The sequence below is a fragment of the Tauraco erythrolophus genome, chromosome 5, assembly GCF_009769465.1.
Source record: "Tauraco erythrolophus isolate bTauEry1 chromosome 5, bTauEry1.pri, whole genome shotgun sequence".
NCBI lineage: Eukaryota > Metazoa > Chordata > Aves > Musophagiformes > Musophagidae > Tauraco > Tauraco erythrolophus.
In genome coordinates, this window is record NC_141469.1 from 6,253,706 (window position 1) to 6,397,884 (window position 144,179).

General features: G+C 38.0%; 2 protein-coding genes across 7 annotated transcripts; both read right to left on the reverse strand.

Annotated features, from left to right (window-relative positions):
• Positions 1-30,010: 30,010 nt before the first annotated feature.
• PRDM5 (PR/SET domain 5) lies at positions 30,011-114,792 on the reverse strand. 6 transcript variants are annotated; one of them, XM_086611889.1, is made up of 17 exons: positions 114,700-114,792; positions 109,607-109,690; positions 98,259-98,381; positions 87,099-87,275; positions 86,208-86,383; positions 84,913-85,005; positions 84,510-84,631; positions 82,023-82,102; positions 77,211-77,295; positions 76,832-76,835; positions 75,769-75,958; positions 70,481-70,574; positions 66,319-66,479; positions 62,914-63,007; positions 50,139-50,224; positions 35,560-35,664; positions 30,011-30,175 (listed from the first exon to the last, which is right to left on the reverse strand). In XM_086611889.1, the coding sequence occupies exons 1-17, from the start codon at positions 114,790-114,792 to the stop codon at positions 30,011-30,013; spliced, it is 1,932 nt and encodes a 643-aa protein (XP_086468015.1). The 6 variants fall into 6 exon arrangements, with proteins under 6 accessions (XP_086468015.1, XP_086468014.1, XP_086468017.1 ...); XM_086611888.1 differs by lacking the exon at positions 76,832-76,835 and adding an exon at positions 72,030-72,116 and having other exon boundaries at positions 75,769-75,926; positions 86,208-86,382; positions 87,092-87,275; XM_086611891.1 differs by lacking the exon at positions 76,832-76,835 and having other exon boundaries at positions 75,769-75,926.
• Positions 114,793-140,468: 25,676 nt separating this feature from the next.
• Positions 140,469-144,157, reverse strand: NDNF (neuron derived neurotrophic factor). The gene is made up of 3 exons (XM_009988940.2): positions 143,925-144,157; positions 142,770-142,894; positions 140,469-141,862 (listed from the first exon to the last, which is right to left on the reverse strand). Exons 1-3 carry the CDS (start codon positions 144,110-144,112, stop codon positions 140,469-140,471), a joined length of 1,707 nt encoding a protein of 568 aa, XP_009987242.2. The 5' UTR covers positions 144,113-144,157.
• Positions 144,158-144,179: the final 22 nt, after the last annotated feature.

Below are 144,179 nucleotides of genomic sequence, written 5' to 3' on the forward strand. Positions count from 1 at the left end.
TTATAGGCCGTAATCAGGTCTCCCCTCAGCCTCCTCTTCTCCAGGCTAAACAGCCCCAACTCCCTCAGCCGCTCCTCATAAGTTTTATTTTCCAGCCCCTTGACCAGTTTAGTCGCCCTTCTCTGGACTCGCTCCAGGAGCTCAATATCTCTCTTAAAGCGAGGGGCCCAAAACTGGACACAATATTCCAGGTGCGGCCTCACCAGTGCCGAGTACAGGGGCAGGATCACCTCCCTGCTCCTGCTGGTCACACTATTCTTGTAGAGACGCTAAGAAAAAACCTAGATAAGCTAGAAATGTAATATTGTGTTAGAGAAGAACGATCACTGACAAATACTGATGACACTAGAATAGCAATAAGAGAAATACTTCAATATTGGCACTGTCCAAGCCAATTTGAAAACCCATTTGATTACACTAATCCCAAAATAGATAAACCAGGAAACCATATTAGGGATTTCCAGCTAATAGCTTTCCTAACTAAATTTCAAAAGGCAGCAAAAACTCACAGCTATCAGACTGCACTACCAGATTTCCACAGATGTGCTGAAAGGTCAAACAGGTTTCATAAATCAGGTGTTAAAAGTTACGTTCAAGGAAGAATTAAGTTAATGCCTGAGGCCTGATCATTTGAATGTTCTTCAATTGTCCTATCACAGGTTGCCAGAAAAGCATTTGATAATATTGGCCCTTATAACATCTTGTAGCAGCTCTCAGAAAGATTCTGCTTGGGACTAGCAACATCCAAAAGGCTTGAAATACTATACAAAGTGCACTGATATAACAGATGGATATAAATCCTGTCCCTTTCAGCAAAAAATCATGCATGCTTCAAGGATGTCTACTTCCTCTACTTTTAACTTCTCCTTGGAGACAGGCACTACTTACGCATATTATGTCTACATTACGTTTTATGCTACAGGTTAGACACTGCTAGTGTGATCTTGAGGCAACCACAATGGCTACAATCAATGTCATAGCTAATATGACATGACAGAGGAAACAAAATACACTTTCAGATCTTTCCTTTACTTTATCTGTTCTGGTTCACTTAGGTGGAATTCCCTCACCAACATCCTTTATTCATATTTCCCCTCCATTCTTGCCCAGCAACGCAAATTGTCAAGCAATACTTTTGGTCAGCACACATCAGTAATTACATTTTCTCAGTGCAGAACTCAGGCATATGTGTTTTCTTTGCACTTACTGACAGGCTGTCTGCCTGTATGCCAAGTATTTTATTTCAACTATTCTACCTGCTATCTAAAAATTTCCTCAACAGAGCAGTTTCGACAATCCCCTCCTCAGCGACAGGAGGGAGGCACAAGCCACCATAACCACATTAAGAAATATCAGAAACATGTAAGCTGTCTGTTACTCAGATCTTTTCAAAATTAATACCCTGACCCAGTAAAAATGATAGACAGACAGATCTCTGCCCCCATGTGGAGATGATCACAGGAGTGAGGGTTGCGTTTCTAAATAAATCCTCATGTGCTCTCCACAAAGATGGCAGAAGACAAGGCAAAGAAGGGGCCAGAACAGAAATTTGTTCCATATTCTTCCCGGAATATATTCTCCTTTGTTTTAAAACATTCAAGTCTTCTTTACGTTCTCATCACTTGCTCTAAGATCACTAAGAAAACAAGACACAATTACCCAATTTCCAGATGAACTTGTATTATAACAATTTACGGGTTCGATAGGAAGACACACATGCCTGCTATTGCTTGTTATTCTAATTGCTCCTATTTTATTTTTTTCTGGCAAAAAGAAAGATTCACAAACAGTGGAAACCATCCTCCAAACAAGTCATTATTCTGTTACAAATGCAAGGCTTCATAAGTGGCGATAATGTGACAGGAGTCACCTGTGCAAGCCGCTGCTGCTGTAGAACTGGTTGGAAAATGTTTCTTTTCCCTCTGGCAGGGTACTTGTGCCCTGTGAGCTGAACAACCAACCTTTCATTGGGAATTCTGCCCACAGGAAAGGCACACACCACACAAAAGAACAAATAAAACCTCGATTTTCTGTCAAAAAAACTCATCAGGAAACTTTCTCCCAACCTTTGCACAGAGTGCAATGCCTCACTGCGGGTGAGATTGAGTTGTGCAAACATAGGTGTCCAGCGGCATTTCAGCTGCCTCGAGGCATGTGAAAACGTCTCTATGAGGCTGACAAAGGAGACAGGACCTCCTGCCCTTCTGGGCAAATGCAGGCCCAAGTGAGTTGCCCTAGGGCATCTTCCAGAGCAGGACGGGTTTAATGCTCAGGCAACTGAATCCCACCCACAGTGTATGCCTCACCATTATCAGAGTCAGCACCTTCAGATCCCTTACAATAAATTCAACTTTTTGTTTGGTTGTTGATTGGCTTTTGGCTTTTTGTTATCAAAACAATTTGAAAACAAGAGAGCAAAAAGCATTAGGGAGGCATGCAGACAGCAGAAAAGGTATTCAAAGATGAAGGCAGAAAATAAACAGAGTAAGAACACGGAATAAGCGTAGAGTCCTGAGATGTCCAGACAGGAATACTGAGGCAGGAAATCCTACCTGCAAGGCTCTCTTTTGCAGCCATCCACTCCTGCAATTGTAATTCACATTTGCATTTACTTTCCATCTCACCTTGAAGAGCTGAACAGCACCTGAGTGCTGCACAGTGGTAACAGCTGGTCATAATCCTATAGATTTCCTTGAGATATTATGGGAAATGAAGTTTTCACTGCCTGGCCCACACTACTAATGTAAGAATGTGAGCAAGAGTACAGGGAAGATCTGCTTCTGATTAGAGGGGAGGAGTATTGTACACTTTGCATAAAGGCTCCAGGACCAGAAATCATCCTGTGCCAATGTCAGTGTCTTCCTCTGAATTCTAATGTTACTGACTCTGTAGCCACCTAATCCCAGCTGACATATTTAGGGACAGATGATGGGTGAAAAGCTCTGCTCTCCAAACACATATTCTGCACACAGTAATGCTTAGCACAGAGATGCTGTGCTCTTCCTCTACTTGAAAAAAAAAAGTGACTCAAATGAACATAAAGAATGTATTTCTTTGTTCATCTTGAGCATGGAGAATACCACTGATGCCTTGGAGATATCAAAAGACTTATTTCCTGAGAAATATTTTCTGAGTTACTTCAGAGTGATTTTCTAAGAGATCACTTCAGCTGATAGTCAAAATAAGTCAAATTACAACCTACATTGTACAAAGGTCCTCAGTTAATCTGCCAATTACACCTGAGAAGACAGGTATTACATGTATATACGCCAAAAGTTCCCAAAAGTATTCAATTTTAAGCAGGAGCAGAATATTACAGTCTTCATTCACCATTTCTGACCATACATGTATAGTGTGCATCATGACTAGATACTGGGCTAGAGTGCAAGGCAGTAAGAATCCCAGTCTACCCATTATCCAGACTGGGCAGCCTCTCTGGGCTGCCTGCCAGAGCTGCTTTGCATTGGAAGCTCCACTAAACTCAGAAACACAGACAGAGCCACAAATACAAAAGTGAAGTGCACTTAAAAACCTCCTAGTGTAAGCCATAGGTTTTACAGTCATTTTGCAGTGGCGTAATACGGTTACATCCAGCACAGTCAAGCAACGAATCAGTCATTCCGTGCTGTATATGCACTCACACAACAGGACCTACCTTGCAGTCAATGCAATCTCATTTTATTTCTAGGAGCAGACAATGTTTTGTCCCACCTCCAAGGAAATCACAGAGGAACTCACATTGCAAAACGGACTGCAAAGCAAACACCTAAAGCACAAGGCATTGAGCTACCTTTAAACCTGGAAACAATATAGTTGAGACTGCACAGCCCTTTCCCAAATTAAGAAGACCTGAAAAGTGGGTTTGCTAACTCAGGCCAAGAGCTAGACTCTGCTGCTTCAAGTATCAATGCCAGTTTATCTACACGGTATCAAGTTGCACCTTACAGCCTCTTCAAATCAGAGCCAACTTAGAGCTCTTTGCACTCCTTTTCCATTTACTTTCGTCCCGATTTTGAGTGCTGGTTTCTAAAGAAACCTAAGCAGCAAACGCAAAGAGTTGAATGTCATGAAGCGCCAGACTCACTGGGTATGCATTCTGCTTAGTTCAAGAAGAGAGATGATAAATTCACAGCATGCTAATTTGTGCTAGTGTTAACTAACATAGAAAGAATTTATGCATTTCAATACAACTGCAACAAGCATCGGAATTCTTGCATGCAACCTCTTCGTCCGTCCAGGAGGAAAAAAAAAAAGAAAAATGTGGAATAGTATTTAATACAGGGGATTTCATTAAATGCATATCACGAGATGTACAAATGTAGTAAATTTGATGATAAACAAGCAAGCAAGAAAAACACCCCCTATTATTTGCAACTGTGCCATTAATGCTCAATCTCAAGTCTGAACCTGTTTTAAGAGGTTCAAGTTCAAACTGTTGGAATACAATGAATTCATGTTTGATGCTACAGCCAGAAAAATACAGACATTACCAGCTCCACGTCCTTGTCTCAGCTGCCTTCCATCCAGACATTTGATGTGGATACAGAATATATGCTGCTCAATCTCATGTCGGTGTTTCAGTTTACTTTGCTGCTTGCTTTACATACAACATATGTGCAGTTATTAGAGGTTTTCTGCATATTACATCACTTTTACAAGCGACCTCATGAACTTGCACCGCTAATTCAAAAGGATTAGAGACATTTGCTTGACATTTCTTTGAACTTACTTCTACTAACGATAGGGCTGTTGAACAGAAGTTCATCCTCCCGCAAAAATAATAGAAAATAGGCTTTGGTATCTGTTAAAAACATGTGTATCAGCAGGCAATCTCCTGTTACAACAGGGAATTACTTTTGATAACGCACAGAACTTTGATCAAACACTTATACTCTGTGGAAATACATTCACCCCCTATTGTCTTCTGCATTTCCAGTGGCTAAGCTACTTCAGCTTCAATTACTGCAGCCTGGCTCTGACAGATCACAGAATAAAGTAGCCACAGCAAATTATTCAGAGTTCTAGATTATAGCTGTTTCCAAAGTATTCCCACTGAACTTGAGGACATAAGGCATTCAGCAGTTTACAGTTCTCCAACAACATTTTGCACTGAAAATACTTTTTCTTTTCTTTAAAAAAAAACCTACAAAAAAAGCATTTTTTTTACTTCAGAAAAAAATCCACCTTTAATTAAGAGAATAAACAAACCATGCAACCGTTTTTCATTTTAGATTTCTAAGGTGTTACTTCCCAGTGTGGCGAACATTTAGGGTATTGTTTTCTTGTTCACATTTGTAGACAAAAAATAAATAAAACAGAGTGCTGTGCAAAAACAGTGTACGTTTTTAAACCAAAAATTGTCTCTGTCCCATTTGGCTGTTAAGACACCATTTTCGCTGTAGTGGCAGAAGCAAAGGTTCATAAAGCAACTCGGGGATCATTCCTTTGCCTCTTTAGGATTCAGAGCCTTGGTTTATAAAATCAGCTTTTCCAGGGATAAAGACAACCACAAAAACTATCTTTTAAGGACAGTGATGCAGCTGCCTCCCTCTCTCTCCTCAGTGGCATATCCCAAACTATAAAAAACTCTTCTATTCCAGACCATTGTTTTGCAAAATAAGAAAACCAGAGGGCATAACTCAACCCTAGTTTCCCAAGGTCAGTGTGTGCACTCCAGTCACTGAAATACTGGATGTCAAGTCCTTGTGCCTGTTCTAAGTGAAAGTGCTGAACGCCGAGCGTTTTTCTATCAGTTATATTGCCAGGACTCCCCCTGATAAAAGCCTTCAAGACATACAGGAAGTTACGCACTTCATACCCGCACCCTACAGGCTGCAGGCACGAGAGAAAAGATGCAACTTGCTCAAGAGTAAGGCACCTTCAGCAACGAAAGAGTTGCAAGACTTTACTCATCTCTGGAACGTTAGTAATAACTAACAACTAACATCCTTCCAGGTTTAGGAAGCAATTAAATAGGGCTTCAGTAAACAACAAGTTTTGGGCCTACGTTTAAGCGCTACAAAGACCTTGTCATTTGTATGTATTTTCCAGAAAACCACAGTAAATCTAATATAGTTCTTTTTTAAAAAATACATGGAATTAAAACATATCCACATTTCTGCCTTTATTCACTTTTTTTTACTTTCCTTTCTATTTATAACTTTTATTTCATGGAGCTGGGCCTATATTTTTAATAATTTTTGGATCCACCCATAAGAACACAGGATATACACTCTGAACACATATACAATCGAACAATCTTTAAGATACTTAGTATCCAAATAATTTTGCCACACACACATTCAGTTACGACTTCCTCAGACTCATATAAGTACTTTATATCAGGACATGAGTGCAAAAGGAATAAAATTTAAAACCACATTTTTATTTCCTGGCTTTCCATACTTGAAGAATATTTGACTTAGAGATCTTCCCAGCTGCATCATTGCAAAAGCAATGGCAGACAAAAAAAACAAAAACCTTTGGTGTGAAGGAGATCAGATTTTCACAAAGGTGAAACCACATTTCTCAGTTGTCAGGTCTGGTTTCTCACCTGAGTTTATGAATTCTTTAATTCATTATATCATGTTTACTTGATATAGACAGAAGCATTAATGCCAGGAAGAGAGAAATTAGGAGAGAAATAAGAAATGAAGCAACAAGAACAGGAAAGTTTGTTTTAACATGTATGTTATAAAGGTAAAAAACCAGAAAACATCCATTCACAAAGCACACGCTATGCTTTCTACAACTGTTCTTCACACTGAGCTCCTGTTTACCCCTTGTTTAACTGCAGGGAAGGCCACTTTTCTTATATACGTGCAGCACTTAGCACAATTGTCAAGGACCTCTAGACTTTACCAAAATACAGAGGACAAATAAGATAATGGAACTCACAGTTTAATCTCCACAAATGTCTAGATATAATTTTTTCCCTGAAACAATCAGTCCTTTAAAGAAGCATGCATTTTTCACCTATTTGCTTTGTTTCATAAAATTTGTTTTATATACAGAAAGATTGGGAGGGGGGGAAGGGTGGTGTTAAAATCAACTGAGTGTCACATCAGTCCAAGAATTTGACACAAAACAATACAATAGACTGTTATCCTACACATATAACCCAGGCTGGAAATTGGCCAGTGCTGTGCCATTTGAAATACAGTTTGCATAGTCACATATTTTAAATATGTGTAATAACAGATATCAAAAGCAGACTTTTGTTTCACATGGGGAAAATTAAATAAAGGAAAAAATAATTGTAAAAATACAGCCAAATTTCAAGCTAACCCAAATCCAAAGAATAATCCCCAGGCAATCATAAATTATGTGGTGTCCTCACTCAAATGAAAAGCCAATGCTGCATCTGTGGCTTGGGGGCAGGGACAGGAGAGATGGAAGAGTTCTGTTGATCAAATAAACCACAATACTTAATGCATACTTAATATTACATAGTTTATTTGAGTAGATAATATAGGCTGAGAACATTACTTTAGTCTCATGGTATATGGCACTTATACCCATTATCAAGTGCTTTCTCATCATCTACCCTCGGATCCTGCTGGCAGAAAATACCCAGTGCCAAGCAATATCTGAGAAGATGCAGATCCTCTGTGACTCTCACTCATCCGCTGAGGGCTGACCAAACTAAAGAACCTCCGCACTGAAGCTGATGCTCATCAGATGGCTACTACTGTTAATAACAACAAAAGAAACTACGACTGTGTGCCTTGCCATTCTGTTCAGTTCAGTACATAAGAAGTTTAAAGTTTACAGCTCCACACTGTTTACTAAAACAAGCCAGCACAGCACCCTACCCTCCTCTCCTACTAATAAAGGACAAAATACAATTCACAATGTGGCTGTCCTACGCATTAATAATTCACATCTGGGCCAGTATCAATCTGCTGGTCAATGCTGAGCACTCTTTCTTTGGTCAGCAATGTCTGTGTCCCTTCAGCTGGGTCACAGAAACAGGTCTTCAGCTAATGAAAAGTCAACACAAGTCTACGGAATTCTGAGCCCATGTTAGTTTACACACCACTCATAACAAGAGCTGACAGTTTCATTTTGCAGTCCAGTTTTCTGATTTTTCAGTCTTTAAATTAAATTTTTACCCTTTTCTGCCTGGATGCAATTTCCTTCAAAAACTTTATAAGAAGATAAACTTCCACAGGCTGTAACTCATCTTAAAGAAATCTCCGATCTGAGAAGTTTAAAAATATCAGGGGAGGACTTTTAAAGCTGTTAACAAATGTTTCAGACTTGAATGCCAAAACCTAGGTTCAGATCACTGTTTACACACTTGATCCTCATGGGAATTTAACGCTTTTGAAAATGGCAGACCTTACAGGAAATAGCTGCAGAGTTTCTTGATAGGCTGCCTCCTCCTGAAACCTTGCTGAGCTTGCAACTTCGCCTTTCTATAGTGAGATCTAACTGAAGAATTCTACTTTGAGGGAAATGAGTTTGTCTCGAATGTACTTGCATTGAAACACATTGTACTATAGTTAGATAAAAAATATCAAACAAGTTCTGCAAATTACTGTGTTTCCATGAGTTTATCTATCACAACACGTGACTTACTGCTTTTATCTTTCGAGACACTAACTGGCAAGCAAATTTCAAAGTTACACGCCTGACTGCATAAGGAAGATGACTTTTGAAATACCTACATATCCTGACCACAGAGCACTCATAACCTTCTCCAATAGGAAACACAAACAGTGCCATATGACTTATCTGAAATTAGCATTAGATTAACATGCTGAAAAACACAACCACAAATACCAGCATTGAACAGGAGAAACAAAATATATTCAGCCTCATAGATATTCCTTTAGAGGATATATAAGTTAAACTACTCAAAAAGCTCTTCACTGTAGACTTTTCATTTGGATCTAGGTAAAACGTAAACAACCCTTGAAAATTTAGTTTGTTTTTCCACTTCCTGTGTTATGCAACGCACTCAAGTTACACAAGGCTGTTTTTTCAGCTGGATCACAACATGGTAGCATTTGCGGACCAGTGCTGATGTTTCATTAATGATCTCCATAACAAGAAGATCATTGTTTTCTTTTATGTAAATGCTGGCTAAGTTACAATCACATTAAAATTTACTACATTCTTTTTGGTGGCGCAGTATCAGAGAGAAGGTCAGGCTTCCTACCAGTAAGGACACTCCAACAATGTGTAGGCTATTTTGGGTGAGTGCCTGGTGATTAAAAAAAGCCTCATAATTATTGAAGTCTGCCAGAAAAAGAGGAAATCTCGGTTGTTCATGTCAAAACGAGAAGAGAACTGGGTTTGTTAGGTGACATTCAAACTACCCCGTATAAAAAACCCCGTTTTTTACAGCTGAAACTTTTCCCAGTAAAGGAATACAATCTAATAGCTGACTCAGAACACGGTTTCAAATTCTGGCTTTGCCACAGACTTCAGAGCATGACCAGGCCCATTCATTATTTCATTCCTCATTTATCAACCACAAACTAGAAACAGTATTTTTCTTTCTTTTTCTTATCTATTGATATAAAGCGTAAGCTCACTAGTTAGGAATAACTAACTAACTAGGTACAAAACAGTACAAAGTAAAATAGCATCCCAAGATGTAAATGAGAACAAGCAGAAGACCATAGTGCACACATCAAATAAAACTGTAATTCTTAGAGTAACATTTTCAACTGACAGTGAGGTTTCAGGTCACGAATCACTTGGCAAATGTCTTTTCCCAAATCAAAATCTTTTAGCATAGTAACGAGCTACTATCACATTAAGAAAAAAAAATAATTAAAAAAACCCCACACTCTGTAGAGTCACATCTAGTTTCAGGTACAAACTGGCAAGAAAATACTGATCCTTCATGTAACAGCCAAATGTTATTCCAAGCTGAAAACAAGGTTTTCAGAACACATGTTTCTTTTACAGTGTTAGTACAAACTTTACTGAACAGAAAAACATGCATGAAAATCCACCCAATGCCCTCCTCACATGCACACTGACCAACACTTAGAAAAACAGTATCTAGGCAAACTGGAGATGCTTTAGGGAAAAAACCACAAGATATAATGAATCAAATATCTGCAATAAACAAATAAGATATTTAAAAAAACCCCACACAACTAAAAACAAACCACAACATTACTAACAAATGCTTTCAATAAATATGCCACATTTAATCTTGTAATCGCCTTTGCTATTTTCCAGAGGCAACAAGTCACGTTAAGAAAATGCTGCCACTAGCTACAGCCTACACAGGGACTGCCATGCAATGGGCTCCTCATCATTGTGTAAGGTAGGTGGCAGAGAAGTACTCCCAGAGGGACAGGACACCTAATCATCCGTCACAAACCCTCCTCCTCTCAGGAATACTTGTGGGTCTCATGCGGCTTCTCATTTTGGAAATACTGAAATGTTAGATAACTACAAAGGAACTAAGTATCGCAGTATTTATACTCCCAGTCGCTGCTTGTAGACATAATCACAAGCAGCCAGTCTCAAGCGCTCTTCTCAATGAACCTAAAAATGCTGACTGCCTCTATTCAGGCAGCTCTGAAAATGCTAGAAAAACATGGTTTAAAAGACCAGTACTTTGGTGGTTCAGTAAAATAGCCAGGCAATAGTGACAGTTATGTTGTATTAAAGTCAAAAATACATTATAAGGTGTCTCAAAGATACTAGAACACTGTTTTCTAGGGACCTTGAACTCCGAATAATTACTTATAACAAACTCAGATGCAAAGGAAGTGTTAAGTTTTCTCTACAGAAAAACAGTCCTGCTTTTACCACCTGCAGTCACATTTTCCTAGGTCACATCTTATCCTAGTAATCCACAGCAGTGCACAGCCACAGCAGTGAGAGTTTGAGCAGGGATCAAGATCTGGCAGGTGCCTCTGGAGGAAGGCTGCAAAAACACTGTGAAAAATATTGGTTCAAGTTGTGAAATCAGCAGGGAATACACCACTCATTTTGCGCTTTTGTTCTTCTGCTTGGAAGGAAAATAGATGAGTGCATCTTTCCAGATTTCTTGGAGAAAGATCTAAACACAGAGAAAGACAGCCAGGAAAGGAAGAGTTGAGAAGTCGACATGTGTAATAGCAACAATAACCTGAAGGGAAAAGGCAAAGTGGGGAAAAAAAAAAAAAACCCCACACTTAGAGGGAAACAGATTTTGTATCATACCTCATCTACTCCAAGAATTCTACTAAAATAAGAGAAAAGGTTCAGTGGAATTGAGAACACAATGGTAAAATCTTCCAGGGAAACAGCCCTGGCATTCGCCAGGACTTTTGCAACAGCTAAAATTCTAGTTCACTCTATTTCACCTGCAAAACCAACTCAACTTAAATGAAATGATGAGTTCCTTTTGCATCTCAATGACCTTATTCCTAGTCTCCGAGACATCCTCTCAGAATTTTTACATACAAAGCTATGGAAATCTACCTAAAGTTCCACAAACATCTCTTCTGTAGCCTTTCTGCCTGTAGCCTACGCTTACCTCAGAGTCCTTCACCACATACATGCAAAGATGCACTTTTACTAAGATAAGCACAGCAAGTCCAAAGCATCCCATAGAAATTGTGAATTGCTGCTGTTCTCCCTCCAGGCACAACTGCATAAACACTTGAGGTCTCTTCAGTACCAGACAGCAATAGCTGTTTCAATAAAATCAGCAGGTTTTGGCAGGTGTGGGGTCAAAAGGATCTTGTCATTAGGTGGCAGACTGGATTAAACGTCACTAAGATGGGTTGGAATAACACTGGCCTTTCACTTAAGACAGCTTTAAAAAGCTATTAAAGATGCTTTAGAGAGTCAAATCAATGAAACATTACATACACTTTCACACGAAACAAAACTGCACACATCGCCACCTCAAAACCTGAGCTACATAGGTGGAGGTGTTTCGCTGGCTATTTTTTTGGCAGAAGTGTGTATCTGTACACCTGAAATGAGAAGGCAAAACAGTACAGAAAAGAGAAAAGAAAACTAAAGCCAGTCAGAAAGTCAGAGGAAGAAACGCATGCATATATCTAAAAAGAAAAAAAACCCACCTTTGATGAAAGGAGAGGGTTTTACACTGACCACTTCCAAGAAATCTTTGGAATTGCACTCAAAGACTTTTTAGACTTTTTTAAAATTTATTTTTATTTTATTTTTTTGTATTCAGAAAAACAGAGTTTTGTACCTTCCTTGTAAACAAGTAAGATGTCATTGAAGATTTTCTTTACATTGCCACCAGTTTCTAGCTGGAAATTCCCTGCAAAGTCCCATATTCTGACTATTTCTGCTAAAGAAGAATAACATTCTTGCAATCTGTTGCTAGCACATTCTCTCTAGTTATTCTAGTAACAGCACTGCAATATCAGAGCAACAAGAATGATGTGAGGAAAAATTCAGGCTCTAAAGAGGTAAATTCATGTTCAAAAAGCAAAAATGGTCAAATGGAAGTAAGAAAAAAAATCTGCTGCTCAGTCACCAATGCCTACAGCACTTTGAAACTCAGGAGAGAAGCTTAAAAAAAATAAAGAAAAAGGAAAAAACTTCACAAGCTGGGGGAAAAAAAAAAGTTTCCTATAGACCACAGTGGTCTGTCATTATGCCAGTTCCTCTATCTAGTGTTACCATCTGACCAGCTGCCTTTCTGTTTAATGATACAACCTGAGCAACGAGTTGGAAGTCCTTGACACTCTTTCTTCCTACTCTCCCATCTTTCCACACAGCTATTTTTGCCATCCCTGTCTAGGGGATCCCTGTCCTTTTCTCAGAGCTGGGGACACCTGTTCTGCTGCAGCAGAAAAGAGGTAAGAAAGCGGAAAAGGAAACCATCAGAAAGCTTATTCAGGAGCAACAGTGATTTGAATACTATCTTCCCCAGCCTGATAACTACAAGGAAATGGCAGCAGGTCTAAATCATGATTGGGTAGGAGGTGGCCTTGCCAGCAAACATGATAGTCCTAGCAAGCTCCATTCAGCAGCTCTTTTGCTGTAAAAATATTATTGCACTGAAGTGAAATATTTTGGCCTCGCTCCAATAATAACTGAGGTAGGCTATTGTTGCTCTGGAAGGAAATTTTGCTCAATGTGATGGAAGCAGCCACTGCCTACTGTAGAGAAAATTCAGTAGAAATATCTCTTTGTTCTAGTATTCTGGACTAAGCCTTGATTTCTCTCCCTGCTGTCAAAAAAAAGGAATGCTCCACAAAGGGGACCTTAGCAGCAGACAGTGGTTTGAATATACGTTGCCTTTGTCTGGCATACTGCCTGTTAAAACAGTTAGACATTTTCTTACAGCCCTAAGACCTTCTGGCTTTACTCTGAGTCAGACAAGTTCACCTAAAACAGGGCACAGAGTGCAAGTTAGACTTAGTCAGGGTGCACACATTTTATTGCTGGAATCTACTGAGCATCTTAGAAATCCTGACACTACAGCCTAAGAGTATAAGATGAGTATAAATAATGAAAACATTTTGATAACTAGACTTTCAAGCAGAAGAACTAACAGAACACATTTAGATATTAAAATGCACTTCAGATGCCTGAGCATCAGCTCTTTGGCAGACAATATATAAGAAAATATCAATAGTTTGCAGAAACAGAACAGAGACAAGACTTAGCCAGACAGTGCTCCAACTGCCCGACTCCTGCTTCCTGGCTTGTCACTGACACTGTTACCTTATAAAGCAACACTGGGCAGCAATTAAGTAGGGCTGTTATTCACCACTAACTTAGCATAGGAAAAGAAATGAATGAGCTTTCCCAGGTTGCAGGAGTTCCAGATTGTCTCTCAAAGGGCTGCATCAATTACTGTCACTTATTTGTCAGTAGTATGCCATGATTAATTGGCGAGATCCACATTTTTGCATGTCTTACATCATACACGGCTCTGCTCCTCCATCTGTTTTTATTGGTGTTATAGACCAAAACGTTCCACACCATGTACCTTGTCAAAGCTATATTAATGTCTCACAATGGACCTAAGCTAAAACAACTTAAAACCCTCCAGATTACCTAAATGTGCTGAAAATAAAGATGTAAGGAGAAGTGACTGAAAGATTTAGTAGAATTGAAAGTTGAGATGCAAAAAAGAGCAAGAGGCTTTAAGCTTTCTTCAGTAAAATAAGAATGTTATGTTGGCAAAATATGGGAATTTGTTGTCAGTACTAAAATATGTGGAAAAGTTTTTATCACTAATTCAGAATAAGAAGCACTTTACAAAAATCCCCAAGATATTTACAAAGTAATTTGTTACTTAGCAAGAACAAGTATTTCAAAAACAGCCTTGAGTTTCAGTTCCTCACATCCTTACTTTCCTATTTAGGATGGTGTTTGAATGACTCTTCCTTATTTTCTAAAAAAACATCTGCATCCCATGGACTTTCACACAAGTCCAACAGATATTTAAATGTTTCCTTGGAGTCTTAGTGAACACATACACACATGTATGTGCTAGGTAGTGAGTAAAAAACCCCAAACACACACTAAAGAGTAGCACAGCAGGACAGTATATGATAACACACAAACTTAGGATTATAACTATAACACAGGCTCAATCACCAAAACACGGTTCAACATTTATGTGGTCCTTTTCGTGTGTAGAGACAAATGTGCTTTAAAAAAGCAGTAAGTAAACAAATGTTATTTCCATTCTAGCCTTGACAGTCACCAGGACTTTTTATACGTCTTGTGACATCTGTAATCTTTCTGAGAGTTTCTACTCTGAAACTGTACTATTTTGAGACTTCAATTTTTTTTCTTTTAAAATACACTTCTCTGTCTCCTAGCTGGAGAAAAGGTAAAATACCTGAAACCTTCATTTTTGGCCTCCAGAATCCATCCACTTTCAGAATCCATCTCCTTAGAGCCACAAGATCCATTTCAGAAGATGCTGTGAGGGACACTATTGCACTTACACGGGAAATATCCTTGCCCTTCCACACTTCCTGCCTTTCTGATCAACTGAAGCACTCAGCAAATATCTACACTATGATAATTTTCTGGCTTTTTGGTTGTGTTGGCTTCCAAGTTGACAATTATGACAATAATACTGTGGGTAATTAGAAGTCTCATAATTATCGGACCATTCATTAGTAATTCTGCAAGGATGGCTCTTGCCCATAGTACAACGGGAAGAAGCAGCTGGTAAGTGCCCCTAAAGTTGCCTATTTTTAATCTAAATGTATACAACCTTAATTCAAAAGCATTATTTTTCTTTCAAAGGAACTACATTTGAATACACTTTCATTATTTACCCTTTAGTCAGCAGAAGTGATTCACAGTCCAGGCCAAACATTAAAACACCTGCATATCCTCCTTTGATTTCTCCACAGCTCTGGAACATTCTCTCTGAGCTTGAACCAGAGTCCTTTTCAGTGAGCTAGATGATCGATAACTTCTTCCCCTGAAGTCTTATCTTCTATTCTTGTGTCAATGAAATAATGCAAGGGAGAAGAGAAAATGAGATGACCTTTTAGGAAACTGAATATTTCACATCACGTGATCCTCCTAACAACGTTGTCAGGTATGTAAAGTTTCCCAATGGGATGGCCACTGCTTCATTATTTAACAACTCCCCCCTCAACCTGCAAGTGCTTTTATAAAAACAGAGCCTTCTGATAAGCCTTGTGCTCCTTCACCTCAGAATGCTGGTGTTAAACAAAGAACAAACAAAAGCACAGGAAAGAGGATCATCAGCCTTACCAGTCAAAACTGAGTTTACAATTTCAAGAGATGTAAATGGTCTGTAATGCCAAATACAAACTAATGAAATTTTATTTCCATTTCTATACATGTCGCAGCATGATAACAGCATCCTCCTGAGTCCAGGAGTTGTGGTCTATGTGACCTCTGTCAAATAAATAGCATAAGCTTACTTCAATGTCTTTGTGTCTCAGTTTCCATCTGTCATTTCACTACTCACAACAGCAAGCTACTACCTTCACCTTCATCAGTGACCTCTAAAGCATCTGCTGTAATACTGCAGGCATGCAAATTACCACAGACATCATTGAAAAAAAAAAAAAAAAACAAGAAAAAAACAAAAGTAGGTTTTGACCAGAGAAATTACAAAGATTAGGAACCAGTCCTACATAAGGCAGCAACAGTGCATGAGAAAAGCTTCCAACAAGAAATGAATTCTCATAGGCTTTGAATATTTTTGTTACTTTCTCAAAAATAAACAGAAATTATTCTGCAACATCATGCAAATTATGCAAATGTAAGCACAGAGGAATAAGATAACGGGACATTCAAGCCAAAATGCAGATAGTCATGCTTTTCTGACGGCTATATACCATGCCTGCATAGCGGTTATCACAATATCGACACTGTCGGTAAGGCTCTGACAGTTACTCATCCCACGCTGCTGTGCAGAACAGAACAAAGCCTGGTTCACTGATCTGTCCTTTACCTGGGGTTTTGCTGCTTCCAGAAGGCAGGTTGCCACTTTCGTGGAGCAGAGGTTGTCCGTGTCTCTCAGGTGCCATCAGCACCTTGGACAGTGGGAGCCTGGGCCTCACAGGGGGCATGTGCCAATACCCCCACACAAAATGCAAACAGAACAGCCTCCCTGGTCACCCACTCACACCCCACGGCAGCTTAGGGGCATCTCTACAATGGCTTTCTGCCTGAATTTTCATGGCTTCTACCAAAAACACATTGAATTTTTCCAGTAGGCCAGTTTGTGTGTGTCCAGAAGAGAACAGGATTCCAATAAAATAGAGTAATTGACGTAAACTCTTGTCAGAGAGAGTTTTCTAGTATCATTGGCTGCTGTGCTTGTTGAGCTGCTGACAGCAGCAGTGGTAGAAGCTGAAGAAGAAACAAGTACGATTAGACTGGGCTCTTGTCTTTACCTCCTTTTGTTATAAAGCCCTTCAGTCTGCTCCTCCAGGATGCTCCCTAGTGCTAGAACACCTCCTCTTTCTAGGAAATCAGCAACCTACTTCAAATTTCTCTTCAAGAATTCACTTTTCACACTTATTTTTTAATTCCCAACTTTGACCTCATGCTATTTATTTCTCCTTTCTTGTCCTTTGACTGATATATTTTACAAGATATAAGCCAAAAGGCTATCTAAATTATTTTGCGTGGACCATTTTATTGCCAGAACGATACTGTCTGACACATCATTTTACATCAGTTGAATTTTTCTGTTCCCAGCTGCACACTATGAACATAACAAACATCTTTCTCTTAGTTCTGTAGCAAAATTCAAAACTGCATTGGCTTTAAAAAAAAAAAAGCAGCACAATGAAAGTGACAGATAATTCAAATGACTCAGAAAACGACAGAATGTATATGTAATGTTTTGAATATCCAGGCCCAGATTTCCATTTTTATGGATTATTTACTATATTCTACCTTGCAGGTTTACATACACTAATCCTCCCGGATGTATTCAGCACATGGAGGGATCCCTGGCCTTCAGCTTTGAAGCAATTTACTACTTCTGCAGATACAGCAATATTTTAGATAGAAATTGTAGGTAGTATTGGCTAAGTGTTATGTTGTAGAAGGCTCCGATGTGTTCACCTTATGACCTTAGAAAAAGTTTGCAAAGCTTTGAATAAATCAGTGGTATTTCATATGCCTTGTCATTATCTTTCAATTCATGGTCTCCTGAGACAGTCAAAATTTGAAGAACAATTGTGTGACAGCAAGGGGATGGGAAACGAGAACAACATGTAAAAGATCTGGTAGTTATGGCAGTTTGACAAATACGGTTTAAAAACAGAACAAAAGAATCTCCCAAACCAGAGGGTAGGTAGATGAATTCTTTTTTATCTAACAACGCACTCAGAAGAAATGCAGCAGATCCTAGAATGTGCACTCCTGTTTTTTTCCTAGATAATGAAAATTAGTCCTAAGATCATTACAAAGACCAGTAGTCTTAAAACCTGGATAATATAAATCTATAGCATTTAATACATTTAAAAACCACAAGAGGGCAGAAGCACAGGTAAACTGATGAATGTAAGACAGATACACACACAGACACCAGATGAAAAGAAGTTTAAGACCCTGGTATTCTGAAATATATGTGCGTTTGTTGTTTGTTTGGTTTTGTTGGGTTTTTTTAATAGGAGAATCTGCCTGTTTACTAGGGGAAATTAGATTCATAATTGCATTTAGATTCCTGATTGCATTTACTTAAACATATAACCTTGTCATATGGTGAAAACATGAATCCTATTAACCAGGTTCAAACAATTCTTCATTTGTCTGAAAACTGGCCTGCTTCAGTTCCACCGATAATCAAAATGACCATAACTTAGTCATTCATATTTGTTCGCTGATTTCAGCTGGAAAGTCATTAATCGCTGCCAATGACAGAATGACTTTTCAAAACACACAGAGGAAGCCTGCATCCTCAGCTTGGCGGTGATACAGCAGTTTGTACAACAGCTAGCCCAACTCAAACTGCAACTGGAGAGTTTGGTTTCTCATATACAGTATCTCATGCTGTTTGCTGACAGGACAGGACAAAATTGTCCTAATTGACTTTGAAGCCTAAAACCAAACTTCAAAAGACATTCAAGTATTCAAGGCTACAGCCATAAATAGACTTACTCCCAGACATTCTTTCACCCAGTAGAACCTATAGTCCCAAATCAGATATCAAGATCCATCTTGCGAAACACATGGAAAGTATATGAAAACAAAGTGCAAGAGGGAAGTTGGCTCATGTAATCAGTATAGAGTCAGATTCGGCACTTCATTTCAAAGCAAGTAAGCACCTACCCAATTAGGGATTCTCTACTCTAAATCCTGTTCTCTGTGGTGCCCAAGTAAGGACAAAATTAGACATGAGAGAAACCTGCCCACTGAAGCCTCTCTACTAATGCTACCATTAGCTAGAAGATGAAAAGTCTGTTTTCAGTTTTCTCTCCTCTCCATTAGGGTAAGGACTCCAATGTAGCTATTTTGGGAATCCAAGCCACAGGGTCAATATAAAATAGATGTGTAACTCACACTTTGGAGAAGTCTATTCATATACAGGGATGCTTCTGTTAGTCTGTGGACATGGAAGCCATATCCTGTGTTTCATTAACAGGTTGTTCAACGAACCTCATCAACAAAAGGCTTTCTTACTACTGTCAGCTTTTCGTCACAGATGAAAGGCAGAGGCAGACAGTTCTCAGCCTAATACGCAGAGCAGGTTTCCAACATCTCCACTATAAAGGCGGACCTGATTTGTCTTGTACAGTCATTATGTAAAACTGAAGTCATACTCAACATCTCTTACTCATTCTGTACACATTTTGATCTACAAATGTGCATGCATGCACACATATGTAAACTTTTAACCTTAAAATATAGTGCTTGTGCCTATTGTAAACAGTGAACTCCATAACCATATACTTGCATATGTATTGACTACAGCAATTTTCTTTTTCTTACACCACTATAAATCAATGTCCCAAAGCAAAATTAAGGAAGTATGAGACAAGAACAGAAAACATTTTTAGTTTTATCAGACTATATATATCGCCAAAATCTACAGCAGCTGTGGATTCACCTAAGGTAAGTCTGAAGTGGAACACAGACCCAAGGGTTCATCTGTGATCTATTTTGCTTGATTTCTAGAATATGTTGTTCTTTATATGCCTGGGTCTTCTCAAAATATGGCATGAGGGATACTGAGTGGAAAACGAGATGGTAAAAACAGTGACTTTATCCAGCCAGGATCTGCTTTTAGTACAAGCAAAGGTAAATACCACAGCCATTTTGAGTGCACAGCAAATACGTAGCTTTTTAATTCTCTACAGTAAGTGCCTTCATGAGTTGTTTTTATCTTTCTGAAAATACCTTCTGAAGCAAACCATTTAAGTATTTATCATCTATTGATAGAGAGATGAACTATGGCTAAAATGAACAATATCCTTGTGGACATGACAGTAGCCCATATCCAGGGCAGACCTTGCTGGAGTCTAATTTAGAAAACAGCACAATTAATCATAGTAAACTTGCAATTACAGAATTGTCTACTGACTGGGCTTTCATATTGACAAGGGAAGTTACCAGCAATTTTTAAAAGTCTGCTAGGAAGCACACACATGTTAAGCTTTCTTAGGTTTACTAAATTTATTCACCTTACTAATAACTTGATACAATGATTAGTACTATGCTCAGGAGTAACAATTTAAAATCATAACTAAGGACTCCACTCCAATGTGACTATTGATTTCCTATTTCTGAAAAAATCTTGCCTTGTAGCATTTAACTGGAAACTGGTTGTTTTACTGGCTAAGATCTGTATTTCTGTTTACTGACGTAATTTCAATATTGACGAATGGGACATGATTGAATTGGGAAATACTGTCTTCTATTGTTAGTCTTTTAAAAAGAAATCAAATCATGAGCTAATCCTAAAAGATAAAGATATAAGTATAATGAAGTCCTTACACTAATACTACTCAGAAAATAAAACCCTGTTCACCATCCATAGTGAGCAATCACAAGGCTGATAGCTAGTAGACTAAAATCTAAGTAGAATGATTCTCTGTAAGACTTGTTGATTTTAAAAAAAAAAAAACAAAATCAGACAACCTGAGCTGAAAGGGTCATTAATTCATATTGTCATGGAAATATACAGCAGAAAGGTACCATTCCGGTACAAGGCAAATGCACTAATTTATACCAGGTAAAACCAACATTTTTTTTTTCCTTCTGATGAGCCATTAATTCTATAAGTTTAAAAAGACAACATCGAACTTGCATAACAATCATAGCATTTTTTCCACTTGACTGAGAACAGCTAACTTTTAATCAACAGGCAGCCCTTTTGTCATCTCTCCAGTGATTACCTGAGACACATTCAGTTTTGTGGTGGCATGGAAGGCCTGCTTGCCACAGATTGATTTTTAGAATCAGCAAAACAAAAACAAAGTCAAAACCAAAGACCAAATCATTAATTTAATAGCTTTTTTCCACTACAACCCTCATCTGAATTCTGAGGCCACATTCAAACCTCATTATCTTACTATAATTACTAAGCTGATGAAAAGTAGCAAAGCAAGGAGAAGAAATCACTGTTTCCAGCCATCCTTGCTGCACTGTAAAGGAGTGGGCAGAAGAATTTCCAGAAGCTTTGGTTTGCAGGTCAGTACAGCTGGCCTCATTCGCAGCTCTAACAGAGGGCTTGCAGATCTTATGGTCTTTTTTATATTGAAGAGCTAAACCTAGCCCTGTCATTCCACACAAATATTTTGGACCTGGGTGAGGAGATGGTTTAGAAATGGATAACCTGCTTGGCTTACCGACAACTACTCTCAAAGGCAGAAGAAACTTTCCATTGTGTTCATTTGAGAAAGACTCTTCAGACAGGTCACTAAAAACAACTGCAGGATTTTCTCTCAGACACAGAGTTTAGAAAACAAAAGTACTAGAAAAGATCTAACAGAAGGTGTTCTTATGTGACTCAAGGCTGCTCAAATTGCAAGAAAAGATATGAAAGCTCAGGTCTTGGCACACTTTGCCCAAAATAACTGAGTAATTCAACAACCTTTTTTTTTTTTGTAAAAGCAAAACAGTAGAAAATGTCCTCTGCATAAGCTGTCAGTGTCATTTGACAAGATTTAGTTGTCATAAACTAAACTGTACTTAAAATCAGAAGGAAAGGCAGCAAGTAGCCCTGGTTAGAAACAGCAAGCTCCAATAAACAAACACAAAAAATGTGCACCTTGTCTTTTTATAAAGATTAGTGCAGTTTTAATTCAATAATTCATCCTCCTCTTGCATTTTTAGACTGAAATCAATTAAATCAATATTTTCAACCTCAGTTTTATTATTCAAAGTTTTTAATAATTTAGTTCTAAGTGATAAAGAAGAAAATAAAATAAACGGGAGATCTGTAATCACAAATTTTTCATTCTGTGTCCAAAGGGCTTTCGTTATTTTGTCTCAGTAGATTCAATCCCCAGTCTACCTACCATGAAACTGAACAAATTGCATACAGATGTAGAGATAATGTAGAGACAAATCCTTCTGAGTTTTATCACAGTATAAATGACCTATGTTAAAAAAGTCAGCATACACCAGACAAATGGACTTCCATGTTTTAAAACATCCAGAAAAAAACATGACATTTTGTGAAACAACTTTGGGACTTCTGACTTGCAAAACGGATTTATGATCTACCTTGAATATGGCAGATAAAGTGTGTTAAAGAATGTTTTAAAGTCTGAGGCGTGACACAGAAAATGACCACAATATTAGTACCAAAGAGTTAACCTGGATAATGCTGCAGTGAAGGTCTCTAATCCAGCAGCAACACTACCTGTCCTCCTAGTTATGTTTGAACAGCTGTTAAACTGGGTATGAACTTGTGGATTTAAGGGCCTACAGTCTTTTTCCTTGTAGAAGGATAACCAAAAAAACCCAAAACCCGCAAACCTAAAACAAATTTTATTAATGGTTCCTTTTTGCTGAATGCCCTTCTCCAAGAAAAACAAATGAAAACAACCTCTCTTCATTTATTGTTCAGCAAACAACATGTTGCTTCGCTGTGCAACAAATAAAATGAGAAAATTGTGAACCAGTTATTCACAGCTTACTACTTGCTAGATCTACCTGGCTCTGGCTGTTGTACAAACACACTGAGAGACACTTTCATTTCTTCGGGGATTTTATAGCTAAAGGGTATGAACACGTGATCAATGATTTTTGAAGTATAGCTGTTTAAGTTAACTGTATTGCTCAACAGCTGAAACACCACAGCAAACCACATGTTTGCTTGTGATGCAAGACATGTATGTCTCATGGAAAATTAATCTTACACAGAACTGACATGATATATTAATAAAAGGCTCAGTTTTGTCTGACTGTTGGTTGTTTGGGTTTTTTTTAACAAAAGAAATACGAATTACAACTGGGACATTTATTTTCTGGTTATTTGTAGCCACATTAAATTCATAGTCCTCAGACAACTGTTCTCCCCATCAGGTCCTATTACCATGTCAGCAATTATCAAGCAATGCTCCTATCATTACTACTACACTCAGAACAGTAACTAAGCAAAGGCAAGCACAAGTAGCTAGATAAGCAAAAGAGAGTTACTTTGTCTTGAAGAGCTCAGAGACTAATCAGGAAGAAAACAGTGATGAAAGTAAAAGAGGAAAACAAAGACATAGCAGTTTGCCCAAGCAGCAGTCAACAAGCAGATCCTGGAATAGAATACCCACATGCTTCAGAGTTCCTCAGGCACCTTCTGTCCTGGGCTTCATGCTTGGTTCCAGAGAGCAAAAAGGTCTCAGAAGCCATGGCTCTATTAAAAAATCTCTCAGTTCAACATGATTTGTTTTATTTTTAAAGATAAAGGTTTCATATATCTTTTCACTTGCATTCAAATGTCTCTACTGACTCAAAGAGCAACTGTTTTCCATCTACGTATATTTGTACAGAACTGAGTTCCTGCTTACCAGGATATCCTGTTAAGAAAAACCTTAACAACGCAACCGAATTTCAAAATTTACTTAAATTCCACCAATTTCCAGGAGCATACACTGAATCAGGCTGCAGAGCTCCACAAAACTGTGATCTCACCTTTTCAGGCTAGACTGTCTTTTACATATCTGACCTCTATCACAGTTTATGCATATGCATGCATACCTGCCTGTGAAACGCTTGTGAGATCTCACCGTTTCAGAAACCTAGGTGGCAACTCCTACTACATTTCTCTTTCTTAAATTGAAGAATAATGCCTAACTCCAGGTTTTCTTCAGGTTAGTTGTTGGAAGAACCTCATGGTCTTACAGACGAACACCAGGAGGTTTCATTTTCTCTCTTCTAAAATATCCCATCTGAGATTTCAGTGGTATACAGTAGAAAGGTGATAGGCATCTAAATTCTTTACTTGACTTAAACAATTTCAGTTTGTATGCACAATGCACCTCATGTACATGTCTAAGTTATGCTGCTTAAATCATTTATCAAAATCCTATTCCACTCAGGACACAAAGACTGAGAGCAGTGAGAACCCTCTCATGACTTAGTTGACTCCAGTTACAAGCATCATTGCGTAGTCAGTGTGGAATGACTGCACTAACCAAAACTCCAGCAGAAGTGGTGAAAGTTCCACTTTAAAACGAACACACTTTTCAACAACACACTTCTTGCCCTCTCCTGCCGCACACTCAAATCATAGGGGTTTTGGTTTTGTTTAAGCTACAAAGCACTTGCCACCATTTTCAAGACGGGCATCAAAACACATTACTGCATACATTTCTATCAGCAAGTGAAACACTAAGTAGCTTTGGTTTTGTTCCTCCACCTTACTCTCTAGATTTTGATGAAGTGATCAGGCCCGGGACATGTGCAGTGATGGAGATCCAAGAATATTTTCTTGCCTACCTCCTAGCTGGAGTCCGCGGAGACAAAAAGACATAAAACTCTCCTCCACTTGTGACATGGGCGGGTGTTTCCCTCTGGTTTCTCTCCTCACTGGAGGGTGATGACAGTTTATATATCATGCACAGTCTTTGATCACACTCCTGCTGTAACATGAGAGGTAGCTGAGGTTAGCAAACTCAGAGAGGCATGCTACCTGAACACAACAAACAGGGCTCAGTGAAAGTGACACGGCACAGCAGCAAAGGCTTTGCACACCCTGAGTCTGACAGTATACTGTCTGCCCTTGCTCACAGGATATTACAGATTCAGTACCAGCTTACAAAGGAACGGGGATAGGAAATAAAATAGACTAAAAAAATAGACAATAACTATTAAATAAAATTAAGACTGGCAGTCTCAGGTTAAAATGTTCAATGAATAATTTTCCAGGTCGAGGAAACCGTTTATCAGTGACAACTTTGCAACTGTTACTGCGCATCCTTAAATTACTCCATCTTCTTGATGTGCCACATTATGTACAAATGACAAAAATAAGCTGTCAGAAATCAAATGTGTTCAAGAATATAGCTTTACAGCTGTAACTGCTATCACATTGTGAGCTAACACCATCCTAAAAACCAAATAAGCAGATTTGAAATCTCACTGTGAAGGGAATCCCTATGCTTTTTTGTGAGTATTTATGTAACTGAACCTAAAACATTTTATTATAACCTGATCATGCACTGACAGCAGCACATGAAGCTCCTTCACCTCTAGAAGTGACGCTTTAGAGAGATTATTATGCTATGTCTTTTAAACTGAAAAATTAAAATAAGCTGTTGTCAGATGTTTTTGAAGATTCATGGTATTGGTACCTACTGACACAAATGCAGAGCATGAAAGGTTGCAATTTAAAACAGAACCCAGAAACATATTCTTACAACAACATCACAAATTAACTCGCAGAACATACAAATGGCTTTGACTGCACTATGTCTGTACATTCAAATATAATGACATAAAATGCCTGGCACATGTTAACTTACACTATTTCCTCCTTTGTCCGATTTCTAATTAGAACTTGCTAGTGTAAACTGAAGGATGCAACAAATCCTTCACAATCATATAAGACGAAACAGAATTATAATTATCCTTTGCACTTGCTAATGTTACATGAATTATTTCTATCAGCTTTTGGCCATACATCTGATCAGAATGGAAAGCAAAAGGAGCAAGTGAGTTTGCTGCAGAGTTCCTAACAACAGAGATGGAGTTCTCTCCAAGAGGGGTTAACTGTAATGGAACAATAAAGAGAACAAATTGCATGTTATGATCTGCAGAAAATTATACAATGAAGGGGGAAAAAAAGTCACAGCCTTCTAAAATTTCAGGGACATATTATTTCAGGAATATCTCTAGCTTTTCATGATATTCTGCATGGCACAACTTACCATGGAAGAGTCAGTATTTTAACTAATGATCAATTTTATCAGCTTCTCATAGTAGAGAGTAGAGCAAAACAAACATACAAACACACACACACAAATTAACAATTATCTTTAAACCAACAGGTTTCAATTCCTCATTTCTCAAAATCAGCTGAAGGGAATGTTTTCTGTCTTTTCCAAAGGTAATACCAAGTGGAAGACTGTCAATGGAAATTTTTACTCAAAAGAGAAGGGTTTGTTGGTTTAGTTTTGTGGGTTTTTTTGGTTTTGCGTTTGTTTTTTGGTTTTGTTGGGTTTCTTTTTTTTAAAGAAAGCTATGACCAAATAGAAATATATTGCAGAATGCTATGTCCGCATTGCTTATAAACTCAACTATACAGTTCACCACCATGAATTCAGTAATCTGAATCATATTACCTCTGACTGGGAGAAATTCAAGCACCTCATGGAAAGAACAGGGCAGTTCTTGCTGTGGAAACATCTGCAGCTGCTGGCTCTGTAGGAACTCAGGCAGATCTGCAGCTACTTTAGCCCACAAGCAAAATTCCTGAAGGACACGATCGAAGAGTCATCACCTGAAGCTGGGCTTCAACCTCCTGCACCTACTTCTTGTGTTTCCCATGAAGGTCTTTCTCTCACATAGATCCCGTCTATCCCTTGTTCTATTGAAGCCATCAACAAGACCAAAGCTTCAGTTAGTTAATTGTTGCTATTGATTACATTCAGCATGATTAATTTTAATACGTATGTTGTAACTTATTCAGCAATAATTTAAAGCAAAAAACCCACATTCTCCTCTTCCTGTATGGACTTTCTGTAACTACCTATTTTTCTCAAATAAAGTTATTATCCTAAACATGTAACACAACTTTGCAGCAAAGACCTGTGGCAAAAAAAACCTATACAAAATACGTAAAATATATTAAATTATCCTTTTTTTTCCCCCTAAAAAGGATTTTCTTCTTTGTGTTTTAATAGCATTGTCCCTCAAAAACTGCTTAGAAAAGCTTCACTTTTGAAGTTTTTTCTTACTTTCTTATTTTTTTTCCTGCTGTATTTGATCAAATGAAAGAAGGAAAAATAGAAAGCAAGACAAATCTGAAAAAAATTGTAATCTCAATTTTTCTATGACTAAATTCTTGATTTTAGTGCTGTCAAAAAGGCAAATAAACAACAAAAAAAATACTAGTCACTTTTGCAATGTTGTCCCACCCCAGACATGTCAAAAAAAGTCACTAATTCTCCTTGCAGATAATTAAGAACATATAGTTAAAACATCAGACATTTCAGTATACAGTAACAATTGATTTTGCTACCTGAACACTTAAATTATATTAAATATTAAATAATATTAATTATTATAACTGTAGCAAAGGTCTCTGGACCTAGAAATATACTAGTCTGACAAACTCCCTAATAAAAGCTCTGCAAATACAGAGAGAAAGTTTTCTTCACTCAACTTTATAATGCCTATTTCTACTATATTTGTCTTACACACAGAGACAATAAATTTGATTTATATGAACAAATGATTGGTATGGAACTGCCAAAGACTCCAAGTTTCACGTACCTCTCAGGAAATAAAAACGGCATGAAGTAGACTTAGCATGCTTTTACACATAGGTGGTTGTCACAGACAAGTGAAATATTAATAATTATGCTTCTCCTTCATAATCTGCAGGAATCCTAAACAATTTAGAAACAATTACGTATAAAAATTTCAACAGGCAACTGAATGCAACAAAATAGTCAAGCATTACTGAATAATTATAATTCATTAAATATCAACTATGCAATTTACCTTCAAAACTAATACTGTGAAAAACTACTAAAAATATAGGAAAGTAAGTTCTATATTTATTTCAGAAGAGCATAGAGGTTTTCACATAATACCACAGAGGTTATAGCATAATGCAAAATTACGTCACACATACAGGTAGCGATACGCTTTTCTGTCACACACCAGTGTAACACCGAAGTCACTTGGTCCATACTGAACCGATACATTACAGAATAACATTCTAGAAAATTGGGTTCTCCATACACAGGTCTTCTCCACGATCTTCTTCATATGAATTTATATCTGTAGTCTTTTTTATTCAATTACATTACAGTTCAGACACATCTGTCACTTTACTACGCTTTATTCTTTTTTCAATCCAGATCAGCCTACGGGACACTGGATTCCAATTTCAAATTTGCAGATACAGCTGAAGGTTACTCCTTTGCCTGCAGAAACCTTGCAGGAGGCTCATTCAAGCCTAACTAGTCATTTGCAACTTGAGACAAGGACCTTTGAAATAAATTTGAAGTTTTCTGTAACACTGAAAACAGCGACAGTTCCTGCTTGTTCGTTATCAACTTTGTGAAAGCTGGTAGCAGCAAGTGACCTGGTTTCGTTAAGAAAGGGAACCTGTAAACTTGAATGTACAACTTCCTTGTGAACAGGAAGGACACCTGTAGACTTGTTAGTTTGTTGTCATGGAGCATTACAGGCTTTCAAAAGAAAAGAAAGGAGGTTGAAGACTAACAGTCTCATAACAAAACCGGAGGCTTCATAGAAAAAAACTAAGACTTTCTGATATAGACCCTGTAATTATTATTAGCCCTAGTAGTGGCACAGGTTCTTCAGCTTCTGAGAAAAATTCAAAGTATCTTCTGCTTATTTTCTGGAGAAAAGTAATGGCTTTGATAAAGATTACTATTGGGATCCAGTGCTGGGTCTCAAAATTAAACATGTAAAATACTGATGTCCATGCAGAAGAATGAGATCCAAACTATTAGTAGAGAAAGAAGAAAGTGTTAAGCACTAAATATAGCAACATCTTTTATTGCTACTTCCATTGCTAGCAATACTACTATTGCTACTTCTTTAATCTACCATGTGATAAACAGATTTGAGTAGAGTCTACCATAAGATAAAGAATTGTGCTGTTTATTTCAGCATAATTGTCCTGCTGCAGTTCAGGAAGAAGCTGCATTCTTTTCCCATGAAAACTAGAAGCAACGTGTCCCAGTGCAAGTTCATTTTATAAAACATTGATAGGTTCAAAATGAATATCAACAGTTTACTAATGACAGAGCCTTAATATTAACTGCTGATAACTCAGGAATTTCACATGCAATCACTCTCTGAAGTTACAGTTTTACTGTCCCTGGAGATAATAATTTCTTGGTTATCTAGCTGTGGTACAAGACAGTCTGTGGTAATTTTCAAGAGTTTTACTGCAGCAAACAACTCAATCTGATAACGCAAAGAATTTGATTGTTACTTAGTTGTAAAGCAGTATTTTTCCCAGTGCTCATTAACAGACTTAAGAAACCAAGGTAGTTAAGTGAGATGAAGAAATCCAAGGCATCTGATTTAGTAAGAACAACAACTCTGGGAACCAGCTGTTCACCAGGAAATCAAATAGATGTTAACTAGGCAACTGTAGCTACTCAAGCCATTCTGTTAAGATGTCTTTCCACTCGCCTTGCCAGTCACAAGGATGAGTATGAATACAGCACTTAAACTAAATTGCTCAAAGTTTTCACTTCAGCCTTGTTTCACATAACCAGAAGAAATAGATCCTCTTCAATGCTCATACAGAAATACTTAACGTGACAGATGTACCCATACGTTTTGGCATCTCAAGAACCAATTCAAGTTAATGAGTTTCATCTAGTAATGAGAAAGCTATAAATAAACTGAGACAAAAATCATGTTACAACAAAATGCAGAATTAAGATCTGAATATAATATGCCTGGATGCAATCACCAGTCAATTAGAATGACAAATTCTGTGTGGTTTCAAATTAAAGAATTTTAATGGAGTCTTGAAGCTTAGATACAGAAATACAGTTGCAGATAGCCAAGAGTTCAGTTCCAAATGTCCAGGATTTCCACGTAATGCTACCAATATCTACGTTTTTAAGGCTGTAATTGAGAAGGTGAAATTTGCTTAAAGCTTTTTTTTGCTTTTCTTTTTTTTTTTTAAATGAGGATAAAAGTTTTCCCAAAGTTCTTTTCTCTTCAACTTTTATTTTCAAGCTATGTTTTACTTCAGGTGAATGTCTTCTTTGGTTTTTATCATACTAGTATATTAAAAAAAAAAAGTTGGAAAAAATAACATGTGAACACATTACAGTTGTTTCTTCTGACTATGCTTACTAGTCAGGTGAGAAGTCTGGACTTTGTACACGTACAAATGGAGCACTTTGGAATGTAAGATCCGTTCTTCTCACACATGCCGTAATTAGCTGTCAGTTTCACCATGGACATTTTCCATGTGCACTTTGAGGTAGTCGTTTCTTGTAAACTTCTTGTGGCAAAGTTGGCATTCGGCCATTGGTCGGTTGGGGTTGTGAGTCAGCTTGTGTCGGATCAGCATTTTCTTCAGGCTGAAGGACAGATCACAAACCTAAGGCAGTGAAGACAAGACAAAGACAAAAGAAGTCTTAAAGCTTCAAGCACGTTTAAAGCTCCTTATATTACATGACTGAGGCCACAGCCAGACATACCTGCAACACTTTGGAAGAATAACTCCTTCAGAGAGCACCTTAAATATTATTACTCTGTCTGGTATCTTTTCAATGTTGCACATTAACAGTGGTACCACAGGCACAGGGTGAGGTGGGGGGGGGAAGAGAAAAAAGACCCAATATTCAACACACTGAGGTGTCCCCATTACATTATGGAGTAGTTTTTTAAAACGTATTATTCTGAGATGCAGCAAAAATTATGACAAAACATCACAAGCCTCTGTCAATTTGACCTCAAATCAAATATTTCCTTCCTGACCTCCAGAGTGACATTTGCTGGTTCCGAAAATATCAGTTCAAATTGCTCAGTTACAAGGAGGAAGCAGTGAGAAAAAAAAAGGCTCTGAAGACTGTAAGAAAGGTTCATAATTATTATAGAGGAAACCTCATTGTTCCAATCTTCCTCTGCCTGTCCAAGAAAACAGAAGACATCTTAGAAATGAAGGTGCAATTCCTTTGTAATATGATCTGGTGTGCCACTTCCCTTCCTCCACTGTACTCCAAGCGGTTCAGTTCATTCTGCCATTTGAATAGATAGATAAAGGAATGAGGGACTCTTGCCATGCTAAAATCATCTCTTCCTATAAAAATTCCTGTACTGAAGTCAAAATGAAAGGTTAAGAACAAGTTCAGCCAAGAGAAGTTAGAATGAAGAGTTAGGAATGCATGGGCAAGACATCAAAACAATTGAAATTGTGCAGTTATATGGTCACTTTCACCTTCCATCCAGGTATATATTGTATGCACGAATTTTCCAGGAAAAAAAAATAATTTAGAAAGCACGCTCCTAATTTGACAAACGAAATATGGAAGAGTCATATAGTTAAATCAGAATGAACATCCATAAGCTTGCAATTTTAGAATTCCAGGTTCATTCCAGACAAAAATGTCTTCCATGTAGAGGAAACTTGGGGAATGCTGCACAATCCCTCTTTAGGAAAATGAAGTTTTAAACTCAGATTGGTATCAAACTGGTAATAAAAATGCTGAATGATCACTGACTCCTTTTGAAACCAAGACTGACAAATACAGCTGACTATCCAAGCAAATAATTTTGACCTGCAGTATATGTATTTTATGCCAACTAAGGCAAAACCACACAATGACCATAAAAAGGGTAACTGCCAGAGAGTTTTGTACCTTGTACCCAAAATAATTTTTCCCCAGATAAAAACACTGTATGTGCTGTTGCAATGGAACATCTTTTAATTTATGACATGATGTAATACTTATACAGCAACTGCAACTCTCCGACTTTTTCCCTAAATGTATAATTACCTCTTTCAGACCCAAGCAACTGTCATCCTTTGTCACACAACAGTGAATGTCACTACAGCATCCACTGCTCAGGTCTTGATATCGCTTTTGCAAAGCGCCATTTTCTATTCCTCTTCCACAGAACACACGAAGTGAACTCATAACATTTATCTAATCATAACCATCACGCCTGCTCACAAGTCTCAACATGTTAGAAGTATCATATACCAGTAAACACAACATGTTTCTTGGAAGCCACGAAGACAATCAAGGATATACACACATACAAGATACGTATGGTTCTGTGTATTTTACGCTCACTTCTTCATTTTTATAGCTTATAACACAGTCTTAAAGTACATTTTTTTCATTCATAATGCTCATGTTACACCTAGTATAATGTGTCCTGCTGTTCCTCAAGGCTCTAGCATGTTCCACTATCTAACTTCTTCAAAAAGAACATGCAATGCATGGGATCATTACTTAAAGACATGATTCATCCTGTGCTGTGCTTACGCATAAAAGCTTTTGGCGTTTTTTAAGAGTTTGCTTCGTACTTCAGTTTTATAAGCAAGACTGACGTTTTATAGATTTACAACCATGCTAATGCGCACTTGAACTCTAATCAATCTCTTCAAAATGATCAAAGTTTTGATCAAGCAGGGAGGACAGGAAAGACTGACATTTGAAAGTAAGTGTAGGGTCAACTAAAGGCAGAGTGGAGGGAAATACTGTACTGGAAAGAAACCAGAACAAGGCAGTTCCTGACCTTTCCACCCCCAAAGAACAATCTGTTGTCTCTGAGACAACTGAAGTTCAGTTGGCCTTCCAGAAAAAACAGGCTGGTCTTCAGAGGACAGAAATACACTAAAGAGAAACCATGTTTTGTTTTTCCATATTTCAGTTATTTTCACTTTCCTATGTGATATATACTAGAATTTTCACCTTAAAATGGGAATATTCAATTTGCACTACTATCAGTGGTATGTGAGATCTCTGAGTCATTAATAGTAAGTTCTGAAAATGCTTTTGTTGACTAATAAGACACAGAAATAGCCACATAAATAAACTGCAGCACCTTCATCAAACAGAATACAAGGATTACTTTTACACGTGGCACAATTCCAAAGTGTAACGTCTGTTCCATATGCCTGAGAGAGAGTGAAAGAGGAACAGAAGACGTGGCTTTTATTTCTGATTCTGGAAGGAAATTCTATTTAAAGCAAAAACGCAGTCTAAAAAAATTGGTATGTAATTGTTTATACTGGGTGGGGAAAGGTGCATTGTCAAGTGAAGCCGATTCCTGAGCTCATGAAATACACTTTCTTTTTTCAATAGTCAAAAGTTTTCTTTCTTCAGTGCTTTGGCACTGAAGGCAACTCCTGTTTGTAAATGCTAAAGGTACTAAGAAACAAAAAAAATTCTGACAGCATACGCTAGTACATTACTTAGAAGAAAAAGTTGAATAGTTTCTACGACTGCTTCTAACGCCAGGTAGGAAACAAGACCAAAATTCTTAATCCTCCTAAGACATTTTTCTTCCATTGTGGCTTCATGTATGATTACATTTATGAATCTGCTAATCATTGTAAAAATGGCCTGGTTTTCACCTTTAAAGGATTCTTAGCAGGTCTGGGCATTGGACTTAGAGACTTTTCCAATTACTTTAATGAGTAAGAGCATGCCAATAGTATGCCTTCACTCCTTAAAACATGCAATGGAAATGGGAAAAAAAATCCAGAATATAGTAACAAAAACAATTATAAATGTGGGAAGTTGTCATGCAAAATATTGGAAAGAGAAACAACTTCAGACAAGTTGACTAAGGAGAAAAATGAGACATGTACAGAAAGCAATGAATGTGATAGCTATTAACCGTTTCTGCTAATCAAAGTTATGGAAATTCCATTGCAGCAACCTGACACTCTCCTCTCCCCAAAATCTCTTTCCACAGCTAAGAATTTGTAGAAGTTGCTGCTGTAAATTACCACTCAAGTCATTATAAGAAAAATAATGAGAACATCTACAGCTATCTTTAGCAGGATCAAAAACGGTAGGTGAGAATATCTGAGTGTAAAAAGCAATCTGGTATTGGGGAGCTAACAATAAACGTCTCCCATAGGAACATATTTCCATAACTGTCCACTACTGGTTTTCCTTTAACTTCTGCTGAAACATCTGGAAACATACAATGTGAGAGACAGCTCTGGAGGAATGTTCTGCTCTCAATGACATTTACTACGTTCCCAGCATCTGCAGAACTGGAGTCTAGATGAAGTAAGGAGTAACTATCGAAAACAAAACTTTCAATACTCTCCAAGTGTGCATTAAGCGGCAGACCATGGTAGGCACCTGGGCAATTGATGAGCGTATGAATGAACAGTAGAGCCAACTGCTGGTTATGTCCAAACCCCAAAAAGTCAGCAATCTCTGCAATGTGCTGCTACCAAAAGACCTGTGCTGAAGGATAATTTTGGTGAAACATGGAAGTAATTTAAAGAATAAAAAAAAATCTCCAGTAACCAAAGGTACATAAAAATTCTCAGAGAAGGACTAGGACTAGACACAGATTACAACTGTTTCTAGAAATACTACGATTTGGAAAACATAGTTCTACCTAAGTAATCAGGAAAACTGAAGGAATAGTTGAAGCAGAAAGTGTGCTTTTGTACAGCTCTACTTTCAACTGAAGAAAGAAAAAAGAATAACATATAGCCACTACCCCAAATTGGTCTGAAAAAGCACACTGTGAATCCAAGAACAGTGAATCTTGGATCCACAGTGTGGGAAAAATTGTATTTACACAAGCTAGCCAACAGCTGATAAACAGTATAGCGATCTCAAAGCTGAAAAAGTTATTAACAATGATTTGGAACTACAGAAATCCTCAAGGTACTACCTAAAGCCAGGCTGAGATTATCCCAAAAGAACACAGCAAATTTCCTGATTTGTAGATAACAGCAAAACATTGTAGCTGAAATTTTTATTAAATTAACATATTTTATTCTCAGTGAAATGCCATCAGATTATTTATTAAAAAACAGATCAATTAACAGACCCTTGCGACTTTCGTGCCAACTGGTTATTCTAATTTTGCATCTAATTTTAGAAATTTGTGAGCAAATTTACAACTGTTCAGGCTGAGTCACCTAGGATATGACCGAAAGCTGGTGGTTCTCTTATGACTAGTCCATTAAGAGCTAGCATCACAAAACAAAGCACCTATACTAATTCTAATTCTACACCCGATTCTGATGTCCTTCTCTAAATGCCTGAGCAACACCTTAAAATTCTGGTATTAAGTAATTCTGAAATACATTCTTTGCCAACAGTTCCTGCACATTCAGCCTCCCCACCTACGTTCCAAAAGCTGCGAGATACATTTTATACAGGATAGGGTATGCTGAATGAAAGGTACTTGACAGTGATCTATGAACTGTAACATGATATGCTGCATTTCAGCACTGCAAGCATACACAGCATCCACGATTTCTTCATTCAAAACAAAAAAAAAAAAACAAACCCAAACAAAAAAACCCAACTATGAGCAGATGCTGAAGATATCAGAGCAGATTCCTCTAAACAGAAATTAGAAATTCTGAACTCGTATTTGTGTCATTCAATATCATCAGAAGCATTCAGATTCCATGTAATGAATTAAATGCCTTTTCCTGTACAAGGTAATCTCCAACCATTAAACCATCATATAATATACACAGGAACTCAACCAGTATGAATTTGTAACTTGCAACATCCAAATTGCATTAATAACGGTGAAAATAACTCTTAGGGATCCAAACCCACAAAATAAAAGGGTGTGCAATGCTCTTGGCAATTGAAGAGGGTACATAAAGTTCCCTGCATGGTCTGTCATGAATCAGGCACTCAGAGACCGTATGAACTGTAACTTTATGTCACAGCCAATAGGTGCAAGGCTGCAGTCTCACTGCAATTCCGTCCTGTTGCCGCACTGAAGTCAAGAAGACAAAGGAATAGATCAACTCACGTCACACTGAAACGGCTTCTCTCCGGTGTGCGTTCTCATGTGTTCATCTAGGCCTCGCTTTTGACTGAAAGCCTTGTTACACTCGGAACATTGGTACGGCTTTTCCTGTACAAAATGACAACAATGAGCAAAAGTGAGTGAAAGTGAGTCAACACAGAGCCCAAGTCGTTAAAGGAGCGGAATTCCATGCTGGATGGTGCAAGTTTTATATTCTCTCTAAGGGATTACAGTCAGTGAAAACAACAGAAAACGACTTTCAAATGATTAAGTGAAAGCTGGGAAAGCTGTGGCCTGACAGTTTCCACTTCAACACCCACTTATGAATTAATTATCTGTTCCAGTCTTTCAAACCCAGCCATTTTGGGAGTCTGTTTTTCGTAACGTGAAAGGTACAGAAACATAAAATTCCAGTGTACTTTCCTTTATCCTCCACAAATGCCTAAAGCATACAGACAAGTAAGACGTCTACAAAAACCTCAGGCTTGTTAGCACACTTCCAAGCAGGGGAAGAGGGAAGAGGAGGAAGTGGAGGTACAAGGAAAGCTTGTGTTAGAGAAAAAACTTATTTTAAATAGTAGTGACAGCAGGTTAATCACATATTCATTGCAGAATCTCAAAAGACGTGCAGATGGCAACCAAGCCATCTGTATTTTTATTAGAATTATTTGTTAGCAGCTACTGTAACACATAATGTTATAGAAGTTGCAAGCTCACTGACATCAAATAAATAATTGGAGATATGTATGGAAAAACACTTATATAAAGATTTTCTTCTTTGAAGTTCTTCATATAGAAACTTTCATATAAGATGCAATTCCTCCTTTCTTCCACTAAAGTTACAGAACTGTATCAAAAACAACAATCAAATAAATTAATTAAATGTAAAAGTATCATGGCACTGCATATTGCTTCACTAAAATTTTGATACTCTAGAGACACCTTTTGTTTTGAATTAAACAATTATACTTATTTTACCCTCACTCTACTTTTTTCTGTGGTTCCCAATTCTGTGTTGTTTAACTTCTAAAGATGGGTATTTTAGGCAACAAAGTAAACATTATTTACTAAATTAATTTGGAAACAAAGACTGAAAAATCAATAGGCAATAAAAATGCTAAGTCCATGAATTAACAAATAATAGGCAGCAGCCTTAATGGTCTTTTGGGAAACAACGTGAGATCCAAGGATAAGAGAGAAGGAACAACTCGGGTTAGGTGTTCAAGCTGCAAAGCGAAAAACTTCTCTGGTTATTGAATTCCTATTCTGAGCTTGTAAGAGACAATGAGATCTCCATATATTGCTAAATCCTGCCAGGTACTCGGCATAAACCGTACAAGTAATAGAATGGACTATCAATCGGTGTTGCTCTCCCAAGTCCCAAGCTCTCCCTTTAGGGCAGCTCTTTGCAGGTACAGAGATCACAGCGCGGGTGAAGACTGGGTCCTTCGCTCTAGTTGCAATGGACTACTCTCCCATAAGGCTTCCTAGAAAAGGCAGTGTCAGACAGAACCATCTCAACTTAGAGTGGCAGGTATCCTCTAGCTCACCAAAATCAGGTCATAAGCTGTGTACATAGGGAAAAGCATTTCTCCAGCAATTTCAATTTCAGATATGAGTAAACAATGAGATAAAGTACATTTCAGTATGATGCAAGATAAATCTTTTTAGTGATGCAGGCTGAGTACATGGTGTCCAGCTACATACAATCAAACTGGCCTAAAGGGAAGCCACTAATGAGCTTTTCTGTGCAAGATTCTCCTTACACGTTTATTATCTTTGTGATTTTTCATCATTATTTTAATTTTTTAATTTCCGTGATTCTCCAGTATAGAGTAAAACATGACAAATTACCTAAAAAAGATACGAGTTGATCTTAAAAAAAAAAAAAAAAAAAAAAAAATCATCAGCTAGACCAGAAACTTAATGTCACAGGGAATTTTACTAGACTGACTAAAGACTTCATGGAACTGGTCTGTAATTTTTAAGGAACTATACGAATAAGTCATATGAAAAGCAGGTATCTGCAACACCCCTTTAATCAGTTTTGCATTGTGGTCACATTTTCTGTGACTTCTCTGAAAATAGCTTTTGTCTGTGTAGTTTGCTCCATCGAAAGTACAAAGTATATGATGTGTACATCTTAAACATCTAAGAAAACATTCATTATTGCAAACTGTACCAGGTGTAATTCTTCCCTTTTTATCATCTTGCTCTTCAGATATCTGAAGTGTTAACTTGATTTTAATTATCTTATTCATTTCAGAGTTAAACGGATTTCAGGATTCCATTTTGGAGAAAGAGTCATTATAAACTCTGAGAAGCTGAAGTCACAAACATGAGCTGTAGTATCTTCCCCAAGGTTATGTTTGCCTATTTGTAGTATTCTCTATGAAAAAAAGAAGGGTGTATCTAACCATTCCCTTGGCATTTGTATTCAAACTCACATATGTAGTGCATGAAACACATCCAAAGCTGCCTTTGATCTAATTTTAGATTCCTTACATGTGTATATTCCAGTGACTTCATCAGACACAATTCTGATTCACACCAGCCCCCTCACCCCTCTCTCCACTAAGCTAAGCTGCCCTTCATTCACATTTGTGTCCTTTTCAATAAAATCAGTAGTGCTGTCCAGAGCAAAACTTAGCCCTAAGTTTCTCTCCAGACAAAAAGACTTCGTTGTTGGTTTCGAAGAAGACATCATTCTCAGATACCAATTTCTTCTAAACAAAACATTCTATGCTTTTCCTTTTCTCTCTCCCCCTTCTTCCTTTCATATCAAATTTCCATTGCACAATACTTGGAGAAGGCAACATTTGTAATCATGGAAAAGATGATGTTGGCTTGGCATAACCATCACTGCTCTAAACGGGAACAGAAAAAAAATAGATAAAAACCACAGCACTAAGTCTGAAAGAAAATTAATGTCACCACAAAAGGACAACAGGGACGAACAATGAGACTAGAAGAAAGCTGAACAAATTTAAAACATCAAGCAAAGGAAGAAACCTGCTAACCGTCAACAAAACAGGAGGTCATTGGGAATATCACGTAAGTCTGACTTCAGAGGAGTTAGCAACTGCTAGTACTATAAATCTACCTTCTGTTCAAAACGCATCTGCCAGGCCATGGCTACGGTGGCAGCAAAGCCAAAGGATTACATGTGTTTTCTTTTATTGATGATACAAATGAGAAAGGGGGCAGGGAGAGCAAGAGAGACAGGATGTAGCTGATACTGCAGTGATTTAATATTACATTTTAAAGTATACCAGGTACAAATAGAAATACGTAGATCAGGATTTATAATCTTCCTACCTCTAAACAAAGAAAGCCCAAGGAGAGCCCAAATGGGACCTGGTATTCTGGAAGGTGCCTGCTGTAAGACTGCTGTGCTAACTTAGAAGCTCCTGTCTCTGATGGTTTTCACTTTGCTACATTAAAACTGAGAGGAATTAAACATTTTAACGACTATGACAAATAAAACAGTGCCTGCAATACGCGCTTCATCTGTCCATGGAGAGCTGAATCGTAACTGACTACCTTGGATTCTATGCAAACTGTGCTTTGCATTAGAAAGACATCAGAACACGACATTTCTCAAGGCCATTTGATGCCCCCTTTAACAGACTGACAGAACATGTATACAGCATATCCTGCAACCACAGCAGATGGAAATACTTAAATGCAGAACATCTGAACTGCTAACCGCTGCTGTAGTTGACTGTCTCTCCCTTAAGAAATATAAATACATTATCTGTATTAGCTTAGCATTAGTGCATATGGTTGTTTCTGTAAACCTGCTAAAATTGATTACACAGGTAAAACATGAATGACTTTGGTAGGAGTAACTCCAAGTAACTTTTTAAATCTGAATTCAGAACTATTACATGAGCTCAACAGCAAGTAAAATATAATCTAGACACTAATATATACAAATAAATCATAGCTCAAGATTCAAATAAATGAGAGTTAAGAACAGTTCTAGTAACTCTTTCGAAGGTGGCAGGAGCAAGTCAAAACTTGGCTGAATCCACTCAGGAGACCTTATTCTTTACTTTTTTGCTTAAATTAATTTACTACAGTGACTGCAGATTTATACTACTCAGAAAGTGAACTTGTTGACTATAGAAATGTTACTCAACAATCCTTTTTAATACTTAGGTTTTAATTGGCGTACTGAGTACACTTAAAATGAGCTATCTAGGCTCTAATCTCTCTGATACTCTCTTTTTTTTTTTAGAACCTACTGAATTCAGTGGATTTACTTCTGATTTACTTCTGAATTTCACATATTGCACATTTCTTCTTGTAGACCGTGTTCATACATCTAAGCACACATTAGAATTACTAGTGTCTCGGGGTAAGACATACTGACCGTGTTAAGTTTCACATGACTTGCTAGATCTGCATTTTCTACTGAAAATGTGCTGGAAACTGAACATTCAGAGAAATTCAGAGAAACCAGGCATACCAGATCTTATATTATTTGTATACATTTAAATGTAATCTTACATTACATGTAAACATTTACATGTAAACATTTAGACTTGTGACATGAGCATGAAAATTGTCAGACACGAATAATGACGATGATACAGGACAAAAAAAATACAAAAATACCTTCTTTTCTTCTCTGAAGACATACAAAATTGAGATCTGTATAACAGACAAATCTGGAGACAAACAAAATGTATTTTGGAAAAATGAACAGTAAGGCCCAGTACATACATGAAGATTCTTGGTAAAACCTGAATAAGCCTGAAAACATCTCAAACCAAACTCCTTGGGAAACAGCGAGTATGGAACTTTTTTGGGTGAGATTTATTCTAACAACAGGAAACACAACTAAAAAAAAATATCAGCTTGTATTTTTGATAGTAAAATATTTTAAAATACACAGATCATCCTTTAGTTCACGTATTCTTTTTTCTTGTTTTTAATTGCTTTCACTATTCTAAACTAAAGAAACTAAAGAGCTATCCTTTGCTCCCAAAGAGAAAGTCTTATAATGCCTAAAATGAGATGTAGATAAATTAACACTATCTGCTTTCAAACCTTATGTGGAGAATTTGAAAATATTTGTTTTACTCTTAACAAATATCATTTGCTGCTACATGTATTTGCATTATCCCTTGAACACAGTAAGTAAAAAAAAACCTCTTTTGAAACAATCAACAAGAATGGAAAAATATGAACAAATACAACCAGCCAGACAACATTAAAACATACTAGTCAGGCTTGCAGCTACCAAGAGCTGACCTCTCAAACCAAATCCTGGAAATCCTAAAGCTTTGCCGACCTGAAAATGTAGAAAAGGCAGTTGTATTATCTGCTTCCAAATCAGGAGGACAGTGACAAATACAGACTTCAGGAAGCATTACCTAAAGGGTACCTTCAGTATTGAGGGAATGAGGTTAGGTTTAAGAAACTTGCATATTTCACATAAACCCTTTGCTTTGTGTGCTTCAAACCTTTTCCTAATAGCAGTAACATTTTTTTTCAATTATTACTAATAATTAATGTTTATGTGACCCTCAAACCACATTCAGGAGCTCTTCAGCCAGATGTACATGGCATGTATCAAAGGCGGTGACCAGAACAGCTATCATCCTGTCCAAAATCCCACCCGAATGTGAACTGAAGGTTCAGGGCTACAGCAGCCTGAAATGCATGACCTCAGGGGCCTCGAAAAGAGTCCAACCTCGAAAAGAGGCAGCGTAACACAGCGCTCATGAAGCATACCCATAAGCAACCCGCAACCTGCCCTGTAGCCTCAGTAACAGCAAACTTACTACCAAAAGCTAAGCAGACCAGCGAATGAGTAACAAAAGTCCTAGAGAATCGAATCTTTCTGCTTGGTCTGGAAACTCCCCACATATAGCATCAGGCCATGCTGAGGGCCAGGCCAAGCAACAAGAAAACCTGTTAGACAGCAGCTGTGGTAACAGACCTTTAAGCCTCAGCAAATTCCGGTGTCAATGTTCAGGTTTTTTTCTACATTTAAGATGAGTAATGGGTAGTTTCACTATCAGTGAAGTGGTGACACGCAATCTTGCTCAATTCTTCTTAAAAGACCAGCTTTCATCTCAATCAAAGGGCTGAGAATTGAGGTATGGTGCAGTAAGAAAGACAGTAAAGGGCGTACTGAAACAAGGGTGGCTTAAGCAGCTGATGTTTAGCTACATTTCAGCCCTAAAAAAGAGGAATAAGCTGATTAATGTCAGGAAAAAAACTATCAGTGATACTTTCTGCCAGGTCATCACCACTAGCAACACATCCCCCTTGTTGAGAAGGGAGGATAAGTCACTTAAGATCACAAATGGTGTGAGTTAATGGAATCCAGTTTTCTATTTAAGTGTGAAAAACGTGCAAGAACTAACAAGATGGTCTCTTAGTACATAGAACGTTTTTGGAAGTTATAGCAACTGGCTCACCCACAGACAGAGGCCTACTTAAACTATGAGACTTGCAGTAAATTACTAAAGTAATGTTGACACAGGAAGGCAAAGGCTGATGAAAATTTACAACTCTACAGAAGTAGTAGGGATTTGAACCTTATAATGATTAAAACTCAATAAAGAACCACTTTACAAGCACACATTTCTTCAGTTGAGAAGTAAAATCCTTTAAAAAAATATTTCCAATAAGTAGAGCAGGTACAGAAACTTTCCTGTTGAAACAATTGTGAAAGGATTTTGGCAAATTTAAACAAAAAAGTCACTTTTATTAGAAGTGACTGATGTTTTTGTTAGAAAAGTTCTCAATTAATCTAGTTTTGAAGGTTTTGGAACCAAAAAATCTGAAATTCTTGTAATAAAATTTGTAAGGAAAATAAAAACATGCATCTCCCCTAAAATGCCTTCCAGAAGAAAAAAGATATATTTCTTCAAAAGCTCTAGTATATGCAATTAGTCGGACTTTACCATTAACTTCACATTTTCCACAGTAGTTCTGCCTATTTGCTACCAAGTATCTGTAAAGTTTTTGTTTCACTGTTTTTTTTAAACCGCTGAAGTTATTTCTGTCCCTAATATTTAGTGAAGGAGGGTTTATTTAATCAGTCATGATGAAAATTCAATAGACGTTGATCTGCTCTTGGAAGAAGAACAATATCAATATTAAAAACCCCATATTTTCACTCTACAAGGAGAAGATGATCATCCATCAGTCAACGTTACGTAAAAAAAGAGTGTGAAAATATAGGTGCAGTGGGATTCAAACCTTCTATATTCTGTATACAAACAGATTCCACCGGCAAGGAAACCACAGTACTGGCAAAGTCATCATCCTCAGACAGATGTTTGGGAACTCACTCATGTCTCACCAATAGGGAAATATAGAGAAAATCTAGTATTGAAAAAAATTCAAAATTCAATCAACACCTCATATTATTTCATTACACATTGTCATGTGCATAGAAAACTATATTTAGTACCTTTTTTTTTTTTTGGTAATAGCATGGTATGTTTCTAGAACACATGAGTATCTTTTAAAACTTTCTTAAGCCCAAACATTTCCTGGGAAATACAGAACAAGTGAAATTATGTCACAATTGTCAATTATTGTTCTTGCATATTTTTTCATTATTTTATTTTAATATTCTTCTAGGTTAAAAAAAGAATACAAGGGGTTGTGTAAAGTTCCAGATGAGTGCCTTGGAAAGACTGTTTAACTCAGGACCTGGATGAGGGCGGTTTTCTTCTCGTACTGTCCCAGCAGCAAGATGAAAGAGTGACTTGAAAAAACCTCAACAGGAGACTGCTTAGCTTCCATACTTATCACAACTTATACCTATTCTCACGAAATTCATAAATAAAACTTAAAATTAACTCAAGGTTGGCTAACTCTCGCACATACTGCATCAGGCCTTGAGTTCTTGGTGTCTAAGGATATCTTTACACTGAAGTCACTTACTTGACTGCAGCCCATGCAGACATAATCATAAAAGCTTCAGACTAACACTCTCAGCCACCACTAACAAATTAACTGTGAGATTAAGGAGTTTGAGAGTTGACTTAAAACACATCTGACACTCGAGTCACTAGATCACACCAATCCTTGCAACGTTGAGGCCACGCTACTAATTCCAGCTGCCCAGCCTCAAATGAACAAAGAAGAACAGGAGACAATGCTTCCTAAACAGTACAGTGAGTCCTGATAGCTTAAGTGTCCAGAAGCTATATAACATCAACTGCAATCTACTGATCAGTTCCATGTAACATACGTATATGTATATATGTGTGTGTGTGTGTGTGTGTACATATATATATACTTCTAAAAATATACACACTAGCCAAACATTTCAAGTGTGGACAACTAAAGTTAGTTGTAGAGTTACAAAAATATGATTATTACCTAATTTGCTTTATTTCTTACAGTATAATCTCTGAACACTACGTGCTTTTTAAAACATACTTAGAGATTAATGCATTTTTAAATAGTAGGTACTCATGCATGAAACAAAGAAATGTACCTACTAATACATTGGAATAGCTCTAATTTTTAAATATTATCTCAGAAACATATGATTTGATCATTAGAGCAAGTAGCCTTCCAACCACTGGAAATCAAATTTTTAAATAAGCTATAAAAATTACATCTATCTTTTATACCTTCAAGGTATAAATATGAAATAGTCAAACCAAGCGATGAAAAAGTATCTTGCAAACGGTTTCTACTCTTTCTGTTCTCCGTCACTGCCATGTATTTAACTGAAACAAACTGTAATAAAACAGTTTCAGAAGTAATGAAAACATCAATTTGACATGACAATAACTCTGGGCACCTATCAAAGATCATATTTCCAAACATTAACAATTATATTGCAGCAATATACAATAATTTCTCTACATGTTTAAGCTCAAACTATGTAATATTATATCAGGCACTGAATAAAGCCTTAGGAAAGAGTTGAAGTTTACTGCCCTGTGAAGGCTGGAACTATGCATGTATTTCCTCAAAGCTGATACGGTCTGTAAATTCATTTCATCAAGAACTTCAATGAGTTCCTCATTTATGTTTTCTCAGGCTGTTATATTTCTTCTTGTTAAGGAGAAAAAAAACAAAAATGAAACCATAAACCAAACACATCTACTTTCATAGAAACAAATCAGTACTCAGGTGACATTTTAATATTAGGTGGTTGGTATTTTCTCCTTATATTGTCAGTAGGGGTTTTGGCTTCCCTTCTCTGTTTACTCCAGAGTTCGAGCTGACACCTGTGGCCACCCAGGTTGTACTCAGTTTAGCAGCTGCCAGACCTTAATCAACTTTCTACAACGATTTTTCCAGCAGTTTTCCCTGACCTACAGGATCAGGTTTGGCATTTAATCCCACTGGTAAAATATATCTAGATTTAATCTCTGCAATTACATTTTCCCTGTTGAATGTCATATTATTACTTATAAGCTACTTCACAATTTTTCTGGCCAAAAGACCAGGCTCTTTTTTTTCAAGATATTTACAAGAATAGACCTTGAGGAAAGGTGCCATGATTATGTTTATTTCCAAATTGCTAGGCTTAGCTGATACAGAAATACCTTCTGGATTTATACAGCTTGTTCTTTATTCTTTGAAAAATTAGTTTGCATGAAAGAATAAATCTCAAAATAAAACGTTTGTGTAGGAAAGGCTAAGAAAAGGAATAGCCAACGTCTTTGTAATCTTTTGAATAGTCATCACATCAGATGCCTGAAAAGAGAAATTCCAAGTGTGATTTCATGGCTTTTCTTGTTCTTAGAACTGAACATCAACAAACACATTACATTTTTTAACTTCCTAATCTTTAGTTTTCTCATTGTTTAAATAGCCTAGGATCACAGAACAAGTTATAGTGAATTAGTATCATGCTGAGGAGTTTCAAGATATTTCTGCACAGGTATAATCTTTCTTCACTAGAAAAGTTCTTACATAGTACAGTTAGAATACATCTCCTTTCGTGTTTATACTCTGATCAGGTGTGTGCATTTGAAGCACACTTCCTAAACGTCTCCTGTTACTGTGCTTTGGTGCACACTTTCAAAATGTGTTGGACTACATGACCTGGATTCCTTTTGGAAAAAAATTAAACCAGAAGGTTTAATGCATTCCAGGGAAGGCTGTTGTGTATTCAGTCCGTAGGACCAGACTACACATAATCTGCAGTAAAATCCCTGAAACACATACAAGATAAACATCAGGTCCTCGGCATCAACTGTCTCACTTTACCTACCTGCTACTGCCCTACTTGTTCAAACACACATAGTCTCTGATTTCCAGAAAGAAGAATTAGAAGAGGACTACCCCGAGCACCAGAGAGGTGCTACAATGTGACCGCCTGTCTTCACTTAAAGACACGCATGAATAGCTCAGAATTTTCAGTTCAGCTTGTATCAGTCTTGGTTAAAGATTTGAAATGTTCAAAGCTGAAAATTCAACTATCAGTACTACACACAAACATGTTAGGTTGTCAACCTCGTAAAGTAAAACATCTTAATACCCATAATTCTTAAGCACCTCTTACAAAACAGAGTAAAGAGAGAATCTGACTAAATGAACAAGACTACTGGAGAATTCTCAATTTTTTCTCCAGCAAGTAGCATGTACCTGCTTGAGAATGAAATGGTAAGAAAGAGGAAAAAAGAGAACGCCTCAGGAAGTAACGCCTGGTCTTAAAAGTACATGGCAAAAACTGTCGATAGTTCTGCATCTCAGTGCACAGACTGCAGCTTTGCTAGCACCCCCGTGTTCAGAGAAACCTCAAGGCAGGTGATCTGGTATTACAAAACTGTCATATGACCTACATACTAAACAACTGTTTTCTCTACTAAATGGGCATTTTTTGTTTGTTTCCTGGATAATGTTTTCAAGCTTTTTTCCTCTCAATACACGACCAAGTTAAAAATCATAGAATCGTAGAATGGTTAGGGTTGGAAGGGACCTTAAAGATCATCTAGTTCCAACCCCCCTGCCATGGGCAGGGAAACCCTCCACTACACCAGGTTGCCCAAAGCCTCGTCCAACCTGGCCTTGCACACTGCCAGGGATGGGGCATCCATCATGCACAAACAACACCAAACACACAAGGACCAATTACTTAAGTTTTTCAATGTGTCTTAATTAGATCCTGAATGTCAACCACTACATTCCTGACAAGCACCAACCTACTACAAACATTTAATAAATCTTCATATTCTTGCCAAGCACACAAGTGCTCTTGTAAATAATGGCCTCTTTTCAATTTACCTCTCCATATTTTCTCTCTCCCTCTTCCTTCTCATTCCTTCCAAAAACCCATACTTCCTTCACCACTCTGTTCTCTTCCACTTATGTCTGAATCACACTACTTAAAATGCATATTTATGCTCCTGTACCTGTACTAATATTTACTTATCTGAATGATTAAACTACAGCTTATTATCCTACAGTACTGCTTGGATAACATTCTGCAGAAGAACAGACTCAGCATAACCATTCCTTCTGAATTCAAAATCTGTGAAAGTTTGTGACAAGCTTTGCTTTCTGTTCTATTTTTTCTTATTAATACTACTAGTCAAATTTTTTTTCCTCCTAAGACTTCAATATTTTTAGCTGTTCAGTTCTATTTAGATATTGAGCAAGGTGTTGAAGTGTGAGGAAAAGGGAAACTTGGAAGAAGAAAGGTTATAGTAACAGGCTTTAGTTTTCAAAATAAGCTAGTAATGTTAATGTTATCAATATTTATTCTTATTACCTCAAAGTAAAAAATATTTATTTGGGGATAAATTAATATACAACGCCATTCATATAAGAATGATCTTCACTATGAAGCTTTCGAACAGGAGTGGCATATAAATAGCATGACCACAAAAAGAATCAAAACCCCAAACCGAGGTCTAAAAAAAATCATGTAATGCCTACATATTTTAATCCTCTAGTACAACTATAAAGATTTTTGCCCATAGAGGTGGTGGATGCTCCATCCCTGGAGACGTTCAAGGCCAGGTTGGACGAGGCCCTGAGCAACCTGATCTAGTTGGAGATATCCCTGTTCCTTGCAGGGGGGTTGGACTAGATGACCTTTGAAGGTCCCTTCCAGCCCTAACGATTCTATGATTCTCTGATTTCCAGTAGTCTGCTTAGCACACTCACACACAGAAAAAAAATGAAATATGACCTGTTCAGATCTAGATGATCATGACATGTCAAGTATATGGAAACACTTGTATCACATTTGGTGTGAACTGAGTTCATTCTTTCTATAAGGATGATATTTTGGACTACCTGATACAGAAGAACATTTTTTGAGACATTTTAAAATCAAATTTTATTATGTTCTTAGTGCAATTATGATCTTAGATCAATATGTCTAATTATGATGTCTACATATATTAAAAAGAAATCTCCACCCCATAATATCTGTTTTCCTAACTCTTCCTTTTCCTATTAGCTAAATAACAAAGATTAGTAGGATTGTTCTTCTGTCATTCATAAGCAGTGTTTAAAAGTATTTTCTTTTTCCTCCTGTTTCAACATTAACGTAAAGTCTTCAGTTTGTCTTTCAGTCCAATTTTACAGAAGCATTTTGGAGCCAGCCTGCAGATTTCAATATTTTTTTCATTTTTTTTTATTTGCTTACATATAACAGAGGCAAAAAATGATAACATATGGAATACATGTAAGCAACAAGTTACATCAAAGAGGCAGAAGCAAGCAGCCAAGCAACAATAAAATTGCAAATTCTCTACTAAGGTGCATAATTATGTTTCAGAGTACAGCTAAGAGCAAGAAACATCCCAATAAAGTACACTCAGCTAAACAGCAACTGTAAGCTTCCCATTCAGTACAATTACAAAATCTCTACTTCGAAATGCCTTTTTTTTTTTAATCGTTAACATAATATATCTGAGTCCTTTACTATCTGCACTGTGTGGGTAATCAGGACTGATGTACACAAAAAAGCAAACAACTATCCAGAAAAAATGAAACGCAGAGTTATCCCCCACTGAAGTACTGCATTTCCTAAGGCTGTAGGATATGCAATCCTGCTGTAAATAACTGCTATCGGTTAATTTACAGCTTTTAAGCAATGAAGATAATGTTTATAAAGTTCTCTACCTTCACTCATGAGCATGCATTTTGGAAGATTTCATCACTTGGTGTAAGTCACTAATCAACAGAGATACAACATTACAGCCTCTTAAGGGCTATTCTGACTCTTTTTTTTCCTCTATTTTTTTGTCTTCTACAGAGGCTGGGGGGTTTGGTTTTTTACTCAAACTGTATGACAAATCAGGATAAAATTAAAATTGGTACAATTTCAGAGCTGGTCTTGTTTACTACCCCTCCCACTCATAGTCATGTAGAATATAAATGGTAATGAAATTTCTCCTGGTGCAAAACCAGTAATATGGGACAGTAAGAACAGAAAAGATTTTATAGCACTTCTTAAAGTGATTAAACAGCTGGAAAGAAGGAGAAACAGCTAGCAACACGGGAACAGCCTACTCCCAGTGAACCACCAGGAAGCACTGCACAAACTACTGATAACTTCTAAAGTCAAGTTTGTGGTACATCAGCTAGAACTTTATCTAGGACCGAAGTTAATATCTCAAGACCTAGGCAGAATGGTAGAAAATTAAGCAAACATTTATGATCTTATCTTTACTTATTTAGAAATCTATTATATGCACAGATCTGCATATGGAGACTACTAACTTAACTATCAGCCTCCCTATTTCCTAATAGACAAAAAACTCGGTTTGGCCTCAAGGCTGCCTTGACTTCCGTATGCAGTAACAGCTCCCAAGGGATTACTAGTAAAAGCTGCACTTTACTTCTAACTTTTTGTTTGTTTTCTTATGGTGGATGGGGAGGCCAGAGGCAGGCAGCATATGGAATGCTAGTCCAGCTTAACTTCACCTGGAGATCTCCCTTTACCAAGAGAATTCACATCTGGCTGTTTGAAGACAGCTCTCCATCTCTTTGCTGGCTGAGTGGGGCCAAGATCTCGCCTTTGTCCTTTACTTAAATATACATACATGACAAGACTTTTCTCTAAAACAAGGAATCTTTGTGGTAACAGATTCAAGGTTCAAAAATACTCTTGCAGACATCTGCCATTTGCCTCTTGTTTTGCCTTCAGTTAAATAAAGTAATTTTTCAGCTTAATATTTGTCATCAGTGAGTAAAGTACAGTCTCTACAAAAGCTCACAGTGACTGAATTTTAAGGAGTCAGTAAGAATCAAAGCACTGGATATTGAAGTTTCAAGAATAATGAAGTCTTTACAGAACTGTTTACTCAGTAAACAATCACAAACATTAATCTATACCTATGAATAACCACAGGTTAAAGGAAGAAGTTAGTACTGCTATTATCTCAACCTACAAGAAATCGAACACAGAAAAAATAGCAGGTCAGTAAGGGAGTCATAATTAGAATTTCACAGTTAATGACTTAAATCTTCACCTCTTGTTTTGATAAGTATAAAATATTTTAGTTGGTATAGTCTAATCTCTACACAAACAAACAGTAAGTATTTACTTTTCTCCACACATGATTCATAGAGGATTCTCAAGTAACCATAAAAATTGAGCTACACTTACCCTGTGTGGGACTTACCCTTGTGTGGGTGCGAATATGCATCTTCAATCCATCGTTCTTGCTGAAAGCTTTGTCACAGTAGGGACACTGGTAAGGACGCTCACCTGAAAACAAGAAAAGCATTAGAATCCATAAATATGGCCTCAGTACATGCAGGCCTTGCAGCACAATTATTTGTCAAACAGAAGTACTTTTTTTTCCTGGCCTTTTCTTCACACTCAGTTCAAACAAGAAGATACCTACACATTAGGAAAATTACAAATAAAGGTCCACCTGAGAAGGGTGCAGGGCTAGATGGAAATATTACTCTTCAGTGCTTGGTTTTGTTCTAGTAATATATCATACAGAGAGCCTTGGGGAAAAAAAAATAAGAAAGGAAAAAAAAATCCAACCAAAAACCCACTACCTACTGCCCTTGTCCAAACTACATTCTACAGTGACTTACACATGGTCGTTTTTATGGTTAGGCCTTAACTGTTCCCAAATTTTTCTTCTATTTCACATCTAGTTGTTTTTAGAGCCCTCTGGGTGTCAGAATCGCAATGAAATATAAAATCTACTCTTTTTTAATGCTGTATCTGAACTAACTCTTAGAAGCTAGTTAATCAAAAGTTTCTGCAATTTTTGTGTTGTAATTTATGACTGAAAGGGAAGCAGAAGGATCTTAGCATCTCCCTTGCAGCATCCCATATCTTAAAGGTATTTAGTTTAATGCTCCATTAAACTGGTGTCATTTAGCATCAATTTTCCCAAACTCGCATTAGTGTAATGTGGATACTGAGCTATTCAGAATCAAGGAGTGAAGACTTTCTATGCTAGCTCCATAACTCGGAAGAAGTGATAAAGCTTTATCATTTCCCAAGGGCATTTTAATTTTTAACTCTTTAGGCAATGCACTGGAATCTGAGTCGATTGCCTCCCCTTTCTGTACACAACACTTTAAAAGGAAATATCAGGTTGTTTCTAGTAGAAAAACATTGTTCTACAAATTAAGATACTATTTTTCGATTAACAAAATGGAATTGTTTCTACACAATCATAATGCTGAAGGTGTAACAAACCTTTCTTTGAAAATACAAGCAACGGCTATTTTAAGTCAATACAGTCTTCCACTCATGAGAATCTGCATGTGTAGGGAGATTTAACATAGTCTAAATGTCAAACATTTATTAACACACATACTCAATCCTGGAAAATAGGTAAGTAAGACTAACCACATTTTACAGTTAAAAAAATAATAAAAAAAAAAATCAGACATATTTCACTGATATGCCAAAGATCAGAGTGTAAAGAGAGTGGCAGTAACAGAGATAAACATTTAAAGCCCCACAGTCCCTAATAAAAGGGATATTCATCTTGACTTGGAGAAAGGAAGCCTCATCCCTCTTCTCATCTTTTCTCTGCATGAGGTGTTCCTCCATGATCACTCAGGGGGAAGATACTGGATGTTTTCTTTCTTGGGAAGATGTCAAAGGATCACAAAAAGTATGTAATGGAGACAGCTTACAGAAACAGCTCTTCAGAAGGACTGATTGTGAATACAGTACAGATGATCAACTGATAGTCACTGTTGTACTAAAATCTCCATATAGTCACAGATTGTGTAGAGATTAGAGGGCAGCTGAGATCAGACGATTATTTAAGTAAACGGATTTAAAAAAACAACCTATTTAGTAGATAGACTATTCTGTTCTCTTTTATTACTGTTTAGATAACTGTTAATGACAGCAGCAAAAAAACTGTGTAACACAGTATTCGTGAAATACAAATATTTTTCTCTCTTGTGTTCTGCCATCTCTCAGAAAGCACAATTGTGCGAATTTGGCTTTTTTTTTTTCTTTTTAGGATAATGACAACAATCACTGTGTTATAGCTGTGTTTTCACTGAGCAGTTTGAAATATGATACTCTCTCTCATGACCCTCCATGTCTTTAATCCATGCCTCCAAAATACAAACATTCCAACAGTTGTCAGTACTCAAATATTTAATTAATCCAGTCAGTGTTTTTATGTTGTAGTGCTTTTGAATGTAGAATTTAAAGCTTTCAGCAGTTTGTAAGCAGATAAGTGTTGACAGGTAGGAGTTGTATCCCTCTCTTCCCCAAGCTCAAAGTGTCTTTAAAGTGAAAGATTTTGCTTTCAAAAGGATGGGTTTGAGTTTGTCTGAAATGGATTAAGTGTCCTTCAGAAATTAATCATGGAGACCACAGTACGTGATAAGTAAGAGCTTTCAGCAGATGCCAGTAGAGGGCAACAGTATGACTTCATATCAACATGTTACACCTGAAAAAGACTGGCTTTGAGCAGCTGTTATGTACCACAAATTTTCAAAAATCTCCACTGTTCTAAGAAATGAGTTTACTATGTAACCCATACTGCAAGCTCTGACCTGACACTGATGCTTGGTGACATCTTATTTTTCTAAATTACATAAACAATTTCCCATGCACTTGCATTATTAATAATTGTCAGTAAAACAACTTAAAAGATGACCCCAAATAATTTTCCTGTTGCTCTTCTTTTTTATGTTATTTTCTTCTGCCTAATCTTTGTAGCCTGTATGCCCAAAACATACACAAGTGCCCTTGCATTTACATAAGCAACTGCTTCCCCTGTGCATATATGTCTTCTAAATATGTAACTTATCTTCTACCTCAAAAGAGTTCTAGGATTTTACAAAATTAACTGTGAGCCACTTAAAACAAATTCGTGCTTGCAACAGCCAAGTTTCTTAGAATAAATTTTCTAGTCTCTCTGTAATTAGTCCAAAGACAAGTTTGTGCCACTGTTTAAGAAATACATGGATATTCATAATTGTTTTCAATAAAAAGTAACTTGTATTTTAGAATTATTTGGTCTGTGAACAAGAGTAAGATTCCCCTCAAGTGACATCAGCCATGTGAAAATACAATGTCTAATTTTAACTAGTTCTGAATCCGACTGAAAATAAGGATAAAAGAAAGTTAGGATGAATTGCTCTCTGGAAAAGGCCTGTGTTGCTGAATGAACTGCCCTCGGTCAATACATCTTTTTCTCTATTTACTGTATCAGGAGCCTAGACAACCAATTCAAATTAGATGTCTGAACTTATGGACAGCAGATTTTAGCAAGATTATTACAATCTTACTTATTAACTTCTCCATCTCTGGTAAAAATTAACTTCCCTCCTTGCTTTAGAACTGGACTAGGCAAACATTACTCCAGCTACCAGTCAGTTGCTCGTAAGAATGATCCCAATAACAGACCACTGGGGAAGCAAGTGTTTCCCAAAAGTCGTCTTACGCAGTTTATCCCGCTTTAAGTCCTGTAAGATAAAGAGGAGCAGTGGATCCTTTCTCTAATACTGTGAGATGCAAGTGGCATAAGTTGAAAATTAAGAAAAAACAGATTTGAAATAATGAATGCTAAAAACATTCCTCCCACACATGAAGGTTTGTTGAAGTGCAATGTGTCATACAGAACCATCGGAAGTGTCCACAACTGAGAGGTTTTGTGGTTGACAAAAGTTTAGAAGTGTCACTAAGAAAAACTGGAGAGCAAGTGTGATGCAATAAAAGCTCCTGGGAAGGTGACATTAACCATCAGTGCTTTCACATTGGTCTGCAATCAAGCAAAAAGCACCAAAATCAATTACAAGCATTGGAATATTAAACTTCAGATCAACTCACACACAATAAATACTTAGAGATTTCCAGATGTAAAACTTCTCTGATCAGAAAATGAATCTCTCTATTATGAGATTAAAAGTAAGAATCACTAAGATGAGCAAATGAAATGGCGTTGCAAGTCATGTATCTCGATTTCTCTTGTCCTCACAAAAAAGATTTACTAAGCATCAGAATGAAAGAAAGCTATTTCCCCTACGACAAACTACAATTTCTTCTTGGATTTACTGCTAGAAGCATGCTTACGAGCTATGGTGTCAATGTGCGATAACATCATACTAAGAGGAGGTGCACCTTAGGTAAAGTTGTTGATTTCGATTAACAATTATGCCGTTTGCACTCTGCATTTTTATATAAATATATTTTCTATCTAAACATATAGAAAACACAGAAATATCTTTACATTTGGAGGCAATAATAAATCCTTACCAGGGTTATCATACTGAAGTAAATAAGTGCAACTTTTTTTTACTACAATGCCTTTTCATCGCAGTCAATAGTAAAGTAAGTTTTCAAAGGTATTATTTCACAATGCGAGTGTGGTTGGTGTGTTTTTGTTTTTTTTTAATTTGGTTTATATAAAAAAAACATAGATAATTTGGGAGAAAAATCATATGACTTCCAAATACACTATCAAGCCTTAATCCTAATCCTTCATTATTTGGAAAATATCTGGAGAAAGGCCTGACCTTCTATGGTATTGTTTCCAACTGCCATTAAACCACAGCTGAGACTACGATCTGCACTTTTCACTAAAACATTTCACCAGGCTTTCTACTTTAGGACAGTACCTAAATCCAGCAGGCATATCAAATACATCTTAATTTGACTGTTTGTCCAATCAACATGCCCAGAAGTAATGTTTTGAATGCAACGATAACTAAGAACAATTGCAATCATTAAAATAGCATAACATTTGAGTAAGACACGTAATAAATGCTATGTTTCCCCTCAAGTTACAGCTGACTGTCATGTCCCTGCTGTCCAGGAACAAACTGCTCAACACATTAATGGCACTTCTGTACAAATAACCCCAAACAAATAATCCTTGGATAAATTGCAGTGGATTTAATATAATTCAAAGTCTAGACATTCTACTTCCAGATTTTGTATGAACAAAACCAAAGCTTTTAACATAATAAAAATAAATTTAACCCTAATACAAGGATTATGAAAAACAATTCCATGATTGAAAACCATATGGGATTTTGATCTGAAAACACGTCATGATAGAATTGATATCTTTTTTTTCCTCAACTGTGTACACCTCTAGCTTGAGATCACAATATCTACTGGACCTTTATGTAGCATAAGAAGTTAAACACCAGATTCTTCCATTCCAGTTCAACTCAGGATGGACGGTTTCCTATGAAACATTTGCAACCAAAGGTGCTGTAAGGTAGTATTTAAAGTGAGTTTAGCACCCAGATTTCCCAAACTATGTACTTTACAGATGACAAATATATTCCCATCAAATGAGACAAAAGAAACATGCAACAGAGAAATAGTCCAAATCTGAAGAGATTGTAACAATTGTCTAAAGAGACCAGTAAACCAAAAAAGAAACAGAGGCACAGAGAAGATGGCCAACAGCATGCTAAAGTATGCATTTGATGAACTACTATATTCGGTTTCGGAAGCACTCTCACAGAGCTCTTTCAGACCACGGATAGGCATTACTTCTATTCCATTCTGTTAAATCTGGAGTCATATTTACTGTCCCCATTCCCATGTGGCTTCCTTGGTTACTTGTATACAATTCTCAGGGATATTACCCTTCATATATGGATTCCCTGGCTTTCTGTCTTTATTGGAACTAAACTGCTGTATTAAGGAATGAAGAATTTAAAGTATGCAGTGAAATTATCAAGGTTTTTTTTTTAATACTTTTTAATATGTCTGTGCTTGGCCAGTTGGGGTGTTCAGCACCATTGGTCTGAGTCAACACTTACGAACATCAGAAAAATACTTAGGACAGATTGTACTGAACATCGAATCACATGCAGTGTATGTAGTTTAAAAGGAATTGTTTTCTTCAGTTTTCTTTAAAAAACTAACACATAATTATGGCAATGCAGTCCCTCAGAATCTTTCACAGACCATTTATCATCTTCCAAACATAGCTCCTTGTCAGATGTTGAACTACTTATAATAAGGATTAGAAGATTATTTCTTAAAAAAAGAAATAATATATATGCACACACACACACACACGAGTGTATTCATTCCCAATGTCTATTTTCAGAACAGTTACAGTAAAGTATAATCCTTTTTAAATGCCTAACTTAAGACTGGGATAGGGGAAGAAGAGACTCCCCAATCACCAAACTGTGGTGGAAAGAAGGCAGTTCATCTGGGGAAGAATTTGGAGGCCAAGGGCCATCTGGATCACACATGCAACACTCCATACCAGATGATCAACAGGGCAGCCCAGAATGGGAATTGCAAGAGGGGTTTTTTAGTCAGAGATAATCTGGGGTGATGACAGCATTCAACAGCAAGTAAGGATGGGCAAAAGGTTAACGGATATAACAAAATTATAATCTGTGACATATGCTTTAGAACATTATCTGTTCATATAGAGCACTTGTCAGCTTTACACATTTATCCTCAAGCTGCTGCTGCTCTGTATATGGTGTTCTCATCAAATTAAAAAGGAAGTTTGTGTCTTTAACTGTACAGAATTCAGTTAATGCACTATACAAATATGTACACACACAGAAAAAGAAGCCTAAGATACACAGAACTTGATTTCTCCCACATGAACCACGTGATTTCAACAGAACTTAAATTACAAAATGCCAGAAATCCCATAGTTAAGACCAATAATCAAAATGTTTGTCGTATCTGGTCCATCAAAATTATCATGATATAACTGAGGTTTTAGCTATTTGTAACTAAACAAATCACAAAGACTAGGAAAGGGCCCTACAAAATAAGATGGCTATCTGAATCTGCACAGTAAAGCATGGACTACCATTATTAGTTACTTATAGACCCTTGTCAGTTCTACGGTGCTAAATAAAACCCAAACCCAACACACTAAAGAATAAACCAGTTTAATTCTTTGCATCTATCAGTGGAATTAAGCAATTTGGTTTCCCTATGAATGGAGCATTAACATCTACGACTTCAGTGAATCCAATCATCAACCAAATCTTTTAAAGTATATGCATCAATCAATCAGTAATTAATTTGATCTAAAGATGTCATTATTATTCAAATACTCTATCCCTTATAAGAACATTTCTTCATTCACGGAAGCAGACAACAAGAAGCTGACAGCTGCATGAAACTTCACAGGTATTTTTAAAGATTTAACTGTTGTCTGGAGATAAACAGGACAATGATGTATAAACTGAAAGGTTCGGAAATGCAGAATCCTTACCTTTGAGGCCTTCCGCAAGCTCCTTTTTAAATTCAGTAGATAAAAGAGAGGTCATTTATAAGTTATTGAATAGAAACAACCTATCTGTAGATATTTGCAAGCTGCTCACTGAGTAGATACAGATACATTTTTTCACATGCTTCATTGTGATAAGAGAGGAAGTTCCTTCAAGCATCCCTTTTATCTTTTTTTTTTAAAGTTAGAAAATATAAATTACTTATAAAGTAATTTGCCAGAAGATTTGCTAGAATGAGGATCCTGGTTGTACATTATTTCTTATGCACATGAACAAACAGTTGCCTGTTTAGCCATTAAAATTCAGACATATTTTACATAGTAATAAACAAAAGTTATACCGTAGTTCAACTCATTACTTCCTTCAACTACTTTGAAGTCTTTTATGTTCATAGATTATTGAACTACTGTTAATCACCAAAGATTCTTATTATAATTCCACAACTAATATTTTGTTTGGTTAATCAGGAATTTTTACATAGAAGTGCAAAATTCGTATCTAGATTTTTATACAGTTGGACCTTAAATATGATTTTAAATATGCTCAAATGCCTAGTTAATCAAATCATAGAAATGTGACTGCAATGGCAAAGTTAGGACCATAACATCAGGCTGTCAATGCAGAGGATGAGAGACATCTCAAGTAGGTAATTAGCATCTAAAGTTAAAGGAGACCAGTATGACGAAATGTTTTCACAAGCTTATAAAATAGCCTTTAATTATGGAAATGGAAATTGAAAAGGTAAGCTTAATTGTGTTTACACAAAGGATATGGAAGTCTGTGGTCTGAATGCTTTTTACTATTTTCATGTAATCTCTTGGTATTATCTTTTATGCACGTATATGGAAGCAAATTTACAAAGAACCTTCTCAACTCATGCTTACAAAATAAAGCTGCTTTTTCCGCGTACCAGAGAATATAACACGTAAGAATGTCACTTAAGTCATGGCTTTTAAATAGCATAGAATAGAAACATTAATCTTTTCAGAAAACATTCAGAACATAAGTAAAGTCATAATCTTACCGACTTTTTATGAGGACTTGGACTAACTGTGATGGAAAAAGCCAAATAAGGTTACGTTTTAAACTATATTTGCATGTATAAGCATTTTCTGGAAGACATATGATCATTAGTTGTCCTTCACCAATCCCTATGTAACACAGTAGGTAAAAGACAGTATAGAAAGGATAGAACTACAGTTAAAACACTTAATTCTCTAAACTCAAAAATAAATCTACCTGCAAATATAAACTACTTCACAACAACTTTCATCGCTGCACAACTTCATGTGCTATATCTCAACAATGGAAGGGATTAGGATACAAGTAATTAGGAAAGCAACAGTATAAACATCAGACAGATAAAATGCTAAATTACATAGGCACACACAAATACATACGGACACACACAAGACAGCAATTAACAGTTTTAAATAGCTCTGTATAAGGCAACTGCGAAGCTGAACAAACCTCAGCCAGTAACTGTTAACACTGAAATTTGCTTGAAACTTTAGGGAGGCAATTAACCTCCTGGCCCCCAGTTCTCAAGCCCAAGGAGCAGCCCATAGAACTTCTTTTACAATTTATGAACAAGCCAAGGAATTTATATCACAGTCAGAGGATTCTTTTGCTGAATTAACCCCAGCTCCCTCTGACCTTAAGAAGTCATAAACCAACAGGATACAGCAGAGGGAGAATGTGCTCTAGTGTTTCAGCTGACCTACAGAGTGCTGTCTCTGTCATGCCAGGGCTGGAAACCCAGATGATGAATTACAGAGCAATATGCTAGGTTCAGATACAAACATCAACCCCTTCCCTCCATACACACACATGCAGACATGGTCAGTCACCCCAAACCAGCTCAGTTTCTGCAAAAGGCCAAGTATTGTTAGGGCTCATTTACAGAGTCTTACTCTCAGATAAAAGAGAGAAGAAAATTGCTTATTGAGGAAGCATGCATACATCTGTGAGTAACAATATTTAAGAACACATGCTGCGTACTAAATAAAAGCACAAAACTCATTGAGCTGCTCTTTTTGTATACAGATTATTAAGCATAGCAAAAATACAATTCCAAAGCAGGACCAGGAGGGTACCCAAGAGCCTCGGCTTTTATAAAGAACAGTTTTATAAATAAAAAAAGAATAAAAATGATACACAGCTCTCTTTAAAAGAACTCTGCCTGGCTTTATTTTGTAAATGCAGAACAAAGCCTCTTATACAAAGTAGCTAATAAAACAAAGTCTAGCTGACCACATGCACAGAAAATGGGATAACACAAACGTCTGCACCAGGACCTCAAACCTAATCAGCTGTAATCACTAAGACATGAAGGTCTTTGCAGTATTTACATTTACGGTGTATTGCTTAGCTGCACCAAAAGCTTAGCCTCAGCTGAAGGCTTATTCACAAAGATTAAGCATCTCTTGAAAACGAACAGTGGCTCGTTGTCTCACTTCTAGCTTGGAATGAAAAGTGATATTTTGGGAAAAAAAAATAAATAAAAGGAGGACAGTTTTGAACTGACTAATTGAAAACCACAGAATTTAACAGATATCAAGAGTATGATGTGTTCAACACTGCAACATTTAGAAACCAAACATCCATCACTGAATAAGATATGTTTGTGGCTCCACTGTTTGATGAACTGAAAATTTCTCACTGCTCAGAAAATCCCTGAAAAATTGTCAAGGATTTTCACGACACAGTGAACTTTATTACTAAACGCCATCAAATGTGTACTCAACTTTTTTTGTACTGTTTGCAGATTACATGGATTCCCTTCATCAACTACCCTTACTCTCTCTGGAAATTACGCAAGCAATTTCTCAGAAAACTATGCCTCCTCAGGCCCACTGAACATTGGACAATTTCGTCTTGTGATTAGTCCGCATGTATTATGATCCTGAACAACTTGGCTGAAGTCTTCAGGTACAGCACACTAGTCAAAACCACCTCTCCAGAAGTACAATGTGAATCTAATTATGGTGTTTTCTCACTAAACCTCACATAAGGCGTTTTGCCATATAACTTACAGATTATTTTTTTAAATCACAAGTCACAATTTAGCAGCAACTACCCCCTCCCCTCCCCGTATCATAAGGATAATCAAGAAATGGTCAGGCATCACAATAGAATGACATCTAAAACAACTGCGAAAATGTATTTCAGTTGATTCTCACCATGAAGCTCAAAATCCTCCACCAAAAAGGTAACTAACATCACAACAGAAGCTAGACTGGAAGAGGAAAGGACCACATTCATTTATCACAGGTGACCATTTCTTGAGCTTTGCAACATGTTTTTCCTGAATCAGTAAATCTCTTTAAAATGAGTGCTTCTATAGGTAAAGAAAGAAGCCTACAAAGTTTCTCCCCTTCTACAGTGTTATTCTTTCATAAATTGTTTTCACAGTGCATAGTCTCATAATTGCAACCTGTATCATCTCCTGGCAAGGTAGTTTCTCCCATCTTATTTAATTTACAAACGTACTGGAAATCCTCAGTGCCTTTCTACTTCAAGTAAGTTCAAAATGTCACAGTTTACTGTTTCTCATATAATAGCGGCTACAAATTTTGCAAGGCTCTATAGTCAAGGTTAGAGGTCTCTGGTGTGTGGTTTCATGAAACTCACCTTAGTCTAACTCCTAAATTTAGGAAAGCCTGCTTGAGAGAGCTGAAACAGCAAATGTAACTGGTAGCAGCACATGTGTGAAAAGTATTTTCACTCAAACAGCTATATTTTATTAAGAACTACCTGCACTATCAACTTGAAAAGCTAGGGCCTTTCTTCTCTGTGCAAACTGATGTATAACATTAATAGCACACAGAAAACATGTCTAAAGTTAAAGGGTCTGTCAAATCAGAAAAACCAAAAGCATCACACTAGTAAAGGCAATAAAGTAGACTCACCTGCAAAACACTCTGGAAATCCAGAGATTTTAATGAAGAATTAGAGTAACATTTTGATACTCCTTTAAGCATTGTAAAAAAAAAAAAAAACAAAAAACAAACAAAACCCACACAAACAAAATCAAACAAAAACACAAACAAAAAACACCAACTATAGAAGCCCTAATTTTCCTGAAAGTCTAGTACACCGAAATACTAGAAAATTACAGGGTCCTGTAGCTCCTCGGTGGATGGCAAGGTGAAGGTAAAGAAACATCCATAATTAAAACAGCAAAATAACTTCATGAAAAAAGTTGACACAGATTAGAAATTGAGGCAGTCATATTCCTCGAAGCCTGGACTGATGTGCCGATTGACTAACTAATAATACTATTGAATTGCTTCCTTTTATTCCTATCTGACTCATTAAAGTACAGCCCAGGTGGGTCAGTGGTTGGTCCTTCTAAAAGGCACAGTCCCCAAGGGTTGACAATAAATCCTTACACCCCATGCTCTATAAGCATTGGGGTTTTTTTAACTTTCTTTTCTCTGCATCTTTGGGAAGTCAAAAAAAAGAAGAGAAACCCACTGCTTATAGGACAGAAGGCTGAAGGGAAAGACAGAACACGTGAGACTGCAGGCAGGACTTTGAAAGGAGTTGATAACATGGAGTCGTGGAAGAAAGAAGAGGAATAAAGAGGAGGAATGGACAGAACCACTGCATTGCGATTCTGGGTCTTGCCAGCTTGGACTTTCAGCGTCTTTTGTGTCTATGATTATACAGCATATGCAAACCACCTGAGCAGAATGCACGTGCACATGTATGTATATGTTTTTCTACAGCTGCTATGAGGGAGAAATGTCCCAAACTTGGAATTTAATAAAGAAAAAGAGCTAAAGATAAAAGTTAATTTTAGCCTTTTATCCTGACTACAGGACCAGGATAAAAATTCGTTAGTCAAATCCAAAAATCGCAATATACCAAAAACTAGAAAACCTGTAATCTTAACGGGTGGTCTTGATAGACCAAAGTGATTAAGACTTTTCCAAACATAGCAGAAAGCCAAACAATTAAAAACACCAATTCTGTCATCTCCCCACAAACTAAATTTGCTTACGCAAAGTGAATGGAATGTCATAGGAAGGCTATTTGTTAACTGGCGCTTTGACTGCCAAAGGCAAATCTATACTATTATATATTGGAAATAAATTATCACAAAGAAACTCCTTTGAGTTGTCTGGTACTTACTTGTATGAAAGCATAAGCTCACAAAATGAACCCTATCAACACAACAATACGACTAATTTATTTTCAGTGTGTTTACAGAAGCACTATATAACATGATAGGGAAATGGCAATACAATCTGAGTAGCAGTATAAAATAAGTTACATAACTCAGACCCAGGAACATTAGGAGATCAGCAGAACAAGTCAGATGTTGCAAGAGAAAATAAATTTTGAGTTAAAGCACACTCAAGGTAGAAAATTCTTATTTGGGTAACATGCAGGTCATGATAAGGTCAGAATCACATTAATAAGAATCAGAGTTTCAAAACACCTTATCAGCCAGAGCTGAATGAACTCGTATATACATATAACTATCCATATCCATATATATATTATACACACACACATATTCATATATAATTACAGCTGAGAATAGAAACTGGTTTTACACATTAAGCGGGTAAAATGTCTGAAAAAGGTGCCATTTAGGTGTACCTGTAAATGTGCATTTTGGTTTGTAGATCGGCAACCTGTGGACATACTTAGCGATACCTTGTTATACACTTAGAAAGTCGTCTCTGTTCATGACAATAAGCAACACTGTACCTGTGTGGCTTCGAATATGAACTCTCAGTGTTCCATTGCTTGCAAACTTCTGTCCACAATACGGGCAAATCTTCTCTTTTTCTCCAGTGTGAGTCTACATGAGGTGGGAAAAGATAAGAATGAAGGCTTCAGCATAGCTTTAAAAGAAGTGAAATATGGAATATTTTAACTATATTGACATTGACCACTATTGTCTCCATTATATATTGTATACCACCACATCAGGAAGAGATTCTAAGGAATTAGCTATATGTGTTCTTTCAATTTTCTTCAATAATTATAAACAAATTTCATTACTAATGGCAAAATAAACTGGCTTTTCAGTTCCTAAGTTTACTGTTTCCTAAATAGTTTCTATTGAAAATGTTAATTCATCTTCATGTATTTTCATGATTGCAAGAATAAGATACTTATCTTTTCAGATCGATATCTATGACATAGTGGTTTTTAAACCAGCAAACAATAATTTGGTTACTTAGTAAAATTAGGCTTCATAAATGGGTCTATTTTTAAAAGTTTTAATTTCACAGCATTTTATTACTTTATGAAACGTAGTGAAAACAGTTTACCTAACCTAGCATAACTTTTCCTGTTGCAAACTTGAACTGGAGCTTTAAAAGGTCTCTATGGAGATTTGTGCACGTGATTTCTGACTGGCTCACATGAATGGAACACAGCCCTCACTTCATCTGAAGTCTATGACAGGCAAGTGCAAGTTCCCAGTGACTTCAGTCAACCTAAATTGCATACTGGATCCTGTCTAGTCTGTAATAAATGCTAGGATCAGATTACATGTAGAGAACTGATAATGAGAAGTACATTGTAATTGTCACTAACACTAAATCATACACTGAGCTTATCTTCTGAAATCAAGCTTTTAAGGCTAGAGCACCTTGTTTATGTAAGTATTATTTCAAAATGGCAAAAAAAAAAAAAAAAATCAGAAACTCTACTCTCTACCATCCAACCTGTGTGGTCAACAGCAAGATCACCTTGAAGTAAGCTACACACATGGGTTCTCATATTTTTTCACACTGTACTTTCAATGCCCAGTTCTGAACTGAAGGTTTATAGGTTTATCAGTCTAGTGAATAACATTTCCTTGTAACTATGAATGTTCTTTTAGTAGAGAATTTTGGATTACTTCATTTATAGGTGTTAATTTAAATGGGATAACACATTAAATTATATGTTCAGCTGACAATTTGAGTTTCAAGCTTTACACATGACTCTCTTCAGATAGGGAAATTAATTCTTACTTTTATGAAAGACATTGAAGTATATAAAATTCTTCATTACATCATAAAAACTTTATCTCACATTGTACATATTGTGCTGCAGCTGAAGCAAGAGCAAATGAGACATGAACGAGATATCATTTCAATACTGGACGAACTTGCAGAGTTTTCATTCCCTGACATTAGAGATATGAACGTTAAATCCCTCTTGATTACAACAGAGTTCTTTAGAAATCACTTACATCTCTAAGAGCAACATTGGGGAATACCAGACAAAGAGCTATTAATTCATTCCGAACAATCAAAAAAAAAGGATTTCCAAGAGCAACATATTACAATTACAAGGCTCACATGTAGCTAGTCCTAGTCTGAGAGCAGCATAAAGCAACAGATATTACAGTTAAGAAGGAATGTCAAAGAAATTATAAGGATAAATGATAAACAGTAGCGGCTCTCCATTAAAATACAAATACATATATGTATTGTATTTTAATGTGAAATAGCAAGTCATACTGATTTTTTTAGAAAGGAATCTGAGGAATAGAAGTTTAAAATTTTCTGCAGAACTCATCAACAATTCCAGGTAATATTTTTCATTTTTGATCTTATGATCCATCTTGGCAAGATCCTTTATAAAAGGTTAATCTCAAATCAATGTATCAGTTCTAAAGGCTAGGTCTGTTAATCAAGTGATAAAAACAAGTAGATAAGGATAAAGGGGATTGCGTGTCTGAAAAGTGGCCTGTTTTTTCCAAACCAATCAGTTTGTCTAATGAAAGATCTTAAGCCTTCCTAAAGTCTTGCTCCCCAAGAACATAATCAGAAACAAGTTACAAGTTTATTTTTTATATCCTTCATCTTTGAGTTCCTCAGACCAATATGTTTGGGCTTGAAAAACAAATATGTTTTAATACTCCTTATTTTAAAAGTAATTTAAGAGGAGAGACGAAGAGCATCCTATAATATAAAGTTCTTTATCTCTTACAGCAAAACTCAATTGACTTCACAGGTTGAACAACAATTAATGAACCAGGTTATTTGAATCTCAATCATCTTCTAGTACATCTACTGAAATCTACAAACAAGGCAACCCCATGGCATTCTAGCTCTTCTAAAGTACAGATGAAAATCTTCCACTAAGTGTATCTGGGAGAGAAGCATCTTGGTTATACAGTTATGCCACTCAATCACAAGAAACTTTATCTTCCAACAACTATAATTACTAAGTAACTTAAGGCATATTAAATATGAGACAAGCAGCATTTAAAACAGACTGAAGACAGAGAGCAAACGCATTAAAATACATTTAATGGAAGATCAAGACCTTTGAAAGACCACAAAAGAAACCAAAGAGATTTTGTTCCTAGTTGGTTCTGTTACATTTTGCAATCTGCAAACATGTTAAAAATCAAACACACATTAAGGAGGCCGTGCTGGCCATTATTTCAGAGAATTCTCTAGTCTACTATCTGCCAATAACTTGATTTAGGCTCCAAAGACATATGTTAGTTCCCACACCTCTACGATACAGTAGGGTTGGAGAGATGTTGAAAGACGCCCTTACATTTTTTTCCTCAATTTAGATATAGAATCGTGTAGTAATGTGTAGTACTCACCAGATTCATGTGCTAAAAATATCGTACTAAGTAACTCAGGTACACTCAATTTTACATGCATATATGAAGAGCATGCTATATGGCAAATAATATATGCATGACATTTTTCAACAAACTCTAACAATCTGTATTTGGTGGCAACACCTGAGCTGATTTTCTTCAGCTGATTTGTTCTTAATCCAATTATTTCCTTCACATTTCTTCCCTGTCATGTAAATCTTACCTCAGACCAAACTAGTGAGCAAGCTTTCTTCTAAAGTTTACCTCAAATCCATTGCAGAGATAGGTGGAAAGGAATATGGTAAAAGCAGTGCAGCGAGTTCCATCCTGCTACACACCAGATGCTGGAGTACCTACACTGGATTTACACATACGCACTCGCTGCAGATCCTGCGTACCACCAATAACCCCACTACTGCAATAAGCATTTTAGAACAATAAGCACTGTCACAGCTTTCTACTGAAAGCCAGAAACGCAGAAGCATACGGAGATTTTAAGTTTACATTAAGGGCACCAAAGGAATGAATATGATAGAACTGATTCTACTCACTTTTTTATGACTTTTCAGGACTGAGGGTGTCACAAAAGCTTTGTCACAGAGATCGCACTTGTATTTCTTATGGCCATCGTGTACAACTTGAATATGAACATTTAATGTGTCCTTTCTTTTGAAAGTAGCATCACAGTGATCACACTTGAAGGTCCTCTCACCTTATTAAGAGAAAAACAATGTTTCAAGATACCAGATTTTTCTGGAAATACACTAATGCTTATTGTTTCAGAAAAACGAATGAAAGTCACAATGACAAACAAAAAGTTGGGTCCTGAAAACAGAAAGAAAAGAAATATCACATCAGATAAAAATGTCATTGGGAAATTAAGAAAGTAGTCACCACAACAACATAGCCAGAAATGTGAGAGTAAACTCTATAGGCAAAGGTTGCCAAACCAATGGAAATGGCTTTCGATGAAATGGAGCACAGGTTTTATCAGCACCTCCAGTAACAGACTCTCTTTATGGTAACAAGCAAAAAGATGAAATAAACTTCATCTTTTGAAATTTATATGGTAAGAGACATCTTTCTGAATTTAAAAGAATTCTCAAAACAAAAAATACTTGCTTTGAGTAACCTATCTCATTCACAACAATAGAGGCAAACTCATATGAGAAAGATGAAGTAACTCTTAACTGTTACAGCAATATTACTATTCAATCTGTGGAGGAGTGGTTGAAGGTTATGGCAGAGGCCAGGTTAATATTGTTATTAGTTTTTAAATTCAATAAATTACTTAAGAGAGGGGAAGAGACATTGTATTCTGAAAATCTGCATACATCTTTTGAGAGGAAAAAAAAAAAAGATGTGATTCTTCAGAGAAATCATTACAATGAACTTTGACGCTACTGTGAATGCAGAAGAGAATATTCTCTTCTATTTGTTAATTTCTTGCTTAAAATTACCACTTAAACATGAGTGGTAATCTGCAACATGACATTCATTCAGAAATCCACAGTCTAAACTGGAAATCAGGTGCCCATATCCCAGAAAACTTTCCAAGCAGTTATATCACAAAGGAAGATGGCTATAATCTAAGGACTATTCTCCAGTTCGGAGACAGTGGTCTGATCTGCAGATCCCTGATCTATATGAATAAGACACAGACTTGTATAAGCACAAGCTACTTCCAGCAGCAATGATGCACATGTAGAGGTACACTTGTTTCCTTGCTATAGCTCATTGAAGAATAAAATCATCCCAGCCTTGGTCGCAGTGCAAAAGTCAATATGAATAGGAATGGATTTCAGTATGCTGCATATTAAATCCCATTTGATGCTACATACTGAGGCACAAATTTTATCTTTATTATATATTATAACACCTATAAATGAAGTTTATTAATACAGTGGTGCCTCAAGTACTCCCAGACATTTCAAAACCTAAATAACCTGTGATATCCATGATGCTTTTTCCAATTTCAAGATAGGAACACCTAAGAAATGAGTTTATGAAATAAAAACTTCTGCAGTAAATTAAGTTTGTAAAATAAAATTTAAGTCATTCTACATCATTCTGCAGAGTGCCTGCTTCTAATAAAAGAATATACAATGCAACCACACCAAACAGTAAATTCAGCTAAATGTATCTAGAGATTCTGTTTTCTCTCCTTTCATTATAGCAACAGGTATATTTTAGTGCTAAGAGAGGGACTATCTATCAACCAGCTGCAGCAGGACATCGCCTGTAATTCTGAGTTATTTCAAATATGAGAAACTCATTATCATGGCAGCACAACTTGTCAGTCTCAGAGGTAGGTCAGGAGGGGAAGAGTTCTACATTTCTTCACTAGGAACACAAGCTCTTCTCAGACAACAGCAGAGCCTCTTGTTTTAATCACAGCCTTGAAGTGAAACCTGTTCCTTCTTCAGTTCATCCTAGTAATGACTTTCACTTTTCACTTTGCTATTGGTCTGACAACACTCCTTTTATAGGACTACAGACAAGAGAGATACAGTACAATTATAAAAGCGTTGCTTATATTCTGCTGTATTAAGGCCTCCTTGTTAAGTTGGTCAGCTGTTGGGGTTTCTTTCTCCAAAGAAAAAAAAAAAGTCTTAAAAATCTTCCCTGTGATTAATAAAAATACTCAGTATTACTGGTTTAAGGCTTTGACTCATTTTGGAGACAATTTTAGTCAAGATGGCAGAAGTCACCACCTTCAAACACCTATTCTGTCCCTCAGGAACACGTTTCCTTTTGCACCAAGGAAAACTGACTAGACAAAGTCTGTGCCACTGCAGTTCACAGTCTGATATATTTAATATTTGCTTAAATAGTGGTAGGAACAGCTAAACCTGCCACAAATCACAAGCCCAGCTTAAAAGATCGCAAATTTCCTGAGCTCCCATCCTTTTGAAAAAAAAGGTCGAAGTATATGTTTTTAGAGAGACCTTTACCAAGGCCTGCAATTCTGTGTACTGTGAATTACTGCTTTTGGATATCCTGCAAATGCTTGATTCATTAGAATACACAGGTTTTTAACTTTCCCCTCCATCATTTTTAACATTTAACATCAGAAAAAGATTTTACAAAATCTAATGCTTTGTGAAACCGCAGAAGCTTTGAAAGATAATTGTAAAAGAACAAACTAGAAATGGTGGGCCCGTACCAACCTCATGAAGTTTAACCAGGCCAAGTGCAAGGTCCTACATCTGGGTCGTGGCAATCCCAGGCACAAATACAGACTGGGCGGAGAATGGATCGAGAGCAGCCCTGAGGAGAAGGACTTGGGAGTACTGGTGGACGAGAAGCTCAATATGAGCCGGCAATGTGCTCTTGCGGCCCAGAAGGCCAACCGCGTCCTAGGCTGCATCAAGAGGAGCGTGGCCAGCAGGTCGAGGGAGGTGATTCTCCCCCTCTACTCTGCCCTCGTGAGACCTCACTTGGAGTACTGCGTCCAGTTTTGGAGTCCCCAACATAAGAAGGACATGGACCAGTTGGAGAGGGTCCAGAGGAGGGCCACGAAGATGATAAGAGGGCTGGAGCACCTTTCCTATGAGGACAGGCTGAAAGAGTTGGGGCTGTTCAGCCTGGAGAAGAGGAGGCTCCGGGGTGACCTTATAGCGGTCTTCCAGTACCTCAAGGGGGCCTACAAGAAAGATGGGGAGAGGCTGTTCAGGAGGGCCAGTTGTGATAGGACAAGGGGTAATGGTTTTAAAATAGAGGGAGGTAGATTCAGATTGGATATTAGGAAAATATTTTTTACCATAAGAGTTGTAGAACACTGGAACAGGTTGCCCAGAGAGGTGGTGAATGCTCCATCCCTGGAGACGTTCAAGGCCGGGTTGGATGAGGCCCTGAGCAACCTGATCTAGTTGGAGATATCCCTGTTTGTTGCAGGGGGGTTGGACTAGATGACCTTTGAAGGTCCCTTCCAGCCCTAACGATTCTATGATTCTATGAAATGCCAGTCTTAATTCATCTAACAGAAACACTGTTATACAGGATTAAAAAAGGAAAGGTTTGTGGTTTTTTTTTTTAATTATACTAATGTAAATACTCCCCAAATTAAAGCACTGTCTTCTAAACTACAGGGATTTTAGACCATGAATATTTTCTAAAATCTAAATTGCTGACATTCATGTGGTTGAATGGTAGTCTAGGGCTCTAAATATTGAAGACGGAGAAAATTCAACCAAAAATAAATCTTTACACAGTCAGTTAAAAAACAGTACAGAGTGCCAAGAACAAGTTACTCACAAGGGAAAATGGCCACAGCACTCCTCTGGGCTGCTACCTCTGTGTCAGAGGCAGGAAACATTAGCCTGTACTGGCACAGGAGAGAGAATCTCAGTTTCAAGCTCTAACTGGATTACCTACAAAAGCTGAGCAAGCCACCAAGTCATCTCTGCTTCCATTTCTCCTTTCTTAAAATGGAGGTAACACTAGCACAGTTAATGCAGAAGGAAATCTCTTGTCATTAGACCTCAAATCCTTGCTGGATTTTCTACAGCATATTTGGATTTGCATTTAAGTGTATTTAAAAATAAGGTTTGAATTTGGCTCTGAATTTTCTAACTCCCTGGGGTTAGAGTTGAATCTTAATACTAATTAACATAGCAAGTTGCATACTGGAGCTAGGTGCCATATGTCTGTTTTTCTCAGTCAAATGTGAGAACTGAGGAAGTTCTTCCTCCTCTCTGACTTAGCACTTACTGTTATGGATTAACAGATGTCTTTGTAGAGAGAATGGGGTTCGGAACAAAGCTTTGCATTCCTCACACTGGAATGGTCTCTCTTCAGAATGGGTCTGCAGATGAAAGACAACATGTCAGAGGAAAGGCTCAGGGAAATCAACTAGCTGTCATTACAGTAATTATAGCTAATTTTCTAGGCTGGATTCAAGAGAGGATATGAGAGCAATTTGAAACATCAGGGGATGAAGAATTAAAACAATCATTCTGCCATTATCCAGAATTCTGAAAGTCAGCACAGCAGCTACCTAATAAATGTACCTCCCCAGTCCTCAAAAGCGTTGCATAAGGTGTGCATGTAAACAGAAACAAAAATCTAGAATAGCCAGCAAAAGAAACTACAAGCTCAGTTGCATTGCTTCATCAGTAGTAACATAGGCCTTAAGCACTGAAGACCATGAATAAATGCTTTAAAATTAAACACATGGAAATATAACTCTTTCTCAGTGAAGTCTGAAGATAAAACTGATCTAATTATCTCTAGATAGTATCTAAAATTTGGCAAAGAAAATTTCTCAAATCATGAGACTAGTCTTACATATCCTTGTTTCAGGTTCTTGAATTAAAAGAAAAAAAAAAATTAAAAAAGAAAAAAAGATAGAAGCATCAATACCGAGATTTTTGTTTGCTCTAGAAAAATTCATCGTAGCTGAGAAACAGTCTCAAAAACATAAATACAATAAAAGGCTAAGCTTGGATGAGTCTCTCAACTGCAGAGTTGCTGAAGCAGGTTTATTTTCTGGAGCTTAGGAAACATCCAGTTTCATTCTACTTCTGCAAATTTCAAAGCACTTTCCCTGTTTCCTAGTGTTATTAAGTGCTGTCCCACTGTAGGTAGTAAATTAATCCATACAATTTATTACCTACCCAATCTCCTACTATTTTTGCAAAGTAAAGTAAGTTTTTTAAGTATCAGTGTCCAAACATTGTATTAGCTCACAAGGACTTTAAGTAGAAGCTGCAGTGCCAAGAGGAAAAGAAGATGGACAGTAAGTGTTTTATAATATGCACGATATTAGATAAATGAGGTAATTTTGTAGACTAAGGGTAAATATTTGCATAGTACATATTTATATGATCTATTTCTGCTATTCACAATACCGTACAACATTTATAGCTACCCCTTGAACTACAGAGAAAAAAGGGACTGTGTGGAGTCAGTATAACTACTTAGATATAGACTGAAGGCCTTGAACCTAGACTGATTTAACAGAAATGTCCTCTTACACACACAGCAGTACCAAAACATTAGAGTACTTGCAACGGGATACAGTGGCTTTGGATTCAAAGTGAATTCCTTGACCTCAGCCTATGTTACTTAGAGCAAAAAGGCAACTGGAGAATCATCAAATGTGTGGAATATATCACACATTACATAAAATCTGTTGAATGTTTCAGTCCAGCTTCTACATGTTTACATCACAGTTTGCATTATTTGACACCCTGCTTGGCAGCCTCAGCAGTCAGGCCAAGGATTGACAGGACATGGAGAGACTGAACTACCTTCTCACCTCAACAGGTGGTTCCTCCAGAACAGGGTTGAGACATATTGACGAGACACTGTGGGGAAGCTCGCAGTGCTGCTGTCTGTGCTGTACCTGTTCTGTGGATAAATAGAAGGGTTCAGTCTCTAGGGCTGTCAATCTGGCACCTTTCACGAGCGCAAAATTCATGTTGCTTATTCAAAAAATGCCCTGTTTTAGAACACTCACCACTTGAGTGATAGTTCTGAAGAGCACAGTGATTTGTACAGAATTCCTCCTTGACAGTTCTCCTAGACTTTTGATCAAAACACAAGTATTCATCTGCGCATCTTAACTTCCCTACAAAGAAAACCACCAAACTAGGCGTACCCACGTGCAAGGGTACACAGATCATCTGCCTCTTTCGTGAATGATGCAGAAACAAGCTAGGTCTGTTACAAAAAGCCATGCAAATCTTAATGAGGAGAGGTATTCCCCCAAACAAGCACATTAGTTCTAATACTGTCCTTTTTCTGTCCTACAAACAGAGTCCAGATCAGAGATGGTTTCCATTCAGTCAGAGTAGAGGACAACCATACGATCAAAGTAACTGAGGATGGGCTCTTATGGAATATTTCATGGCAGGCTTTCCTACCATAGCATTTGTGGAGGCTTAAACCCAGCCCAAAGCTACTTATTCCCAATAGAGAAACTGAGGGAATACAGTTGCTTCAATTCATTATGCTCCCCTGGACCAAATAACCCTGGATTAACCATAAACCCTTTAAAATCCTGCGTCTGCTGACCTAGTTCTGCTCACTGTCATATGCTCATATTTTATTCTCTGAACTCATCCTCTATATATAGCAACAAAGGAGCAGATGGGGCTAAAACTTTGCTTTCTCCTGCACAGAAGTAATCTGCACTATATGGCACAGAACGTGCACCTCCATCCAATCTAACCTGGACGAAAGGTGACTACTATCTGCTGCACAATCCAATACTACATTTGCCTCTTAATTTCAGATACTATTCTCCTCCCTTGTCACAACACAAAAATGGAACCATATTCTCCATACGATCACTTGGTCATATAAACTGGTCTTTCTCAAAAGATGTCTGAGCTAGTTCCACATCACATAACACTTGCCAGTGCTGACATGTCCAAGCAAGTCACAAAGCAAGCTTTGCACACGCAGCTACACAGAGCCGTGTAGCACTTGTATGCAGAAGCAGCATGCCAGAGAGGTGCCACAGGAAGACTAACAGTTCCTGCCACTCAGATCTGTAGCTATAATGGCATAATGAGTGCCAAGTTAGGGTTCACATCACAAAGTTCCACTGCATAGAGCAGATATACTCTTAGCAACTCCACTATCTCCCAGTGAAATCCTGTGAACAGTGAGGAACTAATATCCTTCTGCACCTTTGAAATGACCCAACATTCACCCATATGTGAAAGATGTTTAAAAGCACGTGTTGTAGTAGCCATTTTTGTTCTGATACTTCAACACAAAATCAAATTAAATAATCCTCATAAAGGAATCACAGAAACAACAGCAACAACAAGTTTCCACCTAAAACACAAAACGTGAATTCAAAGGCACAAAATGTATATGTATCCTGTTTGTTGTTATAAATAAAAAGTATGTAGCTCTGCTGTAAAACGTGAAGAGCTTTTTCAAGTGTGTTGCTATCAAACTTGAAAGCATGTTTTCTGTTAAATGCTGTTGATTTAAGTGCTTTAACTACTATATCCATCATTCCTAATGCAGGTTCCGAAGCTCTCTGCTACTAGCACAGTAACTGCATCCTGGAAGTCAAAAAAGCACTGTGTCCAACTGTTCTTCCTCCAAAAAATATTAAATATAGGATGACATCTTAAAGGAATACACACCTAAAGAATCATTAAAAACTCAAGCTGAACAAATACACAGAAGAACGGTACACAATAAAGGTTTACATTTCCACTGTTACTGAATTGACATTTCTGTGAACAAGCAAATGAACTATCATCCTCTTCCCCTAGCAGTAGTGCAGTCCTCCCAAAGTCATGGCACTTCAAACTATTTTGGCCTCCCAAACGACCACATCCTTGACCTGCATCTCACAATTGGTTTTGTGTATACACATCCATACTCGCCTCCATTATCTACTACCTCTTCTTGTTTACACTGTTTACTCAATGGAGATAGATGTGTCTAAAGAAGCAATTCAGGACATCTAAATCAGTCTGCTGTCCCTCATGCTCATCTCTTCATTTAGCAAGTGAAATTAGAGACCTAAATGTGGATGGGTGAATATTCACAGCTGTTCGGGTAAAATTTATGTAAACACAGCAATAAGTTTCTTTCATTATAGGAAGGGTTGATTTATAGCCAGTACTATGTGCAAACAGGTTCAGGAAATAAGTATTCCAACATGCTTTAAGGAATTCTGTCAAAATTAGGTACTCACTAAATCTGTCTAAATTTTAATATTTTTCCCATTAAGGGGAGCCTCTAATCCTTGCTTATGCTAGTGGTGCTGCTGCTTTAAACACAGAATTGGGTCAAAGTGTTTACTGATTCATATTTAATCCTGAAGTCCATTTTCAGCCCAAACTCCCTACCAGTCATCAACTACAAACTAACATAAAGAAACATGTAAGAAGTATTCATTTAAGACATAGAAGTATCTTTCCAGATAGTATTTAATAAATTTTCCTTCGAAAATATCAAATTTGTGAGATTCTGCCCCATTTTTTTAATGAAGTCTAAAACAAAAGATACAGTCACAGCATATATGGGAGCTAATCTTGTCCTTCAGCAGGCTTCTGCATGCTTTCTGTTTTAGACAGTCATCACCATTTCATCCTGAGAGAGGCATTATTATTACTCTTACATGATTTATGGCTGAAAGTACAAGAGATGGTGCAAAGATCCTGTGCCAAATTCCCAGATGGCATATAACATGAGTCAAACTGCAAAAGACTTCTAAGTATGGTTATATCAGTTTCATAAAAAGGGAAAGAAAGGGGTAGTATTTAAAAAATATAAAAGGAAGGAAGGGAAAAAAAAACCAACCATCAGCAAAGGGTTCCAAACACTGGGCACAAAAGCAGACAGGTAATTTTTTTTATTCTTCTTTCTTCCTTTTTTACAGTCTTGTAATTCTGAAACAGCAGTCATGGATATAGCCTTGCCATTAAAAATGTAACCTCACGTTAAAAATTATGGCAGGCATTATAGAAATTAGGCCAAGCAGATTTGAGCTTAAATCAACAAAGGCAGAGCATCCCTTCATGAGCCTATTTTTCAGGTAATGTTTCTTCTGATGTTGTTTTAATGTGTGAATGCTACCCAGTGCAAATCCAGCATGGTTTGAAAGCACCTGCTGCTCAGTCCAACAACGACCGCAACAGGACTACACATAGTTTTATTCAGATATGGTATTTTTTAAAAAATAAAAATTTGAAGAAGTTTTAGATCAGTTACATTTTTAACTTGATAACCTAATGTAAAAAAAAAAAAAAGCCAAAATGGGGATTTCTTTGATGCTTTTAACCAAGCAACTGCAATTTTCATCTGTTTATTTTGCCTTTTCTTAAAAAAACCCAAAAAAACTAGAATTCATTTAGCATTTTAGATTTTTGGATATAACAAAGAATACTAAAAAATACATTCTCCAATACTTTAATCCCATGTTTATAAGCATGCCAGAGCTTAATGATGAACCACTTAAAAGAAAAAAAATCTGCAAATCTGAGGCTGGCAGACCTGTAAACAATAACAGCAGAGTGCTTTACCTTCTTGTGATTCTTGTAAACATTTCTGTGGGCAAATCCCTTTCCACAAAGCTTGCATTTATAAGGTTTATCTTCACTGTGTATTATTTTGTGTGCAGTCACTTGATCAAGTCGTTTGAAGGACTTATTGCAAACCTCGCAGGTGTAGGGGCGTTTTTCTGCAGAAAATGAGTGGGGGACATTTAATCTCCTGTTTATACAGGGGGAGAAGATGAAAGGCAGAGACAGTCATCTCCTCAGAGAGATTTTTGCAATTAAGTCAACCCAATTAAGATTAAACCAATTAGAAAGACATCTAATGCCCTTTATGTTAGACAGTTAAGTCACTTCACAAAAGATGAGCCATGGTGTATCTCAAGAAATTGGCACATTCTTTGCAATAATCATTGCTAAAACTAAATTCTGATTAATTAGCTTAAATCAAAAGAGAATGACTTCAAAGAGGAAAACTCTGTTTCCAGATTAGAAATGTGAAAGAGGGCATGACAGTTTAAATGTTTTAAAACTTAATTAACAATATACATATTAGTTTCTAAAACCAAAAAGTTCCTATGCAAAAAGCCTTTATGCTTCAACTGGTGACTGCAACTTAACTATATTAATGCTCATCTAAAAGTGTAAAAAGAAAGCTAGAAGCCTCTGAGATACAGATTATGTTACAAGAAATGAGCTTTCGGTTTGGACTGGTATCAAGAAAATAGTTCAGTTATAAGCCTGTGCAGCTGTAAAAACCTGCATTTTTAAAATGCTAATGTACTTGACAGAATCATGTTTTGTTTCTGTTGTGTTAGTTGTTTCTAATCACTGGTGAAAGACATGGAAACACTAGATTGCAGTGACCAGAAATCCTGGCAGAGCCAATTTGTGCCATACTGCCAAGCCTACGGACAGACCACTCCCAGCTCACAGTGACCTGCTCTGGCAGAGGACAGGCACAATGAAACATTTGTGTGTGGTCTATGAAACAGTGTGGAGTATGAGCTGCTTTCCTCTGACTGGAAACTATGCGCACGAGTCCACTAATATTTATATGTATATGAACGAGTGTCTCCCTTTTTATCACAGATCTCTGTCTGACAGCATACCCTAGCTCCTGTCCTCTTCAAAATTTCAACCATTGGTTCTTCATCTCCTCCATAAATCAAGCAGCAATCTTTTGCTCCATCCCAGCTAACTGACATCATCTACCAAAGCTAGCATGAAAAAAAGAGCTTGACAAAGCAGCAACAGGAAGAAGACTATAGCACTACACTTGGATTTTTGAAAGGCTTAGAAAGGATAGCTTAGAATAACTTTCCTTGGAACCTGAGATTTGCTTGAACAGCTCAGGACAAGACAGAATTCATCAAGCTTTCTATAAGAAAATAATTCAGGTAAAACTCAATCTACATTAAACACACAGAGATACACATATATAGGTTGGTGTTATCTTTGTACATTACCTGAATGAGTTATCATATGGCGTTTTAGTTGGTTAGCTGAAATAAATTTCTTGTCACATTCCTGACACTCAAAGATCTCATGGACCTGCAAAATGAGTTTTTAATGATAATTAAATATGTGTCTCAAACAAGATCACACGTCTTACATGCACAGAAATTCTCTAGCAGATCGTAACTATTTCTTAGCCAGCAGCTATACTAATACTCATGAATATTCTGTGATTTCCCCCTTGCTAGCCCCTTGGTGAACAACACTATTGCTCAGAAAATATTCATAACTGCAAACAAAAAATTATCATTAAAACTATGTGTAGAAGCACAAGTTATGCAAATTTGCAATATCAGATTCCTTTAAAATATCGCTATTATGAAGAATTAAATATAGATTAATACCTTTTCAGAACATTTCCTTCTAGTCAATAAGTAAATATAACACAGTAACTACTTCGTAACTGCTCTAAGAATCTTAAAAAACAAGCACTACCAAATTCTTTCAGGATTGTTTCTCTTAAAAGCCTTTAGAGGCAAGACGGCAGAGCAGCAGCAGCAGCATCCCTGAAACTGTAAATGCAGTAAGCATTAGCAGGATTTTCAACATCACAGCACATAATGTCATCAAGGACTAAACGCTGGAAAAATAGAAGAGGCTTTTGAGAGCTGCAGCTTCTGATACTAAATTACAAAAAAAAAAAAATTCCGTGTTATTTATCATTCTCCAAAATCACAACATATACATAGTTCTCCACCTGTCATGTTTATCATTCGCCTTCTGCTCTGTATTACATTTGCTGTCAGCAACCTCCCCTCTGCCCAGTCACAGTGCAACTGAACACACATTTCAGCTTTTTGGAACTGCAGCCTTAGAGAGCAAAACTTCTGGGCCAAGATCACATTTCGTAAAGCTTTTCTGGAAAGTCTAGAGACTTTCTGTAGGAGAATCTAGCAGCTAAAAATAACAAATATCAGAAATTCAACACAAAACTCTAATCCAAAATATTTGCAGACAGCACAGAACAAAAGCTCAACTAAGACTTACACTTAAACAAAAAAAAACTACAAAAAGAGATTCTCCATAAGTATTCCGCCTCACCATGTTTTTATGCTGCTACTCACAAACTAACTTTAGGGCAAATTAAATGTTTAATCAACTAAAAAGTGGGTATGCCATTTCCTACAATCTCTGCAAACTTGTACACTATGGACAGTGATGCTTAAGGAAATGCTCAGAATCAGGTGGTAAACTCAAATTAAGATCATTCATTCTAAACATTCTCAGCTGCATCTCAGATCAATTTAATTAATATACAATCTACTACTCTACCTTTTACCAAAAGATCTAAATTTTCACTTAGATTGTTGACTGAAGTTTACATAATTCTGCAACCGAGTGCTAGCAGAATCCCCCCCAACGCAATTATTTGAAATAACTTGTAAGGTATTCTTAAACATAATATTTAATACACCAGAACCCAGACTGTGCTTTAACACTATATGAATGTCTGATTTCAACTTATGAGCATTGTTCAATAAACAGTCTCACTGAATAGATTTGCATCAAATCAGACTTCTATGCATGTGCATTAAAAAGCTACAGCTATCAAATATATATTCTACAGCTTATACTCTTTCATCAGTTCTTTACAAAAGAATCAGACACAGACCTGCGTGCACATGCATTAAACAGCAGTAGCTATCAAGCACATTTCTATAGCTGGCACTCTTTAATCAGGTCTTTAGGAAAGTGCACAGTTACATGGTAAAACAACAGTAATAAAATATAGCAAATATATTTATGATTTATGATATTCAAATGGCCCTTCTTTTTAAGAAAACCTGTCAAGCAACATGCTCTATGAGTATACAGCCTGTAATACCACATTGCTCATGCAATGATCTATTCGTGTAACAAACTTAGTCTCATTAGGGGATTGTAACAGCTCACATAAAACTCTCACATTAAAGTCAGAGCATTCTCACAATTGTTTCATAGCCATTTGAAGAGCTACACCTTCAGATAACAACTTGCTAAGAGCTATACAAAAGAGCTAAGAAATCCAGAAAGGCAACAACACAAACTAGTCTTACCAGTGAAGCACAATCCAGCATTTCATACAGGCAACTGTTTTATGACCTTTTCCAAAGTCAAAAAAAACTTTACTGCCTTACACTCCCAGGTGTCCTTAATCTTCTTTCTTAACAGGAGGATTGGCTACTTTACCATTGAAAACACCTGCCTACAACAAGAGTCTTAAACTCACCCCACAGCTGTACAGCCAGAAAGAAACATACTCTCCCAGTCTACCTACAAGTACTGAAAGTGTAGCACTATCAATTCTGACTGCACCATCCTGGGAAAAGAAACCAGTAACAGATCTGTTTGAATTTTTCTTTCTTGTCCACTTACAGAACATTGGAACCTCAGTGGAGAGGCCTGGCAGCCTGTGCTATTCACATGTATACGCACATTTTTAAGTTTAAGCTCCTGTGAGCAATTCAAATCCAAAACACCAGACATCTATATTCAAAGGTACAAAAGGACCTCTTTAGCAAGAATCTTCATCAATGAAGACAACACTCCCCTGGCTTGCTTGCTCACTATTATCACCATTGAATGACTGGATTTTGTATTTTACTTAAACTTCGGAACTTAGTATCAGATTTAAGTAGAACATCAGAAAAAAAACAAACACTGGCCTAATGAACACACTCAAAAGGTTAATGGCACTAAAGCTGAAAGTCAGAATACAAAGAAACATCTATAGAGATGGTAGAATTTTCTTTAATGGAACTTTTCAGGAGGTAAGATAGCACATATCTAGGATGATTTAGGTAAGTGCTTACTCCCCTCTGGGGAACAGAATGGGCTATAAAAACTCCTGAGGTCTCTTCCAGCTCTCCATGTCCTTAAATTTACTAAGAGAAACTAAAAAAGAAAAAGAAAAAAAAAAAAAAAGGAAAAAAAAAGAAAAAAAAAAGGAAAAGAGAAGGAAAAAAAAGAAAAAAAGGGAAAAAAAAAAGCAACGCCACCAAAAATTAGCATGGTACAAGCAACAGTTTGGAAAACAAGAAAGTAAGACTAAGGGATAGAAGATGATGACAACAAAATCTAACTGTGCATGGCTAAAAAAGGGCTTGTCTTTAGACATCTGAGGCACAAGCAATCCGCAAGACATACAAAGGTAAAAATGGGTTTAAATCTAAGATGACATGAAAGCTGATGACATGACACGATCTGAATGACCGTGTCTTCAGAAAGTACACAGATCTCAATCTCCCCTATAGCCACCCTCTTTACTCTCTTTCTCAGTGTTTGTCAGATTTCTTTTTCTGTTATTCAGGTTTATTTTTTGTTATCTCCTATACTTTACCTTTCTATTCTCTACTTTTATTTCTTTACATTGACAGGAAATGGGTGAAAAAAATAATCTCTTTTCCTCCCTGTTTCACCTATTATTTTTTTACTATTCTTACTGCCTGTCTATTTTTGGCAATGTTGGTGATGGATCCTGCCCCACTTCCTGCAAAAACAAACAGAAGGCATGAGCTCTACATGCAATCTCCTTCACTATCTGATGTAGGTATGTGAATCTGGAATATCTATTCTCTGGATGTCTTAAAAGAGGAGCCAATCAAGAAGAAGGAAATAAAGTTTTGTTTTATGCACAAAATCTTCATGGTGATTCTTAAAGATGAATAACTGCTCAACTGACCTACCATCAGTGCTACTTGAAAAGCTTGGTAGTGTGTATCAGTATCTGCACAGAATCACAACTACTGAAACAAAACAAACATTTTAATAAAATGGACACACTAACCATGATATTTGCATTTTCAGGGCCAACATAAGGTGCACTGATGTGCACAAATTGCAATTACATGTGGCAAGGCATACCACGATGTGATCTAAGAAGTCACAAAGTATAGCCCTGTTAGACAAGAAATGCAGGGCATATTAATGCAAGGAAGAAGAAAAACAAATCAAAAAGGAGGGACCCCACCATTTCCTTTGCAACCACATTTTTTAATTGATATCATCTATATCCTCAATGGATTCAGGTTATAACCAGGGCATTATTAAAAACTTACAGTTAATCTGATAAACAGTACAATGTAGCTTTTTGTATAAACAGAATCTCCTGGGTTTTAATGATTTATCAAATTCATCTTGTAGGGACTTCCTTTGGGTATAATGGATTCAGATTCTCATATTCGTAGTCCATCTGTATTTCCATATGAACCCCCTTATTTCCAGTAGATGCTTTCTAACTGTTAACCCCTCTCGTACCAGTTATAAAACATTACGTGCATAAACAAAAATAAATTTAAAATTTGGTTTTGAGGAAGAATTTTTTTTTACTACTGCATGACTAAATTACAAATAACACCCTTACTGGTATGTCACAAAGTAATTAGAAAGATTGACTGTATTTTATATAAAAACTGAAAGCTTGCAAACTTAATTTACGGTCTGTATTTATCCTATCATTATGTAATATACTTTTACAATTAGCTTAGTGTATAAGAATGCTGAAGAACAGCAGGCAACTTTGACTTAATGTTGGAATGCATAAATGACACAAGTACAAACATGTTTGTATTTGGTAAAAGATGCATTAAAACTTCAGGAAGATTTTGGCTTAACCAATTGTGATTACAAAAATAAATACCCACTATAAAATACCCCGGTTTTGTAACCATGAAAGACATTACCCCAAGGTCTGTATTACAGCAGCTTTCAAGTGACCTAAGCACCACAGTCTCACATCTCAGTGAAGTCAAAGCCTGCTGTGGGTTAGCCTTCATCTTACTGACCTTTCGATGCTCTTGGAGATTTGTTGCTGAGGAACATTTCTTATTGCACACTGAACACATCAGCTTCTTCCTAGAATTTCCTGAAACAGAAACAAAATACCACCAACATCTTAAAAAGGAAGTGCTAAGAAAGACCTTAAATATTTCCACTGAGTCTGTGACTTTTCACAGGTCATTTGACTGACATAAGATTTTTACATTTGTATCCCATCTTCAAAGTGTTCCATATCAGGAGTTCTCTGTGGGTGTCCAACAAACCAGTTACTGATGGAATGTAAATCAAGAAAGCTAAAACAATAAAGAAAAAAATCCTTCAAATAGATGTTATCACACATCGCGAATCCAATATGAAGAGCACGATTCACAAATAAGAACAACTCACTTTGCAACAGTTCATTTCTTCCAGAAGTCAATACAGGAGCTAGTGCAGCAATGACAAAAAAGATCTCAAACTGAAGTCAAAACCATCATTTTCCATTTTTCTTTATTCAGAAAGCATTAAGCATTCTACTGTATAAAATAATATATCATTAATGGTCGTTAACTGAACAAGTCCCTGCTCATGGCAGCAGAGTTGGAACTACATGATCTTTGAGGTCCCTTCCAACCCAAACCATTCTGTGATTCTAAGACAGGAAAATTGTATTAGCACCAGATCATGAATTCAAATTTTGTCTAAAATGTAAATTACAAAACAAGCTACAGGACAGCCACCAGATGTATCTTCCTTCCCTGTTCACAGCTGCTTTAAAAAGTTATGCTTAAAAAGCGAGCACTTCGGTTTATCTATTATTTATCTTTCAAAATACATTTTAGTAACCCACAAAGCTATTTTATTACAAGCCAAAGCCACTACAAACCTAATTCTTTATAATTACATGCCCATGCAAGATATTTCCTAGCTTATGTAGAAAATGTTCATATTACATTGAACACTAAAAAGAACAGACACAGAATGAGAGTACTCCTTAGTCAAATATAGAGGAAGTGTGGATCATAAATGAACTCATCAGCTAAATTTTTCAGACTCTCAGCATTCTGTATCTTTCCTGCTCTTGCTGTCCTAAAGAAGCCATATTATGTCGATTCTTCTTACTACAATGTACTTTGTCAATCAATTGGTTCGATACTTAAATCTGTAAGTATTTAATACTTTAATTTATAAGTATCTGTATTGCATCTCACATATGCATTTGCTTTATAAAATTTATGGTAAGTACTTACATGTACTGGTATACACATGAACACAGGAATAACACTTAGTACTTCAACTTACAAGAACACTAACAAGACCTTTTCAGAGGAGAGAAAGGTGATGGCGAATATCTGTTCATGGCTTTGCATGACGGGCAACACACATAACAACTCTTTCTACTTTCCCTTGCCTCCAGTTAACACAAGGCAGGCAGGAATTCTAGAAAGTGTTCCTCAACGGTAGTAGGTTATTTTCCTTCCTGCACTGACATTGGCTGTGATTTCTATGACTCCCAAGTGGTAAAATATAAGCTCTGCTCATTGTGCAGGCAGAGTAAAAATATCCTCCAGGCATCTCTTCTCAGTCATGTCTGGAGTGATCATTCAAGAGAATTGTGGAATTTGCATACCACTATATAATCGACCAAAGCTAAGCCTAAATATAACAATGCTGGATGAAAAAAATTCTTACTGATACTAAAAAATGAATTATTGTAAGAATGATTATGGAAGGGTTTCTGTACACTGTAAGAGTTTAGCAGAAGAAAGAGATTTCATGTTATGAAAATCTTACAAAGCATCTCAGTGCTGTCATCATCAACTAAAGGCTGTTTTCTTTGCACTCTGGTATTGTGCTGTCCCCACACACACTGATCTTCCATTGACACGGAGAAAGGACATGCAGAGAGAGCAGAATGCCAGAACTGAGATCAGCATTGTGGACCTGAGAGCAGTATTTTGCCCTTTCATGAAAACAGAGTGAAGTCTGATTGAAAACTATTGATTCACAGCACACAGATACAAAAATGCTAGGGCCTAACGGGACTAGTGGATTGTCTGGTCTGGCCTGCTGCACAACAGAGGCTATAGAATTTTATGCAATACCCTCATCAAGTCTAATCGTTTGTGAAGCATGTCTTTCAGAAAGACATCCCATTGTGTCCTGAAAATAACAAAAGATCAAGAACCCACCACTTCCTGTAGCAGTTTGTGCCAGTGGTTGATTTTCCTCACTAATGAAATTTTTTGCTTTATCTATTACTTGCCTTGTTTAAATTTCCCGAGATGCCTACTACATTTCCTGCAGTAGACTAATGATTCATCTGGTATACAGCAATCTCTCCTTGGGGAAGGAGGAATAGTTACTCTTGCAATTAGTTTGTATCTTTTTGATACAAATGAGTCCATTAAAAAAAGAAACCAAAGACAATGTTTACTCTGATTTGCAAATACAAGGCTAGGAACACCTTAGAGGTTTTTTTTTTCCTGAAGAAACATTAAACTCTTTCTTACCACTGTGAACATTTTCTTTATGTTTTTTCAGGGCATCCTTACTCTTGAACCTCTTCCCGCAGCTATCTGCCTTGCATATGAATCTGGCATCCCCTCTGCATGCCTCCTTGTGCTGTTCATAACTATATGGGATAACAAGTAAAAAAAAAAAAAAACAAACCAACAAAAAAGCAACACATAAAGCAGTATCTACAGAAACCAGACACATAGCAAGTATTCTGAGCTTAACACATGCTGCACTGCAGAGTTCCAAGGCCACCTCATGCATTACTTACAGCAAATAGGAATAAGCATTTGACTTCTTTCACTGTTAGGATTCACATAAACTAACAAGCCGGAAAGCTAACATGCAAAGGGAGGCCAGCAATGATATGACAGCAGTCCAGTAACTCAGACACAAAACCTCGATTCTGAGCTGAAGGAAGTATTGCAAACAGAGCACTGAAAACTTCTTGAAGAGTCTCCTGGGCTGACATTCTCTGTGCACTGAAGTACACTAAAGAAAAATAATAAAAAAAAAAGGTAAGGGGAACATTCTACAACTTACACAGGCTTGCAGTAACTAAAAACATACATATAGCTCTACAAACCTTTAAGCAGGTGAGTAATCTATTTAATATGTGATGTTTCCTGGAATTTAGTGGGACTAACCAAATGCATAAACAGTAAGAGTCAGGATCGTGCTGCTGTATCCTCACACAGATTTATCTTACTTTGCACAATGTAAAAGTTTCCTTCTTAACTAGCTATACAGCACAGATCCAACTTCCGCTACAGACTAGAAGGAGTAAGTCTAAATTCAAGAAAAAATATTTAATTGCTTCCAAATATTTCTCTGCTATGTAATTTTATTTATTTCAATGAAAGAACACAGAGCTTAAGTAGAGCTGCCAGTTCTAGGAATGTTCACATTACTCAGACCTAAAAAAGAGCAGCTTTTAAGTGCATTCTATGCAATATGTTTCTTTCCAATATGAGTTCAATTAAATGTACTATCTAAAATCACTTAAGCATCTAATGTACTATCTGTAATTAAATGTATAATAAAATGTAATGTATCTATTTAATTGCAAGCACAAAAATTATAAACAATAAAAGACAAAACCAGTTATGCTTTTGTACAGAAGTATAATTGTAAGGCATACGACTAGTGATAAAACTGAATATTTACACTATCAAGGACAGTAAAGATGTGCTCTTAAATCTCACATCTTTCAAGTTTATATTTGGGGTTTTTATCACCCAAATATTTAACTAAGCAAACATGAAGCATTGGTTTTCCTTTTTTTTTTTTTTGTCCTTCTAGATCGCCTTTTACTTTTTTCTAAATCTCACTTTAGTTCTGTGATGACATTCACAGCTTAGAAATTACATCTCCTAAACTACTAAATAGTCCCCTGATGGAGACCAGCAGTTTTGCGCCGAAGAGCAGCTCTGATCTGATCTACAGTGTATGAATTTTAAAACAAAAAAATTAGCGACATTTTTGCAATTCAAATTGAAGTCTCCAACAAACACAATAAATTAACATGTTACAAGACTAATGTAAAGGCTAAGGGTACGAAGACATGAGCATAAAACCATTCTATGATTCTATGACAAAAATTAAAGTGTAAATTGTGATTAAGCCAAGAGAAGCCACTGATTGAATGAAATTGATTTAACAATCCCTGAAAAAACACTCCTGTTTCTACTCACTGTCTTTGTAGAGCTTGTTTAACAGGGAATTTCTTTCCACAGTTTCGGCACTTAAATTCCTTTTCCTCACTGGGTTTTTGGTGCAAAGTCTGAAGATGTTCGGCTAGAATCTCCTGGCTGGCAAAACTGGATTCACAGTTTGGGCATGCATGGTCCTCTTTACAGGTGAGGGGATTGGCATGATTGGAGGAAAAACAGCAAAGGAATAATTTTCAGAAAATATTTTTGGTTACATGAAGAGAGACTCTGCCAGAAACAGATCATGCAAAATGGCATCACAAAATTCACAAAAGACACTGTCCCTGAATGGATTATAGACAGCCCATCTTGAGTGGATTACCATCAGCAATACTGAAAACAGCTGCAAAGTATTAAATTGGGTGTGACTCAGGCCGTTAGCCTCAATCAGTCACCCAGGCTGCCTCTGCTTTGATAAAAGATGCTGAGAATTCACCAGGCAGCTCAGGTCACCTACCTTTTCTTAGACATCTTACATTAGGATTGGCTGAACAGTTTTATGAAAAGGTTTACTTCTCTCCCATCTAAGTAAGACGGAAACTACCTCTCTTACAGCAAAATCTTAGCTTTCATGAGACTACATGTCAGGTGAAATGAATTCCTGCTTTAGTTCAAAAATTAATGGTAACTTCTCATGAAATCTAGGCTCACTCATTCACTCAGTAATCCACAGGACTGGCTGCTTCTTATTAGGCAAAGAAAAGAACCTCAACTCAAACTAAAATAAAAAGATAAAAATCATACAAGAGCTCGGATTAAACCTGGGGAGCCCTCCAGTTCCACAGTCCTATACAGTTAGTGTTCTCTTTCTTCTTTGTTACTACTTTTAAGCTGTCAAGTTATCTTATTTTTTACCTATTGCTCACCTGCAATTTTTTCACCAGCTGGCTGCACTTCTTTATTGTTGCCACTGTCTTCATCTTCCTGGATAACAGTTATTTCTTCTTCTTCCTCCTCCTCTTCTTCCATGTCACTGTCCAAGTATCCAATCAGAAGTTCCGTGTCTGTTTCAATATCTTCCACAGCCAGATAGAAAATATTTTCCCCTTCCTGTTGCAAACAGTAAGTAGAAGCAATGAATAATTAAGTCAGAAAAAGTAAAATCTAGAGACAAGTTTGGGACCCTGAACTCATATTGGCTCTCAACTATGGAAAGGCTGGCTCCATTCCTCAGGGAACACAATGCCAGAACAGCCTTTCTAATAATTCTTTTTCCCAGTGTGGCTACATGGATAAAGTGTCATTGTATTCTGGTGTTCTGGACACATCCCCCTGCCAAACCAGTGAGGCTTTTTCAATGTGCACTGTAGCCTAGACTAAGGTGAAGGTGGTGTTGAAGTTCTTTTCTGCCACAATCTGCCCGACAAGAACTTCAGAGTTTGAAAATGAAACATTTGGGTATTAGAAAAACAACATTTAAATAACCAACACATCTTTAGTTCTGTCCCCTGTTGGCTGCACAAATGATATAACCCAGCTTCCAGTAGCATGTTTACAGAGTGTTATTTTCTCTCTCTCTCCCCTTAAGATTCACCCTTCTTCATGGACAGGCTTTCAACCCTGGTCAGTTACCTTCACTATCAAGTTAGCAGGCACATCTGTAAAATATACTTTAAACCACTACATCAAAACCCTCTGCTGGTTTAAATCGGTGTAGATACACAGATCCACAGAAGGCCAAAGATCCAGCCCAGATTCTGCACACGACGACAAACTACATAGTGGTAGCACTTGTACTCCAAAACCTTCTCCACAATTAATAAACAAGCTTCCAAATAGATACATAAGCTAACGACTTTGGTCTTTGACAATATGTAATTAAAGTTACCAAGGTTGGCATGGAGAGGGGTCAAGAGGGGCAGATCTATAGCAAAAAACAGCTTGTCTACTAAACTGATATACAGAGTTGGTGGGGGTTTTTTCCTATATGTGAACGAACTGCTTTAGGTACTACTCAACAAGACAAAAGAGTCTTATTTTTACACAATGAAGATTTCCAAGTTTTATCATAAATCTTAAACTTATCTGATTAATATCCAAAAAAGTTAATTGAAGCTTCCTTATGCTACATCTAGCCATATATATTTTGTAACAAGCTTCCTAGCACAAGGACAAGATAATGACTTTTAATTTTTGTAATATACTAAGATTGATTTAAACTGTCAACAGGGATGTAGTATTCCTCAAGCTTTAGAAGGCCTGTTATATATCACATAAGACATTGTCACACAAGAGTGAAACCTATTTAATTCAACAGACTCGATCCAGCTGCCGCTTTCAAGGATGCACCACTTTTCTGTCCTTATCTCTACAGCAGCATTCGAAAACAAAACTAATTATGCATTTCTTTTTTCGAGATATATTCTGCAGTTCAGATACCTATTAGCATGCCACCCTAACTTTTGCATGCATCTAGAAGTGACTGTTTTTCATATGCCTCTGTCAAGTTGCAAATATCTTTCATCTACCACAGTCTAAACTCAAAACAAATCATGTACTGAAACTCTTGACATGAGGAAAAGTAAAAGGTCTTTCCACACTCAGTCTCCACTTAGACAGGATAAAACCACTGGGGTAAACCTCCAATACATCACTCTCAGGACAACCTTATTCTAAAAGCAAGAAAACATTATAAACGGAAGCACATACCTATTACTGGCTTGCCAAGGAAAAAAAAAAAAAAGCCATGTATCCCAGGCAAAAATAAAGTCCCACATTTTACTCATTAATGAAGCAGATAGCACACCTTTCAATTAGTTCATATGTGACACATTCTTACACCACACAGTACATCTGGGAGAACAGCAACCAGAAGTAATTATTCAGGTTAACATAGACTGAGTGCATGAATCCCAACAACCAAGCTCTTATCTACTGCTGCATCCTCACCCTCTGCACTTCCCGTAAGTGCATCTGGGGCTTATTTTATAGCTCTGTGTCTGAAAACACCCTGGTTCTTCCCCATTTGTGCACTCGTGGTTAGAAAAAGATTAATGGAAGAAGTTCTAAGGACTCTTAATGCTTGAGTGCTCTTGGTTGCATTTGCATTGAAAAGAAATTAGCTTTGGTGTCAGCCCAACTAAAACACAGCTCAAACTCATTTCTCCTCCAAGGCTAATTTGTTTGGCTACTCCAGCCAAAGAAATGCTAATAGTCAGCTATTCAGAGAGCTAATTAATCCAGATATACCCACACTGTAGTAGCTCCTCACGGCAGCACTTTCAGTGAAACCAATGGAAGTTCTCCAGAAACCACAAGGGAATTTAAGTCTCTCCCTCTACCAGCAGCACCTGCAGGAAGTAAGTGTATCTACATGCATGCAGACAGGCATATATTGAACGCAGTAAGAAATCTTTCAAATAATTTCATTAACCTCCAATTTCTAAGAATACATCTGCAGTTGATCCACCTGTCCATCTGCTTAGGCCATGCTCACTGTTTTGCTAACTCCTCTTAAAGTGCTACCTGGCTTCCTCCTACACCCAATTTCCTGGCAGCAAGCCAGCTCCTTAGCATACCTGTTCTGCCAGTTCTCCTTTGCTACCTCTTCAAACAAGCACACTCCCTTTCCTGATCTTTGCCTGCAGCTCCAAGGTGTCATTTTTGCCAGAGTAAACCCAATCTTGGCAATGTCTCTGAGGGCAGAAAGCCCAATCCACGAAATGAATGGATGTCATTTCTTGGGGGCTGTGGCAGGAGAAGGCAAAGCCACAAGCTCAGGCACAGGAAAGGTCAAAACTAGCATTTGGTGCCAGGAAAGACATGATCAGAATAACAATGTCTTCTGAAAAGGCAGAGCAGATCAGGTGCCCCTGGGAAAGAGTGGGTAAAGCAAGACAGTCTTCCAGAGGTGCTGCTGGGGACCAAGAGACCCTTGCCCCTCTCAAGCAAAGAAGACAAAATGGATGCACAAAGAGACTGCAGGAAGCTTTTCTTGTTTGCACACTGGACATCGGAAAATGCTTGACTGTTTAAGGCACATATCCCTGTCCCACTTAGTCCACTCCGCAATGCGCAGCATGTTTGTCGCTCTCATCAGCCAGGAAGCTGAGGGATCTCAGAGACACTCCCACAAAAACCAAAACAGAACACCTTTAACACACATGTAATGGAGATGTTCAGCCCAGGAACTCAGACTATATCTGATTTGAAGTACAGCACCTGAACCATGCACAAAGGAGACACAGAAGCCTCACCTCCATCTGCTGATCTTTTCCTATCTGCTGTACTGCATGGTAAGGTAACAACCTTTGTGTTACGGCACACAACCTTGGAGACACGAATGTGAGATTAAACAGAGCACAAGGTTAAACTAGTGCAGCAACTTCTATGTTTCTCCTGTGTTCTCATGCCACGCTGCAGTTTGTAGTGATGGCTCCCAGCGAAGGTTAGAATATTTTTCCAGCTGAATATTCTACATATGATAGACTTTTCTCTGCAGTAACCATACTACATACCCAAATCTTGCAGTTAAACTCCTCAGGAATTTGAATGATGTGTATAATAGCAATAAAAATGAGAGGTGCATGGGGTTACTCCTCCCCAGGTGCAGGACTTTGCATTTCCCTTTGATGAGCTGCACGAGGTTCCTGTCAGACCACTTCTGCCCATTTCTTGTTGAGATCTCTCTGGATGCAGCACAGCCCTCTGATTTATCAGCCACTCCTCCCAGTTTTGGGTCACCAGCAAGCCTGCTGAGGATACACTGTGCCCCATCATCCAGAATATTTCTCTTTTGATATATGCTCACTTCAACTATTCTGTTGCACAAATCTAGTTAGAGAATACCACTTTCAGCATGCATCTGTTGGAAAGGATGTTAACCACTCTAGCAGTATTACCAATTCTCATGTTATTGCTTATTTCCAAAGCATCACAGGAGTGACCTTGCATTTTTGGTGGGTTTTGAGAAAGCTCAATTTTTAATTTCCTTCCCTTTTTCAACTCAAAAAGAGGAGGAATCCAAAGCCATAAGCATTAACTTCCACTTCAGATCTAAATCCCAATTCTCCCCAAAGTTTACAGATGTTCAGATTTAGTGTTCCACTCCAAATCTATCTTTAACTAAAGTAGCATTTCACTGTTTTAAGAAATGCTGGCTTAGTAAAACTTAAAAACATTAAAACACATACAGAAGTTCACATATGGAACTTTCACTGCCACAAGTAACCACTGAACTCAGCAACTGAATAAGCTTTCAACAGCAACGAACCATCCTGTATGGCACCACACACTGTCAGAGATGTCAAGCACTCTCTGCTAACTTGCAAAGTCCACACATACGATGTTGCTCAACACCTCCAGGAGCTCTTCAGTACGTTTTTGACTGAGCAACTTAGATTTAAAGCCTTTCAAATGCAATGAAAACACTTCCACTGATATCAAATGTAATGAGACCACTCTCCACAGTGAACAGGAATATTTGCAGCTACAAATGGAAGTAGCAGGGCTAGAGTAATTGGCAAGCATGAGGAGGATCTAATCACCAGGATGCTTTGGATGACCAACAACTCAGCCTCTTAAAGGCCCTGGCTTCTTTGGAAAAAAGCAGACTCTTTTGACCTGGCAGATAACAGAAGTTCACACATATTCCTGCACGTATTTGAACATCTTTATCTGCCTTATTGCTGTCTTTCTTACAATTGCCTACATTCCCAGAAATGCCTGCAGTTCAATGCTCTGAAGTAAAAAGAATTTGATTCCTGCAGGGATTTCTTTCCTTCGTCCCACCCAGCTACGCATCTAAACTAATACAAGTAGATTACAACATCTACATTTACTTTAAAAGTCACTATTTATCATATAATGCTAAAGAACTTATTTTTTTTCCTTCACAGATATTTAAGGAAAAATTGTAGTGCTAATAACAAATGCTATATTCAAAATTCCTACCTCGTAACATGGTATTTCAGCAAGAAAAAGTAATTAGTGATAGCAAAACTTGAGAGGTCCTTAGAAATCCATATAGAGATAAGAATGATAGATCTTTTTGAATCTTAATATCACCACTCTGTACACCAGCTAAGTATTAAGACAGCCTAAAATCAGAAATTAATTACTTTTAAATAAAAAAAAATTCTGTAACCTTAGTGCTGAAAAGGTTCTAAATTATTTTCACTCTCACAATTGCTTGGTATTACTGAGGTTCCTATTGTAAAATTCAAAAATGTAACAGGTATAGTTTAAGGAATCTCATGGAGAAAACACACTCACTTCACTTTTCAGAAACTTCTCCTTTTGAATTCTTCAGCAACAGAACACCTGAACAGCACTAGTATGGATTCAACATCAGACAAATGCATATGACCTTGGCATTAAAAAAATCTTTTTTCCTACAAAAAAATTCAAGAATCGAGTAGATTTCTAGTTCTCCAAGCATGCAGGAAGCCAACAACTATGTTCATGTTCCTTCTTACATTGCCTAACAAGTTAATCTTTCCTTTGTAGCATTCAAGCCATCAGTAAGTTTCAGGTAGTCCTGAAATACGCAAATTCATTAAGCAAGCCTAACAGTTTGTGCTTGCTTTCCTTGTGTCTTCTCCTCTCACTCTTGCTTTTTAGATAGTCCAGTTTTACCATATTTCTTATAGCACTGTCTCTCATATACTAATATTCCTCTGAAGACATTGACTGTTACTGCACAGAGGTTTTTTACCTCAAGATCAACCAGGACATCACTGAATTACACCACACGAAAACCCACACATTTGTGAAATATGACTTCAAATCACTCTACTGCCTCACAGTAAATATCCTCTCTCACATCAGATTTTGTTGTTCATTATTCTAACTCACTGTTTTCTAAGCATGGCAGATCGTCCCTCTGTCTGCTCGCTAATGAAAAAATACTTTAATTTAAAACTCTAGCTGGCTGCAATTCTGTTTACAAAACAGTTCCAATGTTAACAACAGGATCTGTTTTGCATCGTAATCTCCAGCAGAGAGTGTTTAGTAAAATTACAATTGACAAACTGATAAACTTATCCATTCTGGACAAAGGAATTCTGAAAAAATAATACTCTACCAGTCTAAGAACTGAAAAAACAAAGCTGTGGTATTTTTGGTAGAAGCCATTTCCTTTAGATTGTGATAATTACAATGCATTTTTTGCTACATATCAGAAGTTGTATTTATAAGCAAATAGCTAGGAATAGCCCAGGGCAAAAGAGATTACAATTCATACAGTTTCTGTTAATGCAAAAGTTGTAATTCTAAAGCTACTTTAAATATAGTAGAGGATTAACTCATTCAATTACTATTTGAAATAAGTTAGAGAAGCCTCCAGCAATTCAGCTGTGCAAAACACTCAGAAAAGCAATTGGTACATACGCTGGTACCCTCCGACCTTTCCATCCTTCTCTAGCAGTGGCATTACTCACCGCACAGCTGTTAAAATGCTTCCTGCACCTTGCCAAAGACAACCCGAACACTGGAGCTGCCTCACCAGGAACAGAAGCAGAAGTCAGTGCCCAGAACGCTCCCCACAACACCACCAAGAGTTACCACCAGAACCGGGGTTTAAAAAAATATGTAGCTTTACAGGGGGAAGAAAAAAATCACAAAAAAAAAAGGCCCACAAACTCACCCTAGCCCCCCCTCCCCCCCCCCCCCCGCCAAAAAAACCCACAAAAAATCCAAACAAACAAAAAAAATCCAACAAACTTACTTAAAAAAAAAAACAAACATGCCCTCTAAGTTGTTTTTTCACCACAGGAAGCATTTTGCACAGAGTCTAAACATGATCTTCAGGTACAATTAAACTATGATGAACTAATCATATTTTGTAGTCAACCCAGGATGTAGTTTACTTTATTTGTATACAGGGACATACGCATTCAATTCATCTTCTTTTAAACTGAGTACCAGGCAGTAAACAGTAAACTGATTATCAATCACTTAAATATTTCAGATATGAGATTATAATGTTTATCACTAATAAAGTGATGCTATCAGGATTGGAAACGTTCTCAGAGTAGACCAAAAAGCTCCTGTTGGAGTATTTGGAGACTAGGAAGAAAACTAATGAAAATGACAATTAGTGGGTAGCATTAAATCAGCATTAGTGGGTATAAACAAGGAAATCATTATTTTCCGTTCACATTTTTGTTAATCCATATGAAGTTTTCTGAAAATTGCAGAGGGGCAGCTGTGAAGCACACGACCAGAGTTAAGTTCTTAAGCATTCATAGAATAGACTTAGGACAAGCAAGAGAAGCCCCTGTTCTACCACTGTGGTTTACTTTATTTTCACATTTTATAGGCTATTATCATTAATCTTGGTCAAATATTCTCAATTAATCAATTTTAGCTTATGAGATTCACTGTTAAAGATTCACTTTAAAGTAAGCAAGAGAACTGAAAGAAAAAAAAATCAAATACTTGTTTAAAAAAATCAGCCAACCTCACAAAAATCTTCATAAAATACAAATGTCTGGAGAAATCTACATTTCACAAGGGTAATTAGAATGTGCTGGTTAAAACACAAAGTCTCTAACCATCTCTAAATATTCTGTTTCCTCCTTTTAGCAAATTAGCCCTTCTTATAACTATGCAGATGTATTCTACTTTATTATATCATATGTAATCATTCAGTTAGTTTACAATTAGGAATATTTTTTTATGTCACAATCTGTATCACAAATTTTTAAATTATTTTAGGTACTTTTTCAGCAATGCAACTTTTTTTTTCACAGTCACATTAACTTGAGTAATGATAATGAAACTAAAACAACTTTATGGATGTAATTCATAACTTCTTCCTCTTTATAAAACATCATTTTATCATCTTGGTGGCAAGCAGACAACCCTCAATTCAAATTAAAAGGTATCATTAGTGGAAACATTCCATCAATGTTTTGCCTGTTGATTTCATAAAACAAAGTGCTACTGCGCCATGTGGCCTTAAATCTGCTCATCACTAAAGGCAAAGACTGGAATTAAAATACTGAAGGATTTGTGGGCTGTGGTGTTGGGTTTTTTCCCCTAAAGGAATAGCAAAGCTTTGGGATTTGCACCTCCATCTACTAAAGTGAGATCAAACCCTGCAAAGAAATACATGGATATTCAGCTTTTTTCAATACAAGTAGTAACTATTCATGTTAAACACAATTAAATACTTATACGTATATACACACCTACGCAGCCTCAAGGTCACTCAAGTTTGCCTTCACTGTACTTTTCATCATTTTGTACATGCTGATCTTGTTTATTCTATTTTTCCCTGCAATTTTTCCAAATGTTTTTCTGTGGAAGCTTTTATAGGACTAACATTCTTGCCACTCTTTTTCTTTCAAAACCATCTTCTAACTGCAGCATGATCCTTTAGAAAGGCATGTAAAAAGCACTAAGCACACTCTAAGCAAGGTATAACTGCACAATACAGCATAACAGTTTTTTTTCCATTTCTTTATTTAAATAATCAACTTCATTATCAAAAACCCCACTGGTATGCACTGCATATTCCATCAAAACTTCTATTCTGAAGTTCAGGTCATTTTCCTCAGTGTTTTCTTTAAAATATAATAATGAACATTAATTGCTCACACTGCTCCCTCTTGTGAACCTTTGCATTTGCTAACACTGACCGTAATTAGTTATCACACTGCCACATGCATTGATGACATGCTGATCACTGACTCGTGCCTAGGACTCCTCATGCATGAGGACCTTTCACATTTGGTACTATAAGCAGGACAACAAATCTTTTCATAGATCTTGGTGTAACTGAGAGCAAAGACAGAAGGAAAACATGCAGAAGCAATTGCATAGGCAGTGGTTGTACTAAATTAATCACTGACTTGCCATAGACAGCAGGAAAAGCATAATAAAGCAGTCAGTCAGTGCTGACGAGTTTTTGCTGAATGGATGAATAGCAAACACTTTTTCTTATCTGTTACTCAAAATTCAATTGCAGCCTGGATGTTAAGACCTAAAGACGTCTGAATCGAAGAAAACAACCTGGAGCACAGGCCCAGAGGAAAAGCAGATGATGAAGCTGTCCACAGTGACCTAAAACAGGAATAGCAACAAGGACCAAGGAAACAATATCAAAACTGCAGTCATGTTTGGCCAGCAATATGTGATGGAATGTCACAGACTGACATTCAGTAAAACTAGAGTTTGGAAAGCAGGAGGTGCAAATCAAGTGAAGGCTGGCGGATAACCAGTTACGTTTCCCAATGCAGTACGCTGCTAATAGTAGCGTTCAACTACTGTGGTAACGGAATAAAAGCCAGGCAGAAGAGGTGTGGTAGGAGACGGTGGAATGGAAATCACAGAAAAGCTCTGTGGCAGCTGCAATCTCACTGGGCAGTGCTTGCTTAAGATCCAAACAAGCAAACCGTCCCTCTGGTGAGCAGGAGATTGCAGGAGCTGGAGAGGTCATCAACACAGAAATTGCAATTTCTAGTGTTGAGCGCCACTGAGAATAAACAGAGGGCAAGGGGCAGGGGGGAGAACAGCAGTAATGCATCTTTCACAGAACTACATGCTAGGGCATTACTAGTATTCTTTTTCTACTTAGTTTTAAAACAATTTTTTTTTCCTATTTTATTTCATCAGAAATGAACTTTGCTTCTTGGCAAGGAAAAACAAAAATTTTTTCATTTGATCTCAAAATAAACTATGTTTTTAAATTCTTTTGTCAAGGATCTGCAGGTAAATCCCAGGAAAAAAATCATCTCATGATGAAAAAGTAGAATAACAATTTTAAGAAACGCTGATAAATAATTCTCCTTTTCCTAGTTTTTCACAAATTTGGATTACATCAGCAAATACCTTGGGTTAGCCTGAATTAACGTTTTAGAAAGTATACATTTTGAGCAAAAAGATTTAACACAGCTATGTAGCTCTTACTTATGTAGGATTGGAAACTATTTTACTGTAAACAGAGCTGCTGAAAAAAAAAATGCAGATAGTTCATTTATTTTATAATCTCCAAAAGGACAATAGCTGTAACTAGAAAAATATCACTGTCTTTGTTGCGTTCTACGAACTCACAGAATGCTTCCAAAAACAAGAGATTAAACTAAGACTCTTTAGCTTGAGAAAAGAGCTGTCAAATAAGAGGGAAAGGATACAATAAAGTTCTATAAAATCAAAGATGGCATAGAAAATGAACATAAAATAACTATTCACTGTTATACAAGAACTAGGGAATCAAGTGAAATTAAGAAGTTTCTAGAAGAAAAACAGAAACATGTTTCAACATAATTCGTAATTAAAACAGTGGAACTCACTACCACAGAATGCTGCAAATGACAAATATAAAAATAAGCTGGACAAATTCAGATCCACGGCCAAGACTAGAAAAAGAAAATTATCTTGTTTTATTAAATTACCCTCAAGCACTGCCTGGTCATCCTATCAGATAATTAGATTCTTCAATTCTCTGATTTCTTCTGGAATATTTTAAGCACCATGCTTGCTTTCAAATGTGTCAGACTTTTATATTAAATTTTAAATTAGAAAGTAAATGCATGATTCTGCTTTCCACACACCTATGCCCATACCTGAGTTCAGCATGAAACACAACTAGGTTTCTAAATCCTTAGTCCCGATTCAGACAGGTATGTAGTTACCTAGTTATCCTCTTGTCTTTGTGGAAATTAAAACCCAACAACATTCAGGCAAAAGCTCAGCTTAACTGAATAACGCTGTAGTGGGAAAATTAAACTGTTCTTATAGTTAACTACTCTGGAAATTTATTTTTTTTTATGTAAACCGTTCACCTCACTTTAAGCTAGGAGATAGAGTTCATGTAAGTGATTCAGAGCAATTCCACTACAGTGGATTAACACAAACCTTTCTCAGATTCTAACCAAAGACCTCTTTGGTCTTTCATCCTATCAACCTTATTTATGGTATTATATTCAAGCACAAGAGTTCACTTCTAAAAAGAAAGGTGGGAAAAGGAAAGCAGTTTGCTACTTTTCTCAGATCTTATAATTTTACTGCAAGAGATAAAGACCAAAGAGGAGATCAAATTAGTAAATCAGTAACAGGAAGCAAATGGTAGGAATCCACCAGATCTACCTGGATGGCTGCCAGGTTCTTCTGTTCCTGTGATGGCGCCTCATGGACAAAACGCAGCCAATTAGAATGGCGTGGATTGCTTGCATCCAGGATATAAAGGACCTCACCTTTACTCCCACGAACCTGAAACATTAAAAAGAAAAAAAAATCAAGCAAAATCAAAGTTGTTTACCAAACACACACAAACATGTGAAACATTAAGGCATGCTTGTGCTCTGCAAGTGAATCTTGCATTCAATGGGTATTCGCAGCTGTGGTGCGCATTCACCTTTTTCTATAAGCGTATTTATTCACCTCAGAACAGAAGGGCAGTTCAAAGCCAGCAACTGGTGTCAGCTTCCTTTATTGGGCTTCCTTCTCTTTTCCTAGCCTTTCCTTTAATAAACAAGTATTATGACTGACTCTTGGGTCTCCCTAATCTGACAGTATGGTCACTTGTGCTCATGTTCTTTCCTCTCTCTTCTTCCTTCAAGTCCTCTTTTTCTTTATGATCTTGCCAGAAACCAATACAACCTGAGAGGTCCTTTCCCATTTCAATCCTATCACCCCTTTTCCAGTTTTCCTTTCTGAGTTCTCCTCTTTCACACGTTCTGATGCCAGCATTTTACTTCTACAGTCTACCTGATTCTTCTTATACCTTCCTGTCTTTTGTCATTCAGTCTGTCTCTCATCACTTTTTCCAACTTAAGGCTGTACACTCTCTTGTCTCCAATTCCTTTTCCTCACAACTCACTACTATTGTCCTACCTTCCTTCTCGAACACACTGTCCAAGAGTGGACTATTTTCTTGTGTAACTTATACATGTCCTCTAAGTCACTCCTCAACTCACCTTGCAGCATTTCTCTTCTGCTAATACTTACTGACAAGGCAAACAGTAACTTTCTTCTGGACAAAAAGGAAAGGACATGCTCTAATCTTGTGCTATTCCAACCACCATTTGGTTCCAACACCCCTGTGTTCAGGCTCTTGTTTGTGAGTTTCTGTATTCCTGCAATCACCCATGTCCATTCAGTGATCTGTGGCCTAACAGTTCTTCACTCTTCACGTTCTTTTTTCATACTTGATGTTCTTTCTAGACTCACTTGCCCTTTGCTCATCATGTCCTAGCAGATCCTATTCACTCTCTATGGCAAATTCCTAAATCCATCTATTTCTGCCTACTTTTCACATTTCTAGAATCATGTGAAATGATTAACTGGCAATCATTACAAACAGTATATGTCTATATCCAAATTCAACTTTTCCATTATTTTTGCTGATTCCCACTTCTGTAATCTTACCAGTTGTTCAACCAACTCCAAGCCTGAACTATCAGTTCTGTCTCCATCACTAAATACTCTTTTTGCTTCTTTATCACCAAATATAACTTTTCTTCTTCATACAAATTCCAAATCCAGTAGATATGCTTTCATTACTATTAACTCTTACTGCCACACGTCAATCCTAAACATCCCAGAAACTTACAAAACACTTATTGAAAACCATATTCCTCATTTCCCCTTTCAAGTTTTTTTTTTTTTCCTCTTTAGCAAAGGCAAAAACCACCATCCCTTGAATGGAGATCTATCTTCAGATCAAGGATCAATATAATTGCATCTATTCATTCCATACATCCTATTTTACTGTTCACTTGAACATTGTTTATATATGCCTCTCTAAAGGAGCCTCAAAGAATAGCAGTCAGTCTCAAATTATGATTGGCTGAAATTTTATCAGAAGAGAAGGTTATTTCACTAAACAAATTAGTATACTATGTAGGTGAAGGGCTGTAAATTAGTTAGTAGAGAAAACAAACATGTTCAGGTTCTGTCCACTAAGTGAAGAACTTTAAAAAAAAGAATTGCACACACAAGATACACCATCTCCGTATCAGGAGCTTTTGGTTATCATTACAGGTCCACAGAACTTCTATGACTGTGACAAAATTCCATATTACATCGAGAAAAAGAAAACAATAGAAGTAGAAACTTAATATTAACCAAGTCATTCTTTTCCCTCAAAACACAAAGACATATTGCTGAAAGAAAATATAGCTGCCACCACCACATAAAAACTAGCGTGTTTTGTTTTAAACAATAGATCACTTGAATCTTCACTGATACAGAAGATAGAAAGACATAAAAAGGTCATACAGCCACACTATTACTCCTTGTGATTTATTGAGGTAATGAACATATTTTCTTTTTCATCTATCAACAAAAAGTATCCAGAGCAGGTATTTCCTAAGAGCTTGGGATTTCAGCTATGTAAGATCAAAATCAGAGTCTCTTTATGGCTTTGTATTTAAATTGCTCACATTCTTGCTGTATTTATTTCTAATAGATGCAATATCATATTTCTTCAGGATGACTGCTTAAATTACCTAAACATTCAGGATATCACTAGAAAGAAAAAACTATATTCCATTACAAAAATAGCTGGTGACAGCACGTTGTTCTCAAATTTAAAGAAAACCTACTGTAGTTCTGCAAACAAATAAAAGTCTTCAAAATTTATTACTGTTCTTCCAAAGGAAGACATCATATCTTAAGAAGGACACATCACAAAAAAGTGCCAATATTTCAAACTGTAAAAGTTGTTTTACTTTCAAACACACAGACTAACCACAGTGAACAGTGTCAAACCTACATATTTAAATGCACCTGGAAGCAATACAGTCTAACACTAAGCACTGCAATGGGTTTCCCAGGGAGGCTGTGTAGTCTCCATCCTCCAAGATATCGACTCTCAAAAGCTTTCCTGAGCAGCTGGCACTAGGTGAGCTCTACTTGAGCAGGGGGGTTGGAGCAGGTGATCTCCAGAGGTCCCTTCCAACCTCAAGCATTCTGTCATTCTGTCACTATCACTTTAGGAAGTAACACCTGCGTGTCTGCTCATTATTGGAACCAGTGCTTTCGTTAGGAACACGAGCAGAATGAGTGCCTTCAAAGCATAAAAGCAAGCTCCAAATTCACACAAAAATACAAGCTAACGGTGTACTCACCTCCTGAAAAGCCACTGGCCAAGCAGAAGCACTGCATTGATTATACTGTAATAATCATCCAGTTTTGAATAGGTAATCCACAGAGCAGAAACTACTTCAAGTAAAAATGGTTAACACTGCAGATCAGCATCTTTGAGTAATTAAAGTCAAGCTAATGGCTTTGTGATTTAGCTACCAAAGTAAAGGTTATAGAAGCCCATCATGTAGGTCCTATAAAGGTTTCCATCAGATCTTGACTTGAATTGGAAAAAGAAGCAATCAAGATCTTGTTACAAAAACCATACGTTACACTCTCTACCTTTTCATCTAGTTGTCTTCTTCATTTGCTTCATCCTTAAATTATATAAGAATAATTTATATTAACTTCAATGATACACAATCACCTCAGTTGTGCTTTCTCAATCTATGCCAATCCATAAAGAGATATCAAACACAAAGCAAAGACTTAATACATGAGGAAACTATTGATAAAGCAATACAATAAATCCCTTAAAGACGTGCTATATTTTCTATTGCTTTTTTCACCTCATAAAGAAATAATGCTGCATCAAATACACAGATGTGAGGAAGAAAAGTCAAGAAAAACAGTCAAAACACTGTACTTAATTGGTACATCACCAGACTGGTGATGTTTACCACTCCTTTTCTCACCAGTTGCATGGATAAGTGACTTTCCTAAATGAACAACTGATCTTTGAGCACCATGGCAGTCAGTCCCAAACTTAATCAATATTTAAAATACACAAACAAAAAGAGCAGATCTTGCTTTTCAAATATATTTCTCAAACTCAAAGCCAGTACAGGCTACTCATGGTAGTTAAATGAAATAAACAGCTAGACTCTATGCTTTCAGTTTTTAAAAGTGCACCTAAATATCATCCATATTGAATTATTAATGAATCAAAAATAAGTTTTGAATATGTGCCAAAGGGTGCTCCCTCCAATAACAGTCCACTACAGTCCTCAGTCATCCTTCTGTTTTGTGGCATGATCACCAAACAATAAAATCAGTTTAATTAGAAGATATATCAACAAATACATGCTGAAATGCTTACACCTAGGTCTGCCTCTAAATCTGTTCCGATATCCAAGGAGAGAGGATCAGAGACGACTGTCAATAAGACAGATGCTGCACCGTAGGCCCACACAATTCTGCTAGCCACAGCAACAAGGAATTTTCCCTCCTGCACTCCTTCCATCAGTGACACTAGAAAGCATGAGAAATGTACTGTGTCATTTCAGTATCTCCCCCCAACCCTGGCAGTTGCACCTGCTGTAACAGAAGGGAAGAAAACGAGATGACAGTGTCAAGCTGCTTATGTGCTCCTCAAGAAACTTAAAGATACTGCAAGTTACACCTCTACACCAGAGATCTAGGACTCAATATGTACATTTCTGGAGCACGACAAAGAAAACTCCCCATATTAAATAAGGTTTCTTGGCTTTCTTTATCTCCAAGAATCCTCTTTTACAAATATTCCCACACGTATCCTTACCACTCTACTCCATACAAGACCTTGAGAACTAAACAGGATTCAATCTGCAACAAAGCTTCCAGTCCGCTCCCAGGGGATTTCTTTCCAAATCTTTCCAACCACTCCCAAGAATCTTCTGAACAATCTGCCTACCACAACTATTGCTGGCAGGAAATTGCTGGAAAACTGAGGATGTCTTTTGGGGAGAGGAAATGAAAAATACTTTTGTATATAACAAACTAAAGTAGAAAATTCTTTAAAGAAGATTTTCTTAATGTATCTGCAAGCAAATTACTGCATTTCCCCTACACATCTGAACTGTTACAATCTTTTGTAGTTATAAGGTACTTAAAACAGAGGCAAAAGATTTTTACAGGCCTGAAGCTCCCTGATAATTTTATGAAGGAGCATCAATTTCACAATGCTAGTTAACATATTTGTATTTAAAAATTGTGACATTTTAACCTGACATTTGTCTACATGAATAACTCCATGTTTGAAGGTTATTTTCCCAGTTTCTATACAGGTGGAATTACCTGAACTAAGCAAAATTATCCAGTTAGCTTGAGGTGTGTTCCTTAAGATCCTCAAACTACAGTAGTTAATCCAGAAAGGATTTTAAAAACTACTTTAATAGGACCTGAACTCTGGTACAAAAGTATTCCTAACTGTTTTTCTAAGGCCACCAAACTAAAAATGCTCTTCAGTCATGAGACCATTGATAAATAATAAAGGATTCCGCCATCTTCACAGAGCAACAGAGACCTAGAAGGATTGTATGATATACCTATGGTTAACATGGAGAATCAGCGAAAGAGCTAGAAATAGACCTCAAAAGCATAGCCACCAGCAGATGATGTCATACTGTAATGTTTTGCTTAAAAACAGGAAACAGGACCTTATTCCTATTTCCTCTAAATAAAGGGGTAAATCCACAAAAGTTGAGGCTGCTCGCTGTAGTTCAAGAGACTATCTTGGTCTAGGACCCATTTATTGCTGAGGCCCTTTTGACCACTGAGACCAAGATGTTCCTGCAGTTTCTGTAACCAATGGAGATAACTTGGAGTTCCTATTACCAGTAAGTGATGTGACCAGACATGCAGTCACCTTTGATTTTCCAGGCTTAATGTTAACTAGGCAGCAATTCATTTCACATTTAAGTATTGGCAGACTTTTGCATGAGCCTAGAACAAGGCTGATTCAAATTCTTGCCTGATAACGCATGGCAAGATATCTTTCCATTTTACTACAACACTCTCAATATTTGGTCACTCACTACAATCAAACATCTAAAATGCATACATGTATCCAAAGCATGCACCAGACATGAGAACACCTCAAACTGAGACATCTAAGAATTATCTTCTTAAGAATCAACACAGAAGGTGTCACTGGACTAATTTAGTCAAATGTCTTCACAGTAAGATGAAATATCTGACATTCGCTGTTATGACACTGGGGGTTTTACCTCAAAAATCAATCACGACATCACTGAATTATGCCACATTAACAAACACCATGTCACTATACAAGTATTTAGGAAAAAATGTGCCCCTAGTCATTGTATAAGCTACCATATGAAACCCTACACAGGCCTAAGTAACATCTAAGCTGCTTGTAATGCCCATCAACAATATGCACTACTCCATCTGCTAGCCTTTTAAGCTGCAATGAAATTTTCTCCAGATTTTCAAAATACATCCAAAATTGTCAAGTATGCTATTTCAAAATGCTCATGAGTGCAATTGCAAATGCTCTACCATGCATACCTGGCAAGAGAAGAAGAAAAAAAAACTTCACTGAAAATAAGCAGATGGTTATCTTCGCTGAAGGCAGTAAACACACTGTCTGCTTTCTGGAAACCATTTTCTAAAGGTTTATAAATCTAAAAATCTATGTTCATTCAAACAATCATGTAAAGAAAAGTACTGTTTTCTGCATTGCTAGCTGAAAACATGATTTTTACTGTTACTAGTATAAAACAGCTAGATGCAATACTTCTGCATCCTCAGTTTCAGACCTCCGTCACAGAGCTCACTGCAGAGTACAAACTCACATTTTAACATTCCTGTAGAAAGCAATAAAATAACACTCACAGAGGAAACCTGAGGCAGCAACTGCTGATTTGCTCACTCACTAAGGATTGGAACACAGACAGCATGTCACATTTTTCTTCAGCCAAAATATAGAACAACAGTTTTTCATGTTAATGAAGCTTCTGCTGCTGCATAATGTTATTTGACCCTTGTCAGGGACAGAATGGTTCAGAAAGCCAATTCTTAGACTGCTGCTAACATTTTGTGGAGCTTTCACAAGAAGGGTTGAACTTCATGTTCACTGGAAGGATAACCAAATCTCCTTAAGCAAATGGTGCATGATCTTCTAGAACAAGTTCAGATTAGAATACTAGCACCTCAACCTATCAACATGTACTTTCTAACATCTTAAACAAATCACACAACTGAAGATGTGAGGCTAATATTCTCAGACACTTTCAGGAGCAGATTCTTCTCATCAGCAAAACCAGAAGATCATTAAGGTGCCTGTTTCAAAAGTCACTAAAATTAAAACGAAGTTATACCCTTAACATGAATAAAGATGACTAAATCAAGCTTTAAAAAAGTTGATCAATGAAATTTAGAAAAATTAAAAAAATATGTTAAGAATATTAATAACTACTTTGGACACTTACCTATCCCAGTGGGGATTAATTTAACAAAATTGAAAGTCTAGGACGCAAACTTGCAACTGCAATAGGGCATCAATGTCTGTTACATGTGGCAAAAGTTATTTTAAATGCAACTTGCATAAAAATGCATCCAGATGCATTTGTCTATGAAATTAGAAAAAAAAATCTGAAAATTAAACAAAGATTCACACAAAAACGTTAAAGGCAAATAATTTTAAATGTAAATTCTGTCTGAGGAGTAATGACTGGGAAGGTAGTCTTCATACAGAAAAAATGAAGACTACATTGCTAAGAACTAAATTTCTAATATTACATTCATCTTGAGAGCAAACACAGAATTCTTCAAATTAAGATTTATTTTATCATGAAACTCAGGGCATAATTTGACTTAATGCCTTGTATGTAAAAGCCTTCCTATGCCTATGCCAGAACTACATATTACAGGCAAGAGAATAAAGGAAAAAAATTAAAAATAAAAACAAAAACACCACCATACCACCACTAGCTTAAAGTGCTTGACTTTTCATGCCTCAACCCTAAACGTTAAAGCTCTGATCTAAAGCTGGTTCTAGCCAATAGCAGATTTTCTATTGTCTTCACTAGTTTTTAGGTAGGCATATTTAACAGAAAACAACTGTCACTGCAAAAGTGATGAGAGTTAAGTAGCAGAAACATACATTTATTTCATTTTCTCATATAAATAAACATGAACATTAGCTTCCATTGAAAGACTGATTTCCAGGATGTTTCTGTTCCTCTCAGTTTTAATATAACAATGAAGAAAACATAATCTTGGCAGATAGACAGAAACCAAACCTGAAATATGTAACACTCAGCATTACACTCCATATTGTTTGCCATCCAATCCTAACCAACATTTCTTCATGGTATGTCAGAGTATTTGATGAAGGACTAAGTCTTTCCAGCCCTCCCTGTTTTAACATTTGCCAAAGTCATCACCAAAAGTATATGCTTGCCACAATCCAATAGTAGTGAAATGAATGCCACGTTCTTGGTTAGGGACAATAACGAAAATAAACTGAACAGATATCTTCCCTTTGCAAAGCGATATCTGAGCCTCCGGAGGCAAAAACTTCTGTGAACTTTAATACCTAAATATTATTTTGTTCTTGTCTTAAAAGCACTTGCTTTTCCAGTAAACACATATAACTTAAAACTGCTATGCCAAGCATACTAATACAGACCAACGAAGTACTATCTAATCAAGGTGTCAGTGGGATGCTAAGAATAAGAACACAACTCTCAATTCATCACCAGCAACTCGCTACGTATTTAACTAGCACAACGTGCAACTCAGTCTGAGAGATAATGACATGGCAGTTGGGGGACAACATGGAGGTGTTTTTTTGACAGATAGAAAGAAAAAGCACAAAGCCATTGGGACATTTTCTTAGCTTTTTATTATTACTCAACTATATGGTTACCATAGGTTTGGGTTTTTTCCCTTTCCTATCACTTGTAAATAAAACATTTCAGCATGTAGCTCTTCACAAAGATAACAGCAAAATCAAGGACACTTCCCCCACCGCACCAATCCTCTGGAATCTGTTGAACAAGCAAGTGTAAACCTTTGATTTTTTCAGAACTATGCAAAAGTTACAGGCAAACTAATAGCATTCTGCTATACCTAATTTAAACACGAACTCTAACATCCTTAGAACTTTACAAAATCACTGGACCTAATAAATTTTTTGGATTCTATGTTTTGCCAAAGAACAGAAAAAAAACATAACGTGCACAATTCTGTCTCAAGATGACAACTTGAAGATGCCAACTCATAATGCTGATCTCAGACAAAAAGGAACAGCTTGATCAAAAAAACCCACATCACAGACCACAAATCTATACAACTAGAAATGCATGTGGTAAACTTCCTCACAGAAAAGAATTCCACAAAATTGAAGTTCGGATCCCAGACATCACATATCAAGAAACGTTCCACTAATGTTCATTTTTACTTGACATATAAAAAGCCTCTACTACTTATCCTTCCCTCTAAAAGTGTCCTCTTTGAAAATGTATTTTTTGGACTGCCATCAGACTGTGAGGTCAGGCTTTAGTGTGTTTTCACCCCATAGTCTTCAAATTAATTATTTTTAATATGTTCAGTACAGCTTACTATGCACAAACTTGGCTAGTTGCTGTGACTGCCTCCGACAGTATCTGGAATAACCATCTACTTGGACTGTTCAACCTTTTGCTTTCTGCATTCCTGGTCTCTATTTTCAACTTAAGACTACTCTCAGAACAATTTAAATTATATTATAAAGCTCACGTTCAGATAAACTTCAGTAAACATGAACAACTGGGGTTCAAACATTCAGGAAGTCATAAAATTTGGTATGCAGGCATCTCTTCAAGGCTCTCAAAACTAGGTTACAATAAGATGTTATGAAATGTTTTTAGAACAGCTCAAAAAACTCATTTTCTGATTTGCTGTCGATGAGGTCCTATTAGTGTCATCAATAAATACATGTATTTGTCTTTTATTTTTGGTCTTACCGAAACAGATAAATCTCATTTAATCGTCACCAATGAGTAACCTGGAAAATCATACAGCTTTCCAACAAACTTAAATTAAAGACTTCTCATTGCTATAATCCACCCATTATCCTGTCTGAAAATGCCGTTCTTAGCTCAACTGATTTTTACTGAAATAAAATAACTTGCAGAAACATCATGAAAAGGCAAGTAAGCCAGGATACATTAACATGTACTGTATAAAGCAAACATTTGTAATAAAAGTACGTTGCATTGTTTGGTTTTCAGATGAGAACACAGGACATGAAACCAGTTGCTTTGAGTACATAACCAAAGGAGAGGGGAATGAACTGTCCACACCTCCTTTCTGGGAAAGGATAACTTCAGGCACATCCCTAGACTGAAAAAGAAAAAAGCAAAGGAGGAAGAGGAAGGGGAAAAACAAAGGCACAGGGATTCACAGACTTGAGTTATTACTCATCTAGGAATATTTTGCCACTCACTGTATTTATATTGAGTTTGAATTTAATGAGATGAGCTTTTAGCATTCTCTTGCTCATCGATTCAGTGTATAAGATCTATTTATAGCTCTGCTAAGACTGTATCGATACTATGCTCTCTTTACAAGCTGCTCAGCGATGTTCATGCTAGAGGGGTTTTCTTCAAATCAACATTTATTTTGTAATAAATGTACAGGTACTGCTTTAAGACAGATGTCAAACATAAGTTTCTTTGGAACAGTGCCGCACAACATAAAAATAACAGTCATTTTTCCACCTCTAACCACAGAAAGGTGAAAAAGTAAGAAATCAGTCCCCTTCTCAGTGTAAAACAGGACTAAATACACATTCAATAGAAACTGCTTGGCTGTGGGAAGGAGGGGGGAAGGAAAGGAATTCTGCTTAAAGAACTACAGCAGAAAAGAAAGATTACAAAGACAGAACAGAAGCAGGCGTTTATAACAAGTTGGAAATGTTGTTAGTGCAAGTATTTTTCAGCCGGTGTAATCTCCTCAAGTGGTAAACCCAGACAGATTTTTGCTATAGGCAAACACAGGAACTAGGACGGGTTATGGACCTAATTACAAGATCTAGTGCATAAATTACTGTTGCTCCCTAATACATATAAAAAAAATATAGAAGAGCCATGAAACTCATTATGCCTTCATCTGCTCGCAGCACCAGGCTTTTATTTTGCTAAAAAACTCACAACTACACATCGCATTACAAAGTTGCTAAAATTTAAAAACTTTACTTATCAAACAATTGCCAAATCCTAGCACAAGTGTCACAGCAGGAAATGTTTTGTATCACAGCTGGAAGAACCTATGAGCTGACACCTGTTGATCAGCATAAATCAGTATCTCAGTAACCGACAATCATCCTCCCATATTCAAATTACTTTAATTTTTTTTTATTTCCACATTTTTCAACGATTTTTCGTGATGTTGTTATATTTTTATGTTTTGCTTGACTTGACATTTTTAACACTTCATTGATTAGAAACTATTATTTGCTACTGCTTTACCATTTTAAAGAAGTCAATTCCCCTCCACCCAAAAAGCATATTTTAAAAGCATCCATAAGTACAAAATCTCACTAATGGGTCTTTAAGCTGGGGGGAGGACTTGTTACAGTATAAACATAATTCTGAGAACACTTTTTGCTAGGTGTGATGATGTCACTCTAGACTACTCACTTCCCACATGAGCCTGCAGTCTGTGTTCCCATCCAGTTCCTGTGGCATTCGCTTCTCCCCTGCAAAGGGGCCAAATTTTTCACCCTAAGAAATAATTATAAAAGAAAAAGAATTAATGAGGGGGGGAAAAAAAAAGGCAAGTGAATTACCAAACTCCAGCAAAGGTATCATTTTCAGCTTCAAATGGAAAAGGACAGTTTTCCTTTGTCATCCTACTACATGCCAAGAAGGTGCACATACTTCAAGTTCAAATTCAAGCTGACTTCGATTGTTTGCATAGCTTGGAGAATCTCTTAAAACCACACCTTTCATCTACATGTTTATTTGCGCTTTGGGAAACACCATTTTTCTTTATTTTAAATAAGGCTGAAATTTACAAGTCAAATTTCTTACATTTCTTATAAGATTTTCAGGAAGCTCCTTGCAATAGACATCCAACTAAAACATAAAGTGTTTGGCAAGCACAAAGTTTACATTAGATTTATTTGCAAGATGATTTGCAACACTATTTTTTGAAGTGCCACAAATCAAAACACTGAATAACTGAGGTTTTGATCACACAGAGAGATTCGTTTAAAAATGTAGGGAGTATACACGTGTCTATGAATTAATTCAAGCCTTCATAAACAAAATTAAAATGTTATACCACCTGCTAGTTATAACACACACTGTGAAAGCATCTATTGATATGTTCTTCTAAAAGTTTTGGGTAGCAGTGTTTTTTTCCTTCACAGACGTCACACTAGCAGCAGGGTACATTATTTAAATAGACTTTCTTCTCATATAGGCTTAACTTTTTTCCCCTCCTTGTCCTTATTTGCAGTGATAAGGCTTGCAAACAAAAATGCAGACTGCTAGGTTCCTTTAGGCAGTATTCAGATCAAAAAGGTCTATATACTTTTAAGCATTAGAGATTATAACTATATAATGAAAAGTTACTTTGGTGCTTCTTTAAAAATAACAGTATTTTGGCTAATAAAAGTATCGATCTTGTCCATACATCACTTCCCACCAGGCACGTTCAATGATCTCAGAAACAGCCTGCTATATGTTTTCCCTCTTGCTTAGTTTTTACAGACTCTCTACAGGTAAAGTGCAAAGGAACAAGTGGAATGGAAAACTTCCAGGATCATTCCTCTTAGAAACAACCAATCAAATAAAAAAATCCTGATATAATAAACAAAGGAAAAGAAAATTGGCGTAACAAGGAACAGAATTGAGGAGCAATATTTTAAAATATGCACATCAAAGATTTCATTAGAAAGAACAGCAAAGCAAGAAGTAAAAAGAAGAACAGAAAACAATTGCAGCCCAAGCAGTAATCGAGATACAAACATGGGCAGTGATAGCAATAACTGGCACTATGGGTCTTCGTTTTCTTCGCTTCTCATTGATCTCCATATCACTCTTCATCATTTTGCTAATCAAATGAGGTCAGGGTTCCTCCCCTGCCAGCTTTACAAATCCTGGGATATGATATTCAGACTGAAATTTCCTCCTTCTTTAACCTTCATCAGCAATGAACGTGAAAATAGGTAAATACATGTTCTCAGCTTATGCTGAGTGCCATCCCAGCAAACATCCTGCTGTCTAATAGTGGCCGTGCAGGTATTACATGGGAGGCAATTTGCTTAGATTGTGGTGTTCGCTTAGATTAAGGAGGAAGAGGAGTTCAGATGGTGGCAAAGAAATCTGCTCTGGAAGTGTACAGTCCTATCTAGATCAGTAAAGTAGGTCCTTTCTGGAGCAGACACCTCCTGCCAAGCTGAACTGGCTTTTCCCATTCACTTAGAAAGTAACAAGTAGTTTTGGTGCAACGGGAAAGCAGCTCATGACAATTACTGAGCTCTAAGAGGGGGCATAATTATATCTGCAGAATCTCTCATTACCCATAGCAATTATCAAGATGAAAAGAAGCTTATTGGACTATAATCTAGATTAGCTCTATAAAAAGAGGGAAAAAAATCCATAAATTTAATATGGAAACTATTTGAGGATGCAATGAATGAGTAACTTGAAAAAGCTAGTTTCCCACACTCACTTCAGCAGCAGAGTAACACTTTTGAAGAGGGCATAAAGAGATTAATTTCTTCCTTAAGTACTCTGCAGGTTCCCACAACACTCACCTCAGTAATACTTTCATCCTTGCAGTCCAAAGGATCCCTAGATATCTTACAGAGCACCTACAGGATTAACTTTACCCATCGCTGACGCACACATCACACCTCTGGGATGAAGCACAGCAACATTTTAATACCACATACCGACTCAAAACAAGAAACACCACACATCCTTCTTACCTCAGCTACTCCAAGCCAATAAAGCTCTACTTCAATATGTTTAAGACCTTCTAAAAGCTCAAAACAATAGCAAAAGGAAAAGGCAAGATGCCTACCTCTAAATATAAAGTAAATATAACAGTAGGTAATTCAGATCACTAAGCACTTTTCACAGCTTCTCAAATTTGGAGAGAAAAAAGAAACTAGAGACAGCAAAACCTGATGTCTTAGAACACAAAGGTTCTTGGGGATATGTGTAATTATTCATTTGGCCTTTCAGAGCATTTCTTCATATACATATATTTATTAGTCCTAGTTAGTATACATATATTTCTTAGTCCCAGTTAATAAACATGCTATCTTATGCCACAATATATTGATCAAAAACATACTAAGACTTCAACTTCCTCTCTGATCAATAAAAGTGAGGCATACAACGTAGCATAAACTCAGCCATAAAATTCAAGGCATATCATTCAAATGTTAAAAAGCTATTTTCAACAGTTGCTTTCAAGAAAGCAGAAACAACTAGTCTTCTTCCAGTTGCAGCAAAACACTGAGAAATGTAGTGGCTCGCTGATGATTATACCAAGGGCCTTATGATACTGGTGCTGTAACCAAAGATCAGCTGTTGGAGAAATTACAAGAGAATCACAGCTTTTGTTAAGGTAACAAAACAAAAAGTTTCCACCTTTCATGATCACAAACAAAGCTTGAAAGCACAGCCTAAAGACGCTAAAGCAGATGGCAGACAACCGCAGTTCAAAATGTATTATTACCAAAACTTTGCTATGAGCAGAATTTTCAGAGGCCTACTTCATGATTACTTAGCACTTGGGGAGTCAGCACTGCAATTCCTGATCATCTAAAGATGTTCTGAAATGCGTTTTACTTTCCGTTAAGACAACTGCAGTTGTGAGATAGCAATACAGAGAAAATGGTGCAGCATTTGCTACTCAGGAACATAAGCTCTTACTTCACAATTAAGTGTAACATTTAACACCTCCTCCCAATCTCAAAGCTCCAAGGAATTAATTTAACAGCTATTAGCTTCTCTGTATCATTGCCACGAAGGGTAGTACTGCTGCCTCATTACTGGACAGGGGAACATGTTGAGAGCACTTCAGATGTCATTTTTCTTTCCATGGAAAAGAGTAACACACAGTCTAGCTATATCCAACATTATCCTCTGTGTTATTTACACATCCACCTCTCTTTGAACAGCTGTGGCAACACACGCGCTTATGTGTCCAACCATTTTCAGGAACACCTGTTTCAACCACTGCCCACAGAGCAACTCAAAAGCTGGTTCCTCAGCCTATGAAAGAGCAAAGCCTGCCTGTCATACATGTACTTTTGATCAGAGCTTTGCATACCACAATTGTCTGTGCTACCAGCACAGAGGATTCACTGCCAAAGCACAAGCCTGTAACAAACACTATCACCAGACACTCCTAATACAAACAGATCTTAAAACTGCCTCTGCCTTCACCTTTTGCATTCTGCATGCAAGACACGTCACACTTGCAATATTTCACTTTTGCTAAGGTGTCCTGTATGACATGCTCACACTTGCAGAGCTCTAACAGCATATACTTTACCTGTATAAAGAGAGATCGAAAGCAACATGGAATAATTCAGGCAAGAAAACGCTCTATTTTTCCTAGCATGCACCTCTAATGGTTCAGTTGACAACAGGAAAGGGGACTCAGATTCTGAACTCTAAACTAGCATTCAGAATTGATATTGACATGCAGATGATGGTTTCCGTGAGTTTCACTCTAGAGCTCGCTCCATTTCATAGTCCAGGGATTAATACATGCTAGTATTGTACAGCCTTCCTTGCTGTGTGAACTCCCAAAGTTTTCAAATCAAAGTTCAGAACCTCAGTGGAAAAACTTTAAGCCAAATGATAAAAAATTGTTCCACTTCCACTCCCCATTAACACTCAGGGACACCTTAAAAATGAGAGACCTCTACCCCATGGTGTCTAAGACTTGTTGATGAAACTACTGAAAAAATAGGCAGCCCTCTCAGAGCCAAAACCAGGACAAAGATGCAAAGCAAAACATACAAAATACATAGAAGCATATACAAATGCAAGGTTCATAACTTTCTTTATCTGTTCAAACAAGCCACCTGGATAGGTATAATTGGGATTTCAGATAATCGAGAGATTTTGAATGCAATGACGAGGTGTCAAAGGACATGACCTGGCTGGGGTATGAGACCTGCAGTTCAGCTGACACACATATTTCACAGACCCGGCTTTACATCCTGAAACGATTAATTCTATCACCCATCCCACCGAGCGCTAAAAGCAAGGAGGTGACAGGAGCCTGTGACCCACGGGCGGGTACCTCTACCTCAGAGGCACGCCGCGGTCTGAAGCCTGTCCGGAGGAGCTCTGCCCTCAGAACAGTGCCAGAATCACAAAGTAAGTTAAAAGAAACAGGGTAAACAAAAACCCACAGAGAAAACCTTCCGCCGATCTCCTCAGGGCAGCCGGCGGCCCGGCCCGCCAGGCCCCCGCGCGCCGTTCCCGCCCAAAGCGGCAGCGCCGCGCGCCCAGGGAGGCTCTCTTTTATGGAGGGGGGGGGGGGCGGGCGGGCGGCGCCTCCCCTGAGGAGCGGGAGCCCGGGCGGACGGAAGCGGGGGCAGCGCCGACAGAGCGGGGCTGAGGTAAAAGTTTGAGCGTGGCAGCCCGGCCGCCAGCGGCGAGGGGCGGAGGAGCCGTGCGGCTCTCCTGTGATACGTGGCAGCTCTCGCCGGGCCGGGACAGGCCGTTACCCGGCTCGCCCGGCCATCACCCACCTTTTTGACTCTGCGGGCCGTGTAGAGCCCCATCCCGTCCTGCACTTTTGATGACTTCAGGGCAAACCTGTCCGGCACGTACATGCCCAGCATTTTGCACCAACTCGGGCAGCCGCCGGCTAGCGGGGAGGAGGGCTCCCGGGGACTTCCATCCCACCGGTGGACAGAGCGAGAGAGAGACCGAGGGAGGGGGCAGGAAGAGGGGCCGGTTGTGAGGCGCTCCCGGCTCCTGAGGCGGAGGGGAGGAGCCAGCCCGCCGCGAGGCCGCTGCCGCGAGGCCGCCCGCGCGGCCGCGGCGGGACGGCGGTGAGGGCAGCGCGCGGCCGCTCGCGCGCGGGGGCTTCGCGCCGTCGAGAGGCGCGCGGCCGCTGCGGGCCGGTTTGTTAAAACTCGCGTCGTCCGAGTGTCGTGACAAGAAATACGAGGCCTTTGGGTTCCCGCCACCCCTGGGGGCGCAGGCAGCCTCCCAGCGGGCCGCCATGGGCTAAGGCGCGAGCGACGTGCTGTGTAAAAAGGCATAAAAGCACATTCCTCACCCACGGGTCGGCTTTAGCTTCCAGAGCAAATGGCTCCTCGTCCGTCAGTCACGGCCCTGTGGTCCGGCACTGTCGTGATGAGCGGGTTGGCTTTTCCCTCAGGTTTCTGCAGCAGTGTAGCCTAAAGGCAGGTGTGAGAGGAGGGAGGTGAGCAAAACGGGAGAGATGGAGCCGATTGTGAAGCCCAACAGAAACACATGGGTTTCACTATGTCACAAAAAAAAAAATCCAGATTTTTTTTTTTAAGAACCGGGGCCTCTCACGTACATACTGAAATACATATCTGCTGGTATTTACAGATATGGGTGCTTGAAGAGAGCAGGGGTATTGTCACCAGAAATGATACCCAAACACACTTCAATGGTAAATAACGCTTTTCGTGAGCACTATGTTCTGTCGGACGTCACTCAGGTTTAGCGTCATTATTTTTGCATGGCAGGAATGAGTGAATCTGGATTTAGTCTCACTTTTGAAAGCGCATAATCCTTCACTTTTGGGAATTGTTTTTGAGAGAAGTCAGATGGAATGTCAGAAATTTAACAACCCTAAAGAACCCAAACATAACGCTGTTTTTGTCTGAAGAGTAACATCCTACGTATTCTTACAATTTACCCATCGGGGGCATTGTATTCTGACTAATAACACACTAGCTAGTTTGAACAGGGAGAAAGAAGTTACATTTCAGAAGGTTGCTAATGTCACACCAGTACTCCTCCTTTTTTCATAAAAGTGCAATATCCAACATTGAACTACTTCTAGAAAGCTGATTCATTTCGGTTGGGAATAAAGTCAGCTTTGTTGAGCATAAAGCTGACAACTGCTGATCACGCAGATGTGCATGTTACAGCTCTCTTCTATTTTGTCCTATCTACAGTTGCAAGGAGGGTGAGATCTCAGACGTCCAAATGAATCAAATGAGGCAGAAGAAAGACAAAAGACATCAAGTCATGCTGATCGTATGTTAATCAGTCAATGACAAGAGTGGAGCCCCGGGAGTTTCAACGTGACTGTTTTGTATTTGGTACACACATAGCATAGGTGCATATAGCCTCCTGTAGTCCTCTCTTTGTCAGGAACAAAGTTGATTGCAGAATGCACCTATGCCAGCATCAACTTCAGCTGAGGATGCAGCATACACCAGTGAAAGGAATTTTCTTGCTCACATAGCTAAGAGATCTCTCAAGTGACCAACTGAACCAGTGCATAGACATGTCTGTAACAATCACTGCAGATACACCAGGGTTTGCTGGCATAGCTGGCAGCAACTTGGGAGCGTGAAGAAGTCAACCGTGCGACACAACTACACCGAGAGAAGTTCTCGGTGCTGACCAAGTCTCAGACTCGTGAACCATGAACCTCTAGTACCAAGGCATGAAGAACTGCTTTCAATGCTCTCTCCACACACACAAGCAGCCACCAGATAGCATAGGTGAATAGCTTTCTACTTTCTTAGCAGAGGCTCTGTTGAACAAAGTACAGGAAAACTTTTATCAGCCCATTTTCCCAGAAACAGAAGTATGCCTGGGTGTTCACCTTCCAAAAAACTCTTACCAAAAGGTTCTTAATCTCTCTATCATGATCCACATGGACCCATTGATTTCTTCACAGAAGGTCACTGCCAAACAAAAGGTATCTTTGCACTAAATACTTCAGCAGGTAGTATATATCTTGTACAGTTAAATCACTACCCTTCCCCACGTTTACTGGCATCAAGTGCCCCGCTCCTAAGCAACAAACCCCTGCCCAGGTAGTTTTCTTTGCTCTGTTTTCAAGTATTCTTTTCTTGGCACTTGCAGTAAAACAGGTGCAATTGAGGGGAGAGTGACAATCGAGCCAGGAATGTTTGTGTTCACAGAAACAATAAACTTCATTGCCAAAATGCTGTCTAGGTGGCTTTACTGAACTGATGGGTGGCACTCCTGCTCTGAAACAATGTCTGAGGAGCTAGGTTGTTTGCACAACTTGGACAAAAGGTCACATGCAGAAACCACAGTCACCCAGAGAAAACACAAATAACTCTTCCAGGAGTCCTTAGCCCAGGCTAATGACAACACTGTCATTATTCAGTGGAGCTGATCTACCACAGGGAGGCTAAACAGCAGTTGTTTTATTTTTGCTGTTCCAAAAATAGGAGGAAAGTAGCTTTGATATGTACACAAAATAAAGTTGTTAGTTGCTATAATAAAGAATAGACATACTCCATAGGGCCTTGCAGGATTTCAAATATCCGTTTTCTTTTTAGCCAGAGTCCTGGAAAATGGACTGTGAAGAGGATCCAATGTGGAGCAGATTCTGAATATGACAACACATACAGATTTTACCTTGTGTTGCAAAACTGGAATTAATCCAGAGTATTAAAAACCACACTGTTGAAATGACAGTATGAAGTTATATGGAAAAAGTGAAAAATATTACTGTTGCATTGTGAAATCTTACAACCCCCCCAGATGTGCGAAATCTCAGTGAGTCCTTTCCTCCTCCTGAGGGAACACTGAGTTTGTAAGGAAGTGTGAAAGTGGGCAACATTCATGTTTTCGGTTCTAGTGCATATAATGCACTTGATTCTAATCATAAAAGCACACTGGCATATACATGAGCATATTCACTTCTTGAGATACATAAAATACATTTCAATTAATACAGCTGGGAGGCTTAAAGGTAGAATGTCAAACTTGGTGCCAGTCACTGAACAAGCCTCAAACACAGCAGTTGTTTCCGTTTTCCAGGGGGTGAGGGTGTTTGGTTTGGGTTTTTCATTCCCCATTTAGGCTAAAAGTTGTGTGTACCATGCCAGCACAGGGCTTTTGGAAAAATCTTAGAGGTAAGTTTCATCATTCTTTCTCAGTTGCTACTACAGTTTAAGGGTTTCTGCTTTGTCTGTTTTGTTACAGTTTTAATTATTTCATGTACACAATGGTAATGCTTCGTTTCTTAGTGTTATTAAGGTAACATCACTTTTGTTTTGCATTCCTAACTCACTGTGCATACTTCAGTTGCTATTTACAAAATAGCAAAAAATATGGAAAGAGATTCATGGGGACAGCTGGGTTCCATTTTTATTGGCCTAAGTCTTTTAAGAATAATGCTTTGATAGCTTTAGCATTCATTTCAACTGAACCAGTTGGATGAATTGTTGGGGATCAAAAAAAAAAAAATCTGAGGAATATACCTGAAGTAAAATAATATATTTTGACGTAATCCATCAACTAAAAACCACACTTTGGTGGTAACTTTAACCAAACATCACAGTAGATAAATAATAATGAAGCACAAGTAACAAAGAAAATTATGAGGTGTAACGTGCAATTGTAAACAATCACAATTCTTGCAAGTTAGATATTCTTAATTCCTTCTTTCATTATCTTTCTTCTTAAAGAAAGGTACCTTTAATTTTTATATGGTAGGTCCTATACATGTCATTTTGCAAACTACTTCAAACCGATTTAACAGAGGACGCCCTTTGTACATCTTGCTTTCCTGTAGTTGTGCTTTTTACTTTCTTAATTGCTTGGTCATACTTTGAGTTAATTATGCTTAATATGGAGCTATAAAGCTTTCTATGGCCTATCCTAGGGCACATCTGCAGCCTGTACAATGCCAAGGAGCTGAAAAATCTCACCCCTCCTCAAAAAGCAAACATTGAGCTACAACTCATTTGTAAGCCAGCACTGGAGACTGAATGTGTTAACCCGCAGTTTCTGTGTTTCTCCACAGTCGCTTGTTTAGAACTACATAGAACGCTAAGGAGAAACACAGAGGCATCCAGCAGCCTTCAGATTTGAAGCCTAACAGTGTCAGGAACTATTTACATAACTTCCTTGGAAAGAGAAAGAGGTATTTTCAGATAAAAGTTCTTATGTAGTCATGGAAGCTGCTGTGCCCCAAATGAAATTCCATGGCAGGAATCCACGTGTGGTGACAAAATAATTGCAAGAGTTGCTTGTCTGGAGTCACAGTACTTGTTGCAACATCATACCAGAAGCACAGTATGATACTCCCTCCACCCCGGGAACTGTTAATTTAAGGGTCATACTTAATAAATGGACATGTTACATTTTAGGAAACAAAAAGACTTAAGACAAAAATGGTCTTAAAGATTCCAGAAGTAAACATGCCAGCCACTGAAGTATCCAGCAGCTTAGAAGGAAAATGTGTTCTGCAGAAGAAAGGATGGCTTTTCATAGCTAATCCCTTGTTTAGATGGAGTAGTATCATCCCTAAAGGTTTTCAGGAACTTGCTTTCCTTCCTCCTGTCCCTCAGGCAGCTGGACTGAAATCAGAAGGGCAAACTTTTTTTTTATCCTTTTAAGAGTTCCTTGCATCCTTAAGTATTAGAATATTAGCTTTTGCAACATCCATAGCAATACTGGAATTTGATTCTGGCAGCTGACAGATCTGAGAAGGGGTGTTGTTCATGTTAACAGCTCCCCCTTCCCAGTTTGTACATGCACTAGTCCACAAAACATTTCTGCACTACAGATTAATCAAGTCTGAGGCCACTGTTTTGAAAACATCCTTTGTGGATCTACATATCTCCTTCCCAACCCCATCCACTTCCTTTTATCCTGGTAAGATCAGGACCAGTGCTTTAAAAAACAATCTTTGGCTTACCTGGAATGTACCTTATTTGCAGGACACCTACAATATTGTCAGACGTTTCCTCTTTGTTCATGTATATCTGCACATTTCCAGTGTGCAAATAACGTTTAGCTTTGACCAGGTATGCCAAGGTTTCAGTCAGGTATTTCCCTGGAATTTGCTAAGACCATTTCTCTGACTAGGTACAAGGTCATTAACTTTGTATGGGATCATTGTTCTTTTTTCATTGTAAATAACTTCCCAGAACTTCTACACTGCAGTATCTGGACCAGGATGGAAAACGGGCTCTGAACTTTCTCATTTTCCACTGAAGTTCTCAGGAAGCAAAGGTTTCAGCTTGTCCAATGACAAAATCTGAGAGGAAGATGGGAAGAGGAATAGCATACAGACATCTCGGGGTTTTTTGTTCTTTTGTCAGCGGTACAGAGTTGAGCCTAATTTTTTTTTTTTTTTTTTTTTGACTACTCCATTCCCTAAAGAAACCAGCTAATATATATATGGGGAAAATCTCTCTTTTTAAAGCGAATAGCAGCAACCATGGTATACAATGCTGACAAGCTGCCTATGAAACCATACTGCTTTAGTCCACAGAAGGTGCCAGCGCATTCAGACACAATGGGTCTTCTATTGTTTCTGACCACAAATCCAAGAAGTGTAATGCTCTCAAATGAAAGCTTTAGAAACAGAACCGGCAAATTAATTAGCAGAGCTTAGTAAGAGTTGTGTATGCCTTTAAATTCTGCCGTGCTTTGGGGACAATGACACCCCTGCTACAAGTAATCACCGGGCACAGTGATTCTAAGTACCCTGGAACAAATTGTGTTGACATGGAGTCAACTTAAACCCTATGTTACACTACCAACTAAAAACTCTGTCTCTTAGATCTAAGACAATCTACTTTCCTAAACAATTAAATGTGCCTTTTGTAAGTATGACAATAAGCCCCATCTACTCAGTGTCTCAGGGCTTTTTATTCCAGTTCTAACAGTGCTTTTGTCTGTATTTTCTGATGATCTAAAAAACTTAAGTTATTCTTCCCCTAATGCACTTTGATTTGCTGAGGAAAATTCCTTTTGGATCTATTTTTAAGGACTGCTCTTTTTTTTTTGGCAGCTTGTTGTTTTTTCTACACTGATTATTTCAGAACTTTCTGAATTCAGTAAACATTTCAACCTGAAAAATTATTTCCCCACCGAATCTCCCTTCTAATCAATGCACAGTTGGCTTTTTGGTTTTTCTGTAAACCAATACAGACTTCTTGTGTTGCGATACTCAAGGTCCTGCAAAGCCGTAAATGGTAAGATTAGGTTTTAACTTGTATCTCTTTGTTTACATGTACAGAGTAGTTACTGTCAAAGTTTCTTCCTCAGACATTTGGAGTCCTGGAAGTTAGCTCCAGGATTTCACAATTAAGAATTTTCTCCTTCCCCTTCAAAAAATATTAAAATACATACATGTGTTTGCGTTTCCATTCCCAAACTGATTGCATATTAAGTGTTCACTGCTGTTGTTTCAGAAGTTTTTAAACTGGGGTTTAAAAAGCATTCTTAAGACAAAATTTTAAGTGAATAAGTACCAGATTAAGCTAGTAATTCAGGCTTCATAGTCAGGTATTAAGTAATGACCACTTAATTAATCCACATCATACGGACCTAAAAGTAGCACAATATAACTTGACTGTAGTAGATTTTTGCTGCTATCTCACATGACAGCTTCACGTAAGCAATATAGGGAAGAAGTCTAAAGAGCTAGTAGAAAATGGTTAAAAATACTGAGTAGCAGTAACTCACTTTTAGAATAGCAGGCTCTGCCCTGAGCCTTGTAGTATTTACTTTTTTATCCTGACAAATTGAAGGTGTGATCTGATAAAACAGTTTGCAGTTCGACAGTGAAAAGATCTCACAGCAACAAAAGCTAAGCAAAAGGGATAGAGAATACAGTTGCACAGGTAGCAACTCTTTAGAAAAAAGTACTGAAAGAAACTGTGGGTCTTCAGCTGAACTTGAGTTAAAATGATTATGCTGGTGTAAAAATGTAATATATACTCTTATTTATACATGCCAGCATGAAAGACTGCAAGATAAAATCATCTTCAGTATTGGTTCAGCCTCAGCTGGAGAGCTGGATTCCTTTTGAGGCATCACATTTCTAGAAAAACATGGAACAGCAGAGTTCCAGCATGTTTCTATTAAGAAAAATCATGTCAAGTATATCTGTTTTCTTGCTATAACAGTTACAGGCTTTATAGACAAAGGAGAAGTAAATTCCAAATGATAACCATAGACATTGATCAAAAGTCTGGTAGATATGGCCTCAGAAGAAAGACTGAAGACATTCAAGTGTTGATAGTCCAGAGAACAGAAAACTTTTGGATAGGCAATAATAGTCTTCAAATACATTAGAAATACTTTAAAGAAAACTAGGAAAAACTTTTTTTTTTTAGTGACAACTATGAACATGAGAAGAATGAATAAACAAATTGAAGCAAAGCCAGACTTTGGACATTGAAAATACTTTCAAAATGAGTAAAGTACTTGCACAGACTGCCCAGCGAGGTCACTGGGCTTTCACCAACAGGGGTGTTTGAGAACAGGCTGGGAAAGCACATGAAGTGACATGGGCACAGCCAGTGCTTGGCATAGCCCTACACCAGATGATTTTGTGAGCTCTTTTCCAGTCCTGTTTCCTGTGACTGCAGGAGTTTGAAGTGCGATGCACAAAAACTAATGGCAGACTGATACATAAAGTGTCAGTACGTAGAGAAAAAATTCGAGATAGCTTTCTGACATCCAACAAGGACCTCAGGCCCCAGCTTTCTTTACCTTTTCTGATCTGACATTCTTGCTTTTTCTAACCCCTTCGCTGTTGGTGTCTGTCAGTCAGCTTTCACTGCGAAAAAATATAAACTCTCCAGCCTCCATAGGTCTGGCAGCTTGCTCAGGTTCAAAGGGCTATGCAACAGGCTGAAGTAAGGAAAGCCTGTTGAGGCTTGTTACGTTCATAGAAGCTGTCTCTAGCTAAGAAAGTCTCCATGCTTCAAATATTTGGAGGGTACAGAAGTACCCAGAGGCAACACCATGCACACCTGACCCGGTCATATAATTTGTCCTAGACACCTACTCTTGGACACTGCCATACTCACTGGTATACTCACGTGTTATGCTCCAATATAAAAGAACCCAGAAAAACATGAACTTAGGGAACCTTGGAAATTCAGAAATTAGAGCACAAAACTCCGAAATACGTATTTTAAAACATTTAGTGTAAGCCATCTCCAATATTTTCTTCAGTGATAGGAACTGGCAGAATCACTTTATGCAGTAGCGGATAAACTCCTGGGCCACATCCTACTATTTTCCCTTCTGACCATTTTCCAGCCTCTTTACTAACATCTTGTCTTCATTCCTGCTTCATTTTGGCATTTCTAGTATTCCCTTCTGCCAGAAAAACACCCTCAACTTTTAGCCACTAAATAGTTTCTCCCACCCAAATTCTAAAGAGTTTTAAATTCCAAATAATTTAAAACTCTTTTTCCATGAATCCTTCTCAATACACCTCTGCTCTCACCATCAGCACCACTTCAGTCTATCTCCTGGACTTTGAATTCAAAGAGATCACGTGTTTCAAGGACTGGCACATGCCTCCAGTATTTACAGACCCTGATTTATTTTTCCTCCCTTTTATGAAGTGTTGTAATCACAGCTATCGATGGTATTTGACCTGAGATATTAGATAAAAATGCAGGTGGCCAAACCATTAGGGGTGGAGGCAGTAGATTGGAAATGCAAGGAGAATTCTCAGAATTCTCATTGACTTCAGGGGTCTAGTATCTGGGAGTATCATTTAAAAGGCTGATTATTTTTTTGGGGGGGTTGGTTATTTTTAGAACAGCTGAAATCAGCACACTGTGTAATTTGAGGTATCTCGTAGGAAGCAATACTACATTCAGCCCCATAAACGCAATGTTGTTTCTTTTGGGTTTTGAGTTCCATGCACAGTACAATGCTGCAAGGAAGACTGTGTCCTGCGAGTACTTCTGAGAAGTAGAATTATTTTGTATTGAGCTCTGCTTTGACTCCAAGCTGAAATGCATTCTTATACTGTTCCTTAGTTATTCTGGAAGTTTTTTTATGTTAACTTATGTTAGATTTCTGGTAATTCTGTGCCATCTCTAAATTGCAAGATTCTAATAAGAGATTTGGGAAAGTTGCATCAACATGGCAAAGAATCTATTTTCTAGACAATTTTAAGAATACAGATTTTTTTTTTTTTGACAAACAGAAACTATTTGGGGTTTTTTTAAATCCAAATACAAACTGGAAAATTCTTAATGCTTTAACACAGGCCTAGAAGACAGAGACTTGAATTCTTCTGTGGATCTTGGCTTCACAGCATCCAAATGCATGTTGTATTCTGAAAGAGAAGCCAGTCCTGCATATAAAAATTCAAAACAAATCTGAGAGTTTTCCACCTACAGGCCTTGGCAGAACCAGCTTCACCAACACCCATGGTCATGAGCTGCTTTATACGGTTTAAGGACCCGCGTAATCAGGGGTACCGTATGCATCTATTTTTATAAAGAACTGAGCCTAACAAAAATGAACCAAACCAACAAAAAAACCAAACCACCGCCATTTGTCAGGAATTCAGTTTTCATTAAACCATGCAGGATGAAGATTTGAAAATGGCTTTTCTGTTGAATGCTTCCATTTGAAAACTCTCATCCTCATTATATTCCACCTGACACAATGGGTACTCAGCAACTCTGTCCCAAACGCTCAGAATTCAAAGTCAAGTCAGCTGAAAATGTAGGATCAGACTGAGCTGCAAGTTACCTGTTGGTATGTGCTGTGTACACTTGTGGGGTTTGTTTTGTCTTTAAAGCAGCACATCCAGCCATACAGCCTATAGTTTTGCAGAACTTCAAATAAACAGAGAAGAGTAATCTTAAAAAACATGAGATTGTGTATTAGCAATATTTAAAACCAAACACCATAACATTCTGAAGAACTGATTTCAATAACAATCTTGTTCTGATTTATGACCACACACTGAATAGCACCAATTTCTGTAGAATTAAGTTGGCCCTCTACTAATCTTTGTACATAACACTTAGTTTTAGATTGCAACTATCTAAAATTTCACTGTCCATCAGACAAATAGAAATATTTTTTGATGACATAATGTGCAAGTTTCTGGCTACTGCATTTCTTGGGGCACTGTATTTCTTGTTAACATTATTTCACTGGGTGTCCATGAGGTAGATAAAAAATTGTGAAATGCACTGTTTTGGAAACTGCATGCCAGACTCTAGAGGCTGCCTAATTCCACTCCTCTACCCCCTGGATACAGTCACAATATCAAGTAAGAAAACTACAAACATAGTACTTCTGTTGGTATTAGAAAGAAAAGTTGCACAAGATAGTCTTTCACAATACTTAGTAGGATAATTTATTTAACTGCAGGGGTCTTATTTCCAAGTCTCTATTATACAAGATGTCAGACTAGACCCTAAAAAAATATAAGAAGCAGCAATCATCAAGTATACAACTCTGGCTCAGATGATTTTCGGGTTATTGTTGCCAAGGTCTATAAGGATCAACTGTAAAATGACTTATGTACATTAGAAAAACAATCAAACAATAAAAGAAAAATGAAGAAGCCCAATAGCTATTTCAAAGATTGAGTTATTACAAATATTTTGTGCAGCTTAACGTTGCTTAGAGAAGTTACTCAGTTTTGAAAGCACTAGAAGGATTAAAGACAAGACTATAATTTTTCTTTTTATTGCCTTCATTATTTTTATGTTTTCAAAATTGAGACAGAAAGAAGAAATATGTTATTCCTTACAAGCAATGGTAGAATGATGCAAACAAGTTCACTCTTTGAGACAAAGCCTTCTATTTAAACTTTACAAGTCTACTTTGCTTCACAAAGCAGAGTTGTCTGGAGACTCTGAAATAATTGAAGGAAAGGATCTCACATGGCACCATCTCAGGAACTATTTTCACTGTTCACCAAGAACAGAAGCTGATACAAAAGCTTGATACAAGCCTGTTAAACCCACACTTTGGGGCAGAAGTTGTTTTTGAGAGCAGATTCAAGCCAGCAAGGAGTTCTGTAACTATCTGAAATTGGTAGAGAAGAGGGACCAATGGAAGAATGTGTGTGTATACATGAGCAGATTAATGTAATGATTAATAAAAGGACAAGTGTACTTTGAAAAGCGTTCTTTTTGAAGAAAAGTAATAGCTATAGAAAGACATTTGAAAGACGTCTGCCACTCTGTTGCTTTCTTTCTGAAGCATTCCTCCTTGGTTAACACGACAACAAACCCTACCGCTCAGCCTAAAGCAGTCACTGGTTCTGGTTTACCATGTGCGAACCTGCCCATGTAAATGCTTTCTCTTAGCTCGAGTGCGTTCTTCTCCCTGACATTTCAGAGCAAACAATGGCACCCCTCTGGGCCAGGCTGCGGAGAGTTTGGGTTCGATATTGTTTGTGGGACGCTGTTCTATTTATCACACAATAGGGTTTCTGTTTCTGCATCACTTCTATTGTGTTAAATAACACTGCTTTTTTTTTTTTCAGTTACATTTTAAGTTATAGCCTGTCAGGCGCCCTCAGGCATCTAGACACTGTGTGCCCCATAAATTTAAAGTTATTACTGCTCAGTATTGCCGTAAATGAGTTAGTCATCTTTTCTCATAAAGCAGCAAGGGAATGGACTGGAAATACAATGCAGCTGCATCTTATTTAAAAGTGTGTCTTTCAAGAGGTACAAGACATTAATATGCCCTTTCTGAAACTATATGAAAGTCTGCCCAAACGATAATAATTCATCACAGAAAGGCTGAATGAAGCCCTGTCTACGCTCAAGAAGTAGCCATAGTCAGCCCTTGTTGTACAACATGGCTGGGGCCAACCTGCACCCTCAACACACTTCATTGTTCTGTTCCTGTGGATGAAAAGCATTAACCTGTGCAGAGTCACCGGATCCAACACGACTAACGTGGTCTTGCCTGATCTGTGCCTAAGTGAGGCTATTCTTACAGCATGAAGGGTGCCTAGGAGAGAAGGGAGCAGAGTGGGTGCAGAGCACTCAATGGACAGCTGCTGCCACAGTCCTGCCTGCCTAACCAGTGGATTTTTGAACCCACCCAACTTGCTCCTCACGTAAGCACAGGCACACATCTATCCACACAGAGCCCTCAGCAAAGAACAGAAGCAGAGTCTCCATTTCCCTTCTCATGCTTTCTTAGAAAGAAACCACCGTTTTTCTATTGGAGTTGCTGAATTTTATCATTTGTGCAATAGGTCTTGGCACTGCATTACTTCCATTTAGTTTACAAACTGCAGTAAGAGTTACTGGGTTATATACCATACATTTTAATTCTGATAAAACACCATCAAATATGAATGGCAGTAGTTTGTTTTCATTTCTTGTGTTTTGCATCTTTACAGACTTGCAGGCAGTAGGTGTAACCATTATTTCTAATGAAATTTTGAAGGTTGGAGAATGTTTATAACAACTAACATTGAACTATGATAAAAGACATAAGAAAAAACTAGAATAATCAAAAAAACTGGGAGCAAAACATTAAATAGACATAGGTGAAGCAATTGTCCATTGCAGGGATTTTAACTCCTAATAATCCACACTTAGTTGAATGCAATTTCTCTCTAATGCTCTTGAGTTGGCTTTTGGAAATTTGTTACTGATAGATATTGTTATGTCAGATGAAAGTCACATAATAACCTCCTGATTTAAGTATCAGATGGTTGATTGACCTGATAGATCCCACTGATGAAAGCTGTTAGCAAGAAGTGAGAATTAAAAAGGTTTCAATAAACTAAAAAATAAATCCGAAATACTGTCTTCATAAGAAATCTACTGTTTTGAGAAGTCTAGAAGGAAACAGCTACTAATTTTGGTGTCAACCCACATAATATTTTGTTCTCCCTCTCCAGCTTACAGTATCTGCCTAATGGGACAAAGCAACCAAAAACTCTGTCATCATAGAAATCAAGACATTCATCCATTTCAAATGCAGTAAGACACTGACAAGTGCTACAGCAGCCCAGCATCAGCAGGAACTAGAGCTGGCTTGGACAGCTAGGCTACATCAAAGACAAGTTATTATTAGTAAACTTTAAGCATGCCTTTTGTGAGCATTTAATAGTGACCATTAAAAGATCATTTAATAACAGTTTTGTTCCCCCTCTCCCACCCCCCCCCCCCCCCTTCCCCGCACTTCCCTCCCATAAAATCAATGACAAGGATGAAGAAAACATCAAACGAGAAAAAGTCACAACCAAATGGAGAGAAGGATAGTCAGGAACATGGATTTGAATAACCTGCAAGCTTTCACTTGTTCATTTAGCCATCAAAGAGCATATACCCGCAGGCCTTGTCCAAGGGATAGACATTTGGACTGCATTAAGCTTCCAGGGGGTATGTGTGCAAAACTCTAGTATGAAACCATTATAAAAAAGGCTGCATGTTTGGTATTTCTGTGGTTTGTCAGAAAGGTCATTGTTTAAGATGTTTTCATTTAATGAAATTGTGCCTCTATTCTTGTTATTGTTGTTTGGTTGTTTCTTTCATGTACGTTCCTCCTCCTCCTCAATATCATTCTTTGTCATTGTATTGTGAAGTATCTTGCTGTTCTTCTAGTTGTGCAACTGATCAGGTGTTATAGATTTATGTAACTTTTCATTACACTAGTGGTTAATTTACAGACGGGTATGTTTCCACCGTAACAACTTCTCCGGACTCATTAGGGAGTTCCGGACTGGAGCAGCAACCATACTCATTGTGCAGAGTAGTGTGGGAGCTGCATTACTTTATCAGGTGAAGACTTGTACTCCTCAGGAACCCTCATCAGACCGCTACCCATCAGATCTTTCCTCTTCATCTGATCTAAGCACTTACACTGGGCAGACACTTACACTTGCATTCACATGGGATATCTACTACAACAGTACCAAATGTGAGCAAAATTATTCATCCTATGCAGAAAATATATCAAACACTGAACCTTCACTCGTTGTTACGAACATGCCTGCTGAACTAGCAGAAATAAGCAGCCTAGACAACAAAAAACAGCAATTAAGGACTCGAAAGCATGAATTCCAACTGAGGTACAAGGCAGGGAAAGAGATCTCCCAGTTAACCTTTGCACAAACTGGAGGTGTAGATAACTGTACATTTTCTCCATTATATGAGAACTCATAAAACCCTGCCTTTTGTATTTTGAGATGGAAAATAATACTGGAAAAATTATACAAGGAAGCACACAAACAACTTTGAAAAGATAGCCAGAAAACCTTAACAGATGAGTTAACAGTAGCTAAATATTTATATTGTACATTTCACATTTATCACAACACACTCTTTCCAGAAAAATGTCTCCATTAGGGGCTAGGACAGACAGTATCCAATGTATTTGTTTCTCTTGGTATGTTATGCTCCTTTAAAGAGAGCAACAGAGCCAAGTGGGCCCCTCTGCAGGGGAAAGGAGACAGTACCTTCATCTGAGAGCCACTGGGTATGCTTAAGGGGGGAGAAGCAAACAGCAAGGAGAGATGAGCATACAGTTCAGGCTCAGGAGATGGCCGACAGCAACAGGAGAAGCTAGAAACAAGGCTCAGTGACAATGGAAAAAACCTCACTAGGGACCAGAGGGAACTCATGGTCTGCGAGTTCAACCCTGAAAGCCACAGAACTGACTGAAACCAAGACTGGAAGCAAGGACAAAGTGAGCAGCAGGAGATTTGTTTATAAACCCTTCCCCATGTCTAGTCTGTCTTTTCTCTCTCTTGTCTGTGCTGTAAGAGGTCTGTCTGGTGTAGGCCCTGTTCAAAGAAAACCTGAGGTTTGAGTTTAAAAGCTCTTTGAGGGAAGAGGTCTGGACAGACCTACCTCAAAGCTCTGGTCAGAGATTTTTTTAAATTTTTTTTTAGTGACAGAGGCATTTTCATGTTTTGTTTAATTACAATAACAAATACTTAGCTACTATGTGCAGAATATAAGTACTGGCTTTGTCAAGCTGTACCTCTTAGAGAGGTGAGTGAGTAACAGCATCACAAGCGATGCATGAAGACACAATCTGAGCTCAGAAACAATGATCTCAGAAGCAATTCCTTCACACTTGGATAGAAAGTCAGCATGACACCCTGGTAAAAAGGATTTCGTAACTTGTCAGTCTTTCTCCACTTCTCCCATACTTCATCAAAACGATAAGCTGCTGATCAAAACCTCTGGGCAGAGCCTCCTGCAAAGCATGCTATGAATGCTAGACTGAGTTATTATAGTCAGCTGTAATGCCATTTCAGCAAGGCCAGTGGAAACTGATCAAACATCTCTGAAACAGGATGAGAAAAGGGTCTTTGATTGTCAATACCAACAGGGAACCTACGGCTAAACAGGATCCAGAAACAGCTGTAACTTGCTTTAACCTACTGCTCAAACCAAAGCAGCAGGCACTGTGTTTTCTCTGTGTCCTTTAGGTCTGCTCCACCCTCTCTGGAAAGGGCATGAGATGGATTACCCGGCACTCAGCAGTCACCAATTACAGAGGAAACAGAACCATTGTATTGTCTATGCACTGTCACGCGTCATCTGCCTGCAAACCGTGTTGCACCAGCAATTGTCATTGTGCTGTCCTCCCCAGCAGCCAGCTGCACAGTTTGAACAGGAGAGGGTGAAAGAACATAAGGAAGCCATTAGAGGTTAGGAACAGTTGCCCAACATGACTCAAAAAAGGATCTAAGGAAACATAATGGAATCACTCAAGAGCAACTGTCTGTCCGGTCAACATCTGCAGGCGGCCTGCAGCTGCTCCTGCTCTCAAGACAGACTAAACCAGTTCTCTAGAACAGCACAATATATGCATTAGCTTAGTGTACCTGCCCATTAGTTTTAAACACGTCAAACATTAAAAAAACCTAAACTTTTGGTCTGTGGATGACCATGAAGAGACAGTACTCGGGAAAAGAAAAACCAAGAGAAGGAACAATGCCTCGCTATTGAACAACGAAGGGAGAGAGTTGTCTCCAGCTTCTAATTATAACACTGTGCAAAACAACTTGAAGTAAGTGTATTTGTGCTTATGTCACGTTCAACTTCCCAGTTGTGCAACGGGAAACTGAAGAGAATAAACACAGTAATAATAACGGGGCCAGACTGCAGCTGGCATGTGCATGGGTGTGTGGGAGGAAAAATACCAAGTGCCCACAGCCTATGTGCAAGCTCTGCCTATACTCAGCAGGATCTTCATCCTTGTGCCCTCAAAGAATTAATTAATTCCCCAGGACACAGAGGATGAGTAAGTCCTAATTCCACCAAGGAGCAAAATAAGAACCATGCTTAACTGCCTGAAAAGAAACATCCTCCCACCAACTCCATCCCTCCCTGACGATGTTAACTGGCTTTGAGATGTAACGTCCTTTTTAATAGATGTACTATTTTGTGTCTATAAACAGCAAATATTCAAGGAATAACATTTCCACCTGTTCTTTTTCAGTTTTTCTCACAGTAGATAGGATCAGTAAGGAAAGTCTTCCTGTGAGGAAAGGATATCTTTTTGGAGTGAATGACAAACATTTATCTAACAGCTCATCAAAAGGTACTGCAACTCTAGGCTTTTCAGCAGGCAGAAATCAAACTGTAAATCAGTGGGCTTTCCAAAGTACACAATGGCTGCAAGATCAGAATGCCCACTACACGTTCGTTACTCACTCGTGCCTATTATTAGGTAGGGCTCTTGTTTGTGCAATAGATACCTACCATTTGAGAGCAAGTTATGCTGGAAAGTAAGAACTAGCTGCATTCAAAAATCTGTCAGTGTTATCAGGTCACATAAACTTGCATTTATAAACATTTCTCTTTAAAATAAATAGCTTAAAAAGGAAAAGAGGGAGGGAATATATCCCACACACCCTGCTATCAGCAGTGATTGTCCAGGCAAGCCGAGGATTATGATTATTATAACCAGTTATGTGAATTTTAGAGACGTGACAAAAGCATTCTTCCAAAGCACACTTTGGAACCATTGAACAGATGAAATGAAGTAAGAACTTGCATCTCTGACAGATGTGCTAATACCACAAGTTTATAAGCCAGTTCAGACACTTATTTAGAAGACTAAACCATCTCTGAATTTTATCAGTTGCTACCGTAGCCTTTCACAGGTTCACTGAAACTCTGAACAGACTCTAAAATCCGTCGAGTACCTAAAGAGAACACATGAAAGGCTTTCCTCAATAACATGGAGCTACTGGAGAAAGGGTTTAACATGGAAGTTATGTGAAAAGCCCAGCTTCTTCTCTACATATAGGTTTAAATTACACAGCCAGAAACAGCTGCTGCAGCTCAACAGGAGAATGCAGCATTTGTAAAACAGCAGCTTGAAAGGCAGGGGGCTGAGGAAGTCAAGTAGAAATTAGCGTGCTGTAAGCATTAACACTTAAAGAAGTTGGAGGGAAAAAGAAAATTAAAATCTTGTCCTTTACAAAACATTTAAATCTCAGGTTTTGTTCTCTGTCCCTCTGTCTCACCTGAAATAGTGTGCAATCCCAGATGTGGAACAGCACAGGTAAGAAAACAGGTATGAATTAGGAATTAAGTTAAACCACTGAGCACCAGACACCAGACCATTTTCTCATCTAGGCTCTCTGATCTTTTCTCCCCCATCCAAACCCCCATATTTTTACTTTGAAATAAGCAGAATAATTTCTTGTGTCTCATTCTAGAAGCAAAGCAAGCCAAAGCAATGTTTCCCATTTGTGATTTAATGAAGAAGCAGCCCTACTTACAACCAGATTTCACATAGTCAGTCAGACCCTTCGCTACCAGACTTGCTAGACTTAGAAAAAGAATTTTCACACAGTTAAAATGAGAATTCAGGTCTTTTAGGAATGTATGCATTATAAGATTAATAGTTAATAATCCTGTCAATGTTTATTTAAGCTAAGCCATTGGAGTAGAAATTTACAGTTATTTCAGCTGCCTGTTGCTACAAATGCACATGTCTCTTAATAAAGTGAAACAACTAAGCACATGCCTGCCTACTTCTAGCAGGTGTTATACTACGTATTGGTAGTAAGTAAGAGGTTTCACTTGCAACATGACACAAACAGCGTGCAACCTCTCCTGTCAAAACCACCCTGCCAAATTCTGCATCTGCCATCACTTACTTGGCACCCAGAGTACCTAGGGCAGGTTTTTCAAAGACTTTGAGTGACAGCTGGACTCTCCTATTATCAAAATTAGTAGGAGTAAGTTTAATGAGAACTAAGGCCTTCCGGAAAAGCCTTACGTAAAACTAGTCTACACATATCAAATGTGATTTGCTGTAGCTGGAAGATGCGTTAGCATCTGCTGGGTCTAGGATGTGGCCTTTTTAGATTGCTTATGCTGAAACCATTTATAGAAGTACAAGACTGATGGAGTCACGAAAGAAATCCATTGACTTCAAAAGGCTGAAGATTTCATCTCAGCTGTCTGGAGCAAGAGATTTTTTTCCCAGTAATACTTACAGGCTGTAACAACCGCAGAGGAAATGCTCTCCCCTCTGCCTGATACAGCAAATGCTAAGACAAATTTTATATTTTTAAGAAAGTTTACTTTGCATTTTTCTCTCATTTTGAGCACCAAGTACATAGCTAGCATTGTAATTAAACAACCAAGCAATACAAATACATGTATGCCCATCATGCAGATATGTTTAGTTCCTACTCAGATCAAAACAAATTCAGCCTCTGAATAACCTGTAGCCTTCAGCAGCCTGGAGCCTACCTTTACTGTCACATAAGAGAAGTCTGAACTACCATCTGAAACCAGCATTAAAATACAGGCATAGCAGGGGGAGGCAGAACAGGTAATGAGAATCAGCATGTGTATCAACATTAACAGCTCCAAAAAAACAGCAATTAATTAGTTCCTCTGTATCAGCCTTTTGACAGCTTTGCCATTATATTACCAATATACAGTTATGATATGAAATACTTATTTACTGTTTATTCAGAGAGCAGAGAAAGACTTCCAGACTCCTTTTGCTTGTTTTCTAAAGTAAGAAGACATCCTAGTTTATAATAAGCCTCTTACACATGAAGTTACCTGGCTCAGGAGACCTAATACAGGTAAGAAGCACATATACTTTTCGGACAAAGGAGAGAAGAAGAGGGAAATGTTTTCTTTAATAGGGCCACATTAACAAATCACTCACAAAAAAAGGTCTGGAATTCCAATATCCCAATAACAAAAAAAATAATTCTCCCAGGCAGAGCCAAAAACTAATACTTACGGACTTGAAAATTCTCCTTTTACTTGAAAACAAACTTAAAAAGGCAAAGGCAGGCTAAGCCACACACCCCTAACCACTCACTCTTATCTTCCCTCCCCCTAGAGCAGGACAGGCACCTTTTATAGTTCATGTTAAAAGACTTGTTAAAGGAAGTGGGGTCACTTGGCCCCAGTGGTGGGGCTGGTAATGAAGCCCAGCTGCATCCTCCCAGGCTCTGCGGGGCTGAGGGGCAGCCACATGCTCTGGAGAACAGGCTGATGTTTCTCTGTGGAACTGGCTTGCACTTTGTGTAGCAGCAGCTCAAATCTCTGAAAGCGAGGTAAAAGCAGATGGGAAAAGCCATCTTCTTTGGTGTGGTTTTGTTTTGAACCCATATCGCCATAAAAAGCCTATGTAAGGGGGAAGGCCAGCAGAGAAAGGGGCTTTTACAGGGTTTTCCTCAGGTTTCTATGGCCTCAGTAGGTGGCTTTGCTGATACGCCACAGCCCCGTTTTTAACACGATCATTGCTACTTACCTCCCAGAAGAGGAAGTGAAATTGCTCTGAGTTTGTTTATTGGGCAAAGCTGCGCATCTTACTCTGCTGCACCTTCTAAGTAGATGTGTTTGAGTGAAAACCAGCAGCGAGAAGTAACAGGAAAAAAAAAGTGTATAATAGGCAAGAAAAAACATTCACATTCCTCTAGCCTCCTTCTAACATCACTGGAATGCCGGGAGACCTTTTAAGTAATAGCAAACACTATGAAATAGAAGAGGACATAAAAGAAAATGTTAATACCTCAGGAGTACTCCGGTCCTTCCTAACTTTCTGTGCTAGGGCAAGAGCTTCGTGTGTACTTTGGCATCCAGAATCTTATCAAATATTTTCTTTGCATATGCCAAGACTTTATCGGTTCATTTTAGCTTGGACTTGCAGGAATGCTTCACAGTGAGATTGGAAAAGGGAACAAGAGTGGAAATACACAGTTAAGTTGTCCACTTTATTTCATCGTAAGCAACTAGTTTGTGGTTAAGAAGAATACAGATTAATATTGGTGGAAAAAGAAGCCAAACAACCTCCCTTTTCCAAATTGTCAAATATATTCTTGGCCAAAGAAACAATTTAAATGAGTCTACACACATTATTTATCAAATGCTGTCAATTCACACAGTCTTTGTACTCTCTAGAGGGCCTCATAGTTTAAAGCCCAAATCCTGAAACGAGATCTGCTTGGGGGAACCTCTGCCCCTGCACTGACTTCCAGCCACAGCAGGTCCCTGTGTAGACACAGAGCATCACATTACAAGACAGAGACCCAACTGACATTAATTGTACCAGGTAGCTGCTAATTAAGTTGATACACAAACCGGGGGAAATTGCCAGACAGACTGCTTTGAGAATAGTCCCCTGGACTAAAAGCCAGTATGCAGTGCTTTCAGCAAAGTAGCCCTTCCCAGCATAGTTTCTTCATTTGCTAATTTCATTCATTATGCCAAGAGTGAGTTTGTTTGACTTCTCTGGGAAATGGGCTTGCACTTCTGAAGCAGACAAAAACATTGCAAGGAGACGCCGCACTTTTCAAACACGAATTATGTTCCTGGTGCTGGCCGAGCAAGAAGATAAAATATGCATTTATGCTGAAACCGTGGGTTTGAACTCTTTTATCTGAGACATAAAAAGAAAGTCTCCCTGGAGTAACTCTTTGACCTGAAGTGCTTGTTGAAAGCAGCCTTAAAACCCGAGAAGGCTCGCTGGCCAGATTAGCATAATTATGCAACCAGCATTCAGAACGAAACTCTGCACCCACAGGTACAAGGTTTGTTGCTGGTTTTATTACCAGCAGTATATTTTTTACAGGACAAGAGAAAAATGAGTATCACTTGCAGAAAATGCAAGAGATGGCTTCTCTAGCCTCAAACAGGAGTGGGTGAATACTGACTTTTCTAAGGCACCTTCAAAGACCAACAACTTACTAGTATACAAGTTGTTACTTGATGACTGCCAGTCTTTAACCTACGGTAAAAGCTTTTTTTTCATAGTATACACCAGCCTTCGGCCTCATGTTCTCTACTCAGTACAAGCCGAGTGCAAATGTTCTGCTTTACTGAAATGTGTCTTTGCTTCTAAATAACTCTGAAGTCACAGTAATTTGAATTAATAGATGTAGTACTGAGAAACCAGATTACTGCCTGTGCTGTGCACATCTGAGACAATCTCTGTGCGGTCAGTCAGACCAAAGATGTGTGTACTATTACAAAACCTGAGGGCTGATCTCTGCTATCACCAACGTTTATGAATAGGTTTCCAAGCAGAGAGAGGGAGAAAAAGATGAGCTCAAGGTTCCTGGTACACAGTTGCTCATCATTGTTTATGTACTGATAACATGCATTTTCACATCCAATTTAACTGAATGTATTCAAACATGATAACTTCAAAGCTAAATATTCAAAGGACTTTGAACAACCACAACTATTGTATTTTTTTAGCCAAGTGCTAAGGTAAAAACATGTTTGCTGTTTTGAATAAAGATTTTCTTTCTCCTCGGTGTGTTATCAGTCTTAACATTTCTACTTAGATCCCAAATAAATATGGCTCTGAGACCCATACATTGTTTTTACAAATTGAGTTCTTGAAAAGAAGTTGTGTGTCTATGTGTGTAACTGATTGATTTATTCTGCAGTTTTTCTACCATCATAACCTGAACTTGTGTTCTGTAACTCATGGACTATTTTGTCCTTTTGGCTCCTTGAAGCTTACATTGTAAGGCTGCTGCCAGATTTGTCAGTAAGTACATCAGTAAAATTAGATGAGCTCCACCTTGATTGATGAAGGTGTTGAAGCATCTTGCTGTGGTATGCAATGGCTTGATGACTCTACTCATTTTGAAACAAACAACAACAACAAATGTGTAGAGGATTTCTTCTCTGTTACACCATCCTGCAGTAGATATGCCTTAATGAGGCCCTGCCACCAGGGTGGGCCTCTGTATACTGCTTTCCTATAGCCCTTCATATTCCTCAACTGCATATTCCAGCACGTCATTTTTTCCCAAAGGGATACATACCATCAATAAGAATGCTGAACTCCATTTAACCTATATCCAAACTTATGTTTATATTTTAATTAACTCTCCAACTTTGTGCTTAAAGAACCTTTTACACATTATATATATTTGTATGCATATTTGATATACCGGCTGGTTTTGACCTTTTATGCCAGGTATCCATCTATTAGATTCTTTAAGAAGTTTTTCAAATATGTTTTGATGTGAAACTAGGGATACAGATGTGACAGTGGATTAATAACAGGATCCAGATTTGTGACTAAGTCAGACCCCATGTAGGGTAGCAGTTCAAAGTTACTGTTGTTCTGTGGCCCATGTGAAATGAGTCTACACATTTGTTTCATTTCTCAGTAGATAGAAAGCTGTAAATTGGTGACCAGGTAAGCCAGAGGATGGGGACATGTATAGTCTGAACTGCATTCACGGCCAGGCTGACTAGCAGTGAAGGGGCATGAGGAAAGCTCTTCAGTCACCCATGCTATGACTCCTCATGTGGGCTCTGAGCTTCACAAACCCTGAGCCTGGAGCTTTCCCAGTAGAGGAAAACCATTTTACTTTAATATCCACTTCAGTCACCTCCCACTTAAGGGTGACTTATATTTGCACTGTATAAAGACTCGTGCCCTTATTTTTACTCCATTCTTCAAAGTAAGAACTGCCTCTCTCAGATCCACTTGACTCCATTAAGACCTGAATAATAATGGAATGATCAGTAGATGTAAGACTATACTAGTATCATCCAGAAGAACAGACAGACTAGTTGTTTGGAAAAAGAAAAATTTCAGTAGGAATAAAGACAAACATTGTGACATTTTTCTTCTAAAATGTAATGTTCGGAAATAGAAGATGCGTGAATCGTGAGGGATATTTTCATTTTGTAACATACTGCAAACATAAGTAGTTAGTAGGCAGAACAGCCAAGTGAGCTGGATGAAGATTCAAACAGAGAAATCTGGCTAAAGGGAGCAAATAGAGCTGGAATGGTGATGAAACAGCTTTTCAAGTAAACATCGTAATAGGCCAATCGAGGTGGTACTGTTCCCCACAAAAATGGCAGCAGTGAATAGATTAGTGCTTAAAAAATGAAGTGTTGCCTTTAACTGAAGGATTCAGTAGCTTGTGGGACAGTCAAATGTAGGGAAAGTATCTTCCGGGGAACTGGTCATCTAACACTGGTACCACAGTCCCGTTCTTGAGGGATTCCCAGCTGCAGACATCCACTGCTCACCTACGCCCTGGCATGGTAATCTAGCCATTCGCTTTAAGAAATCAGAGTGATGTTTTAAAATGAGGAGAGGAGATGGTCTCTGGAGAAATTTAAATTTCAATTATTAGGTTTACTACATAATTACATTGAACACAGCAGGCGTCTTCTGATCAGTCTCCATACAGTATCTGCCTCTTTCTCACAGAATCGTCACAGCAAACAGCACGTGGGTCAGCATGGGAGCTTGCACAGCCACGGAACCCTACTGCCACCATCCAGTCTGCCAACTGAAACGTCCTGGGGGCAGCAGAAAGGAAAACCTGAAGAGCTCAGCACTACGGGGCCAAGGAAAACTGGAGCTCACCTCTTCAGGGAGTAGGAGTTCTTGTCTCCCCCTGTGAGCAGCCTAAGAGGAATCTGCTTTTGGCCTTTACGTGGATTTTGGCCCCTTTCCTTCATCTTCAGAGCCCCGAGGGGGCTGCAAACGCTAAAGTCGCAGCAGTGGGACATTTTGTGGACAGGCATTTAAGGAAGAGGCAGAGAGTGTCTCTGAATAAGCCCTGACATGCACTGCCCGAGAGCTGCGGGCTGATACATACCATGGGACCAAGAAAAAAAGGTCTCACTTACCTGTCCCGAGGCCCTGACCTGCACTATAATATTGGGACTGAGGCAGTTTGTATCCTGCTCTTGGCTGCTTGAAACGGGGCTGGTCTAGTTGCTTCTCAGAAGCGTGTTTTCCATTAAGCAGCTGTATACAAGTTTTTGAGTCAATGAAGGTGACATAGAAAAACAAATAAGAAATTCTTATTTAGAAAAGATGAGATCCAGACATTTGATATTTGAAAGAAATCTATACAACAGAAATTAACGGCAATTTAAATGAAAGTATACATTTTTTTCTTAGCACTACCATTCTTGTTAATGTAAAAAAAATAATCCTCAGCTTATTGTTACTGCGGTGAAAAGCAGCAGCATCCAGAAAGCCAGTGTTTTCAATGATATTCTAACAAAAATAACAACTGGATCTCTGGTGGGTTATTTGTTTGAATTGTATGGTCTCTCTAACTCAGACTGCAAGGTCCTGGCGAAGCGCTGGCAGCCCTCACAACCATGACAAAACAGGATCCGTTCTTACCCGGGACAAGTGAAGCTCCTCTGTGCTGTCCTGCTCCTTTAGTGCTTGTATCACAAATATCCCTCCTTCAATAGCCTGCGCTCCCTTCCAGATTTTAACTGACTTGGTAACATCAGTAATTCTACTGGACTTCAGTCACCTCGCCTAAAAAAATGAAGAACAACAAAAGAGAGGCAGGTCCGAGCTGAATTCGGTTCAAGTTTCAGCGTGCCTCTTCTATCCTCAAGTCTGTTTACTCCCTTAGAATGTCAAAAAAAAAAGAAACAATACATAATCTAATATTTTTAATTTTATGTACAGGAATATAACGTTATGGCAACTTTGTACATGAAATACATACAGTATTTAAACATGAAATTCAGCTAGGTAAGAATTTACATTAGCAATGAAATTGCTTCATGTGCAGCCCAGTTAATACTTAGTTTAGATCTGTACTTTATTGGGGAGAGATTTTAATAGTTTACAATCATAGAAACATAAACCTTTTAAACAAGACTCTATAAAATAATTTACAGAAACCCTACCATCTACACTGAGAGAAAGGGCGTATGTCTGTCAGCTTTGTGTGTGAATAACGACGTGGACGAATGATGGATCTCAGCCTTTTAAGTATAAAATAATTTAGAAGCAGTTCATGCAATACGGAAGCAAAAGAGTTCCAGTTCCTTCGAGGTTTCCTGCTACCTTGGACATCTACTGAGCATCACATGTGGGTCACCGGACACATGATAATACCGTTGCCAGATGCTGCCAGAAAGCACCAGCCTCAGTTCCTCCAAACAATTACTTATGTAAACATAAATATACAAGTTGATATCTCTTCTACACAGTACAAATACAGGTCACAACTCCTCAGCTGTGCAAGTAGTCAATCCGTATATTTGGAAGTAGGATAACATTCAGACCGGAGTTCCATATATTTCCATGTACAGGGGGACTAACAGAACTTCCTTGTTTTCACCAATTTGCTCTGATATTTCACGGACTGCCCGCCGTGCCCTATCACGTAAACGTCCAGCAGGTAGGACTTGCCAGGCTGCAGGCCTCTGATTGTCTCTGTGGTCACTGCTTTCTGGATGTTCTGGCTGTGGAAGTATTTACAGAGGACCTTTTCCGATTTCTTCCTCGTATCTGGACCCAAGCACTGGTTCTGCTCTCTTTTCTTCTGCTCTTCGTTGTAATTGTCATCCACTTCCCGTTTGTAGATGCAGAATTTGTTTCTCTCCTGCGTGCCCAGCCATGCCACCGTGACTGAAGCACATGTGCGCAGTTTGTCAAAGGCTTTGATTCGTGTATCTTCAGGGAGAGAAGGAAACGACTGCTTGTTAGGCCTTGTCGTAGCCAGGATCTTCAGCACAGAAGCACCTTTTTTGCTTCCTTTCAGCCTAATGAGATATTTAGCTTTCGCTTTTCCCCGAAGCTGGAACTGCCGCACGCCCTCCACATTTTGAGACAAGAGAAGTTTTCCATCTCTTCTTACTTGGATCTGAACAGCATCCAGGCATGAATGAACAGAGAAGGTGACTTTTTGGTGAGACGAAACAGGAGCAAAACGTAGAAATTTGGCTCCCTTTCTCTTGATGAATACATCTGTAACTTTGCCGTCCTTCAGTTCAACTGTTTTCTGTTTGGCCTCCTCCTTCGTTCTGGCAAAGGTGCCGACGTACGCAGTGCTCATGTTAGTGTTGGTATTTACTGCAAACATATCAAAGTAGTACTGCGTATCGGGCTTCAGGTCTGACACTGTGAAGATGTTCTTGTTCCCAATACAAACTTTATGCAGGTCAACTCTCGGCTTTGAGGATGTTTGGCGCCCAAACTTTGAGGGTGATTTTAGGAAACCACGTTCTTTGCCAGAGTTGTTGTCTGAGGGGAAGCCAAAATGGGCAAAGTCAAATGGACTGAAATCCAGACCTGGTTTTGGAGCCATCATGAAGGCATCATCAGAACTGAGCCTGGCTTCGACAGCACAGAGGCTTTTGAAATTGTGTTCTTTATTGATGACTATGCAATACTGAATTGGCTGTTTCAGTAAGGAGGCGGTGGGACTTGGCTTCCACGCCAGCGTCACTGTTGTACGTCCCAGAGAAGTGACATCGATTCTTGGATCGTAAGGTAATTCAGGATAAGGTTGGTCTGATTCTGGAGTAGTGGTTGCGTACACTTTAAAATGTGTGTCTTTCTCTGTCGACAGCAGATCTAGTTGGTACAAACCAGATGGGGAACTAGAGGACACAAAGTACTCGACGTCATTGCCTTTGTAAGAGAACAGCTCTGTGCCTTCCTCATTAGTAATCTGCTGTTTCTGTTGCTCAAGAGGTTCTGGTTCGCCTAGGTTATAAGTGAAGAAAAACATTTATACAGACACAATCTGCAAATATGAGAAAACAGAACTCTAACAGACACTTCTACATAAAATACAAAAGTGAGACAAAAAAGGGAAGGTTTTATCTTCTGAGGAAGATACTTCTGTCACATCAGAGAGGGAAACTGGTTTGGCACTCAGGTTAAAACGAAACGCAAAAGAAATGACACCTGACCAATATTAACAGAGTCTCATGAACGATACCTTCCAGTAGACTACTTCAAGCACCCAACCTGGAGATGCCATACAGCTCCCCAGGGAGAACTGACTCCGCTGCCTGTTTCTGGGCTTGGGCCCTTCGCTTTGGCCCGCTGAGCAGTGCTAAAACTTTGTGTCTAAATACGGCGGGGGCCAAAGGTGTGTGCGCAATACAACGTGGTGTGTATGACATTTAGCACTTGTGGGAGAGGCTCTGGAAGCCAGAGATCCTTTCTCTCCTCAGTAGCAGTTATATGTTCATCTGCAAATAAACTCTATGTCTACAGACGAGTCCCCTCAAAGGGATGAGCTCAGCCCTGCTGCAATGCCAGCCCTCCAGTTCTTATCTTGTGTACATGGCTCACGGCAAAGCCCCTGTGAAGCTGAGTTACGCTGGGCAAACACAGTTTGTTGTGGCTGCATCCAGCGCACTCTGTAACTTTCACCTCAGTTTTTCCTTTTTTACAGCCCTTTTCCTTGTCATGGTGCTACCTGCTGCCACGTTTCCTGCGCAACAGCAGGACTGGGGCTGAAGATGCAAACAGCAGGACCTGCTGCGATAAAGATAGGCCTGCTGCAAGACTCAGCATCACACCAAGACTGATCTGAGGGGCTTCGAATCCAAGAGAAAAGCAGGTCTCTGAGGCACAAGGGAAGTCATAGGTGGTTTGTTACCTGAACCTTCTCCACTGGCTTCCTCTGGGAGCTCTTGCACACTCAGTTTCCACTCCAGAGGGGCATCGCATGGTGTCACCGTCACTGCTAAGGGGGTGTTGTCCTCTTCAACCACAAAGAAATACCTAGGGGAAGGTTAACAGACCCATACATAAATAAATCTTGATGGCAGCCAACCAGCAGGGATTGACTTGACATGATCAAGGTTGATCTTGGTGGGGCAACAGAGACAAAAGCGTTACTTATAGGCAAGCGTGCGCAGAGGGAATTCGGAAAGGCCAGTGGGCAGAGGGCCAAGGAGGTGAGGGGAGTCTCCCCGCTAACATGGTGCTGCAGAGTTCCCGCTTTGCTTGTCAAGACACAGCAGAAGGGTTTCTGGCATCCTGCCCTCCCCTCTGTCAGCTTCTCTTTTTACCCCTGCACTAACTATATACAGCATAAACGGTCACAAAGGTATAAAGGAGGGAAATTGGATCTTTCCTGGAATTTAGGGATATGCTCTTCAAAGCAGGACACGCATTTTATGCTATGTCCACATAAAGGCCCTAGAAGTACATATAGATACGTACACCTTCAGCTGTCCTCCACATGCCCCCAAGCACTACATGTCATTTATTGTAGAATGTTTCTCACTGATGAAGGCTTAAGGAGGCGTGTGATATGAGGAGGAAGGTGGCAATGCTGGTCTTCCCGGAACTCTTTGGGGCCTCAGATTCTTCCTCAGCCTTACTTCAGTATTTTCTGACCCATAGGGTCAAGGTTGGGAAGTGAGGAGTTCAGACCAGACTGGCTTACGCTGCTTCTTTAAAGCACGATATGAAATAATGAAGAGAAACAAGTGTGGTGGGGTAAGCCTGTAGTTTCTAATTTCCTTCCCGCTCCCTTTGCCTCCAGACATGGTTAGTAGCCTTACTTCAGGGAACTTCTGTGGTCTGCGGGTGCTCTGAGCTTGTCCCAAAAATCAAATAAATTGGATAGACCCTCAGCTGGCGAGGCCAGATTGGGATGGAAACTCGCCTAGTTACTTACTTCACCAGACAGAACACTGGCATTTGTACTTTTCTGGTTTGGATCCAATTTTTACTTCAAAACACCTAGCAAATAAAGCTACTATCTTCAAAGTACGACTTCCTCACTTGAACTGGGCAGAAATACCTTTTAGGAGTGTCTCGGAAGAGGTAGCTGCTAATTTCGGCTCCATCTGGGATGACTGATGAATCATGAAAGAACGCTTTGTCCCGGATCTGCATTTGGAAGAGCTCCTCATCTCTGGTAGGTAACTTCTGGGGCTTGGAGCTGAGCGGCAGCAGCAGCAGCAGCAGCGGGCAGCGTAGCAGGAGCATCCTACAGCAACGACAGGGAGTCCCACTTGAGAAGGGCTGCACCACACGCAGCAGCAGGTAGCTGCAA

Coding starts and splice junctions, on each gene's coding strand:
- PRDM5 (XM_086611888.1), bottom strand. CDS start 114,792: ATGCTGGGCATGTACGTGCCGGACAGGTTTGCCCTGAAGTCATCAAAA. Junction 84,632..84,912: donor TCCTTCAGCTCAGAATCGAG/GTTTTGTGTCTG, acceptor TATCCCATATAG/TTATGAACAGCACAAGGAGG. Junction 35,665..50,138: donor ATATTCGCACCCACACAAGG/GTAAGTCCCACA, acceptor CATTTTGTACAG/GAAAAGCCGTACCAATGTTC.
- NDNF (XM_009988940.2), bottom strand. CDS start 144,112: ATGCTCCTGCTACGCTGCCCGCTGCTGCTGCTGCTGCTGCCGCTCAGC. Junction 142,895..143,924: donor TTCCGAGACACTCCTAAAAG/GTATTTCTGCCC, acceptor ACCTTCCCCTAG/GTATTTCTTTGTGGTTGAAG. Junction 141,863..142,769: donor AGCCAGTGGAGAAGGTTCAG/GTAACAAACCAC, acceptor CTTATAACCTAG/GCGAACCAGAACCTCTTGAG.